The sequence below is a fragment of the Pinus tabuliformis genome, chromosome 1_2, assembly GCF_031772625.1.
Source record: "Pinus tabuliformis cultivar Carrire ecotype Pingquan chromosome 1_2, CPIR1, whole genome shotgun sequence".
NCBI classification, from domain to species: Eukaryota; Viridiplantae; Streptophyta; class Pinopsida; order Pinales; family Pinaceae; genus Pinus; species Pinus tabuliformis.
In genome coordinates, this window is record NC_142298.1 from 765,238,657 (window position 1) to 765,382,835 (window position 144,179).

At 38.5% G+C, this 144,179-nt stretch overlaps 1 protein-coding gene across 1 annotated transcript; it reads left to right on the plus strand.

Moving 5' to 3' along the window:
* Window positions 1-8,442: 8,442 nt before the first annotated feature.
* Window positions 8,443-114,256, plus strand: LOC149208076 (calcium-binding EF hand family protein). Its single transcript, XM_089395927.1, has 4 exons — window positions 8,443-8,948; window positions 37,951-38,145; window positions 113,164-113,357; window positions 113,492-114,256. Exons 1-4 carry the CDS (start codon window positions 8,651-8,653, stop codon window positions 113,810-113,812), a joined length of 1,008 nt encoding a protein of 335 aa, XP_089252053.1. The 5' UTR covers window positions 8,443-8,650; the 3' UTR covers window positions 113,813-114,256.
* The last annotated feature ends 29,923 nt before the right edge of the window (window positions 114,257-144,179 follow it).

Consider the following 144,179-nt stretch of genomic DNA (forward strand, 5'->3'; position numbering starts at 1 on the left):
ATGTCGTCTTCTGCTTGATGGTCATGGTCCTTCCCCTCCTCAGTTTGCTTGAGTGTCTTGCTTCACCCTTGCACAGTGTGTGCTTCCCTCGACCCTGGATGGCTCAGTGCTGGTATGGCGTCCACCTGCTATGGTTGGCTCCTCCTCGTGGAAGGTAATGGAGATGGTGGCGGTGATGATGGGCTGTTTTAGGGAATAGCGGTAAGTGAATTGCGCTGAGCGGAGGGGCTGTGTGGGCTTGAGGGAATTTCACTGGGTGGCGAGTCAGAATGCGTCGAATGGAGGTGGAGAGGTCTCTGCCACTGCGAGTATTTGGGTAACGGTTTGAAGGCACTTGAGCCGAAGGGGAGGAGGTGTCAAAGGCCGGAGACGGAGGAGAGTGGGACAATCTGCCTCTGCTGCCCCCTCTTCGACTACGCATTCTATAGCGAATTCTGTGCATATTGACACCAGGGGTAGGAGGATGTCTGCAGGGAGACGGCTTAGAGTGATGAGAAGGTGCCGCAGGTTCAGAGGTCGGCTCAGAGGAAGGATTAGCTACAGATGCGGGGTGGAAGATGAAATTGCAGACCAAGATTTGAGTGAAATGAATACCTGAGGCAAGATTAATGCAGCTAAGGATGCTACAGTGCCTGCCTGTAGCAGTGCGAGAGGTTGGTTCCGCTGCTGCCAAAGGACATTGGCATTGCAGAGGTAGGGGATTAGAGACTGGGGCGGTGGAGTTAATATTACCAGAAGTCATCATTGAGCCGAGCTAAGGCAGGTAGATGTAGGCTGTTTGAAGACAGTTCCGGCTTAATTGCCATTTATGGCCACTGTTAATACATTTTATGAACTGGTGTGCAGGATTATAGAGGGCCATGTGGCAAGGCCACTTGCCGTCCCGTTTTGCCGCCAACCTATTAACTGTGATGTGCACCCGCATCCGGGATCCACTTCCTTAACTTTACATGGGGAGTTGAATCAGATTGTATTAGCCTCTCGTCACATGCTTACCCCAACAGATCGGTTAACTTGGGTAAATGTGGGAGGAGGGTGTTACAAACCCTGCAAGTTGACTTTTTAGTTGCTTGTCAAAAACTTTAGAACACGATAACTTTCACATACGGTATCAGATTGAGGCGATTCCAGCGTTGTTGGAATCAGAACGACGAGATCTATGATTTGGTACTAGTTTTGGGTGATTCTGAGCACTTTTAGTTTTTGAGCAATTCATCATACCTATCCACTAGAAAGCTTTTGGACCACCAAAAGCCTATTTTTACTCAGCAAGTAAGTGAGAGCACAACTTCCTCACTTTCTCGATCTCAATACATCTTGCTTTACTTGGATTGGTACCTTTGAGCCCCACTTGAAGATAATCCACGTCGCATCTTCGTGAAGTTCTATTTCACATTGAGTCTTCGTGCAACTCGTCTAAATATCCAGGAGAAAAGTATTCAATAGATGAATCTGAACATTCTCTTCATGACCATATTTCCTTGACGACTCATACAATCTTCATCTTGAAGTTTTTCCTTGCTGATATATAAGCAAACTTGATCTTCCACTTGGAAATCACGACCAACTCGATGCTTGACATGCCTTGTTTTGTACTCGGATTCGCTTTCCTCAAGCTGCTCTTGTACTCATGCACTGGCTACATTTATGTAATTAAATTCTTGCCTTTGCCCCCATCATTATGTCAATCTACTACAAAATCTTTACTAGAGATAAAATACAAAGGAGAATTTAGCTAATAACCCAAACAAGATTCAAATGGAAATACTTGCATAAATGAGTGATTGACACAATTGTAGCATGCTGGATGTAATGCAACTGCTCATCTCAAAATCTAGGATGCTTGCCACAATATCCATGAAGGAAATGCATTTTTTTACAATATGTAATAAATTCGATGCTCAAATTCCCATACAAATTGACTCATCAATAACCCAAAATAACATCAAATGCCAAAGAAACATTGTTTCATACGAGTGATTTATTCACGACATCACTTTTACAAGAGACCTAGCTGTGGGGATATGCAACATGTGAAATACAAAAGAAATACAATATTTATCTAGACAAATAGTCCAACCATTTCTTACCCAACCAGGCTAGGGAGTTTTCTTTCAACATTTCGCTTTCTTCTGGAGTTGCTTCAGGCATGCTTATGGTGTGCCTCGCATGTTCTTTTGTCTTCCCTTTGTCGGGTGATTTCATGACATGTTTGTCCTTTGGATGAAGATGTGGATGCAACTTCCAATATTTTCTCGATCTAATGCCTACTTATGTTGCAATGAGCGCAAAAGTTTTTGTGAGCATTTCTTGGCAAAAATGTCTTTGAACTTGGAAGAGGATTTTCCTTCCTGGTTTCACTTCCAATCGACATATTCATTTTCTTGACTGATGCTTTCCTTTTTTGGCACTTGGTTACACAATGGTTAGTTGCTCAACAAAAAGTGTAAGGAAACACATTCCACAACATTTTATTTGAATCATCATGTTGAATATAGTCATAGAAAGACTTTGAATAATCAAGACATTTATACCTTTTATGATGGTCTTTTTGATTATGAGTCCATTGAGGAGAACTTGATTGACGAGGAGAACTTGACTTAGTTCTTCCTTTGAAGTACTCATATCTCCTTAAATATTTTTTGCCATTAACATCATCATCATGACATGATTCTCCTTCAACCTGCAAGGGTTCTTTCTTCACAAATTTCACACTTGAAGAATTCCTTGACTTTGCACTTTTGGAGCATTCTTCAACTTCTCCTTGAACATAAACTAATCCTTCATGCTGAGGTTGTGCTCTCACCTCAATAGGATTAACAATCCCATGACTATGAATTCCAAGACCCTTCCCATATACCCCATTTTGGTCAATAATTTCATACCAATACCCTTGGTATGTTTCTCAAATGATGCAAAAGAAGCATTATCGTTGTTAAGAGAATGAGTTGAACAAGAAGTATCTTTTACCTCCTTTTATGCTTGATATTGTTGGTCCTCTTCGTGGAGCTTATCCATCTCCTCCTTCTTCTTTTTTGCAGACGAAGTGGTAGATGAAGATTCAAGAAAACCACTGTTGTGATTTATCATATAAGAAATGTTCTTCATTTGACAAAGGGTACACATGAGTGTGAAATGAAAATCATCGATTTAAAATGGAATTGTGATAACATAATGGGTGGTTCATAGGCTAAACGATGGTTGGATGATAAAAGAAGACATGCATTTGAATGCATTACTAAGAAATATGCCACGAAGCTAGAGGACTCCACAACTAGGACGAGGCTTGAACCCACCATGAAATGACCGAGAGAGAATAATGACAAGAATATTATGAGCACAAGATAAGGAGACAAGATATTTCTTCACCAATACTCAATCATAGAGTGGTACTTGTAACAAGATGAATATGCATAATATGTCATTGAAGCAACCTCTGTCAATTATAGAATATATGATCAATAAATTCGATAAGATGAGGTGAGCATAGGAGCATAAAAATGACATTGCCAAGTCATCTCGTAATGAAGTTGCCTGCTCTGTTGGTTCACCAAGAATTAGGTAAGTATTGAAGGTATCAAAAAATAACATGTGCAATAACAAAACGCCCCTAAGATCTGCATTAGTACATGGAAAGTCCATTGGTGTCATCCTCTAAAGTGTCATGAACTAGTCCTTAGGCACCCCATATACTGTATGGTGTAACTATTGATATTTTGTATTTTATCTAGCCACGATGTTGTGATCAATGGATGTTGTCTTTTTCATTTTTAACCACAACAATGTTATTGAGGGTGTTGTCTATTCTATTTAACCATGTCTTTGTGATTAAAGTGTGTTTTCTATGTTATTTGACCATGACATTATGACCTGAGGGTGTTGTCTATATTTTTTAGCCACAAACTTGTGATCAAGACGTGCTGTTTATTTGATCCAACCACAAAACCATGATCGAACATTGTTTAACGTTGGACCACAAAGTTATGATTGAGGGGCATTGTATATTGCATCTAACCATGAAATTGTGATTGAGGGGTATTGTATATTGCATCTAACCATGAAACTGTGATTGAGGGGTTTAGTTTATTCTATTTGATCACAAACTGTGACCAACATGTGCTCTATACCATGTTTGGGCCTGATGAAGCCAGCTCACAAAAATATAGAAAAGATAGATCAACACCTTAGAAATAAGCCTCTTCGAGGGGGCAACCTCCTTTACATTACACAAATGAACAATTCTTGGATGATACAAATGACAAGGCCTCCTTTCTATATATAGGAGTCTAAGGGGACATAATATAATCAGAGCCAACATAACAATAATAATGTAAGGGCACAATAATAACAATAGTGGGCTTCTATGGGGCACAATAATATCTATATGGGGACTACATGGGCACAACAATATAATAAGGGGGTTATACTAATAACAATAAAGGGTTAAACTAGTATTATAGGGACCTAACATGCCCCACTCCTTCAAAAAGTGTTGTCCTCAACACTTGAGTAGTTCTGGATGCTTCTGTATAAAATTATTGTCCTCCCATATGGAATCTTTAGCGGGTAAGTTCTTCCACTTGATGAGATACTCTGAAATTGATCTATTTCGTAGCTGTCGATTTCTTGGTTCTGTTACTGCTTTAGGTTCTAAAATGATTTTTCCTTCCTTGTTAAGTTTTGGCAATATTGTTTGAACTGGGATCTTCTGCAACTTTTGAATGAGTTCCCGCCCTGCTTCATCATTCTTCCATTCATCCCTTGCTTTGTTTATCGAATTTGGTTGGATAATTATACCAACCTCTAGCATTTCAGCAACCATACGTTCAATTTTACTCCTTTGGGCATATGGATATCTGCAAGGCCTGATGTTTGGAGGAACACTTACTGGAATCAAATGAATAGCATGATCATGATCACGAATAGGTGGGAGGCCTTTGGGAGTCCCAAATACCTTGGAATGATTGTCCAAGACTTTTTGGAGATCTGGAGAAATAGATGATTTCGATGTGGGAACCTCTAGTGAACATAATTGTGCAATTACACCTCTTTGTTCTTTCTTTAGAAGCCTTTTCATTCCGTTAGAGATGATTATCTTTCTCGGTTTCCCAAAGATACCCCTTAATTCAACTTCATTTCCTTCCAAAGAAAATTTCATGAAAAGTTCTTGAAAATTAAAAGCTATTGTACCCAAGGATTGTAGCCATTGGACTCCTAGTACAACATCAACATCACCCATTGGAATGGAAAGCATTGGGCTATTCAATACATATTCTCCAATGGATAGCTTGATATTATGGCACTTTCCAGAGAAATTTATGGTTCCTCCATTTGCAACCATTACTTGACACTCTGGTGCTGGATATAGGAAGCAATTCAATTCCTTAGCTATCTTACAATAAATAAAATTATGGGTACTGCCCGAATCAATCAACACTATTACATTTTTCTTCTTGATATGTCCTTCTATCTTGATAGTTTGAGGAGTGGTAATTTCGGCCAATGCATTACAAGATATTTTCGGATTCATTTCTTGATGCTCGACGTGATCTTTCGCTTCTTGAACCTTTTTCTTCTTGATATGTCCTTCTATCTTGAGAGTTTGAGGAATGGTAATTTCTGCCAATGCATTACAAGATATGGTCGGATTCATTTCTTGATGCTCGATGTGATCTTTCACTTCTTGATATGTCCTTCTATCTTGAGAGTTTGAGGAGTGGTAATTCTTGCCAATGCTTTACAAGATATGGTCAGATTCATTTCTTCTTTCTATGGGGTTGGTTCCTGGTGTATATTCTCTTCTTTTGACGTTTCTTGATCCTTTTCTTCCTCCTCTTCACAATCAATGTAAAATATTTTTTTCTCAGCACACTTATGACCTTTAATGTATTTGTTATCACAATTGTAACAAATCCCTTTTGCTATTTTTTCTTCCAGTTGTTGTGGTGTCAACCTTGTAGGTTGTGGAAGGCTAGGAGAAACAACACTTCCATCTTTATAATTGTGAGGGGTAGACTTCCTTGTTGCCATAATTTTGCTTTCCACTTTTCTTGCCAACTTGAATGCCTTCTCCAATGAATCAAGTTCCCAAAGATGAACCTCATGTTGAATGTTATCCTTTAAAGTCCCTACGGAGACATCAATCCTCTGCTTCTTTGGAATATCATTTTCCCTGATATTCAATTTTTTAAAGTCCTCAATGTGCTTTGCCATTGAACACTTTTGTTTGAGATTTATCAATTGGCTGAAGAAGGTGTTGCTCTTTGTATCCTCATAATGTGCTATCATTTCCTCCGTGAAAATTGACCACGTAACAAGTGGTTTATGAGAACAAAGCCCTTTATATCATAAAAATTGATCTGGTTCTAAATATGAAGATGCAATATGTACCTTTTGTAACAGTTTCACCCCATGTAGATCGAAATATTGCTCCACCTGTAGTATCCAATTTATCGGATCCTTGCCATCAAACTTCCTCATATCTCCTTTTCTTGATTTTAGGAGCTCGATCTTGAAACGACTGTAACTCTGTAATTTCAGATCTCCAAGTTCTGAAATTGCGTCTGGTAGTAGCCCTTTGAGTCCTCTTTCTAACCTCGCAAGTCTGATCAAGATTGGATTTGAAAGGTAGAGTTATGTCAAATATCCCACGATGACCCGATTATAGACTAGTTCAATAAAGCTAACTTGTATGAAGTGCCATGGGTCACTGTTTCAACCTTAGGACCTGAAATCGATACACAGAAAACTAACGTCCGTCCTATTTCTATAACTTCTTACGAAATTTCAATCTGATGCTTAAAGAGAAAGTTGTGATGATTTTCCCAAGGTCACCTATTTGGGATGTAATTCGGGAGCCTGCAGAAATCCTAAATGTCTTGGACTGTATCTCCGAAAATATAGCAAAACAAGATCTGAAATTCGGGTCCGAGCTTCACCGAGGTTTCAGCTCCAATGGGTTTTAATTTAAGAGTCCGACACTTTGTAGAAAAACAATTATAGTGAAAATTCCACGATGACCTGTTTGAGATGGAATTCTAGAGCTTGCAAAAACCCTAAATTCCTCAGATCATATCTATGAAAATATAGCGAGACAAGATCTGAAATTCAGACCCGAGGTTCAGCGCGATGTTGTCGCAAATGTGTTTTTTTGTTACTTCTGAAACATCGCATAAAAAATGTTATAGCGAAAATTCCATGATGACTTGTTTGGAACAACGAAACCCTAGAATCCAAAGCTCTGATACCAAATGTTATGAAACCAACTCACAAAAAGATAGAAAAGATAGATCAATGCCTTAGAAATAAGCCTCTTTGAGGGGGCAACCTCCTTTACATTACATAAATGAACAATTCTTGGATGATACAAATGACAAGACCTCCTTTCTATATATAGGAGCCTAAGGGGACATAATATAATCAGAGCCGACATAACAATAATAATGTAAGGGCACAATAATAACAATAGTGGGCTTCTATGGGGCACATTAATAACAATATGGGGACTACATGGGCACAAAAATATAATAAGGGGGTTGTACTAATAACAATAAATGGTTAAACTACTAGTATAGGGACCTAACATTACGATTGAGAAGTACTATATAATATGTTCAAGACTAAACTCATGTTTGAGGGTCATCATTTATTCTATCTAGCCATAAAGTTGTGATAAGGGCATGTTGTTTGTTTCATTCAACTATGAATTTATAATTGGGAGGTGTTGTCTATTATTTCTAGCAACAATAATATGACAAAAAGACATTGTGTAGGGAAGAAATTGTGATTAAGAAACATTATGTAATTTGTTTAACCACAATATTATAACCAAAGTGTGTTTTCTAATCCATCCAAACACATGTTATGACCCAAAGACATTGTTTATTTTATTTGACCATGATGTTATGCCTAAGTAATATTATTTATCTATCTAAACTAAAAACTATGACCAAAAATATTTTTTATTCCATCTAACCATAAAGGCGTGAATTATACAATTGACTTTTTCATAGTTGCAATATTATAAATATTACACCTAATAAATTTTAAATCTATATTATTATCCTAAGAAGCACTCACTCTTACCACTATACCAAATAGATATGTGGATGTGATGTTTTAGAGGTGGTGTAAAAAATTCAATTGGTATTGGTGAGATGCACTTCTACAATCTTTGTGTAAGAAATTTCTCTACCAACCATACTTATCCTTTGGTCATGGCTGAACTCTGGTTAGGTGGGTTTGCAATTGAACATAAAGCCATAAAGTAAACAATGTATGTGCCTCCAAGAATTTCCAGGTGAGAGAGGCAATGGGTTTATCAAAGAATTATCGAATTAATCACTTAAGAATAAAATTTTTAATATTTAAAAATAAAAGGAGGATATTGTCAAAAGTCAAGTTCGAAATTCTCGTCTAACCGACCCAAAACATTGGAATGAGTCAACGACTAAATTAGGAAACGATTATTCCTCGCCAATAACGATAGAATTACTGTAAATCGAATGTTGTGAATACCATCATGAAATCCACTCAGACATGAAATTAAAGCTTTAAAACCACCAACGGACACACACACACTCTTTATTTATCTCCGTTTATGTCGATTTTCCCGATCAGAATTTGAGTTTTTCCCCTGATCTTTGTTGCAATGGCGGACGGAGGCGTTGTGGTGTTGGACGGATCGCATATCAGAAATGCGTTGCCAAATCTTGAGCGAAGGCTGGAAGCGCGCCATCTGGACGAAAAAATCACGGCTCAGGAATTCTTAGCCCTAGCAGAGGCCGAAGCTTCCTCAATTCTTTTCGACCTTGACTTGCCGGAGAATCTCAGGGCCCTCGTGTTGGAGAGACCGCAGTTGACGGACATTGGCTCCCTGCAATTTGACAGAGAAACCGTCCTTCGCAAGCTCCACGATTATCTGCTCACTCTTGCAGACGAGCTCAAAGGTGCAGCTGAATTTCGCCCATTTTTTGTGTTTTTTTGGCTCGTCTGTTATTTTACAGTTTGTGATCGGAAATCCTTTAACATATTTGAAATGCGTGTGTTTGACAATGCCGGATCCTGCGTGTTTGCGAACAAAACTAAATTGTGTTTATTTGAAAGGGAACTCAAGTTAGGGCCACCCTTTCCCCCTAGAGGACCTGTTATTTTAGCATAAATTTGTGCAGGACGGCATCTGATTAGTTGTCGAGGTTTCCTTAAAACGGTAGTTTGCGAGAGGCCGACGTTAGGCTTATTACTATAAGCTGTTAATTCTGTCGATCACTGAGCTAGTGAAATGTCCACATGAAGTTTGTTAGTTGCAAATTCTGTCTATCAGCAAAGCTCTTGAAATGTTGCACCACAAGTTCCAAGTTCAATTCTTGTCCCCAATCCACAGTGAGAATGTAGGTGCCTGAAAAGCATAGAGTTACATTGGAGCCTTGAACTTCGCCAGCTCAAAAGCAAAATAGGGGGCAGTAGCTGAAACTAGGCTGCCTGCTTTTAGAATCCAAATGTTTCTTTTTGTCATCTGAGATTGGGTGGTGCCGAATCGTAAATGCTAAGTAAATTTTAACTTGAGAGAGGAACTGTTCTTTTGGCATCGTTTATTGGAGGTTGTTTTGCATAGGTAGATATATTAACAGAACTTCGTTATTAGATCTTCATTTTATGTAGCAGTCTTTGTGAACCCAACTAACTTGACCTACATCTGGTGGATTTTGGTTCTTTACTAGAGTAGCCCCGATGGCATTTTGTGATTTTTTTCTTATTTTAACTCATTCTGTGAGAGTGGTGTTCCAATTATTGTGCAATGTCGGTGTGTATAAAATGGCACTCAGACCTATTAACTGTAGTTTCGTTATGCGGATTTAGCAAATTTATATACTTCATGGTTAATGAGAAGCATTGCCCTGGTTGTCGCTGCCATAAGAATCCATGTCCATGCTTTAATACAATAATGATGTCGAAACAAGAAATCTAAGAGGCCATATGAGCCTGGGCATTAACATTCATGCTGCTACCTTCATATCTTACGTACTTGTTAGTAGGGATCACGAGTATGGTGACCATGGCCCTAGGATTAGTACTCTGTTGAATACTCGAAAGAATCACTTTGACTAGTTCTCACTAAGTGTCTTAAGTCAATACATGCCATGCTTGCAAGTAATTTTTCCAGCATCAAAATGATTTTGATACCTTTTTTATGCTCATGTAGTGCAAGTATGCCAAGTATGCCTACAATGGATGCATTTGGTACGTGCTTTAGCACATATTTCTTTGACTATTTCATGGTACCTCCTTTTAGCACTCCTAAAAAACCGTATTTTACAGTTTCTCAAGGACGCAGTGGAAGTGCGTTTCCAAACCTACCCAAAATATTTTTTTCCCGATTTAACCATAAACTTTAATAAATTTCTGAACCAAAGGCCTTGTCGTAGTTAATAGGAATTTCGCCACATTAAGAAATGGTCTAATGAATTTTTAGACTGCTGCCAAGATTTGTCTATGGATACTGTGCGAACAAAGATATCTATCTATCTGTTAATAAAGATATCCTTAAGTTTGTGCTAAAATGTGTCAGTAAATATTTTAAAAAGGACATCTATCTCAGATTGGATGCTTCTGTGATTCATGATATAATGATTAAGATCTTCCAGAAAATCACATGGAGGATCATTGGTTGACATGTTTTGAACTCAATCTAGGTTCATCATCAGGAACTCTATCTATCTATCTATTAACAAGGATAGCCTTAGGTTTGTGCTAAAAAATGATTAGGTTAATTACCATAGCTATTTTATGCAAAAAATTTGGAAGGAAAAATGTCACATTATCTTCACAAAAATTGTGGTATCTCTAATGTTCAATATTCGAGTGCAATGCTAGTTTTCCTTTTCAACATAACAAATAAAATTTCTTCTTGATGTAAAAATTGTTTCTTCAGTTTTGTTGTCCATCTATCTCATCTTTTTTCTTTGATAATTTAGTCATAATTTGAATGTTTTCTTTTTTCTTGGTGGGGAACTTTGCATTTGTTAGGGATTGGATCCGTTATCTTCTGAGCCTTCTTCTTTCTTTCACGACCAGTCATCTTCTTTTATGATTTACCCTTCTGAGACTTTGCATTGACTGGACCCATTATCTTCTGCGTTTTCTTGTACTATTTGCCCTCTTCTTGATATTCTTCTTAGGTTATAGCTTTTGGCTTTGAAGCTTCTACCTTTGGCACTTTTTTTGAAAGTTTTCCATTCTGTATTCTTTAATGAAAGGGGAGGAAGGTTCCATTGGACATTCTCTTTTGATGAGAGGTCAAAATGTTTAATAATATTATATAATATCTAAACCCAACAAAATCTCAGAAGATTTACAAAGTGGTTGATCCTAGTGTTCACAAACCATTATTATATGATGTTAATGGACCTCCTTTTTGTCCAGTCTATCCTGATAGTTTTTCTTATATACGTGCTAGAAGTCAGAACCTTATTTTCATGCTAATATTAATTATAGAAACGGTCAATATTGCAAGAGGAGGAATTTTTTGATACATCTTTCTTGATAGTTTCCAAAGTTTCTCTGGACCCCATCGATCTCCTTGAGATCATTGCTCTGGTATTGGCTGAGATCCAGCTCTCTGTCAGAAGCTGTCTTCATTATTCCGGCTTTCATTTAGTTGGGTTCCATGAAAATGGACTACAAAGATCTGGAAATGATTCTTTAGAAGCATCATTTTCTTCATGTATTCTGTGCATGCCTTCCCTACAAGGATTGGAATTCTTAGAGAGGCCAAGGGTGTTGGTAGCATCAAAGACAGAAGATGAAGCAAAAAGGGTAAGATGTATGAGAAACGGGTTCCAAAAAGTACCTTTCAACAATATTAACTCTGCTGTTTAGGTGAAGGGTAAGGGCTGAGCTCCAAGAAAACAGTGGGTGGCTGAAAACATCGTGAGGAATTGGAACCTAATTGTAGTGGCTTGGACCAAAGATAGGTAAAGGCCTAGTCTCATTCATATCAAGCTTAGCCTGTAGTTGCAATTTACATCTTGCAATGAAATGTTGCTTTTGATAACAAACCTGGAGAGCTTTTGATGTTGCTTGCAAAGCATTAGAGGTCATTGCCAATCGCCTTCCTAAGAAATACTAAATTTATGTTTAAAAACATGAGAGGTACTACTCACATGGACAAAAGGCACACCGTGGACATTGTTGCAAACAAAATAAATTAATTGTCTTCTTAGAAGAACTGAGGATCAATTTCTTCAAATTTTGACGGTTTGTTGATTTTGAATTGAATGACTGTAATGATTCCTGATTATCCTGAGGGAAAAGGTGGGGCAATGTGTGGGATTGAACCTTGGGTAGCAACTTGTATTTTTTTATAAGGGGTGAGATCCCAATGATCAATATTTTTGGTTTATGATAGGAGGTCTAATCCCTGGATGTACATTGGATAGAAATTGAACTGGTCCTGTCAAGACTAATGCAAGTGAATGTGAATTATGTGCTACAAGTTCAAAAGGAAAACCATAAACAACAGCTGGGCCACCTGCACTATAATGACTGTGTTGTATTTGTTTGTATTAAGAAGTGCTCACATGGCTGATCCTTCCAACATTCTTGGAAAAGGCTTCATGGTGGTTGCTGGTTACTTCCTCCCTCACTCTAGAAGCTGAGCACAGGTTTCATAATTATAGATGCGCAAACAGAAAGTTGAATGTCATCAAGCTAAACCACCGAACTATTTTGAGCATTAATCCTTAATCAAACCTCCTCAAACTCTAAATTAATCATTGAATCTCAGCCTGATGGATTTGAGCTCATCACAAAATGTTCAAACATACAGGCAGACCTGTAGAGATTGGGTTCCATTACGACACTACAAGTCAGCTTCAAGCTAAGATTGACAGCTTGGCTCTCAATAATTAAATGCCTGTGCGTGTATAAATACGAGTAGGGACTCACCGTTTCAACTTGGTCAAGCAGAAGTCAGAGAATACTCGGACCTGAGGAAGAAATATGGGGGTTCATATCTCATGAACCTAGGAGCAAGGTGAAGGAAGAGTTTCTTGGTTTCTATGCTTGTTCTGTATTAAATGTTATTGAAGGGTCTTCTGATCAGTTTTTTGGATCAAACTTAGGTCTAGTTTTGGAGCTGAACTTACCCAATCATTGGAGCATATTTCAGCCTTCGTTCTAGCACTGGAGCTTGGCTTCTTTAGGGCTAATTTCAGTCTACATCTGTTGAACAGACTCAGCCCAGTCTCGGCCTGTGGAAGAAGGTGACTTCGGCCTGTGGGATGACCAGGTTTCAGCCTCAGATTCGGCCCAAGGAAAGATGCAGATTCGGCCATCCTGTGAAAAGTTTTGGGCCTGTGGAAGGGACAGACTCGCCCCTGATTTTCGACCTCTCTTATGCACAGATTCGGCCCCAGTGACCTCAGTCTGATTTGAAGCAGATCTTGAGCATATTTCTTGATAAAGTTGAGTGAATTGGTACAGACCTTAGAAACTCTTTGGAGCAGTCTTTGAAGTGACTTTTGGTGCAGCCTTTTTTTGAAGTGAAGTTAAAATCTTTCAATGCAGACTGTGGACCAGTCCCTGAAGTAGTCTTTGTAGTATTTAGAGCAGACCTTGGAAAACTTTTTGAAGTAAAGTTGGAGCAAACTTGAAGTCATCTTTGAAGCGCAGATTTTTTTAAGAACTTTTGAGCAACTCTTTGTGGATGTTCTTGAAGTCCTTTGGAGTAGTCTCAAGGCTTTTTGAAGCAGACTTTAAAGTGACTGTAGAGCAGAATTTGGAGACCTCTTTTGGAGCACCCTTAAAGATACTTTTGAAGCCCTTTTTGGGTAGACTTTGAAGAAAAACATTTTTGGAACAGACCCTGGAGAGCTTTTTGGAGCAACCTTTGAAATGTCATTTGAAGTGGTTTTTGAAGAATCCTTAAAGCAGTCTTTGAAGAGGTTTGAAGCAGACTTTGGTGAAGCCTTGATCAACATTCTGAAGTGAATTGAAGCAATCTTGAAGCCATTTCTGGAAGTCATTCTTGGAGCAGTTTTTATGGGAGACATCTTGAAGGAAGGATATTGAAGTATTTTGATAAAGTTTTTAAAGTATAGTTGAAGACTAGAGCCTAAGAGGATCAGTGTCCTCATATTGACCAGGTTGGTCCTTGGATTGGCCTAAGAGGATTGGTGTTCTTATTCAAGGTTGGTGTCTTGAAGAATTGAAAAACTTATATTACAGGTTGGAGCCTGTCTTTGTAAACGAGGGGTGGAGTCATCAATATTTTTAATAATAAAGTTATTTTTTGTTCTACGTGTTGCATTCTGGCTTAACTTGTAAAAATATTTTTAATTGGCATAATATTACAATCGAAAGAATTACTGATTCACCCCTCCTCTCAGTATTTCCAACAGACAGACTCATCTGGGGCTAGATAGGATTCCCTTGAAGCAGACTGAATCTTCTCTGATCTGGAGGACGATTCCCGAGGCAGCCAAAGTCTCTGAGGCTAGCAGGCCAAAATCTCTGTGGCAGCTGAAAATCAATTGAGACAGACCCTTGAAGTTCCTTCCTGGAGCTTGACAAATCGTCTGAGGCAAACAGAGTCTGAATTTAAGGCAGGTCAAAGTCTGAGGTAAGCCAAAGTTCTGTCCGAAGTTGAATGTTACCTTTTCTGTCTGTTCTAAGGCCATTCAGATGGTTAGCATTAACTTGTAGCTGATTTGAAGTTACCCCAAAAATCATTTAACTCCTGCTAAGCTGAGACCGGGGTTTTTGAGGTCATATTCACTGGCAATCCTGAAGTTAGGGAGAACTCATGCTCCTGTATAGAGTTCAGAATGATTGATTGAGGCCTGACAAAGTTCTAATCCGTAATTATAGTCAGTTTGAAATCCTCTGAGATAATCCGTGAGCAGTGAAGTGGGTTTGACGAGTTCCTGAAGGAAGCCGAATGCAGAAAAGAGGAAATTATCAGTCCTAAGCTAGCTGGGTATTGTTTGAAGTTGAACAATACTAGTAGAAAGTTTTGCCAAGGTTATGGATTAGTTTAGTATAGCTGGGATTTGGTTTAACACAGTAGTTTAAGTCTGTCAAGTTCAAATTATACTGGACTTGATGAATCTGGGTTATACTGGCACTGTTGGATTTGCTACAGCATTGCGTTGAATGTTTATTGTGTTGTTGAAGAAAGCATTATTGTTTTGCTAAAGATTAAATTACTTGAAATTTCCGTGTCATTATTTGAATGAGAAAAAGGAAATTTGCTGGAAATTCTAGTTAATTAAGAAAACCCTAGGAACAAGACTCGTGCCTCGAGCACTGCTACTGGATGGTGGAGGTGGAGGTGGCATGGCTGCTGCAGCGGCTTCATTTTCATCCCTTACAAGCTCCTCTTCTAGTTCTTCAATATGTACAATGCCATCCTCCAAATTGTCGTCCTCAGGGTGATTGTCCCAAATTTTATATGTGGGATCTTCATTAGCCCGATCACAGTAATGGCTCAACAACCTCAAGTTGTAGTGCACATAAACCAAGCTTTCTGCTCGGTTTTCGTTGAGTCTGTTTCTTTTCACATTATGTATATAACTGTAGGTGCTCCAACACCTCTCTGCAGAAGAAGAATTTACAACCTGTGAAAGAACTTTTTTTGCCAATTTTGGCAAAAGTCCGTGGCCGCCATATGTTTCCCACCATGTGAGAGAATCAAATTTATCTTTGTCGTCCATTGCATGGAAGTTACCATACAAACCAGTGCCACTGAAGTATCTGCCTATTTCAAGGCGCACAGCTGCACATTCCTCCCTGTCAGGCACCAACTTTTCTAATGCTTCCAGATATCCTTTAGTTACCTCTTGATCTAAATGGGGTTTGGTCCTAACCCCACCCCCTGCTGCAGGTTGGCCCAACCAAGATGTAGAGTAGTATTTTGGCGTAAGGATATACGCCAAGCAATGTAGTGGAAGGTTAAGCCTATTCCACCGTTCACACACACAATCATGAATCAGTTTGTACAAGTTGGGATCTTTATTATGAACAATGTCTTTTATTTCCCCCAACATGGTATCCATTTGCTCATACACCTCGCCAATCACTGGTTTGTCTGTATCTGCAAACCGAATCATGTGATAAATTGGCTTGGTGAAATCCAATACCTGCCTCACAGTTGTCCAAAATTGCCCATCAAGAGCGGCCTCCTCCACCGTTTCAAAACCTGCCATGTCAGCTACATTTGTAGCCCTTTCCTTTAACACCTGCCAATGTGGACTTGATACCATGCTAGCTAATGCCTCTCTTACCTTCAAAAGGCGCCTGAAGGTGAGGTAATAGCTACCAAATCTAGTCCTCGCAATCTTCAGCAACTCCAATCTCGAGTGACTGCGGAAAAGGCCATGGGTATTGCTATGATTTGTAATAAATTTTATCATTTGTTTTCCTTTCTTGTACAAATCACCAATCCATTGGTATTGTTCATTTTTGTTTTTGACAATATCATGCAACAGAAGGTTCAATGTGTGAACCAAACATCCAGACCAAAATATGTTCGGGTATTTATCCTCAATAATTGCTCCCGCTGCCTTACAATTAGGAGCATTATCAGTGATGACTTTCTGCAATGTTGATAGCGGTCTTGAACTTGTCTGAGTAATCATGTGCAGCTAGAAAGATGGGACCACTAACAGACACAGCAAGAACACTTATCAATGGCTTGCCTTTTACATTTGTCCATCCATCAGATACAATGGACACCCCATTGTCAGTCCAAGAACTTGTCATTTTATTCAAAGAATGTGATATTTTTGCTTTTTCATGATCAAGGCCAACAGTTCTTGCCTTGTCATACCCAGGACTCTTGTATCCTTTAGGGGCATCATTTATGGCAGAAACCATTTCGTGCCAATAAGGTGAGCGTAGAACATTGAATGGTATCCCACATGCATAGAGGAACCTGTAAACTTTTGAATCCACATCATTCCTACACCCCTCATCAAGGAAATCTGATATGGTTCTACGCCTTAAAGATGATGACCCTGTGCCTCCATGTCCATATCCACTGCCTTGGGAGGATGCTGAAGGAGTTCTTTGTGATTGTGAGCTTGGTTCAAAGAAACCCCTTGATCTTTTTGTTCTGTATTGGGCGTCCTCCTCTTACTTTATGTATTTGGCTCTATCTGCTGTTGACACCGTTGCACAAGTTTTGATTCCTATTTGTTTCTCTCCATCCCATGGCCTTTTCCCGCAGAGGTGTCTTCTAGCACGGGTGTATGAGCCTGTGTAATCAGTGTTGCAATGGGGGCAATGAAATTTAGTGGTTCCACCCCCTCTCCCTGTTTCAGCCCTGTGAACATATTTCCACAATGGAGTTTGGTCTTGTTTAGTTTTTGGAGGGTCATGTTCACCCTCCTCCACCTCCTCCTCACTGGGGTTTTCACCCATTTGACTTCCTCCGGCTTCTTCATCCACCTCTTCAGTTTGAGGCCCCCTCCGTTTCCTACTCTCCACCACCATAATAACCATAAAAGGGACTAGGAAGAGGAAAATGCCAATAAATATCCCCAGGTCCATGGTGTTTGATGTTTGTAGGGTTTTGAGTCTTGAATCTGCAAATTAATTTAGTTTATTGGGATTAATTCATTTAATTTATTAATTTAATTTAAATACATGATTTTTAAACAGTTAAACTCAAACAACTAAATTAACTACCTAACCAGCTAAACTAACTAGATTACTAAGTTACTTACCTCTGCAGGCTTGCTCCTCGCTCCTTGGCAGTTGCTCCTCGCTCCTCAGCACTTGCTCTTCGCTCCAATGCTCTTGCTCCAGCTCCAACTTGCTCAATGAAGTGATAATGAAAGTTTTTTTGGCCCATTGGCCTTATAAAACAATTTTTTTTTTCTAAAATTTTTAATTTTTTCGGGTCCGGCGGATTTTTTTTTCCGCCGAACCGCTCCCGGCCCGGCCCGATTCGCTCCCGGAGCGTTTTTTAATGCTCGGGAGCGATCGCTCCCCGATTGCTCCCGGGCATTAAAAAACGCCCCGGGAGCGCGAGAGCGATCGCTCCCTGAGTCGCTCCCTAACAGACCAGGGAGCGTAAATTTTTTTACGGGAGCGCGCTCCCGAAAATCGCTCCCGTCCGGGAGCGATTTTGGGAACGCGCTCCCGAGCCGCTCCCGCCCGGAGCGCGCTTCGGGAGCGGGTCCGAAGGGGGGGGCACTCCCCCGCAACACTGGTTTGGGGAATATTTGAATGCAAAATTTGTTCTCTTTGTGATTGGGCTGCCGCTTTTGATGAAAAAGGTGGAGAATCAAATTCTCATGCATTTTTTTTTAAAGAAATGGGTATTGAAGATTATATTAAAAAAGTTGGGATCCGACCCATAATCGTTCCATTTCTTCTAAAAACAAGAGATATCAAAATTCCTTGAAGATTTGGGATTGAGCACGTAGGATCAATCCAAATCCTTTATTGAAAACTCCGCAATACATAGAATTTGTTCCCATTCCAGCTGAAAATTTTCCAAAATACCCCTAAAATCCAAATGTATTTGTATCCCATTCTTAACTTAGTGTCATTTTAACTTTGATTGGCTTCTCGTTATCCTTGGAAAGTTATATTTCATCTTTTTTTCCAACTTGGATCCATCCCAAGTTTTCTGATGAATCTATCTTGTCACCATTCTTTGAATGGTTTCTATTGGCAGCTTCAGTCTTTTGACCCAATGGTGGCTCTTCTAACTCTGCTTGATCAATCCAATAGGGAACTTTTTCAATCTTGTTTCCTGGAGAAACACTCTCAAAGTGTTAAAATTGGCAACTAGGGCCAAGCTCCATGTGGATCACCTTATGGCTTCTGATATTTTTCCTAGATTCCTCTCATTGAGAGGTGTAGGATTGATCTAAAGATCATCCGATTCCGATAAGTATTTATGGAGATATAAATTCATTTTGATTATGGACAAATTGTCAAGGTCGGCCAGCAAACTTATGTAGGCTCAGAAGCCCAACAGTCATGTCTATTGAACCTCAACGTTTGCATATAAATACAAGGAGCATTCTCCTCATTTGGACAATTCAATTCACTCATCTTCTCTCTCTCTCTCTCCTACGCATAAAAAGAGCCTCTCTCTCTCTCACACGTGTCGCTGAAAGGAAGACGTCCTAGGGCAAGGAAGACGTAGAAAGGAGGACGCTAGGGCAGTAGGTCATCTCTTTGACCAGCGTTGACCAATCGTTGACCTTTCAAAAGTGCAGATTGGGTGTGGTTGCCTCTCCTAGGCAGGTCGCAATTTTTGGCATGAAAATCGAGGTGATCTGACCTCTGGTTTGACTGGTGTTGACTGCCCTAGTTTAGGGCTGCAAGTTGACTTCAGAAATCTGCAAATTGATTGAACTTTTGGGGCTGTTCAAGGGCTGTTTCTTCAGGCTGTTTGAGAACAAGTTGACCGGAAATTGACCAAGTATTTCAGAGGTCAATTTCAACTAGTTTGACCAAGTTTGACTTTGCTGATCTAGGGTTTGTTGCTGCTGATATAAAATTACAGAATTCAGATTTTGTACTATTTCTCTTTGCTGAACTATTGAAGATAAAAGAAGATTTGATCAAAGGGTTTCCTCGCATTGGGGTTTGTCCCTGGCTAGCTGCCACATCTTGTGTCTCTTGTTTTGGCTTGTTTTCTGTTGATTATTTAATGTTCTATCTGCACTTTACTTAATGTATATGTGATTGCTAATCTGTGGCTAATAAGAAGAACATACCATTATTTAATGTTCTATGCTCTAAGCATAGAACATACCATAATTTAACATGGTATCAGAGCTGAGGTGAAGACAAAGCCCAAGCAAGAGCGAGAGCAAGAGCAAGAGCAATCACCGAAGAGAAGGTTGGCAAGGCTATCTTAAAAAGAAATCATGGGGTCCTCAACACACTTCCCCGTTGAAGACAAACTCTGTGAGAAGTCTGACTATCACGGATGGAAGATGTCTCTCGATCTAACATTAGAAGAGCAGGAAGTGTTGGACCATGTGAGAAGCGGGATTGTTGAGCCTTCATCAAATGCATCCGTTGCTGCTAGTAACAAATGGACCAAGGAAGAAGTCAAAGCAAGGAAGATCATTCGGGACTCTATCGACAAGCGCTTGGTGGCCTATGTTTTCGAGTTGAACACCTCCAATGAAATCTACGATAGACTGGTGAGTTTATTTAAAGTTAATGATGCAAATCAATTCTTGTTTCTTAGAAATAAGCTGAAGGAAATTAAGAAGGGCAAGGATGAGAGTACGCAAGCATATTTCTTAAGGATCACCGAGATCAAGAACGATCTCCTATCTATTGGGGAAGTAATTCCTGACAGGGAAATGACACTCACAACTCTTGGAGGACTGCCATCTGAATGGTATATATTCAAGACTACTCTTCTCAACAATAATGTAATTGCTGGATTTGAGGAATTCATGGCCAGATGCATTTAAGAAGAAACGAGGATGGAAGAGCAAGAAATGCCGATACTTAAAGGTCATCCCTCTGCCTTTTCTTCTCATACTAAAAGAAGAAACAATTCCGGGGCTAAATTCAAAGGAAAGGCTGGACCAAAGGGTGGAAGAAAAGGACGATGTTACAATTGCAATAAAACGGGTCACTATGCAAGGGAGTGCCCTGATAAAAGGGACTCACACCGAGACGATGATCAAAATCCCTCTCAAGGCAATCAAAGGAATGGCAGAGGTAAAAGAAGTGCCAGAAATCAAGGAAGAGGACAACCATTCAAGAAGGCAAGAAATTCCAGGTATGAATCTAACACTGTTAACAATAAGCAAGATGAATATTATCTACCAGCAGCTCTATCTACTATTGCTCCCCCGGACTCGCTGGGAAATTGGCTTATTGATAGTGGTGCCTCAAGGCACTTCACTGGTTACAAAGAAGCTCTCTATAATCTGATAGAGAAGGAAACCAACCTAGAAATTGTTCTTGGAGATAATTCAAAATATCCCGTGAAAGGCGTAGGAAATGTCACTCTTCAATTGAATCAGGGTAATACCATCCACTTACAAGATGTATTATATGTACCTGATCTAAAAAAGAACCTGGTGTCCATTTCGGCAGTGGAAGACAAAGGCGACAAGGTGGCCTTCAGCGATGGCAAGGTACATGTATGGAAAAAGAACTTTAAAGATGTTTTTACTCTTGGGTTTCAAGTTGATTCATTATATCAGGTCGGTGGAAGTCTGTTGGGTGTCATGTCTTGTGACACATCTCTTCAGTCTGAACTATGGCATCAGAGGTTTGCTCACCTTCATTATAAAGCTCTACCCGATGTAAGAAAAATGGCAACCGGGATGCTCGAGTTCAGATTAGAGCAAGAAGATGTATGTCCAGGATGTGTCGAAGGGAAGCTCAAAAGGGGACCATTCCCCTTAAGCCAAAGCAAGCCCTCTGATATATTGCAGTTGGTTCACTTAGACATATTCGGTATGATGCCTGTGAACTCCTTGGGAGGATATTTATATTACCTCACTTTTACAGATGATTATTCTCGCAAGACTTGGATATACTTCTTGAAAAAGAAGGATGAAGTGTTTTCTTGGTTTCAGAACTTCAAAGCCTTGATCGAGAATCAAACTGAAAAGAAGATCAAGATCTTAAGGACTGATAATGGGACTGAATATGAATCCAATGAGTTTCATGACTTTTGCAAAGAGGCTGGCGTTAAGAGGGAGATTACTACACCATATACTCCTGAACAGAATGGTGTGGCGGAAAGGAAGAATTGTACAATTGTGGAAGTTGTCCGTGCTATGCTCCATGATCAAAGACTTCCGAAGTTTCTATGGGCCGAAGCTGCAAATACCGTTGTATATGTACAAAACCGATGCCCTCATCAAGCATTGGGTTCCAAGACTCTCGAAGAAATGTTCACCGGTAAGAAACCTGATGTATCTCATTTTAGAATTTTTGGAAGCCCTGTATATTTTCATGTGCCTAAAGAAAAAAGGAATAAATTGGGTGCATCTGGAAAGAAAGGAATCTTTGTGGGCTATATCGAAAATACTAAGGGCTATAGAATCTATGTAGTTGGTCAAAGGGAAGTCGAGATTAGTCATGATGTCACCTTTGACGAAGATATGGCTCTTAGCAAGGTAGACAATCTTCCTACTTTAAGGGGATCTAAAGAGGTTGACACCGAGGAACTGAAGGAAAAAGAAGATGAGATGATGCTCGATGTGGAAGAACCTATGGATCCTATTGATCCTCCTCCGTAAGAGCCTTCGTCTTCTAGGAAGAGGCCTTCATGGCTTAGGGGGATACTTGATGATGCTGAAGGACACATTGCACCCCGAGGAACCTTCCATGAAAGTAAGAAGCCAAACAGGTATCAGGGATACCTGAACATCTTGAGCACGATCATCCAAAATGAGCCTTCATCATTCACAGATGCCGCAAAGCATCAAGTATGGAAGGATGCTATCACCAAGGAATATGAGTCCATTATGAAAAACGATGTTTGGGATGTGGTCGCCAAAGCCCAGGACAAAGCAGTTGTCACTTCAAAATGGCTTTATAAGATAAAGCATGCAGTTGATGGAAGTGCGGAAAAGTATAAGGCTCGTTTTGTCGTTCGTGGCTTCTCCGAGAAGGAAGGTATAGACTATGACGAAATATTTGCACTTGTTGCCCGATATACCACCATCCGCTCGATCATAGCCCTTGCTGCTTCGCAAGGATGGAACTTACATCAGATGGATGTCAAGACTGCGTTCTTACATGGTTCGATAAAAGAGGAGGTCTATGTGGAGCAACCTGAAGAATTTGAGATTTATGATCGAGAATCTCATGTGTACAAGTTGAATAAGGCCCTCTATGGGTTAAAGCAAGCACCCCGAGCATGGTATGAGATGATTGATAGCTACTTGATGAAGCTGGGATTCACTAGGAGTGAAGCGGACCCTAACCTTTACTTTAAGGTTATAGATGACAAGCCTCTCATACTGGTGCTATATGTTGATGACCTCTTTCTAACAGGTGCAGACCCTCTCCTTCACGAATGTAAGAGGGAGCTGGCTTCTGAGTTCGAGATGAAAGACCCAGGACTTATGCACTATTTCCTAGGACTGGAAGTCTGGCAGAAACCAGGGGAGATTTTCCTATCTCAAGGAAAATATGTGGTGAAGATATTGGAGAGATTCGGCATGGTGGATTGCAACCCCGTAACTACCCCAATGGAGCTTGACTTCAAGAAGTTAAGTGGTAGTGCTACCGGACCTGTTTTATGAAATGCTACCGAGTATCTTCAACTCGTCGGAGCATTAATGTTCTTGGTGAACTCCTGTCTAGATATATGCTTTGCAGTCAACACATTGAGTCAACATATGGTTGAGTCTCACCACTCACATTAGATTGGTGCCAAGAATCTGTTGAGATATCTTCGTGGCACAATCACTCATGGGTTGAGATACACTGCCGGAGATGTGAGACTACTTGGGTATATTGATGTTGATTGGGCAGGTAGTGTGGTGGACTGAAAGAGCACTTCCGTGTGCTGTTTCTCTTTGGGATTTGCCTCGATATCCTAGATAAGCAGGAAGCAGAAGTCGGTGGCTTTGAGCACCGCCAAGGCAGAGTACATTGAGGCAGTCTGGTTGCGAAAGCTCTTCAGTGAGCTGTTTGGATTTACATTGGATACCACCGTGATTCTGTGTGACAACCAGAGCGGGATCCGTTTATCAGAGAATCTCGTATTTCATGATCGCTCCAAGCATATCGATATCAGGTACCACTATATTTGAGATATGGTGCAGCGAGGAGCAATAAGGCTCCAACATATCAGTACAGATGCACAGGTCACCGACATTTTGAAAAAGCCCCTAGGAAAGGTCAAATTCCCGACTTTCCGAGAAGGACTTGCTGTCATTCAGAGACCCTCTTATGAGGGTCAAGTATGATGTATTGAGCTTTGGGAGCTCCAGGGGGGCGCGGGGTACTTCTTGGAGTGACATGTGACCACAGGGCGACTCACCATCCCCTTGTGGTGCACTATGTACAGGGTAAAGGTTCAACCTTCCCCTGTGACACCCCGTGGCGACTGTGGAACATGATGATTAGTTCTCCTGTGGGCCAGGATGATTCATTCTCCGTGGTGATTGTGGAGCAGAATGATTAGTTCTCCGTGGCATCCACTGGATAGGATGATTAGTTCTCCTATCAAGGCATCCTACTCATGCAGTCTGGGACTCATGGGAAGTACCTTTCATCTGATCAATGAGTAGGGAAATGAGGATAGGGACCATAGTAGTACTATTGATGGACGTCTTAGCCTTGTTGGCATTTGGCCCAAAAAATGGATCCAAAACACTCCTGAAGTCTTCAAGAGTTGATTAAGATCATCCCAAGATCAAAAACAATCATATGCCAAAAGCCCTTGGAAGGGCAGAAATACGCTATCGGGAGGCTAAAACACTCCAAAACAGTGAGAAAACAGAGTATTGCAGGTGCGAACAGAGCAATGCACAGCTGCCGTTAGATCTGGCCGATCAACGACCCAGATCTAATCGGCTAAATCGCAATCGGCCAAGCTGAAGGGACATTTAATCGGCGAGTCACATCGGCAGTCACGGCGGTGGAGAGCATATCTATAAAGCCCCAACGTTGAGCGATCAACGATTGCGATTAGATCACATTGCTACATTGTAGTAGAACATTACCAAGGGTCGGGGGGCCCACATCGCATCGCAGGTTTGCAATCGACAGGAACATACATCGTGTTATATGAGGACCGTTGGCTGGAGCAACATGCGATTGTGATTAGATCGCATCGCAAGATCGCATCGGAATATTGCGAAGGAGCAGGGCCTCTATACAGGTGGTAACGCTGATTGTGATGAGTCCCGGACCTGAAAGGGTTCGGGAATGAAATCCATAAGATTTGAAGTCCGGAGGGAGGTCAATTTTCATGTATTTCCTGTGTTTTCAAGTATTTCAAAATACAAGGGGAACAAAGGGACCAGGCCGTCTGCGATAGACGACAGCGACCCCAGGGGCAGAACCGATGAGAGAATAGGCCATGTTTAAGGAATTTTAAGGTCCGAAAAGAACATAGAAGGGCAGGATTTGCACAGTTGCAGCGTTTTATGTATGAAATAGAAAACATTCATGGTTATCATTTGAAAGGGACTGTTGCAGGGATTTCATAAGCCTGATAGCCACTCCGTTTGCAAGATCAGGTGACCAACCATCCTTAGAAGCATTGTGCAGAAATGTTTACATGCCAGAAGAGGGATTCGGCCAGGATACAACGGTCGGTGGACAGATCCCGGAAAGGGAAAGAGAGGGGCCACAACACGTTGCAACCCGAATCAAACGAGATCATGGAGCATCAACGGTCCGACCAGCGCAACAACCATCTTAACAAACATTATGGGGCATCTTTGGCATGAGAGAGCTCCCAGGCATCACAACAAGCTGCCCAAAATATCTGAATATGGTTAGTCTTCTGTCAGAAGAAGAAACCTATGAATCATGCTGCCTATTGAGGGAATCAAACGGTTAAACAAGACAGAGGGATAGATTAAGACACTTGAAGCCTCAAAAGGCTCAGGATCATTGTAAACGAGCTATAAATAGCTGAAAACAAGATGTAACAAGGGTTCAACTTTTGGAGACTGTTCCTCCTCTATTCCTTCAAGCTTCTCATTTGCATTCTTTAGTAATACATGCTTCTTTTGCTATTATATGTTCAATATCCATTTCTCTTCTGTTCTACGCTTGCACTTGAATAGTCTGTTCATGTTTTCTGTGTATCTGAGGCCAGATAACTACCATCTTATCTCTGCTTTGATATATTAGATTTGCAAGCTTCTTTGTTGCCTGTAGCTAGCCATTTATATGTGTTGTCATATATGTAATCTGCAAGTACAGTCAGTAAGCTCATTTGCTGCCTGTTGCTAGCCATTCGCATATGTTCATGTATGCAATCTGCTGGTATAGTTAAGCATTCTCTATCTATCCATTAAATCTGCAAACTATTGAGTGTTAGTGGTCTAAAGCCTTGTGTTGTTAAGAGTGTTCATGCATGTCTTGAGTGAGAACAGAGTTGAAATGGTCATCTGACTTGTTCCAAATCATCATCCATTCCAATAGTTCTGAGAACAATATTGAAGATTATATGTTACTAGGAATCTCCGAGCTGCAACCATAGGAGAGTTTCTTGGAGTGATAACATAACTGGCACCGTTGCCGGGGAGAGGAAACTGAAGCTCAGCTTCCCTGGGAAACGACACAGACCCAACTTTGATGATAGACAAAGTATGGGCACATTTTTGGTTGTAATCATCTATCTAGCGACTCTACTGGAGGCCGAACCTCTTGGCGACTCCACTCCATAGTTCTGGCTCAGTTTGTGAGGCACACTCGGAGAAATCCTCAGAAATCACAAGCTGATCCAATACCTGACCCTGGAAAGACCTTCAAAGAAAGAAAGACATTGCAGAAAGGAGCATCAGGTTCAGGTAAACCTAAACAATATTCTATATCTCTTCAAGAAAATCTTGCAATAGAACAAATACATGTTGAGAGTACAAATTCTAATACTAGCAGTGAAGAAAGACTCTCAGAAATTCATAAAGCTCCTTATTCTTTAGTTTCTCCTTTTGTTGTAAGCCCAAAGGAAACCTCACCTCCTATCCATCATACTCCTTTAGTCTCATCAGTCACTTCTTAGCCCTCTGTCATTCAGACTTCCAATACCCTTTTAGCCACCACAGCTATGGTAGGTCCACAAGCACCTACCAAAATGGAAAGAATCATAGCTGCTAGGTACGGACCTCTAATACTGCCCACTCCTTTGAATGCTATGCCTACTGGAGAATACCAGAAGTATATGCCTAAGTTCACTGGGACTGAAGGTGTTACTGCTGAAGAACATCTTGAGTCATTTTATAGCTATGCTGATAATCTGGACATTAGTGAAGATGATGTGTGGATGAGAGTTTTTGTCCAAAGCCTAGATGGGGAGGCTAGAAAATGGTTCAGAGAACTAGCCCCAAGATCTATAGCAGATATTGAAGCTTTAGATGATGCATTCCTAAAACATTGGGGGGATAAGAAGGATCTCCTCTACTACCACATTGAGTTTGGCAACTTGAAGAGAGAAATCTGTGAACTGTTGTCCGATTTTAATAAGAGATTTAACCGCATGTACAACAAGATACCAGCTGAAGTAAAGCCCACTACTACCTCTGCTAAACTCACCTATGCTAATGCTTTTGACTCTGACTTTTGCCTACTGTTGAGAGGAAGGCGATGTGCTACTTTGGCTGACATGCACGATGCAGCCTTGGAAGTAGAATCAAACATTATGGCTGCAGAGAAGCTCAAGGGGAATGCTGATGGAAGAAGACAAAGGGGTGAGTCTTCATCATCCTCTGATCCTAAGATAAAATGACCAAAATGATCGAGTCATTAGCCTTTGAAATCTCCAAATTAAAGGTTGAGCAACAACCAGGGAAAGGAAGAATGCCTAATACCTTTCTCCTAGAAATCCAAACCCAAATCCATATAGAAGAAATAATGAGCAGTTGCAGATTTTGCAACGAAACAAAGATGCAAATGAAGACCAAAGGGTGAAGGCTCCTTTTCAAAATGCAGTCATGGAAGAAGAGCAGTTTGAAGAAGATGATGAGATCCATTATCTGGAAGACAAGGGCAATGCTTCCTTTTTGACCTCAGCTGCCTATGAAAAGTCATTATGTAATGACCAAATCAACCAAGAATGGGATGATGAAGCTATCCTACAAACTGAAGATCAGCGCAGATATAATCTGCGGTCAAAGATGAATAATGCCAAGGAAACTCTTGTTCAAAGAACTGTTGTCCCTGCAGTACAACAAGCTAATAAGCAGAAACAGCTGGTAGTTGATCCCATCACCCTCAAAGCTCCAGCTCATGAGGTAAGAGGCCTTGACAAATCTCCTTCTCCTTTTAGTTTTCAAGAAGAAATTTAGAAGCTAAGAATACCTATGCCTCTGATTGAATTAGTGAAAAATGAGTCCTTCAAAAGATCCATCCTCGAGGCCCTTGAGCCTAAAGCCATCCAAGCCTCCAATGATTGTGTAAATCTGCAAGATGACAAGCCAGCTGTTATTCTCAGCCCAATGATTGAAAATGGTGAGGACAACTCCCCATCATTCTATGTCTCTCTGACTATTTATGATAAAATCCTCCACAACTGCCTTTTGGACATTGGAGCAAGCCATAATCTAATGCCCAAGGCTGTCATGGATGAGCTGGGTTTGGACATTACCAAGCCTTATCATGACTTGTTCTCTTTTGACTCTAGAAAAGTGAAATGTCTAGGATTAATCAAGGACCTAGCCATCACTTTGTCTCAGCTGCCCATGAAAAGCATGATGATGGATATTGTGGTAGCAGATGTACCACCCAAGTTTGGCATGTTACTTTCCAGAGGTTGGATCAAGAGACTAGGTGGATCATTACAAAATGATCTGTCCTATGCTACTGTCCCAGTTTTCGGAGGTGAAAGCAAGAGATTATACAGAGAGGCGCAATTGGCTTATATCATTAGCGATGAGAAGAACCCTACTAATCATCCCATCTATGCTGTTGATACTGATTTTGGAGCATGTATTCTTCATAATGAAGAATCTTAGTTGGCCTCCACGCGACTCAAGAAACCAGTTTGCCAGATCGCGGAGGATGGAAACCCACAGATTTGGGATATGTTCTTTGATGGGGCTTGCTCTAAAGAAGCTGCAAGGGCAGGTGTACTCCTTGTGTCCCCAACACAGGAATACATTCATAGGTCTTTCAAATTAACCTTTCAGGTCACAGACAACATAGTAGAGTATGAAGCTTTGATTCTGGGCTTAAGTGCTGCTAAAGAAATGGGTATCAAAGGCCTGCAAGTGTTTGGAGATGCAGACCTCATCATTCAGCAGGTAAATAAAATGTTCCAAGCAAAGCATCCAAGGCTGAAAGCATACAGGGATGAGGTATGGAGGCTCAAAGATTCTTTCAAAGATTTCAACATTTCTTATATTCCAAGAATGAAGAACCAGCTTGCCGACTCCCTTGCTGTGTCTGCTAGCATGTTTGTTCCTCCTTTGCCTCCTAAATTGACATATGAAGTTCAGGTAAAATACAGACCATCCCTGCCAGACAATGTCAAATATTGGAGAGTTTTTGAAGACGATGAGGAAATTAACAGGTTTTTACAAGTCGTTGAGGAATTTGCTGAAACACACATCAACCAAGAAAATGAAAACATGGAAGAATTCGTCCAGTCCAAGCTAAAAAATGAAATCGGCTGAGAAAGCATCGTCCAGCTGCCCAGTAATCACATACCAAAGGGATTGGTGCCTCTAGAGAAGCTTTTTGATCAAAATGACGTGCCTTACAAGCCGGCCAAAACAGAGAATGGGTCTGTTGTTTGTAAACATAATATAGGGAGCCCAACCCATCCAAAATTCATCAATCTGTCTACTCATTTGTCTTCTACCCAAAATTCCAAGTATTGCACCCTCATGAAGCAATTCACTAATATTTTTGCCTGGGAATACATCGATCTTAAAACCTATGACCCAGACATTATTCAACATAGGATTCCACTGGAAAAGAACACCACCCCTTTTAAGCAGAAATTAAGACCTGTCAGCCCTCTCTCACTGCCTTTGATTGAGAAAGAAATCAAGAAGCTGTTGGATGCCAAAATCATAATTCCCCTAAGGTATTCAAAGTGGATAGCCAACCTTGTGGTGGTAAGGAAGAAAAATGGAGAAATCAGGCTTTGGGTCGACTTTAGAAATCTGAACAAGTGCTCTAAGAAAGATAACTATCCCTTGCCCAAGATGGAACACTTGCTGCAAAAAGTTTCAGGGGCTAGAGTCATGTCTTTCTTAGATGGATTTTCAGGTTACAATCAGATTGCTGTACATCCTGAAGATCAGGAAAAGACCGCCTTCACTACTCCTTGGGGCACTTTCATGTACTCCAAGATGCCTTTCGGACTGATGAATGCTGGGGCTACTTTTCAGAGGGCCATGGACAAGTTTGTCCTTATTTATCTTGATGACATAACAGTCTTCTCCAACAACCACAAAGACCATTTACAACATTTGAAGAAGGTCTTCCTAAAGTGCAGACAGTTCGGAATCTCAGTAAACCCAAAGAAGTCACAGTTTGCTCTAGAAGAAGGCAAACTTCTGGGACATATTGTTTCTGCTGAAGGTGTGAAGATTGATCCAGCAAGGGTTCAAGCCATTCAGACATTGTCCATCCCAAGGTCGAAAAGGGGCATCCAATCCTTCCTGGGTAAGATCAACTTTGTAAGGAGGTTCATTCCAAACTCTGCCAGATTACACTAAGGAGTTTTGTATCTTCTTTGTTGCCTCTTATGATACATTGGCAGCAGTTCTGTTGCAGAAAAATGATGAAGGCATAGAGCACCCCGTGGCCTTTTTCAACGAAACTCTAAGGGATGCTGAACTAAGGTATGACCTTATTGAGAAGCAAGCTTATGCTCTCATAAAATCTTTGAAAGCATTCATAATTTATATTCTGCATTCCAAAGTAATTGCATATGTGCCTTCAGCCTCAATGAAAAATGTCTTAACTTAGCCAGATATTGATTGAAAGAGGGCAAAATGGATTGCAAAATTCATAGAATTTGACATAGAGGTGCAACCCACTAAGCTTGTCAAATGCCAGGTCTTGGCTAATCTCATGATCGAAGAAAATTGCAGCTTATTAGACATAAATTGCATGGGTCTAAATTCAGATGATGAGCAAACAAAGGGAGCATCAGAAGAGCAAAAGCAGAATCAGTCCTTGGCTGAAAATTTAGCCACATGCGAATGGTATTCTAGCATAGTTCATTTCTTGCAGAAGCTGGAAGTTCCTTCAGGGCTTAGCTCAAGTCAAGCTCGTACCATTAGACTCAGATCAACCAAATTCTACATTGACAAAAATCTGCTTTATTGGAAAGACCCATCAGGAATCCTCTTGAGGTGTCTAGATAAAGAACAATTTGTAGAGGTCATACACCAGTTCCATTCTAGCATCTGTGGTGGGAATCATTATTGGAAAACCACAGCTCACAAAATCTTGAGGGCTGGGTATTATTGGCCTACACTGTTCTCTGATGTGTTTTCTTTTGTAAAAGCTTGTGACAAGTGCCAGAGGTTTGCAGGAAGACAACAACTAAAATCTCTGCCTTTGAAGCCAATACATGTCAATGGTCCCTTCCAACAGTGGGGCTTGGACTTTATAGGTGAGATTAACCCACATTCCAGTGGCCAACACAAATGGATCTTAGTAGCCACTGATTATTTCACCAAGTGGATTGAGGCTATACCCACTAAGAGTGCCAATCATCAAGTTGTCATAAAGTTCTTGAATGAGAATATTTTCACTAGATTTGGTTGCCCAACCAAACTAGTCACTGATAATGCAGCAACTTTTAAGGCAAAAGAATTGATGGACATGACTGAATCCATGGGCATTCAAGTGGTGCATTCTACCTCATATTATCCTCAAGGCAATGGCCTGGTAGAATCATCTAACAAGAATTTGGTGAGGGTAATCAAAAAACCTTTAGAAGACAACAAAAAGAGCTGGGATTCCAAGTTTAAGTTTGCACTATGGGCTGATAGAGTTTCCATCAAAATGTCCATAGGGAATTCTCCATTTAAACTGGTTTATGGCGTTGATGTTGTTTTCCTTATCCAGCTGATTCTCCCTGTGGCTAAGTTCTTGCAAGAAGAACAAGATTGAGAAAATGACATGGTAAGAAGAATGAATAACCTAGTTGAACTACAGCAGATTAGAGAGCAGCTGGTTGAGAAGTCACAAGTCCATCAGAAGAAAATCAAAGAAACCTTTGACAGGAAGGCAAAAGTGGACAATTTCCAAGTTGGTGATTGGGTGCTCAAATGGGATGCATTGAAGGAAAAGAAAGGTAACCATGGCAAGTTTGACTCCTTATGGACAGGTCCTTTTGTCATTGCTCAAGTTCAACACAACAATACATTCATCCTGCACAATCTGGAAGGAGGAGACACTTTTGGTAGCCCGGTAAATGGGCGGTTCCTGAAACTCTATTTCATTTAAGGCCTTAAAGCCTTATTATTGTAAATATGTTTTTCTTTCAGTTTTTTATGTTTATGCTAAAAAGACTCCATGCCCAATGGAACACTAGGAGGAAGATTTAATTTTGTTTTACAGGAAAGGCATTGCTCTGTGATTCTTGAAACCTCACAGGGAGGATTTCATCCCCAGAAGGAGCCAGTGTTAGCCTTGTTGGCATTTGGCCCAAAAAATGGATCCAAAACACTCCTGAAGTCTTCAAGAGTTGATTAAGATCATCCCAAGATCAAAACAATCATATGCCAAAAGCCCTTGGAAGGGCGGAAATACGCTATTGGGAGGCTAAAACACTCCAAAACAGTGAAAAAACAGAGTATTGTAGGTGCGAATAGAGCAACACACAGTTGCCGTTAGATCTGGGCAATCAATGACCTAGATCTAACCGGCTAAATCGCAATTGGCCAAGCTGAAGGGACAGTTAATCGACGAGTCACATCAGCAGTCGCAACGGTGGAGAGCATATCTATAAAGCCCCCGGCGTTGAGCGATCAGTGATTGCGATCGGATGGCATTACTACGTCGCAGCAGAACATTACCAAGGGTCGGGGGGCCCACATCGCATTGCAAGTTCGCAATCAACAGGAACATACATCGTGTTATATGAGGACCGTTGGCTGGAGCGATGTGCGATTGCGATCAGATCGCATTGCAAGATCGCATCAGAATATTGCGAAGGAGCAGGGCCTCTATACAGGTGGTAACGCCGATTGCGATGAGTCTTGGACCCGAAAGGGTTCGGGAATGAAATCCATAAGATTTGAAGTCCGGAGGGAGGCCAATTTTCATGTATTTCCCATATTTTTTAAGTATATCAAAATACAAGGGGAACAAAGGGGCCGGGCCATCTACGATAGACGACAGTGACCCAGGGGGCGGAACCGATGAGAGAATAGGCCATGTTTAAGGAATTTTGAGGTCCGAAAAGAACAGAGAAGGGCAGGATTTGCACAGTTGCAGCATTTTATGTATGAAATAGAAAACATTCATGGTTATCATTTGAAAGGGACTGTTGCAGGGATTTCATAGGCTTGATAGCCACTCCATTTGCAAGATCAGGTGGCCAACCATCCTTAGAAGCGTTGTGCAGAAATGTTTACATGCCAAAAGAAGGATTCAGTCGGGGAGATATGGGAAGCTCTGTAGCAACCTACAGTCATCAACCAAACTCCCTTTCTTGATTATACCATTCGTGATGGTTGGTTGTATAAACTTAACCAACTCTGTGTGCCACAATCTGATGATCGTCTCCTTCTCATCCGTGAAGCACATTCCTCTTCATGCGGAGGGCATTTTGGCACAACCAAGACCATTCTCAATCTTCACCGCCACTTCTATTGGCCTGCCTTACCCAAGCAAGTGGAAAAATTCATTCGCGCATGTTCTCTTGTTCACAAAGCAAGCCCTCAAACTGTAAGCATGGTTTGTATCAACCATTACCAATTCCCTCTCGTCCTTGGGAATCCATTTCCATGGACTTTTTAAGTGGTCTTCCTACTACTTTCCACAAACATGATGCTATTTGGGTAGTGGTATGTCGTTTCTCCAAGATGGCTATCTTTCTTCCTTGTCATAAGACTACCTCTGCTGCTCAGACCGCAGATCTCTTCTTCCAACATGTTTGGCCACACTTTGGTTTGCCAAGTAGCATTATTTCTGATCGTGACTCTTTTCTCAGTACATTTTGGCGTACTCTTTGGTCTTTGTTGGGTTGCCAACTTCGTTTCTCCACTGCCTTTCACCCACAAACAGATGGACAAACCGAAGTTGTCAACCGTACTTTGGTTCACTCCCTTCGCAGTTATTTTTCCAGAAACAAACAGTGGGATACATATTTGCACATCATTCAACATAGTTACAATAGGGCCACGCTCCTCAACTGGTTTCTCCCCTTTTGAGGTTTGTTTTGGGTTTCAGCCAAGTGCACCCTCTGAGATGCCACTGACTATCACCCCTTCTGGGTTTGCACATCAACAACAAGAACAAAAATCAGCTCAGCATTTCATACACTCCATATCTCAATGCCAAACTCAAGTAACTGCTGCTTTGCAGGCAGCCCAAGATCGCGCCAAACAAAGGCATGACAAGCAGCAAACACCATTGTCTTTTCAACTTGGAGATCGTGTCTGGCTCTTGTTGGACAAGCAACGCTTCAAGGGCCACCACCATAAGCTGCACCCTCTGCGATATGGCCCCTATACTGTTCTGGAATGCATTGGCGACAATGCATATCACTTGGACTTGCCTTCCCAGCTTGGCATCCACGATGTGCTTAATGTTAATAATCTCAAGCTCTTTGAACCACCTCTCCTTGAGGAATCTGTTACAGTTCGTCATCCGGTAGATAATATTCCAGATTTTCAGCCTCCTCTGCTCAACGACACAATTCTTGACTCCAGGAAAAGGAATACACGCCAGCAGCCTTACTTATCATATCTGGTTGGTCAGAAGGGACACACACCAGCACAGGCAAAATGGATGACTACCGAAACATTGCAACGCACTTTCCCTCATTTGGTGGAGGAAGCAGGGACGCTTCCTGCTCTAAACAGGGAGGAATTGGGCAACCAAGACAGGCACACAAATCAGAAACTTCTCACTGATTGGGCAACCAAGAAAAAGCACACTCCTTTCCTTGGAAACATCTAAGAGTAGAAAAGACAGAAACATCTAAAAAACTGGGAAAGAAGGAAACATCTCAATGTATTTGCTTTATCTAATAATGTATTTGATTTTTATGCAATATCTTTTGTAATTACAAAATTAAAAATAAGGAGAATGTTTGCATTGTTTATAAAATGCTCATCTCTCCCTCATAATAAATGATGATATTTCCAGAGAGCTGTTCTGTTATCCTCTTTTCTTTGTTATGTGATTCTCTGAATCAGTTTCTCAGAACTGCGGGTAGATCACTTTCTTTGACGGGTATCTCCATTCTATGACGGTTCAACCTTTACGTGTATCATCATTTCGATTGGCTTATTGCGGCTACGTCCCTGCTCCTGTCCGTGGTTTCCCTCACAGAGTATTTGATTCGTTACCCTCATCAATGGCTCTAGCCTTCATTGACCACTTTTTGACTTGTGCACCACAAACATGCACGATGGAAATGATAGATGCTCCTTTAATCTTGATCTATTTGCACAGCACAGGTCTAAGCGACGTAATCTCTCTCTATTCGATGGCTACAGGGAAGTCAACTTACATTTGATCTTCTGTAATATTTCTGAGGCTGTTCTTCCCCTGCGAATTCCCACACATAGCGCTTTGACTCACTCAAGTATGGTTTGCCCTTTTTATCTTCTGTCCAATGTGTGAGTAGTCCCTTGGTGCCTTCTCTGGTCTCAGCAGTTCCTTGGCTCCTTCACCTGATTCTTCAGGCTCTTACCATGGCTTTGAGATGTGAGATTTTATGCACAATCGTGAGAACGATATTACCCATTAGATGACTTAATGTGACACAATGTCTCATTACATGGTAGGAGAGAGGAGTACGTTATGCAACTCCCAGATAACTTAAATACCTAACTATTAAGCACTTCATGATTGACTATGTATTTAGCACTTCAGGATTGACTATGTATACCCTGTTATTACGTCATTTTATATATTAAAGTTTCTTATTCTTTTATATCCCAAGTTTTAAATATGACCATTAGAGAAAAAGTACATCATGTGACTCTTAAATAACTAAATATAAGCATTTCATTATTAACTATTTTAAATACTCTATTATTATATCATTTTATTAATAAATATTTAGTATTACATCATTTTATTAAGAAGCATTTTTTTTCATCTATATTTTGTGTTTTAATATAACCATTATCTCCAGCAATTCTGATGTATATTCTAAATTTTAAATATGATCATTTCAGGAGTACGTTATGTAACTCCCATATATCTAACCATCAAGCACTTCATTATTGACTACCATGTTAAGCCCCGTTATTACATCATTTTATAAGGAAGCTTTTATTATTCGTCTATGTTCTATATTTTAAATATTACACTTATCTCCAACAGTTCTCAGTTATATTGTAGGCAGAAACTTTTACTTAGACAGAGTTATGACCACGAAGCACAAGTTTTGGAGTTAGATGCCCTGTCACAATGACTGATGTGATTCACAATGCTTCATTTTGAAATTAAGGTTTCCTGGGCCCTGAAGCAAACCTAGAAGCATGGCAGACTTTTTCTGTTCTTCTCTTGGAACTTATACAGCCTTTGCAGGGGATGGGATCTTCGAAATATCAAGATCTGGTGTTCCTAGGCTTTTCAATGGTTTGTTGGGCTGGATCCCTAGGTTGAACCAAAAATGAATTGTCCAAGAAGGTTATGGCTCAACGATAAAACCATTAATACATTATTTATTCTCTTTGTAATTGAATGGTACCAAAAAGAGAGAAAAGACTGCCCACCGGATTTGGAAGAAGCACTGGTTCATTGTGTATCCCTATGTGTCAAAGGGGGCCTGTACTGCTGTTGGGGAGCAGAGGACTGCCCATTGGAAGGGTTACTCCTATCCTGGGATTTGCTTGTGTTAGATTTCCTTTAACCCAGCACTTGGTATTTAATTCCTAGCAAAATTTACTGAGTAAACACACAGCTAGGGTCCTAACAAAAATTTTTTAATGGGAGCAAATAACAATCTGAATCACAATGATACACATATTTCTGCCCAACAAACCAGCACATCATTAATAAATCTTAGAACCTACTTGGGCTCTCGTCTTGGGTTAATGGTCCAACTGAGAAAATGCATATACAATAACCTGGATCTGATCCAGCAGATCTGCCTTTAGATCATTGCTCGATCTCTCCTGCAGATTTAGATCTCCAGCCCCTTTGCACTCCCTTAGACCCAGCACACACTTACTCCATCAGACCTAGCACACGCTCACGCTCAGTGAGATACCGCCTCCAATCTTGTGCTCCTGTTTACTCCCTCTCCTTAGCTTTGCTTTTATAACTTTACATTGAGCCAAAATCCTAATCCTAACCCTAATCTCAAAGTGATTAAGATTAGATATCGCCTCACTTTACTTTTCCTAAGTCTTATTAGCTCAATAAACCAACAAATTAATATGTGTTGTTTCTTAAATTAAACTTATGCTAAGTTACATTAGCAACTTGCTCAGCATAAAGCAAGCGTTTGAAGCAGATGTGGGCGATTTCTACATGTCTAGACACAAGGCCTGTGCAGAAGTACCTACCTGAGCTACAAACTTCAACAGGTTAGTAACTCTGCACATGTCTTGTTGGTGGGGTGGGGGAGACCGGGGGCAGGAAGCCCCCTGGGATCTCCTGGATCTGGACGCTGCTGGAATGGAGTTGCTGTCAGCCGGTTAATTGGTTCTCCTTTCTTAGGAATTGACAATAAAACTATCATTTTTACAAAATCAGAATTATAAAGACCCTTGAAATAAGTTGTAACATATTAAATATCAAGTATTATTATTTCATGGACTAAATTGTACTATGTACAAAATTAAGCTTAGATGTTAATGAAATTTACTAACATGACAGAGTTAAAAAGATACGAAGAGGTTTACCTTGAAAAGTATTTGGAATCTATGATCAAATAACAAAATGTATTAGAAGGATGAGGGCTGCCCTGATAATATACACCTGGAAACTTTATTGTTATAATCTTGTTTGTGTAGAGTGTTTCGTATTTGTAAGAAATATTGATTCTTAGTGTATGATTGTACCTGAAAAATGCAACCTTATCTTTACCTTGTTTTGTATGGCGTTGTGAACTGAGACTTTCTTCCAATCCATGATTTAATTTACAGGACATGTTCAATGCAGATGATCCATTGATTGTGTCTATTTTGGATGGGAGTGTCATAAGGCTTTTCCTAGAGGATGAAGATGATTTTGCTATGTTGGCAGAAAATCTGTTCACAGATCTTGATACAGATGACAGCGGCAAGCTTAGCAGAAATGAGTTGCGGTCTGCCCTTGTTCAGATGGGAGTCGAGATGGGTGTTCCTCCCTTCTCAGGTCAGTTAAATTAAATGCACTTTTATTCGAGTTGGTTATGAATTTCTTGGAATCTTTCTGATGCATTAGCAAACTCAATATCTTATTCTGCATTGTTATCTGTCACGCCTGGCTGAGAAATTTGAGTAAGTTTACTTAAGAAAAGGCTTATTGTCAATTAGTTAATTTGCTTTCAGTGCCCTGATATACTCCTTTTAGATCTTGAATTTTAGAACTCGATCTTGAATTTTAGATGGCTAAATAAACAATGGCAGAGATGGATTTGCCACTTTCTCCTTAAATCACGCTAAAAAGAAAGCATCCCATCTTTTTATTTCTTGTTTTAATCTGAGCCCCTTTTCAAGCTTAATCTTCAAAACGTGGTACCTACATAGTACAGTTTACAAATATATATGGGATCATTCTAGAAGAAAATATAATTTAGCATGAAGGAAATGATGTACTGGTTTGAGAGAGAAACTTTGAAATAAGCACAATGCATTAAATAACATTTGACGTAAAATTGAAAGATAGTTATAATGAGATACCAATGAGCCTTCTATAACATAGTTTAGGTCAGCACTTTTAAACCATCTGACTTATTACAATAAAGGTGGCGTGAGTTCTGTGAGAGTAGACTAGAGTAGAGTTGACTAAGTATTGATGTGGACAGTAGAGATATAGCACTGTCGTGATAGCTTGTAATGGATCACATAGATAACACTCACAAGCCTGAGAGGATACCAATACAGCTAGTGATGCTACCACTGGAGTGAGGAAGAATGCTATCGCACCAACTTGACATTTGCACCTCAAATCTAGCGTTTGGATGGGAAAAGCCTTTGGTGTGGGTAATGCCCTCAAACCACAGTTGTTTCACATCCTGTGGTGTTGGATTATTCACAATAGACACACCCAATGCACCCCCACCCATGTGGCAATAGTAGTGTAAATATTAATGAGAATACAACCATATAATAAAGGCTAATCCAAGATTGCCCCTGTTACTGTGAAATGTAGCACCTTAGTGCAAAGTTTCACTAAGCAACCTAGATTGAGTGAAATAATGGGAGAGTTACCATTGAGTGCAATAATGGGAGAGCAACTATTCCCCTCATTTTTGTAGTTGGATACAATCCCCACAAGGGAGGTTTCCCTAGTAGATATTAGGGATCAAAAAACCCAATTAGACTTAGGTTAAATGTTACCTAAGGGTTCTACAACAAGATTCACCCAAGGACAAGTATGCAACAATTATGATTTGGGTGATTTAAGATATAATTTCAAGAGGACAAGTTCAAAGGTCCCTGTGGCTAAATCTAGAGGGCTTAGGTTAACCAATAGAAGTTCAAATAGGTTCTCAAACTATAATGTCCTCTCCAAATTGAGGGTTTATGGTGGACATAATAGCCTATCCAACCCCGTAGACCATAGTCTTGTTAAAGTGGTAAAAATCCAATTTTTCCAATGTTGGGGCAATATTGGGCAAAACTTGGGTTGGCTAGGGCTAAATTAGGAGTTGCACACACAACTCGCCACTTTGTTAGAGCCCATGGAAAATCTATAAATAGAGGAGGGTTGAGATCAAATGAGTCATCATTAATTTGTGGATTAATTCATCTGTTTTCTTGAGCTTAGCTCTGAGGGTTTTAAGGCCCTTTCTGTCCAATCAATTTCAATGGTGCAAGATTCCACTCTAGTTGATAAATCTCTTTGAATTTTATTATCTATCTATCTGTTCTGGCACAGTTTTTCTCTTCATTTGGAGCAACAAAGTCTTTTCTTCTTCTTGACGCTGGTCTAGTCTCTCTCTGGTCTTAAAGTTTGGGCAGTTTGTTGGATCTCGGTGAAGCGAGCTGCAATTCCTAAGATAGACAGACAACCTAATTTCTCTCTCTAAGGCCAGACTCTTGTTAGTCTACCTGCAGGAGTGTTTGGAGTCAAGTTATAGCAGAATTATGGACAAAATCGAGCCTTGAAGAACTATATAGATTCACTATGTGTATTACCCTTAAGCAGACCACATTTTTTGGAACAGTCACATAGTTTGAAGTGTATCCAAATATGTGCATCTGTGGTGATAGAACGTAGTTCGGACAATCCTCTTAGGGTTGGAAAAAAAACCAAACGTAATTCTTGAGGTAGGAGCTTTAAAACGAGTCGAGATCCTGTATAAGTGCCATGGTTTAAATGGTAGTGGTACTTGAGATAGAGTGAGAGCACAAATCTAAGTCCAGTTGGAGTGATTTCTGAGGTAGGAGTGTAAGGTTTTTGGAGCATTGTTCCACAAGGCCAAAGCATTAAAACGGACATAAGTGCCATGGGTTAAATCGTAATGGGCCTGAGATAGAGCCTGAGCACAAATCTAAGTCATATTGGGTATTTAAGCAGCCAGGGTTCGAATTAATTATCTGTTTGTAGATAGACTATGGTTTTTGATTTGGGCAATTTGTAAACACTGTTTAATGCAAAATTAGATTTTGTTGGTTGATGGATTGTTGATTTATGTTGTTGGTGATTATTTATATTGAAGTCAATACTGTTATTGGGTTATATTCTTTGCATTTTGAAAATTTATTGCTCAGAGAAGTTGTATTGAAACCCTATGGTTGAAGAGAAATCTAGGGCAAAAAATTCCCTTGTAATTTTAGAGTGGTACCAGAGAATAAGCATCCTACTAGCTTGTGAGTTCATGAGCCTTGTATACTTCCAATAAACACCAACAACATCATAGTAAGAAAAAAAAGGAACACATTGTGTTCAACCATGGGGGAAAGAGCAGGGCAAGGAGAACATGATCTTGGCATCTTGTTAAATGCGATACTCCAGGGCCAACAACAAATGATAGGCATATTATTGCAAAGACAACAACAAGGACAACAATTGATTCAAGGGCAACAGGAAATAGCTCAGGTATTAGCTCAAGGACATCAACAATTCAATCAACTAATGGCTCAACTCCTAGGTGACCAAAACGTTGGCAACAACAGGACCCTCATTGAAGGTAGCAGTAACCATAATCTTGGTCCTCCTGTACACACTACCGCCAAGACAACCAACAACAAAAATTCCAGACTGTTACTTCCTCAATTTATTAATAGTCAGACAAGGACAACACCAAAAGCGACAAAGCCAAATAGACTCTTTGATGACTATTTTCGGGAGTATGCAACAATAGAAGAGAACACTTGAGGAACCCTAACTTTCTTGGAGTATAGCAATATTAGATTCCAGAAAAGAAGCAAGGTAAGTAAACTTTCTCTTCCCTCATTCAATGGATCATCTAAATGTTTAGCAAGGGCTTGGGTGCAAAAAACTAGACGCCTACTTTAGACTCAACCCTATGTTAGAAGCAGATGCCATCCAATTCGCGACACTACACCTAGAAGGAGACACATGATTGGTGGTATCATGGATTGGTCACTTTGGGGCATGCAAACATCACTTCTTATGTAGACTTTATGCATGTTGAAGAATGTTCGGTCTTCATAAATGTATTTGAGTCATTTCTTGTAAAAAAAAATGAAAAATAATTTTTTATTGTTGTTACAATGACTTATTAAAGCATGCTTTTCATGCTTGGTCATCATTTCATTAGTCAAAGTCCCCATTGTGGGCTCCTAGGATTAATATTCAGTCATTAGAGTCATTGTACAATTTATGAGACCCTTCTTGGGCTTTTGAACTATGTAAAAAGAATTATTTTTGAGTAAAAAATGAATTATGTCACCTCCACACCAAGTTGACCTCAAGGAGATCAAATCGGTCTCAACTATTCAATTCGACCTCACTAGAAGCCTATATATTGGAGCAGATCGAATTCATTTGGACACACTCTCTCTCACAAGTTCGATATCCAAGAAAGAGTTGGGAAAAAGTGCGAAGTTGGAGAAAGAAGCTAAAAGGAGTGCGAAGTTGGTCAAGAAGGAAGGGAAGGACAAAATCGAAGTTTTGGGTTGTCTATCTCTCTCTCGTGTGGGCTACTTTAGGAGATCAAAGTCTCTTTGTCAAAGTCGAAGTTGCTGTTGTTGCCAGTTGCTGCCTGTTGCTGCCAAGTCAAAGTTGTTGGGGTCGAAGTGCTGCTGCTGCTAGGTCGAAGGTTTGGATCGAAGAAGGAAGGGCTGACTTGGTGTGGAGGAGGTCTGTGTCTAGGTTGAAGAGTCTTAGGAAAAACTATTGAAGGAAGAGATTTTTGACTGGGTTTTCCCCTAGATAGGGGGTTTTCCCTGGCAGAGTGCCTACATCTTGTGTCTTGTGTTTTTGTGATCTTCATACACATAATTTGGTAATTGCTTGATGAAAGATAATACAACAAATAAGTAAAAGAAGCCAACATAATTCACAATTAATTATCAAGAAAGAGAAATCTAACCCTAATTCTACTAGCATTGATTTCTCAACAATGCATAGGTTGATAGATAGATTTGATCAAAAGAACACGAACATACACCTCAGAGAATTGGCTCAACTTAAACAAACCGGATCGCATGAAGAACTTATTGCAAAATTTGAAAGAATTGCAGTCATGGTGACAGACATATCAAAAGAACGATTAGTCATGCTTTTTATAAAGGCATTAGTCGAACCCTTACAAAGCTAGGTCAAGGCGTTCAATCCCGCAACCCTTCAAGACGCCATAAAAAGACTTGAGACATGGGAAATGCAACAACTAAAAAAATTAAGGCTTTGTCCAAGCCCATCCCTTAGAAAGATAAGGAGAAGAAATCCTTTCAAAGGGATTGGCCCAAAAGAGACAGGTTGGATGAGGAAACCCAAAGCGAACTAAGATGGAAGAAGCTCTATTTCACATGCATGGAACCATGGGAACCGAGACACCGTTGTGTAGTCAAAAGAAAGATCCAGTACATTGAAGTGGTCTTTGATGATGAGGACAAAGAAGGAGAACCCATCCCAAGAGATGAGCCTAGCCGGCTAGAGAAAGAACAACTCGTGAGGAAACTAAAGAAGAGGAGAAGCCACATGAAGAAAAGAAATCTTGACCACAAGTTAAGATTGCGACTCTATCCAAAACACCTAGATATTACACCTTCAGGGTTAGGGGAGTTGTTAAGGGACAACACGTCACAACTTTGATTAATGTGGGAGCTACACACAACTTCATTGATGCAACATTAGTAGCAAAGAGAAAGATTCTCACAAAAGAATTTGAAGGCATTGATGTGATAGTAGTGAATGGGTACATCTTGGACTGTACATGGATGATCCCATGTTTGAGTGTAACACTTGGTAATTATACTTTCACTAGTGACTTTTACGTAATAGATCTTGCAGATATTAATATGGTATTGGGGGTTCAATGGTTGTATTTGTTGGGAAAACACACTATGGACTACCAAACATTGGAAATGGAATTTAAAGCACCAAATATGTGAGGTATGGAAAATGGTGGCCCATAGGTCATTTCTGCCATAAGAATGGAGGCCATATTTAGGCATGGAGATGTAGCATATGTTGCATAATGCAGGGTTAGAATCCCAACAATGGTAAACCACGGTACAAATCCGACATTCAACAAGTGCTGGACAAGCATGGTCAGGTATTTGGTGATATTCCCCTAGGATTGCCTCCTAAAAGAGGATTTGAACATACTATAGAATTGGAAGAAGGGGCCAAGCCAGTAATCACCACACCATATTGACACCCAAAGAAATTTAAGGATGAGATAGAAAAGACCATACAAGAATTGTTAGCGATGGGACACATCAGACCCAACTCGAGTCTGTTTGCCTCGTCAGTGGTTTTGGTGAAAAAGAAGGATGGCACGTGGAGAATGTGTATTGATTACCGAGCTCTCAACAAAAAAACCATCAAGAACAGGTACCCTATTCCCAAGATCGATGAGTTACTAGATGAGCTATATGGAGCAGTATACTTTTCAAAGATTGACCTATGATTAGGGTATCATCAAATTTGAGTTTGAGAGCAAGATGTGCCAAAAACAAATTTCTGGTGCCACTATGGACACCTTGAGTTTCTGCTCATGCCATTTGGATTAACCAACGCTCCCACCACTTTCCAATCTTGCATGAACAACATTTTCAACAAGCAGTTGAGGAAATTCTTACTAGTATTTTTTGATGAACTTCTCATATACAACAAGACATGGGATGATCACTTGGGGCATCTGGATGAAATTTTGAGCATAATGCAGGAACAATCACTTTATGCCAAGGCATCAAAATGCAAGTTTGGAATGATGGAAATTCTTTATTTGGGACATATAATTAGTGCAAAAGGAGTACAGGTTCATCAAGAGAAGATTTAGGCAATATTGGATTGGCCCACACCTAAGAATCTGACTGAGTTATGAGGATTTTTCAAGATTTGCAGCTATTACCGACGATTTGTCAAAGGGTTCTCTCAATTAAGTGCACCATTAACAGATTTGACAAAGAAAGGAGCATTTAGGTGGACAGAAGAATCAGATAAGACGTTCAACAAGCTCAAAGAAGTGATGAGCTCATGTCCAGTCTTGCCCCTCCTTGACTTTAGTCAACCCTTTGTATTAGAATGTGATGCATCAGGAGAAGGAATAGGGGTTGTCTTAATGCAAAAGGGCCACCCCATTGCATTCGAAAGTCGGAAGCTCCAGGATACAGAGACTTTACTCCATATACAATAAGGAGATGCTAGCTATCATGCATGCCTTGGCAAAGTTCAAACAATATTTGGTGGGTAACAAGTTCATAGTTAGGACATACCACAACAACCCGCATCATTTCTTGAAACAAAAGGGCCCGAATGAACGATAACAAAAACCGGTAAGTAAGGTCCAAGCTTATGATTTTGATATTATGTAAAGGGAAAGAAGAATATCATGGTTGATGCACTCTCAAGGAAATCGGAAGCATGTTTCCTCATGGAGCTTGCTGAAGGCTGGAAGACTCACCTGAGTAGAATATGCCAAAAATCGATTTGCTTGTGCACTGATCGACAGACTCATACATGAATATAGCTACAAAATAGTCGATGATATTATTTATTATAATGACAGGATATACTTGGTTCCTGAATCCACACTCAAGGAGAAGATTTTGAAGGGCACGCATGACATTTCATCAGTTGGACACTAAGGATTCTTCAAAACCTATGGATAGATTAGCGAATGGTTTTAATGGAAGGGTCTCAAGGACAATGTGATGAAATACGCTAGGGAATGCATGACATACCAACAAAATAAGGTCGAGCATACACATCCTGTAGATCTTCTCCAACCTCTAACAATTCCAGAACAAAAGTGGGAGAGCATCCCAATGGACATCATCACAGGGCTGCCCGAAACACAAGTAAAAAATTGCATCTATACCGTGGTGGATAGGTTGATGAAATTCGCACACTTCTTTGCAATTCTAGTTAGCTATTTGGCCAACCAAGTAGCCTAACTCTTCTTTTAAGAAGGCTTCAGACTCCGTGGACTACCTACAAATATAGTCAACAATCGGGAGAACATGTTTATGGGTGCATTTTGGCAGGAGCTCTTCAGGCTAGTGGGGACAAAAGTAACCCCTAGCACTAGTTATCACCCACAAATAGATGGGCAAACATAAATCATGAATAAGTGGGTTGAGGGATACTTGCATAATTATGCGATGGGTTAGCAAAAAGCAAAAATCAAATGGTTGAGGTTGTATCTTGGGGAGGAATGCTACAATATCACTCCCCATATATCCATTGGGATGATGCCTTTCAGAGCACTATATGGATATGATGCACCATCCTTTATCGGCAAGATTTTTGGAGACAAGGCACCCCTTGCTAAAGACTGGATACAAGAGAGTTAGGACATTCTTAGGATACTCAAGGAAAACATGCATGCTACTCAAAATCGACCAAAGATGTATGCGTACCAGCATCAAACAAAGAATAGAATGTAGTTTTGAGGTAGGAGCCTAGTTTTAAAAATTGGGTCGTTCAAATCGACTGGTTAGCTCCCTGAGATATCAAACCAGTCCAACAAATCCGATTGGTTGGTTGGTCAAGATCGATTGGGTACCAAATCGACCGGTTTTGGTACCAAACTGACTGGTTCCACTGCTTTTGCACCTGCTTGACCGATTTTTGTAAAAAATCAACCGATTAGGAAGCCACATGGTTGGGCATGTTGATGGGATTCCCAGGTGGTTTTTAGCAAACCATGGTAGGTTCCCTTTTAAATTTGCCCCCCCAAGCTTAAAAAAGGATGTGTACGTCCTATTGGCCTCACACATTTGACTTCTAGTGTTTGTGTGCATATGAGAGCTTGGACAATTCTGTAACAACATTGAGTTCTGGATCAACAACAACAAGTTGGAGGTTCTTTGTCATCTTGGAGCTAGTTTGGCGCTGTCTAGTGGAGTTGGGGTGTTGATCCCATTGCAGATCTGGTAGTTGAACCAAGACCTGAAGGAAGTGAACCAATAAGACCAAGCATGGCACATGGTGACTCATGAGGGAAGCAATAGTCATGCAACTAGGCGAACTTGTGGTTCTAGTTCTGTTAGGCCTAGTGATGTTGCTCATGCTACTACTAGCATTGTTATTGAGGTTGGAGAGGAGTATAAGAAGTCCTCAAACTCTAAGCTAGATGATGTTTATGGAGCTTATGGTGATGATCCCTTGTGTAGTAGCGGTGATGAGTTTGATGAATGATCATGGCGGTCAGTGATTTGTAGTAGGCTAGTGGCATAATAGCTTGAGTTGTAACTGTTTTTTGATTCAGGAGGCCATTTAGAGCCTCATTGTAGCGTTGTTTTGGGACTCTAAATGCCATTCAGAGCCTCACTAGTTCTGTATTTTGTCAATGATATAATTGACGTGTATTGCAATTGGTGCCATTTTCATATATGCAACCTTACATGGTATAGATAAGAAGACTTAACATATTTTGCCTCTAATGGTTTGGAATCATGGTTTGTAATCTTAAAAATATATATTTTTTTCACTAAAATTAATTATTTTATGTATTTTTTTGAATTCCAATTTATTGAATTCGGTTCGATCTGGTTCTAGTTTGAATCATAGTTAGATAGGTAGCGGGTTCGAAACTTGGTTTTGGTTTTTAAAACTATGGGTAGGAGACCTCGTTTTCTTGAGATTGCAGCCCTATAGACAATCTACACTCAAGAAAAGCGGTGCAAAAAAGCTGAAACCAAGGTTTTATGGACCTTACAAAGTTCTCTGAAGGATTGGCGAAGTAGTGTATGAGTTAGAATTACCAAGCGACAACAAAATCCATAACGTCTTCCATGTGTCATGTCTCAAGAAGGTTGTGGGACAGTAGGTCACCACCTCTATCAAATTGCCACCATTAGACGAAGGACAACTAGAATTGATTCTAGAAACAATCATGGTCATACGAGAAAAGAAGTTAAGAAGATGAGTAATTCCAGAATACCTTATTAAATGGAAGAATTTACTAGAGGAGGATGCCACTTGGGAAGGAGAACAAATTTTACAACACCCAAGTCTGCAATTGCTTGAGGGCAAGCAATTTTGGGAAGGGGGGATTGTAATGTCCTCTCCAAATTGAGGGCTTATGGAGGACGTAATAGCCTATTCGACCTCATAGGCTATAGTCTTGTTAAAGGGGTAAAACCCCAATTTTTCCTATGTTGGGGCAATATTGGGCAAAAATTGGGTTGGTTGGGGCTAAATTAGGGGTTGCACACACAACTCCTCATTTTGTTGGAGCCCATGGAAAATCTATAAATAGAGGAGGGTTGAGATCAAATGAGGCATCATCAATTTGTGGATCAATTCATTTGTTTTCTTGAGCTTAGCTTTTAAGGGTTTTAAGACCCGTTTCCCCAATCAATTTTGGTGGTGCAAGATTCCACCCTAGTTGATAAATCTCTCTGCATTTTTCTATCCGTCTATTTGTTTTGGCACATGTTTTCTCTTCATTTGGAGCAACACAATCTTTTCTTCTTCTTGAAGTTGGTCGAGTCCCTCTCTGATCTTAAAGTTTGGGAAGTTCATTGGATCTTTCTGAAGCAAGCCGCAGTTCCTAAGATAGATGAACAACCTAATTTCTCGCTCAAAGTCTATACTCTTGTTAGTCTACCTGCGGGATTGTTTGGAATCAAGTTATAGCAGAATTATGGACAAAATCAAGCCTTGAGGAACACTGAAGCATACCATATATTCTGGAACCTAAGAAACCGGATTCGTCGTGCCCCCACTTGTGTCCCGAATCCCACGAATTAGACATGATTCTCTAGGACACGTGTTTGATTCACATGTCTAGCGTGCCCTAGCACATGGGATTCGATGGGCACACGGTCAGATTCCAAGGGCATGCGAGTCCTGATTTCAAGACACATGTCCCTCTGAAAAGTGCATCGTGCGACCTTTAAAGCCCAATTTGGGCCGAATTTTCACTCATTCTTGAGTGCCTCTCTTGTTATGGGTGTGTGGGAGCAACTAGCAAAGGGTTTGGGAGCATTTTGGAGGTGATTCAAGCAACAGGTAAGTGCATTTTGCTTCTATTTTTTTTGCATTTTTGCTACAACAGTTTGCATGTCCATTTTTTTTACAAGTTTGTGCATTTTTTCTATATTTTTTTTACAACATTCATGGCTCAATCAAGGGTAGCAGGGAAGGGGCAAAGGAAGGGGAAGAATGTTCCCATTGGCGATGCCCCTCTTGTTCCAATTTCATCAGGGTATGCAAGTGTTCCCTCTATTGGAAGTGGGGTTGCAACAACAACTTCAAATGTTGAGGGCATAATGAATTTAGAAAGACAACAGGCTCAAGAAAACAAATATCCCTTGTGGAAGTATGTCACAAGAGATCAAGGGCTAGGCAACAAGTTGAAGGGAGGAGACAATGTTGCTTGGAAATGCAACTATTGCAACAATCATTTCAAGAGCACTTATTACTGTGTGAAAGCTCATTTGTTGGCCTTAATAGGTTGTGGAATTGGAGCATGTACACAAATGTTTTTATCTAAGAGGAAATAAATGGAAAAAGAGGCCAATGCTGGTGTGGCAAGAGTGGCTGTATCATCTGAAAAAAATAAGAATGATGATCCCCTTCTATTCTTGAGGAATAGCAGCAACAAATTTCCATCTGAGAGTTTTAGTGGGGGTGTGGGTCAAGCAACAAAAAGAAAGGTAGTGGCACTTGGTCCAATGGACAAGAGTTTTTAGAAAGAGAGATGGGAAGAGTTTGATCTTATCATTGCATTCCTTTTCTGTCTGAATTTCATATCCTTTAATGTTGCATGCTCACTTTTATTTCTTGAGATGTGCCGAGCTCTAACTAAGGGGCTCCATTAGGATCTGTGCCTCCTGGGGCAGAGAAGCTTAGAACCACATTGTTGACTAAGGCAAAGAAAGAAGTGGACAAAATGCTTGAGCCTATTTGTTAAATTTTGTTCTTTGCTTAGGACAATCATTTCAATGCTCATGTTAGTTCATTTATAATTCCAATTTAGTTCCATTAGCAATCATATAATCCATTATCACATTGATAGTAATTGAAGAAAGAACATAGACAATAAATGCAGAAGACAAGCCAAGACAAGAGAACACAGGATTGGCTCAAGCCAGGGAAAAACCCCAAGAAGGGGAAAACCCTTGATCAATCTTCTTATTAAATATATCAAATGTCCAACAGAGCGAGATATGAGAACAATAATCTAAAGTCAAGGCAGACTAGCCAATTGATCTAACAACACAACCTTTAAACAAATCAATGGTGTACACAAGACTGCAATCTTGATATACTGAATCATTAATGACCTTCTAACTGAATCAAAACACCTCTTCTTAATTACGGCTTTGTTTGACAAGAAGGATGCTACCCTTTGCCAGTCCTTAGGGTCAGATCTGTGGCTCATCTTGTAGCATCAGACTTTCAAAAGTTTGCGGCCTTTCTTTGAATCAACAGGCAGAAAAATACTAGATCAAGATATCTTGAATACCTTCTTGGGCATACAACAATTTACTGAGATGCTCCACAAAATTCTGATCACTAATTCAAAGGTTACACTCTTAGTCTAGGCAGCAGTGTACTCCTTGTGCCTGCGGTTTAGAGAGGAGACCCAACACACGACCTCTCGACCCTTCAACGAGATATTCCAGTTGCTGTAGCTACAACAAGCTTTGCGGCCCAAAACAAAGGGTAAATAATAGTAGAAACTAACACCAAATGGCCTACATTTACCTTCATATGTCTCGGCCCTGTTCCTTCAAGAGATCCGCACCAAAACGTCAAGACAATCCTTCCCCAAACTCTTCTTTCTGCCTCAGTCCAACAACATTCTAGAGGTAGATATGATTCACTCTTATGTTCTCAAATGAGGATGGAGGGTGACTATATATATACAAATAGATATGATGATTTTCCCTTATGGAGGTTAGCTGACCTTGACACTTTGGAGGCAAATTCAAATTTCAATTTTTCAAAATTTTCCCGCCTTGATAAGATTATGCCTTATAGAATTTCTTTTGAGTGAATAAGTACTTTTTCTTATCCAAATTTGGTGATCCTTAGGTCAATTTTGATCCTCTCGAGAAGAGGAATTTAATGAAAGGATTATCTTTATCAAATAAGTTGTCCAAAGTGGAATTTGGCCCTAGTTGCCAATTTTAACACTCCCTCTCAACTAGGGAGAATTCCACCTGTCAAACCATCAGTCATTGTCACTGATCATTATGCCATCCTGTCGCCATGAACCATCTCTGTAACTCATCTCAACTCTAGAGTGAGTCACAAGACCTTGAATCCCGTCTCTGCTTTGCTCTGCTGAACATTGATGTAATAATGAAGAAGAATTGATCGAGAGTGAGTCACAAGACCTTACCACTCTCCACTGACAAAAGTCAGTCCAAAGGTAAAACCTCAATCAGACTTGATCCCATATCAAGTTGAAGAACACCATGCATCCTAGTCATAGGGATTACGGCAGTACCTGATGCGTCCATTGGTAGTGCTATGGTCCCTAACCACTTTTCCCAACTCATTGGCCAGATGAGAGGTACTTCTCATGTGTCTCGGACTACATAGGTAGGATGAGGTAGGATGATACTGAATCAATAGCAGGGAAAGAATATATCACATCTTGCTCATAACCACACGTAGTGGAAGGATGAACCACATCCTACAATCATATATCACAATCACACGTAGGGAAAGGACAAACCACATCCTACAATCACACATCACGATCACACGTAAGGAAAGGATGAAACATATCTTACAATCACACATCACAATCACACGTAGGGAAAGGATGAACCACATCCTACACACATGCAAAACACCAAGAGTAGGGAAAGGATGAACCACATCCTACATGCATGCAAACCAAGAATAGTAGGAAGGATCCTACACATGGGGACCGATTGGTCAACCAACAATCGTAGGGAATGAGCATCCTACATGTGGGGAAAGGATGAACCACGTTCCACCGACATGTCAACCAACAATCGTAGGGAATGAGCATCCTACATATGGGGAAAGGACGAACCACGTCCCACCAACATGTCAACAGATGCCTATATGTATCTCTCGCTGGGGGTATTTGTAGGAGAGGGTGAACCACTCATCCTACTCATATGCCATAGGAGAAGGTAAACCACTCATCCTATGCATATGTCATCAACAATAGGGGAAGGTGAACCACTCACCCTATGGTCGCTCATAGCTTAAGAAGTACCCCAAGCCCCCAGGAGCTTCCAGAGCTCAATGTTCAATCAGGACCCTCTTAATAGGGTCTTTCCATGACTCCAACCTCTTTTTGAGAAAACTTGATCAAGTGGCTTTGAGAAGATGTAGGTAACCTGTACATCCATCCTGCAATGTTGGAGCTTGATTGCTCCTTGTTGTAACATATCCCAAATAAAGTGGTGCCTGGTGCCAATATGATTGGAGCGATCGCAGAACATGAGATTCTCTGAAAAGCGAATCCCACTCTGCAATATACAACGGTGGTTTCCAGCATGTGCTCAAATGGCTCACTGAAGAGCTTCAACAACCAATTGGCTTCATAATAAGCCATGCATTCAACTTCAATAGTGCTCCCAGAGCAACATAATCAAGAAATATAGCACTAGATGTAATCCTTTTACTTGTCACACTACCAACTAAGCCAATATCAGAATATCCATGGAACCTTATATTTTGGCAGTGAATTTCTGGCCATAAATAGTAGCATCACAGTGATGTCTCAACGAGCAACTATCTAATATATGAGGCACATCCATAACTTGGCTTAGAGGCATGTGATAGGTGTTTATCAAAAAAACCAGGGATCAACAACTTCTCCATCTCATGCAGGAAATAGTGTATCAAGGATTTCCATCTTGGCTTTGAAAGTCTTATATTGATATCAACAGACATCATTTTCAATCACTACTCCCTCTAAATATTGGGAAAGTGACCTTAACCAAATCATTAAGGAGTTAACTTCATTCATATCATCATCAAGAAGTTTACATCAATGAGTCCACATCATCATCATCCATGAGTCCACATCATTATCAACAGATTATGTTAGCATCAGGAGATCCACATCATTTATATAATCAAGAAATCCAAGAAATAGAGTATATAGATCAACTATATCATCTAATTCATCATTATCCAGATTATCATCATCAAAGAGTAAGTATCAAGGAGTTCAAATCACCATGAAAGAGTCCAATCACATTATTCATGACATCAATCATAGTCAGCAAGGAGTACTTATCAACAAGGAGTACATATCATTTATCATTCTATGGGTTCATATCCTCACCATCATCATTAAGGACTTTACATCATCATCAAGAAACATTAGTGATGATAAAAGACAACAAAAGAGATGTACAATACTTATCTTTTGAAATTTGGACAACTTCCTCTTAGTCCTAGCCCTTCTATGACTAGCCTATTCTTCCAATACAGGAGTATCATGTCTGCCATGCCAAGTGAATAATAAGTCTACCATTATGAAAGATGAGATCTCTCATCATATGAACATTATGTCTGCCATACAATTAATATAATATGTCATATGAGGATGAACATTCTGTCTGCCATACGATTAATATAATATGTCATATGAGGATTCTGTTTGCTATTAATATAGTGCATACTCATATGAGAATCCTGTATGCCATATAATATAATGTGCCATCGAGGGTAGATCGAAGCAGTGAAGAGGTTTTGGAGAAGGCAGCATAGGAGAAAGGAGTTGGCCAAAAATGCGTTTGGAGGCAGCAGATGAGGAGCAGACGGAAAGGAAAGGATGCAGTCGGAGGTGGTAGCTCGACGGATGTAGAGGAGACTGCAGCAAGGGAGGGGAGACTGTGCGCAAGGAGTTGCGGCAGCGTAGGAGAGATAGCGTGGAGAAGGACGTGAGCAATGCGAGAGAAATTGATGAGGAGCCGCAGGGATGACTGTGTGAAAGGAGCAGCATGGGCAGTTTGACGTAGAATGAGGGTTTGCAGTGGATATAGATAAGGATGGAGGCGCAACAATAAAACAAAGAAAATTACGTGAGGAAGGAGCCACAGGAGAGTCGACGGTTGGAGAAGAATGAGCAGATTGATGGACCTCTTAATTTTTTTTTAAAGGACCCTCGAATTTAACCTTTGGAAAATTTAAAATTACCTAGGACCTAGGACTTAGGACTTATGAGGGGATAAATTATTTTTCTAACCCTCAAGACATTTTACATCATGATTTTTGCATTTTTACATTTCAAGGGGGAAAACCCATTTGACATAGACCCTCATAGACTACCCGGTTCTGCGATACAAACATAATCTAGCAGATCAAGCAATTTGTAATAAAATAACCTAACCAAATAGTTAGGACTATTCCCAAATCACTTTTACATAGACTCGATCTAACACACTAGGACTCCCCTAGGATTCTAATGACAAAATCCATTCCGGCTTTGGGGTAACGCTGAAGGAAAACTCTGCCGATCATGGATCGATGAGACAAAAAACCTTCCGAAATGTAGATCATCACTAGAAAATTAGGTTTACCTAGGCAATTATATGCATGACACAGATGTGCTAAGATTATTTACAATTTACACATGGAGACTAGGTTTACAAAATAACATGATTAGGCTAATGATGATAGTCGGACGACACGAACACATTGATCAAGTGCTATCCCTTTTGCGAAAAAAGGGGGTGTACTGCTATGGGTCGTTGACACGTAGTGGTCAACATCTGGCTCTACTTGGGGACACGTCGCTAAACTGTAGGAATGTGAGAATCCAGAATCTGCATCCACGCAACACACAACAATCATCATATAATATTAAGCACAGGAAAGATATAAGCTCTTCATTTATTAACTATCTAGTAACATGAAAAGTAAATCTAATCCTAAAACATAAATGAAACGTTGAACAGACAAGGAGTAGGGTTAGAAATATAATATAGAGGATGCCCCATGGCATCAGATGTCATCTTTGAAGAATAGCTTGAGCATTTGGCCATTCGCAGGTAAGTCAAGTGGTTCGCCATCCAATCTGCTCAAGTGGAATGAGTTTGGTCCAGCAATGTCTCGGATAATGTATGGTCCCAGCCATAAACTATCAAATTTCTTGTGTTTTCCTGGTTTTTCATTCTTGCGATCCCAAAGAAGTACCATATCTCCAACTTGCAAAGATCTAGATCGAGATGATTTATCAAAGCTTTTCTTGATGTTAGATTGAATTTTACATATATTATCAAAAGCTGTCCTACGAGCTTCATCCAACTCCACAATCTGATCAATTCTATTTTGAACAACACCTTTATTAGTAGAAAAATGCTGAAGGAGCTGATAAGCTGGGAATTTCAGGTGTACAGGTAAGGTCACATCCAAGCCATAAACTAATTCAAACTAGTATCTTTCTTTTTAGTGATCCTATCTGCCCATAAAGCATACTTGATTTTGCTATCCCAAGATCTTTTATTATCTCCTACTATCTTCTTGATAAAGGTTATGAGATTTTTATTACTTGATTCAACAAGACAATTACCCCGAGGATAGTAATTTGATGAATGAGATAAGACAATGCCATACTTGAAACAAAAAGATGAAAATTCTGAAGAACTAAAAGCCTTGGCATTATCAGTAGTGATCTTAGCAGGGACACCAAATCTAGTAATAATATTATTTTCAATGAAATCCATAAGGACCTTTTCAGTGGCATTCTTAGCAGGGATAGATTCAACCCATTTAGTGAAATAATTAGTAGCAGTCAAAATCCATGAGTAGCCATTGCTAGAATTTTCATGAAAATTCTCGATGAAGTCCAGACCCCAATGCTGAAAAGGTGCCTCCACAACTACAGGTTGTAAGGGTAGTGCAACAAGAAAATTCCCTATAACCTTTTAATTCATCATAAGAAAATGCTAAAACATCTTGATATTTGCGAACTACATTGGTCAACTTTTTTCTTTTTTCAACATTAGTACCCTTACCAATTTTAACAATCTTTGGGTTCGTAGGAGTGCCAATGTCTACCTCGAGGTATTCGCCCGGATCCATTTTATTCTCCTCTTTCAATTTTGTGGCATCATGCCTATCAAAGTGTTGTTCTAAGGAAACCACATTCCTAGCAGTAGGATTTATGATATGCTCATGATTATCAGATCCATCCTCCTCAGAATTTATCTGAAAATTTTCAAACTCATCCAAATTATCAAGAAAACAAATCACTTGCTTTACATCGTTAAAGACGTTCCAATGCTCTGAGTTATCTGGAACATAAGGTCTAAATATAACTTCCTCTTTAATCTGATCCTCAATTAGCCCATTAGACAATTGCAAAGTAGAAGCAGCTACGACAAGCTCATCCGCCAAACTATTATGCTCTCTTGGGATAGCTTCAAGGTCAAGGGCATTAAAGTGTTCCATAGTATCCCATACAACATTTCGATAATTCTTTAACCTTTGATTTTTACATGTAAATTTATTTTTAAGCTACATGATAATTAAGTCAGAATCCCCCTTAATGCTAAGCAACTTGATTCTTAAAGCCTTTGCCAACTCAAGACCCAACAACAAAGCTTCATATTCAGCGACGTTGTTGGTTGCTTCAAATTCCAATCGATAGGCAAACTTGAAAATATGACCAAGGGGTGATTTTAACACTACTCCTGCAGCTTTACCATCCCTAGATGATGCACTATCAAAATACATGTACCAAACTTTATCATCGAGATCCCTAATCTTTTTATCAACGTTATCATCAAGAGGAACTATGAAATTAGACATGATAGCATAATTCCCAATGTTGGATTGTTCTTTAATTATCTCGTTATGAGATCTCTTAGGATCTTCAACATGGAATTTTCTCTCGGGCTCTCTATTAATTCTCACAAAACCATCACCTCTAGGAGAAGGAATCATAGCATATGACCAATTCATTTGAATACTCCCTCCTAGATTAGAGGCCCATTTTCTAGATAAAGGCATGCCCCAAGCATCAGGCACATCAACAACAACAATGTCAATAACAATCATAATGTCAGGGTAAACTAATAAATGAACTTGTAAATCTTTGATCAAACCATGAACTTCAATCTTCTTAGAATCCATGGCACATATATTGTAATAGGGTCTAGAAACTCTTAAATTAAGTTGTTCCATGACCCTCTTAGTCATGACACAAGCTGATATACCAGCATCCAACATGCAATTATTCAATTTGTACCCATTAACCATCAAAGTGATAAAGGAAGGTTGATGATCCTTGTTATCTGAATCTAAATTTTGCAAATATATAGGAGCATCGTGATAATCAACCTCCGGGGCTTTCTGTTGAGAAACATTAACTTGAGGACCTTCGATAGCTTTTAGTAACTTAGCCCTTTGGGAAGGAATTTTCACAATCTTGAAGACAGGAACCCAGGTTTTCGCATTATTAAACCAACTTCCCAAGTCGACATCTAATCCAGAGTTTGAACTTGGGTTAAAAATTTGAGGGCGAATCTGATTCACACTCTGATCTTTATCCCTTATTTGATAAGTTAAACCTTTATCTCTAGCAATTTCCATGATTTGCTATGGAGAAGGTTTTTCACCATATAATTTAGCCATAATATCATCTTCATTTTCAAAATTATTTATACTAAAAGCTGAAGAGGGATGCATAACATCTCGACTATTTTCCTTAACTTCCATTTAGTCTTTCATAGCTAAAGGAAACTCTTTAACTACTACATTTATTTGATTACTTGCCCCAAACATTTCATTATCAAAAATCCTTCTGAATATGGGGCAAGTAGCCTCTTCATGAAGAGCATCACAAGCCCGACAGTAAGGCGGAGCATCATCAACCAAATTAGTATGTTCAAGCAGATTAGGAGGTCTTTGCTCGCTAGATTGACCCCTCTTTTGCCAATTATTATTTCGATTATTATTATTATTTCCAGGCTGGAAATTTTGCATTTAAGCTCTTTCCATTTGGACCAACCTATTCTGCAAAGTAGCTAATTCCTTAGCATGGTTAGAGGTTAATTTCGCTTGGTTAATCTCCATGCTTTCAATCTTTTGCAACAATTTCTGAACAAGGTCGTTATCGGGTTCTTGAACCTCTTTTCCTTTAGGTTCTTTCAATTTCGTTGAATGCTTATCAAAATCTGGGATTTCAGACTTCCCAGATGCTCCCTTATCTTTCTCAAGTTCTACTGTTAAGGCTTGACAATCCCTGTAATTGGGAAGTTTAGCACGTCTCAACTCATAGGAGGGCTCAGGGCTAAAGGCATCAATATAAAAATCTCGAAGAGATTTGTCGGTAGGTTTATAATCTTGAGGTAATTCCTTAATAATATCATTAAACCTTTTGTTAAATTCTTCAGCGATTTCATTCTCTCTCTTTTTGATTATGCTGATGGCTTTTACGAGGTGTCTTCCTTCTCTCTTATCCTTAAAGGCATTAACAATCGATTGCAAGGAATCAAATGAATCTCAAGGCTTTTCCATAAACCAATCTAAAGCATCGCCCTCCAAGGTTAGAACAAAAAGGGCCATTTTAACATCTTCATGATTAACATCAGTGGCCCTTGCATATTTTCCCAGCCATGAACTAAAAGCTTTCAGATGCGAATTAGCACTAATTGCATTATTTCCTTGAAAGATAGGCAATTTATCCATCCCATGCTTTGGAATATCATTGGGATAACCTTGAATGTTAGAAAAATCGCAAGGGCCAAATATATCCATGATGTCGTGCTCGACCGGGCTAGTAAAAAGCAAGCGGATATCAGAGAGGGCTTCTTGTCCGAGGTTAACAAGAAGTGTACGAGAAGAGATTTTGTGTAATCGTACTCTGAGAGCCCTTTCAGGATCTAGAGCAGGATTAACCAAACTGCTCAGATGTCTTCTAGTATACACCCTTGCGGAAGGTAAATGAAGTGGAGTCACCACTCGGACATAAAGTGCAACACGGAAAAACTAGAAAGGAAGGAGTCAAAGACAGAGGAAAGGAAGAGAGGAAAGAAACGAGATGAATGTCGAGGAAACCAAGGACAAAAAAACTTTATCCCCGGCAACATCGCCAAAAAATAGGGTCTACCCGCCTTAGCCTAGGGAGACGGCTTAAACGAAGAAATCGATGATCAGGGTGATAGCCCCCGGTCTGAGCGTTGTTGCAGTGCTTGGACACTTTGCGCGACAACATTTTTTGGCGCTGTTGCCGGAGATAGAGTTTTTTCTGTCCTTGGTTTCCTCGACATTCGTCTTGTTTCTTTCCTCTCTTCCTTTCCTGTCTTTGACTCCTTCCTTTCGAGTTTTTCCGTGTTGCACTTTCTGTCCGGGTGGCGACTCCACTTCATTTACCTTCCGCAAGGGTGTATACTAGAAGACATCTGAGCAGTTTGGTTAATCCTGCTCCTGATCCTGAAAGGGCTCTCAGGGTCTATGTCACATGGTTCGAGTTCGAATTCGAGTTCGACAACGATTAAGTTCGATTCGAATTCGAATTTTCCGATCAGGTTCGAATGAGGTTCGGCATTAGGTTCGACTATACATATTTTTCAATATATATATATATATATATATATATATATGACCTCGGTCTAATGGAGCAGGAATAACCTTGTATAATGGACGTTGCAAAGATTGAAGGATTAGACATTCTTGGCATATTTGTTTTAGCATACAAATCTACCTAGACATATCACAATTGCACAGCTAGTGATCTTGACATACCTATGAGGATCTCAGCTGAATGGAGTAGCAAAGATCTAGGATAAAGGCACAGTGTCAATGGATCTCACATAGCAGTGTTGGCATCAAGGCCTCGATGATACTCCTGTAGAAGTGTAGACTCTAGACAAAGAACAGCAATGATAGAACCTCTCTCTCGGCCTAATAAGATTGATGTTAGACATTATCTCAATGACATATATATATATACACTACAATTGTGGCACAATAACAAAGCCGCAGAAATGATCATTCTCGGAGGATACAATCCCTGCATAACAAAGAGCCACAGTAACCATTACAGTCTCAGAATCAATGAGACAGTAAGGACCTCAGTATAGTGAGGAATAGTATCTCATCTCGGTGGATCTATTTCTTAACAATCAATGTATATATATATATATAATATATGTAATGGAAAGATCTTTGGATCCCTCACTATCTTTACATGATCTCACTGTCTCGGTGTAAGAAAGATCACAATGATCCTGCAGTCATGGAATACACTCTCGCATGATCACAGTCAACATGATGGTCTAGAGTACAGTGATGAAGGTAGGATAAAACAGCTATCATGGCTGTCATAATGAAGTTCTCAGTGCATCATTAAAAAAATCGAACCTTAAAAAATTCGTTAAAATTCGCCTTCAGGTTCGTTGAGGTTCGTTCAGGTTCGTTGAGGTTCGTTTAGGTTCGAGTTCGTTCAGGTTCGACTTGAGGTTCGAATTTCAGGTTCGGCGAACCTGAACGAATTTCAATTTTTTTTTCAGGTTCGCCGAATTTCGAACTTGAACCTTCAGGTTCGCCGAACCCTGTGACATAGCTCAGGGTACGATTACACAAAATCTCTTCTCGCACACTTCTTGTTAACCTCGGACAAGAAGCCCTCTCTGATATCTGCTTGCTTTTTACTAGCCCAGTCGAGCACAACATCATGGATATATTTGGCCTTTGCGATTTTTCTAACATTTTTTGGTGCCGTTGCCGAGGATAGAGTTTTTTCTGTCCTTGGTTTCCTCGACATTCGTCTCGTTTCTTTCCTCTCTTCCTTTCGAGTTTTTTCTTTGCACTTTCTGTCAGGGTGGCGACTCCACTTCATTTACCTTCCGCAAGGGTGTATACTAGAAGACATCTGAACAATTTGGTTAATCCTGCTCTTGATCCTAAAAGCACTCTCAAAGTACAATTACACAAAATCTCTTCTAGTACACTTCATGTTAACCTCGGACAAGAAGCCCTCTCTGATATCCGCTTGCTTTTTACTAGCTCGGTTGAGCACGACATCATGGATATATTTGGCCCTTGCGATTTTTCTAACATTCAAGGTTATCCCAATGATATTCCAAAGCATGGGATGGATAAATTGCCTATCTTTCAGGGAAATAATGCAATTAGTGCTAATTCGCATCTAAAAGCTTTTAGTTCATGGCCGGGAAAATATGCAAGGGCCGCTGATTTTAATCATGAAGATGTTAAAATGACCCTTTTTGTTCTAAACTTGGAGGGTAATGCTTTAGATTGGTTTACAGAAAAGCCTCGAGATTCATTTGATTCCTTGCAATCGATTGTTAATGCCTTTAAGGAAAAGTATGGAGATAAGAGAGAAGGACACCTGGTGAAAGCTATCAGCATAATCAAAAAGAGAGAATGAAACCGCTGAAGAATTTAACAAAAGGTTTAATGATATTATTAGGGAATTACCTCAAGATTATAAACCTACCGACAAATCTCTTCGAGATTTTTATATTGATGCCTTTAGCCCTGAGCCCTCCTATGAGTTGAGACGTGCTAAACTTCCCGATTACAGGGATTGTCAAGCCTTAGCAGTAGAACTTGAGAAAGATAAGGCAACATCTGGGAAGTCTGAAATCCCAGGTTTTGATAGGCATTCAACGAAATTGAAAGAACCTAAAGGAAAAGAGGTTCAAGAACCCGATAACGAACTTGTTCAGAAATTGCTGCAAAAGATTGAAAGCATGGAGATTAACCAAGCGAAATTAACCTCTAACCATGCTAAGGAATTAACTACTTTGCAGAATAGGTTGGTCCAAATGGAAAGAGCTCAAACACAAAATTTCCAGCCTAGAAATAATAATAATAATCGAAATAATAATTGGCAAAAGAGGGGTCAATCTAGCGAGTAGAGACCTCTTAATCCGCTTGAACATACTAATTTGGTTGATGATGCTCCGCCTTACTGTCGGGCTTGTGATGCTCTTCATGAGGAGGCTACTTGCCCCATAGTTAGAAGGATTTTTGATAATGGAATATTTGGGCCAGGTAATCAAATAAATGTAGTAGGTAAAGAGTTTCCTTTATCCCTTGTAAGCTTTTAGTATAAATAATTTTGAAAGTGAAGATGATATTATGGCTAAATTTTATGGTGAAAAACCTTCTCCAGAGCAACTCATGGAAATTGCTAGAGATAAAGGTTTAGCTTATCAAAGAAGGGATAAAGATTAGAGTGGGAATCAGATTCCCCCTTGAATTTTTAACTCAGTTTCAAACTTTGCATTAGATGTCGATTTGCGAAGTTGATTTAATAATGCGAAAATCTGGGTTCCTGTCTCCGAGATTATGAAAATTCCTTCCCAAAGGGCTAAGTTACTAAAAGCTATTGAAGGTCCTCAAGTTAATGTTTCTCAACAGAAAGCCCCGAAGGTTGATTATTGCGATGCTCCTATATATTTGCAAAGTTTAGATTTAGATAACAAGGATCATTAGCCTTTCTTTATCACTTTGATGGTTAATGGGTACAAATTGAATAATTGCATGCTGGATTTTGGTGCATCAGCTTGTGTCATGACTAAGAGGGTCATGGAACAACTTAATTTAAGAGTTTCTAGACCCTATTACAATATATGTGCCATGGATTCTAAGAAGATTGAAGTTCATGGTTTGATCAAAGATTTACAAGTTCATTTATTAGTTTACCCTGACATTATGATTGTTATGGACATTGTTGTTGTTGATGTGCCTGATGCTTGGGGTATGCTTTTATCTAGAAAATGGGTCTTTGATCTAGGAGGGAGTATTCAAATGAATTGGTCATATGCTATGATTCTTTCTCCTAGAGGTGATGGTTTTGTGAGACTTAATAGAGAGCCCAAGAGAAAATTCCATGTTGAAGACCCTAAGAGACCTCATAACGATATAATTAAAGAACAATCCGACATTGGGAATTATGCTATCATGTCTAGTTTCATAGTTCTTCCTGATGATAACGTTGATAAAAAGATTAGGGATCTCAATGATAAAGTTTGGTACATGTATTTTGATGGTGCATTGTCTAGGCATGGTAAAGGTGCGCAGGAATAGTGTTAAAATCACCCCTTGTTCATATTTTCAAGTTTGTCTATCGATTGGAATTTGAAGCAACCAACGACGTCTCTGAATATGAAGCTTTGTTGTTGGGTCTTGAGTTGGCAAAGGCTTTAAGAATCAAGTTGCTTAGCATTAAGGGCGATTCTGACTTAATTATCATGTAGCTTAAAAATAAATTTACATGTAAAAATCAAAGGTTAAGGAATTATTGAAATGTTGTATGGGATAATATGTAACACTTTAATGCCCTTGACCTTGAAGCTATCCCAAGAGAGCATAATAGTTCAACGGGTGAGCTTGCCATAGCTGCTTCTACTTTGCAATTGTCTGATGGGATAATTGAGGATAAGATTAAAATGGAAGTTATATTTAGACCTTCTGTTCCAGATAACTCAGAGCATTGGCAAGTCTTTAATGATGAAAAGCAAGTGATTCGTTTTCTTGATAATTTGGATGAGTTGGAAAATTTTCGGATAAATTCTGAGGAGGATGGATCTGATAATCATGAGCATATCATAAATCCTATTCCTAGGAATGTGGTTTCTTTAGAACAACACTTTGATAGGCATGATGCCACAAAGTTGAAAGCGGAGAATAAAATGGATCCGGGCGAATACCTCGAGGTAAACATTGATTGACACTCCTACGAACCCAAAGATTGTTAAAATTGGTAAGGGTACTAATGTTGAAGAAAGAAAAAAGTTGACCAATTTACTTCGCGAATATCGAGATGTTTTAGCATTTTCTTATGATGAATTAAAAGGTTATAGGGAAGATGTCATGGAACACACTATCCCTTTGAAAGATGAAAATGCTAAACTCTTTCGTCAGAAGCTTAGGTAGATTAATCCTAAGTTAGCCCCTTTGGTTCAAAAAGAGCTTTCAAAGATGCTTGCATCAAGGATTATTGCTCAAAAGAGACATTCGACATGGTGTTCCAACCTAGTGATTGTTAGGAAAAAGAACGGTACAATAAGGCTTTGTGTCGACTTTCGAAACCTTAATCTAGCATGTAAGAAAGATAATTACCCTTTGCCAAACATGGAGACTATGTTGCAAAGAGTAACTGGTTCTGGAATGATGTCATTGCTAGATGGTTTTTCTGGGTATAATCAGGTATGGGTTAAAAAGGAGGATCGTCATAAAACTACATTCACCACACCATGGGGTACTTTCAAATATATTAGAATGCCGTTTGGATTAATCAATGTTGGGGCTACTCTTCAAAGGGCTATGGATTATGCTTTCAAGGGGTTAATTGGGAAATTTATCGAAATTTACTAGGATGACCTTACTGTTCTTTTTAAGAATGGTATTAGTCATATAAGTCATTTTCGACAAGTTTTTGATAGATGTAGAGAGTACATGATTTCTTTAAATCTGGCTAAGTATGTTTTTGGAGTAACCAAAGGGAAATTACTTGGTCACATCATTTCTAAAGATTGAATCAAGATTGAGCCTAAAAGAGTTGAAGCAATCCAAAGGATTCCTCTTCCCCATAATCTTAAATCCCTTCAATCTTTCCTTGGAAAAATAATTTTTCTTAGAAGATTATTCCAAATTATGCAGAAGTAGCTAAGCCTATAAAGAGTCTTCTGAAGAAAGATGTAAAATTTTTTTGGCAGGAAGACGACGAAAGGGCTTTTAAGGAAATCAAAGCCGCTATTGCAAGAGCCCTTGTTTTAGTTAGTCCTGATTACTCTAAGGATTTCATGATTTTCTCTTTCGCTTCTGAAGATACCATTGCTGGTGTTTTATTGTAGAAAAATAAGGATGGCCACGAGCAGCCTATTGCTTTCATGAGTAGAGCGCTTCAAAATTCTAAATTAACATACAATACCATGGAAAAGCAAGCCTATGCCTTAGTCAAATCTCTTAAGCATTTCAAGACTTATGTGGGTTATTCCAAAATCATTGATTTTGGCCCACATTCTGCAGTTAAAGATATGTTAACTCAAACTGATTGCTTAGGGACTCATGCTAGGTGGGTCACTAAAATACAAGAATATGATTTAAAGATTAGACCCACCAAGCTAGTCAAAGTCCAAGGCTTGGCTCAAATGTTGACCGAAGGTAATGAAAAGGCTCTTGGTTTGATTTGTGTTAACGATCTATCTTCGCCTGAGTTGCAGAGATTAGGAGAGCATGAGTGGTACAAGGATATTGTCTATTACCTGATAAATCTTACATGTCCTAACCATGTAGTTGCTCATAAGAGAAGGACTCTTAGATTAAAAGCCACTAAGTATTGCCTCATGAAGAATGGCCTTGGATGGAGAAATTTTGAGGGCATAGTACTTAGGTGTGTTGATGAAATTGAGTCCAAGAAGTTGGTTTCTGAGTTTCACTCAGGGTTTTGTGGTGGTCATTATGCTGCTAGAACTACTACCCCACAAAATTCTGAGAGTTGGATATTATTGGCCTTCAATTTTTTCTGGTGTGGATAAGTTTGTTAGAAGTTGTTAAGCTTGTCAACTGTTCACTGGGAAACAAAAGCTTGGTGCCCTACCCTTACAACCTGTCGTTGTGGAGGCACTTTTTTAGCATTGGGGTTAGGACTTCATCGGGAAGTTTCATGAAAATTCTAGAAATGGCTACTCATGGATTTTAACTGCTATTGATTATTTCACTAAATGGGTTGAAGCCATCCTTGTTAAGAATGCCACTGAAAAGGTCATTATGGATTTCATTGAAAATAATATTATTACTAGATTTGGTGTCCTTGCTAAGATCACTACTGATAATGCCAAGGCTTTTAGTTCTTCAGAATTTTCATCTTTTTGTTTCAAGTTTGGCATTGTCTTATCCTCAGGGTAATGATCTTGGTGAATCAAGTAATAAAAATCTCATAACCATTATCAAGAAGATAGCAGGAGATAATAAAAGATCTTGGGATAGCAAAATCAAGTATGCTCTATGGGCAGATAAGATCACTAAAAAGAAAGCTACTGGTAAAAGTCCCTTTGAATTAGTTTATGGCTTGGATGTGACCTTACTTGTGCACTTGAAATTGCCAGCGTATGAGCTTCTTCAGCATTTTTCTACTAATAAAGATGTTCAAATTAGAATTGATCAGATTGTGGAGTTGGATGAAGCTCGTAGGATAGCTTTTGATAATATATGTAAAAGTCAATCTAACATCAAGAAAAGCTTTGATGAAACATCTCGATCTAGATCTTTGTAGGTTGGAGATACGGTACTTCTTTGGGATCGCAAGAATGAAAAAGCAGGAAAACACAAGAAATTTGATAGTTTATGGCTGGGACCATACATTATCCGAGACATTGCTGGACCAAACTCATTCCACTTGAGTAGATTGGATGGCGAACCACTTGACTTACCTGCGAATGGCCAAATGCTCAAGCTAATCTTAAAAGATGACATCTGATGCCATGGGGCATCCTCTATATTATATTTCTAACCCTACTCCTTGTCTGTTTAGCATTTCATTTTTGTTTTAGGATTAGATTTACTTTTCATGTTACTAGATAGTTAATAAATGAAGAACTTATATCTTTTTTGTGCTTAATATTATATGATGATTTTTGGATGGATGCTACTTATGTTTTGTTGTGTGTTGCGTGGATGCAGATTCTGGATTCTCACATTCCTACAGTGCAGAAACGTGTCCCCAAGTAGACTCAGATGTTGACCACTACGTGTCAACGACCGATAGGAGTACACCCCTTTTTTGGCAAAACGGATAGCGCTTGATCAATGTGTCCGTGCCATCTGACTATCATCATCAGCCTAATCATGTTATTTTGTAAACCTAGTCTCCATGTGTAAAGTGTAAATAATCTTAGCAGATCTGTGTCATGCATGTAATTGCCTAGGTAAACCTAATTTTTTAGTGATGTTCTACGTTCTGGAAGGTTTTTTGTCTCACCGATTCATGATTGGCAGAGTTTTCCTTTAGCCTTACCCCAAAGCCGGAATGGATTTTTTCATTAGAATCTTAAGGGAGTCCTAGTGTGTTAGATCAAGTCTATGTAAAAGTGATTTGGGAATAGTCCTAACTATTTGGTTAGGTTATTTTATTACAAATTGCTTGATCTGCTAGATTATGTTTGTATCGCAGAACTGGGTAGTCTATGAGGGTCTATGTCAAATGGATTTTCCCCCTCGAGATGTAAAAATGTAAAAATCGTGATGTAAAATTTCTTGAGGGTTAGAAAAATAATTTGTGCCCTCATAAGTCCTAAGTCCTATGTCCTAGGTAATTTTAAATTTTCCAAAGGCTAAATTCGAGGGTCATTTAAAAATAAATAAATTTTAAGAGGTCCAGGGACTAAAGTTGAATGATTATTTTGTTAAATTTTATGCCCTTGGTCCCTAGGGTTAAGTAAAAGTCAAAATTTTGAGGAAATTAATTCAAAAATTAAATTTTTGAATGAATTAAAATGCATTTAAATGATAATTTCGAATTTCCGCATCATTTTAATTTCAACGGATGGGATTAAAAGATTTTTGGATCCTCATCAACGGTTGAGATTGCTTTGACAAAGATCACTCGAACTAGCCATTGGGAATTTTGTCTTTAAATAGGGGGTTAGTGGTCAGTTGAGATGATTCGATCTGAGAGTCGTGCGCTAAGTGAAAGCTCTCTTGTAATCGTTTTTCATGTGCAAATAAAGAAAGACTTTGGAGTTAATCTCTGTTGGTGTTACTCTTCGGGAAATGCTATAAGATGTTTTATTTTCTTGCATAGATTTACTTTCAGCCATTGATGTTAGCTTATTGAAGATTGATTTAAACATAGGTATCTTGTTTAATCACTAGGGTTTGAATGATAGTTTAATTTCTGAATATAGTGGTAGGTATCTCCATTAGATTCGAATTTCACTGTCGTTTTCTCCCTCTATGTTAATGGTTGAATTAAGTTGTGCAGGCAATCCTTGATTTTGAGATCACCAGGCGTTCGGGGAAGTCTTCAGTTGGACCAGCCAACTCCCGGACAACATTTTCTGAAGAGCCCAGCTAGTTTTCATCCCGGGCTTATCATTAGAACTTCTGTTGTGGATGCATGAAGGGTTTTCTGAAGCACCTCATCTTAAATTTAAAATCTTAAAAAATATATGTGTGGCATAATGACAAATCTGGCTGCTTAGAGCTTTTAACTTGTGAATACTGTAATTATTTAGCTGGTTTTTGGGTTTTTTGTTTCATCCTTGCATATATTATTTCTGGGTGTTTTGTTTTTGTCATTGCAGGTTGCAGATCTGAGGAAATTTTTTTGTTTGAATCCAGATCTAGGCCTTGGAGGGTAAGATTTGGCCTCAGAATCAGCTCTTGTAGGGGTATTTACCCCAGATCTGGAAATTTCTTGCAGGGTTTTCATCAGGAGCAAAAGGATTTAAATTTTTTTAAGGTTTCTGAAGAAGTTGAAGGTTTTTCCAGGCTACCTATCTGCTGCCTGGGGTTTCCTTTTACAGGAAAATCTCAAATTTTTTTAGGAAACTGATTAAGACCCTTCACCGCCATTACCCGTTGCTCCAAATCCGCTGCGATTAGTCCCAAATGCGCTGCCCACGCACACTCTTCTACCATCCTCATCACCTGCAAACGAATCTGCCAAAGGAAAACGCTTAAGTTTCCATCAATCTGCTCATTCTTCTCCAGCTGTCGACTCTCCCGTGGCTCCTTCCTCACATAAATTTCTTTGTTTTATTGCTGCGCCTCCATCTTTATCTATATCCGCTGCAAACCCTCATTCTACGTCAAACTGCCCACGTTGCTCCTTTCACACAGTCATCCCTGCGGCTCCCCATCAATTTCTCTCGCATTGCTCACGTCCCACTCCACGCTATCTCTCCTACGCTGCCACAACTCCTTGCGCGTAGTCTCCCCTCCCTTGCTGTGGTCTCCTCTACCTCCATCAACCTGCCACCTCTGACTGCGTCCTTTGCTTTCTGTCTGCTCCTCATCTACTGCCTCCAAACGCATTTTCGGCCAGCTCCTTTTTCCTACACTGCCTTCTCCAAAACCTCCTCGCTGCTTCGATCTACCCTCGAATCCTCCTTCATTGCCGCTGTCCGACTCTTCTCATCGCACCCTCCACACGCTGCCGTCAAACTTTCTTCGAACCTGCAAGCATAAACACACATTTAGACTATTCGATTTCCTTTAAATTGTATGCATTTGATAGTTAGGGTGCATATCTTTTTATCTATTTCATTAAATGTCAATTTACGTTAGACTTAGGTTAGGTTTCATTTTGATTTAATTTTTTTCCTTTTTCTTTATATATAAAGAAAAAGGAAAAAAAATTACAAAAATATATAAATTTTTAGCCATTTGGATGTGTATGGTTATTTAAAAGTTAAAAAAATCTTCCAAAAGGATTTTCTAAGATTGTGAGCTTTGAAAGAAAATATTTTTATGGTATCAGTATTTTATCGCTTTACTATTGTTAAAAGTGCTTAAAATTTTTATCTGGTGTTTAACTTTTTGGAAAACGATAAATTTTCCTAGGTTTGGAATTTCACGCATAATCATTTTAAATCCTAGGTGTTTAACTTTTAAAATTTTGTGGTTATTCAAAGTATTTGATATTTTTTGAAAAATTTAATTGCTGGAGCTTTGTTAAGTCATTGAAATTGATCGTTATTGCTTGATTGTTTTAATGCTCATCATATGCTAGACATTTCAGTAAATATTTTCAAGCAATTGTTAAAAGGTTTGTTCATATTTCTATTTCCAAAGCAGTATCAACAAACCAATTACTCAGTTTTCACCTCATCTAGCAAAGGCATTGGTTTTAAACGTTTAAAGATCTACTCAAATTTTAAATATCGATCAATTGCTTGTTTCTTCCGCTGTGTCTCCCAAGCCAGCGGATTCCAAGTTGGTCTTCCTTTATCCCATAGTGTCTACCCCCCTTAGCCTAGGGTGACGGCTTAAGTGGAGAGATCGGGGATCAGGGTGACAACCCCCGGTCTGAGCGTTGTCGTGGTGCTTGGACACTTTGCGCGACAACACACTTCATATAACAAAAATTTGACATTGGATCATATAAAATGTCTAAACGCCTAAGTTACCGGAAATGCCTGAAGAATTTGTTAAAAACGCGGATCCTCGTTTCCGATACGGAAACGGATACGATTCTTCTCTGAAACACTGTAAAAATGTTTTTGTGCCGTTTCAAAAATTCGGAAACTTCATATTTGGAATTTGATACGTTTCCGTGGGATTTAATTTTTTTTGGATCCGTTTCCACGAAAATCATGATCGGAATCCACCCTTAAAATGTTAAAAAACATGAAAATTTGTATAGCCATAAATAAATAGTAAAAATGAAGAAATCAGAGTTGCAAATAAACTCACTATAAACACAGTCTCATAATGTCTCTTCTAAATCTTTAGAAACAACGGAACTGCATATATTTATCAAGGAATCTTAGTACTTAGAAAAAGATAGATGTTCAAAAATGCAATCAAAAGGGTTTGATGAATGTTTTCCTAAAGAGATTTATTTGAGCGATTAATTTTCAGATTGGTTAAAATTTTGTTAATTGTCATTTATTTTTCTCTTGATTTCATAAATCCCTTCAATATAACAAATTTTCTCTAGCCAATCTTTTGCCTGTATATAGTCAAGAGACCAAGCTGATGTTGAGAAGATTGAAATATTCAAATAGGTTTTGATAGAATATCCCAATGATCCCATGGGCCTTTTAATTTCCATGCAATGAAGATAGATATCATCTGCGATGCATGACATGTTCTTTGAAGGAGTTGGACCTGAAAGCACAAATGTTGTAGCATTTTTTATTACATTACTAATGATGATGATAATATGTTGAATGTTATAATAATGAATAATGATGATGACAATGTCTATGCTGAATTGATGATGATGATTTGTTTATGTTGAATTGATGATGAAGATTATGTATTTTTAGATATGGTTTCTAGATTCTAAAAGATATATATATACTTGGCGTTTCCTTGTTGTATCGTATCCTGATTTTTTGAAAATTTGTTGTATCCGTTTCAAACCCCGTATCCGTATCTATTTCAATGCAACTTAGATTGTAGCATTTGTCACCTTAGAACAACTTGGAGTAGCACATTGACTGTAACATCTGGCAACATGAAGAATACCTTTTGATAGTATTTTAATAGTATCTTAGAGCCTATGAACTTTGTTCATTGATAAAGATAGGAGACTTGAGTCATTACATAGCGGTCCCCTCATATCATAGATATTTTGCTTTGGACACACCACTCAGAAACCCATATTACTATCACGCCAAGTCAAGGCATCGAAAGTTCTGTTTAAATGAGGCATCCAAGTTCTGTTATAAAGGAGACTCTGAAGTTATGTTCTAAGGACAGTCAACCAAATATCATTCTACAAGAGAACTGGAATTCTGATGTAAGGCATAGACCATAGAAGAATGAATATGCTGAAGATACCGTGGACAGAGGTACAACGAGGCATTGCAAATGCAACAATGCCAAATATAGCGATGCCTGAAGCTTGCTTTTGAGGAAATAAAATACTGCCTGAAGTGAGGCTTCTGAATGCGGAGTGGGTCAGAGGTGATGTGATCCAACAAATATGTGACAATGCAAATCATTGACAGAAATACTGACCTCTCAAAAGAATTACAATCCTCAGATAGTATGCGAGCCATTTGTCTTGATAAGCTAACTAGTAACTCACGCCCTTGTTGCTTAAGGATCGAATCCAGCTGAACCTTCTTATTACTGAACCGAATTCAAAATCATCATACCAGACTTTGGAAAAGGAGATCGAACTATTAGAATATTCTTTGCTGGACTCTTCTAATAAGTTGCAGAGATAAGAGGACGAACCTTAGAATCTTCTTAGTGATTGCATTCTCTCTTGCTTGGGATTGTCCTCACCTGAGCTCTAATACCATGTTAAATTTTGTTCTTTGCTTAGGACAATTACTTCAATGTTCATGTTAGCTCATTTATAATTCCAATTTAGTTCCATTAGCAATCACATAATCCATTATCACATTGATAGTAACTGAAGAAAGAACGTAGACAATAAATGCAGAAGACATGCCAAGACAAGAGAACACGAGATTGGCTGAAGCCAGGGAAAAACCCCAAGAAGGGGAAAACCCTTGATCAATCTTCTTATTAAATATATCAAATTTCCAACAGAGTGAGATATGAGAACAATAATCTAAAGTCAAGGTTGACTAGCCAATTGATCTAACAGCACAACCTTTAGACAAATCGATGGTGTACACAAGATTGCAATCCTGATATACTGAAGAGGGTTAGGGCTGTTGGCGAATAACTGATGACCCTTCTAACTGAATCAGAACACCTCTTCTTAACTGTGGCTTTGCTTGACAAGAAGGATGCTACCCTTTGCTAGTCCTTAGGGTCAGATTTGTGGCTCATCTTGTAGCATCAGACTTTCAAAGGTTTGTGGCCTTTCTTTGAATCAACAGGCAACAAAATTATAGATCAAGATATCATGAATACCTTCTTGGGCCATACAATAGTTCACTGAGATGCTCCACAGAATTATGATCAAAGGTTACACTCTCAGTCTAGGCAGCGGTGTACTCCTTATGCCTGTGGTTTAGAGAGGAGACCCAACACCAGGCATCTCGACCCTTCAAGAAGATATTCCAACCTTTCTGTAGCTACAACAAGCTCTGCGACCCAAAACAAAAGGTAAATAATAGTAGAAACTAAGCACCAAATGGCCCACACTTACCTCAGATGTCTCAGCCTTGTTCCTTCAATAGATCCGCACCAAAACGTCAAGACAATCCTTCCCCAAACTCTTCTTTCTGCCTCAGTCCAACGACATTCCAAAGGTAGATATGGTTCTATCTTATGTTCTCAAATGAAGATGGAGGGTGACTATATATATATATATATACACAAATAGATATGATGTTTTTCCCTTATGGAGGTTAGCCAACCTTGACACTTTGGAGGCAAATTCATATTTCAATTTTTCAAAATTTTCTCGCCTTGATAAGATTAAAGCCTTAGAGAATTTCTTTTGAGTGAATAAGTACTTTTTCTTATCCAAATTTGGTGATCCTTAGGTCGATTTTGATCCTCTTGAGAAGAGGAATTTAATGCAAGGATTATCTTTATCAAATAAGCTGTCCAAAGTGGAATTTGGCCCTAGTGGAATTTAACATTGCCAACATCTGGGGTTAGTATTGTTTTTGATGGATGGATAGATCCAGCACGCCACCCACTCATCAACTTCATGGTGTCTTCCTTGAATGGACCAATTTTTTTGAAATCAGTGGATGCACTTGGACATTACAAGCATGCACAATATATTGGTGAGTTGCTTATTATAGTTATTGAAGATGTAGGTGTTGATTCTTGTGTGCAAATGATTACAGACAGTGCACCTGTTTGTAAGGATGTTGGCATGATTGTGGAAGCTAAATATCGACAAGTATTTTGGACACCTTGCATTGTCCATTCCTTGAATTTAGAACTTAAATCTATTTTAATGCTCCTTGGATTGTTGAAGATTGCAGATACACGGTTTGCCTCTTCATTCATCATGTTGAAGAGGTTGAGGGAGGTCAAGACTGCTCTTGGTGCTATGGTCATTTTAGAGTTTCGGTCTTTTTGGAGAAAGATAGATCAAGCAACCTCAAAAAGTGTCAGGGACACAGTGTTAGATGATGCTTTGTGGGAGAGGGTAGATCTCACTATTAAGATCATGGACCCTATCATTGCTTTACTACGATTTGCAGATATAGACCAACCCATCCTAGGAGAGGTTTACGAGGCATCTCAGTGAGCAATGTGTTGGGTCCAAGGGAGTGTAGAGAGGCTGGAGATCCAAATTTGTAGAGAAGATCAAGCATCGATCTAGGGAAGATCTGCTAGATTAGATCCAGGTTTATTTGTATTCTATTTATTCTTAGTTGGGCCATTTTCCCTCAACAGGAGCCCAAGTAAGTTCAATGGTTTTATTAATGAAGAGCTATGATTGTGCATAATCTGTGTGTCATTTTTATTTATGAGATTGTATATTTTATGCCTCCGCTAACTAAGTTAAGAACCTCGATGTGTAATTTGTTCAATAGATTGTGGTTCTGCTAGGTTAATAATTTATCAGGTGCTAGATTTAAATGAATTTAACAGAATATACATATTTCGATCCTCGAGTGACTATTCGTTTTCAACAACAAGGCTCAAAGCCATTACATCAAAGCTCATCATGTCACTTGCGGGAATTGAACATTCCTTCCAACCATCAAAATTAAACGTAGTTGAATGAAAATGAATAGTTTTGTTGTAACTTAACCTTAATTTCCTTGAACAAATTAAAAAAAATATTAAGGGTCTTAAAGAGTTGGCCCATGAGATAAGATTAGTTCCTTTTTCAATCTAGGGTTAATGGAGTCTGGGTAGAAAAATAAATGGAAGAAAAGAGATGGATGTGGATTCAAAGAAATTGAGGAAGACAAATGTGTGCCCTCCAACTCTTCAAGCTTAGCGTCCTATCTTTTTTGGAGATTGAATGGGAGGGACCTAAAACTAAGTCACCTCAAGAGAAACTTGATGATAATCTTGTGCAAAGAGATATTCAAGCCATAAAACATCAACAAAACCTTAGAGCTAAAACTCTTCAAGCTTAGCATCCTATCTTTTTTGGAGATTGAATGGGAGGGAGCTAAAACTAAGTCACCTCAAGAGAAACTTGGTGAACATCTTGTGTAAAGAGATATTCACGCCATAAAACATCAACAAAACCTTGGGTAAATTTATATTAAACCCCTAATTCATCAACAAGAACAAGATAGTCGAAGATAACTTACATGAAAATAGCACATATCATCCAAGATTCACCAATAATCATCCAAGAGAGAGAACCATCCATCAATCATCCATCGAATGAAGTTCACTACACTAGTGCTCCATATCACACAAGAGAGAAGTTAGAACATACAATTTACTATTGTGTGTTATCCCCAATTGCAATAATGAATCAAGGAAAATCGACTTCCCTCTATTTATGAGGGTAACCAAGTTGATTTGCCCTAATTTAGCGTAAATGCCCTAAAATAATATTAAATCATGATTACAATTTGCCTAGGTCAGAAGACGTTTCCCAATGATAGCCAAATCAATGATAAAACATAAAAGTATGCAATAATTAACCCACATGTGTGAGTTAATTCCCTACCAGGGTGACATCATCCTCGAAAAGGTGTATCTCTCCATTAAATGTAAAATGGATGGCTCCAAGGGGTGCATCTCATCCCGTAAGTTATGTGCCCTCATCAAATGAATGCTTAATCATTAAGCAAGGCCTCATCAACTCAAATATCCTCTACAAGGGTGGCCACATCATCATTTCAAGCATCATGGAGGGGATTTTATAGTGCTAGGGCATGATATCATCATGGAGAAAAATGTACCATTCTCTCTTGCGGGATCCCATGCCATCAGCATCAAATATTCTAAAAAACATGGCAATGTCCATCAAGTAGGTCTAATGCCAACTTGGGGGCATCCTATCATCTTTGGGGCACACTTGCTCTCAAGGCAATGTCCTGGCTCTGGAGGGCAACGTCCAAGGTCTTAGAGGTGGGTGGAGGTATCATCAACCGTGTCAAGGCATCCCAAGGTCAATGCTCTTCAATAAATGCACAACATCCTTTGTCAAAGTGTATTTAGTCATCATCAAGTGGGGTTGGACATCCTCTTTGGAGTGTTGGCGAAGCATCAAACAATTCCACAAAGGATGGCAACTGTACTATTTGAAACCATCTACACATACTCAAGGAAACAAGCGAGATCAACATCATGGGTGCAAGAACTATAGGAGTATCAAAGTGGTTTTTATTTATTGTTAAAGGCGTAAAAAATTCTTCATACAAACATCATTGTCAAATGTCTTCCTACTTATGATTTGTACACAAGTTACCATGCTTAGGTATAGTAGGGTTATTCCAAAACCCTATTAAGTGCTTTCAACCCCAAGTGGAGAAAGCGCTCCTAGGCGTACCCTTTCAAGAGAATAGGCATAAGTGATGGGTTAGATAAATTCGGATGTACTTCGAGAATGGAGTCATAGTCTTATGCTAGGTTATATTGAACCATTGTCCATAAGCGCCTTTGTAGAGGGAACTTTTAGCATTGCATGAGTTACCTTCCTCACCTTTGTTTTACCAGGCCCCCATTCTTGCCATTTTTGTTTCTTTAGATGGCTTGTTTAACAAGCCTCATTGATTATCATGTAATAATATGATTAACCTTTTTGTGATGGGAATTTTATTGCTTCATCGGGATTGGGATGTTCATAGAGAGTTCCTTTACTTTGATAAGCATGATATGCATGGATATGCTTGGGGATGAGTGGCAATATAAGAGGGGGTAGAGCTTAAGATAAAATGTGGCTTTTACTTTACATCCATTGCCATCCTTTTGCATTTTTACATTTGGCTAATGCTCCTTCTTTTCCTACAACTGCATCAACCTTGAGTATATGCAACCCCTTCTTCTCATAGGACAAGGCCAACAATGAACCAACAAGAGCAACTGACAACAACCAATCAAAAGGTAGGACAATTTACTAGGGGAATGATGCCAAATATTAAGTATGGAAATCATGGATTGCTGCCATCATTAGTCTTCTATTTTTGCCCCTCTTAGATAGAGTGACGGAAAGGCCTAAAGGAGGGAGGGTCACACTAGACTAGGGATAAGTGATATCTACAAAGGTGAAGTAAGGGAACAAATGTATAAACAATAGCGGTCTATCATCCAAATCAACTTGTAATCCATACTAGAATGCCCTTAAACGTTAAATGAAAGTACACAAGTACAAAAATGGTTAATGTACCTCACAATAGATGACCCACCTTCATCAGTTGAGCAAGCTAGATGAATGAATGGACTGATTGGAGAGTATTCAGAGGCATTTGAAGCTGGCTCTCTGTGGATCACATTAGGGCTGCTGGCTTGCAGACTGCGTCATAGGATAAATTTTTTCTTCTAGGGTTACCCATGCATGTTGGTGGGTAACAGTCCGTAAATTTAGTAACACCTGTAACACTGACCAGAGATTTAAACTTCTTGTCATCTTTTAGTTAGCCGTGTAAGCCCTAAAATAAACTATTTGTTGAACCCATCCAACTATAATGAATGTGTTATCGGTAAAACGAAATGTTCTCTAATAAAAGGGAATATTTAATTTTTAAATTTGTAGAAACCCTATGCATTTGGTATATTTTTTTTAAGGTGGGTCACATACACTAGGTGGCTGCTACATCCATGGGAAAATCTAGGCAGATCAACCTAAAGGGATTTGCCTACCGGCCAAACAAGAAAGGTCTAACCCCAAGGGCGTCAAGGAGATTTGACCTTGTGACCTCCCAACTCGCAAGGTACTTAGCAACGAGATCTCGACCAATTGAGCTAACCCTTGGTGAACTATGCATTTGGTGTGTTGTCTATTCTAGTTTCTAAACAATGTCTATCCTGGCTTGATCTTGACTGTCTTTGAAGGTTGACCTTGTCAGATATTGTATCACAAAACTTGGCATAATAGCTGTTTGATGCTTTGTTGATAACTATTGGTTGAAAGTGTCTTCAAGTGTCCCAAAGTATCAATGTGTGCATTATATGCAGTTACTTGCCATTTAGCATCATCCTTTGCTGTTAGACTCTTAAGAGGATATTAGTTATGACCTTCAGCAGTTGGACAACTATTCTAGTGAGTCAGTACTTGATCACAGTAGTTGAGGTGTCATAAAGTTGCAATTAAGTATACTTTCTTTTAAGTTGCAACCCTAGGTTTGTTGTAAGGGCTGGCACCCTAAGTTGCAGGAAACGTGGGCAGGGGGTCCGTTTCCCCAGGGGAAACGAAACGAAACTCGTTTCCCGGTACCGTACGGCCTGGAAACGCGTTTCCGGCCGTACGGCCACGTTTCCCGAAACGGAAACTTGGCCGTACGGCCGGAAACGCGTTTCCAGGCCGTACGTGCCACGTTTCCCCAAAAAAACACTTGTTTTTTAATTTTTTTTTAGGGTTTCCAGGTAGTAAATGTGATGTAAATTTAATCTTAATGTTTAAATGTTTATGTAAGTAAATGTATCATTCATGCTTTATGATTGCACATATATATAATAATAATTTTTAAATATTTTTAATATATATATATATATATTATTATATATATTCGCGTTTCCCGTTTCCAAAATTTGGGGAGGTCGCGTTTCGTTTCGCTTCCCCGTTTCGTTTCGCTTCCGCGTTTCCCTGTTTCGTGCAACTTAGCTGGCACCAAATATTTGGATTACCTTTTCTTCAGCGATGTACTAATTTACAATGTTCCACCAAGTCTCCGGGACGGGGAGACGCGGGTGCGGGGAGACACACAAGGGGGGCGTGTGGGAGTACCCTCAAATTTTAGGGAAATTTAGGGGGGATGGGGGGACGGGGGAACGTTGGTGTATATAATTTTTTTTAATATATATATATATATATATATATAATTTTTTTTTTTTTTCAAATTCATATTCAATAATGAAAGCATAAATACAATGATACATACATAATTGAATTAAGTAATGACATACATTGATCCATACTCATCATCCTTACTAATACATACATGATTCATCCATAGACCACAAGATTCAATAATGAAATACTCTGATACATATTCATCACTCATTATTCACCATTCTAGAATCTACATTGATTTGAAAATTAAATTCATCATTCATCATTTTAGAATCTAATTAGTACTAAGCAAAATAGGCTATAATAGATATTAAAATCTAAAGACTGGAATAGGAAATTGATATAACTAAACTCAAAAACAGTGGAGTGATGAGTCTAAAAGTCACTCTAAAGTACACAGAGGGCTTGGTGCTCTTGATTAAATACTAATTCCATACCTTTGTACATGACAAAATGCAATGGAAACATTGCAATCCATCGAATCCTGAATTCCTGAAAAACTGTTAAGTCTGTTGGATTTTGAGTGAGATCTAAAATTCTACTTTCTCCAAATGAAATCCAATGAGGTTGGAACCACTGTCAAACATCCCGAGTCATTTCATGGTAATGTTAAAAATTTAAGTAAAATGATGAAAATGAAAGATAAAGGAGAATTTCACTTTTACTTCTTAACATTACCATGAATTGCATAGCGTTAGTAGGGCAATATGATCAAATACTAGGTTTCCCCTGTCATAAATCATTGTTTACAAGCAAATTTAAGGGGGATGCATAGCCCGTTTTGAGAGGCATCCCCCATTTGGGGAGTCGCTTCCCCCACACTAGGGAAACGTCCCCCTTTGCGTCTCCCCACGTCTCCCCAAAAGGGGGACGTGGGGAAACATTTCCCCAGACGCCCCCCCGTCCTGGGTGCGAGCCCCTGACCATGGGGGACGCATCCCCATGGAACATTGCTAATTTATAGTTGTCTTTTTATTTGTATAACTTGTGCCTCCATACTTCGCTCAACCTATATCACGCTGTGGGATTCTGATGGGCTATATCATTCAATTGCTAGCATTTATCTATTTCCATGTTGGCACAATCCTTTACCTTTGGATTAATGCGGTATGATTTTTGGCAAACTTGTTAAGAGTCTTTTTGTTATGGATTAGTTTCTCTAAATTTCAAAGACAACAACCAAAGGAACAACTGTGTAGCATTAGTATGCAATGCATGCATACTTGAGCAGCACTAGTCATGCTATAAATGTTAAATACGATGCATTTTCTGCATGTTGGATGGTCAGACATCATCGGGGAAAATTATATGGTCATTTTGCAAGCCTGGTGATTGAACACTACTTGAAAGGTTGCTGGAACTGAATGCCATGTCTTTGCCACTACACTATTAATTAGGTAAGTAGGTCAAGATGATTACACACCTGACCACAACAACGGACACATGATGTCTAACTTTCATGTGTTGAAGACTATTATTGAATCAGGTAATAAAATAATTTTTAGGGCAGTCCCTTGCTGAACAACTACATTCAACCTAGTCGGACTTTCACATTAACCTTCTATCTGTTGACTCCAATTAAGGAAGAAATTAGTAACTACAGAAATAAGGTAGAGGACACAGAACTCTAGTGTGGAACAGATCCAGATACAAGAGTTATGCAACAATTTTGACGTCCCTGTAACCAACATGGATCTCACTGTGATCAATCCATGCAAACAATACATTCTAAATTAAATAAATCACCCTAGGACATTTCAGCTGTGTCACATGATAATAAAATTTACATCCAAGAATAAAATTGCTACATAATCATAACAGTGCCAATGGTTAACGGCACTAATTAACATATTGCACTTGTTTTCCTTTACTATAATTTCATGTTTATCATTTCGAACTTAGAATGTTCAATCTCCATCCTACTGAATTTGGTGCAAGATGAATGCTGCACATCAAAATCCGTGTTTGGGTCAGTAATTTAAGATGGGAGGTTATGAGCCCGTCCTTTTGGCACTGTTAATGGGGATCTGGGCTTTCCAGTGGACCATTAGGATCACAGTTGGGAATTACCGCACATGTCTGGAACTTTGTGGATTCAGTCATCCTTTGGAGAATGCTGTGGATCTGCATGCATATTTATTAAAATTGATAAATATTGGGCAAATAAAGGAGCTGCAGTCACCGGATGCAAATAATGAAGTTACAGAATCTGGGCAAGGATCAATCACACTTGTGTAATAATGAGGTAGCATTACTAACTTCCCAGGGATAAATATGAGATGTGAAATGTTATTAGTGTGAGAGAGATGTATTTGGAACAAGCATAGATGCATCTTAACATCAGATCTATCAAGCACTAAAAATGATAGAAAAATAAAATACTTGAGGTGCTAAGTCACCTGACATGATGGAATGGGACTCGGAGGACATGAAAATATGGGTGTCTGACACAGGACACGACAACCCTGGAAAACAGGACATGGAGAACATAGAAAAAAAAATATAGACAAAGATTCAAATGTCTTTAAAATTTAGATACTAAAACATTTAAAATTTTACACGATGATGATACAAATTCAATCATACAACTAGTACTACATCAACAATGATAAATTGACATGCACAAGAAATTGGAACCATGAACTGCAGTTTTTTCGTTATGTCTGCAAAATCAAAATGGCAAATAGAATATAGGGATATAGAACATAGATAGTAGACACTGAGTCACTGGTACTAGAGATGGGAATGCTGATGGCAAATAGAATATAGGGATGATAGGTTCCATGATCTTAATGGTGAGATCTACCCTCCCACCAACCATCATCTAAAACTGCATTCTTGACATTTTTTGAAGAAGCTTAATCCGCCTCTCTCTAAAAAGACCAAAACTCCTTTCCTTTGACCTTTACCAGCTGCCCTTGATGAATGAGGCATAATCTCTGTGAAATGAGGAAAACAGCAGACTGCTGCTGGAAAAAAATTAAAGATTGGTGGACAAATCTGCTTGCCCAGTACTTGGAATCCCTTTATTCTAATACTGCACAATAACCCTCAGCTGCACTCCAAATTTCCCTACAGATCCTACTTATTAGATAGTCTGTAAGAGGAAGAAACATTATGTGGGACCCCTGGAAGATCAAAATAGATAGTGCGAAGGATAACACGTGGTGGATAGTATGGGATTGTCTCCATTGTAGAAGATATCAGAGTTCATATTATTAACTTATTTGGTCAAAAATAGATAAACATAAATCTGGATTGCGGGGAGAGCTTGAGAAGGTTCAAATCTAGTCATGATGAATCCCCATGGATCCTTGGAGGGGATTTCAATACCATATTAACTTTATTAGAAAAGCGATGATGTGTTTGTATAATAGATGTAGATGGGAACCAATTGAAAGAGATGATGGAAGCTGTAAACTTGGTGGCCATTTGAAAGAGATGATGAAACCAATAATTGAGGAGGTAATGTGTTGATTGTAGAAAGGTTGGATAGAGTCTTGGCTAGTGATTCTTTATTTGATAACAATAACCAATGAGATTCCTATATCCTTAAAGGAATAGGATTATGTCACTAGCTTATACTATTTTGGATTGAAGTGTAAGGTAGACCTCCAAATGCCCCCTTTAGATTAGAGAAGATGCGGTTCATACATCCAGAATTTGAAGAACATATCAATCATGGTGGCAGTTAGTAAACACAGAAGAAGGCTCAAAGATGTACATGTTGCAAAAAATTAAAAAACCTTAAATCTAATATAAAGATAATACACATCAATAATTTTAGAAATATTGCCACAGAAAAAAGAGTTATGGAGGATGAGATTGCTTATATAAATGTTTTAACAAAGATATGGCTAGAAAGGAAAAAATATAACCCAAGAGGAGATTGGGAAATAAAAAAGGAGAGGGGACATTTCTTGGAAGTATAAATACTGAGTAAAATGTCTAAAGGAGGGGGATTAAAATACAAAAATTATGCATCATACTACAATGAGGAACGAATGGTTATGGAAGAACAAAATAATTTTTTTCGAAAGAGATTTCTATGATAAGTATGATGTTGACCCATAAATTTTGGTTTGTCGCCCTATGCAACAATGTGTACAAAGTTATAATGAAATTCATTGCTAATCAATTGAAAAAATGCAATGGATAAGATTTTCGATTTATCTCTAGAAGGATGCAAGTGAAAGGGTGGAAGCCTTGGTGTAGTGATGCTAACTAGAAGGGTGACTCTCGTTCCTAGACCTAAATTAGCAACTTAGCATAGGTCTTGTTGTGGGGTTTAGGAGGCCACTCTAGATCTCTCAAATCTAGACCTTGTTGGAATGGTGGTGTTGTTTGCTCACTCATTGGTGCCCCTGTTTGTTGGGAGCAGCAGAAAGAATGGTGTGTGACTAGGTGGGTGGCTTAAGCATGGAAGATTGGAGAGCTAACACCTTCCTCATAAACAAGGTGAAGCATCATTGATTTTAGTATCAAAAAAAGATGGAGAAGTAGTGGAAATGCTTATGCTAAAGGCCCTATCACATGATGTTTTTAGCAATGTTCCACCAAGTCTCCGAGACAGGGAGACGCGAGTGCAGGGAGACGCACAAGGGGGGCATGTGGGAGTACCCTCAAATTTTAGGGAAATTTAGGGGGGATGGGGGGGATGTTGGTGTATATATATATTTTTAATATATATATATTTCAAATTCATATTCAATAATGAAAGCATAACTACAATGATACATACATAATTGAATTAAATAATGACATACATTGATCCATACTCATCATCCTTACTAATACATACATGATTCATCCATAGACCACAGGATTCAATAATGAAATACTCTGATACATATTCATCATTCATTATTCACCATTCTAGAATCTACATTGATTTAAAAATTAAATTCATCATTCATCATTCTAGATTCTAAATTGATTTAAAATTAAAATTCATCATTCTAGAATCTAATTAGTACTAAGAAAAATAGGCTATAATAGATACTGAAATCTAAAGACTGGAATAGGAAATTGATATAACTAAACTCAAAAACAGTGGAGTGATGAGTCTAAAAGTCGCTCTTGAGTACACAGAGGGCTTGGTGCTCTTGATTAAATACTAATTCCATACCTTTGTACATGACAAAATGCAATGGAAACATTGCAATCCATTGAATCCTGAATTCCTGAAAAACTGTTAAGTCTGCTGGATTTTGAGTGAGATCTAAAATTCTACTTTCTCCAAATGAAATCCAATGAGGTTGGAACCACTGTCAAACATCCTGAGTCATTTCATGGTAATGTTAAAAATTTAAATAGAAGGATGAATTCTCCTTTATCTTTCATTTTCATCCTTTTACTTTAAGAATTTAACATTACCATGAATTGCGTAGCATTAGTAGGGCAATATGATCAAATACTAGGTTTCCCCTGTCACAAATCATTGTTTACAAACAAATTTAAGGGGGAATGCATAGCCCGTTTTGAGGGGCATCCCCCTTTTGGGGAGTTGCGTCCCCCACACTAGGGAAACGTCCCCCCTTGCGTCTCCCCACGTCTCCCCAAAAGGGGGACGTGGGGAAATGTTTCCCCAGACGTTCGCCCGTCACAGGTGCATGGGGTGCGAGGGGTGCGCGCACCCAACCTTGGGGGATGCGTCCCCGTGGAACATTGGTTTTTAGTGCCCCTATGACCAAAATGGACACTACCACTACACTATATATTGTAATAATAAATCTGAAGGGAAATACAAATAAATGGTTGGGGGCAATTGCACACCTGAGTTGGATTTTTTTAGCAATTTGTAGACTAGGTTAATGGGACTGCTAAGTACAACAATATCAAGGGTGACAATGTTGATATGCACGTGCTTTGGGAAGTTATACTAGAGATGGCAAGCATTTTAGTTTATTTGACAATAGAAGAAGACTAGTGTTTAATGAGTGCTTGACAAATGTGTATGTAGGACGAGCGTAATGATGGAGGCCATTAGAGTTTGCTAGCATTTCTTTGGTAACAAGATAATCTAAAGTTTGATTTCAGTGCTCATAAAATCGCCGAATTTTCGGTGTTGTCCTGAAAAGACACGATCCTTTCAGTTTTCTGGCCCGAAAAAATCCCGATTTTTTCCTTTGGCAATTTCTTTTAAATTTTTGCCATATTTTCCTGATTTTTCCTGATCTTTATTTGTCTATTTATTTTCCTTTTCCATTTTTTTTTTGAAAAATGAATAAATTTTGTTTTTTTTTAATATGTGCCGCGGTTTGCCGATTTTTTGCCAATGCTTTCAAAAAGATGTTTTTTGGACCCTTGCTGATTTTTTGCTGATGCCAATTTTTTCGACATTGTTTTATTTTATTCATGTAGTATTCTATAATCTCTAGACCACTTCTCAAATACTTGATAACATTAGTGTTTTATGGCACTGGATTTTTTTATACAATACATTTTTAGGTACACTTGGCTCATTTACCTAAGCTTTGGGATTCAATATCTGTGTGGCCTCTAAAATCACAGCTATCTATGTTTAGTGTTTTTAGCTTGGGCTAGAAATGTTTTGTTAAATATTACAGAATTTAGCTTTGTTGTGCACAAGTTTCATACAACCAATGCCATATTTAAATGTAGATAAGATAAGATAATTTCATTAATGTCCAATAAGTGACCAAAAACATGTCTATGGGATTGCTAGGTAGAATAGTATCAGTACACTGTAGGAGTGTAAGGGTCTCTCCTATATAAAAACCAAAAGCAATTTTAATCAATGATCTAGAAATTTATAGCTAGGATACATGGACAACAAAGGGGCAAGAGCCAAAAAAACTGAAAACTGCTTGGAAGGATGCATCAGAGGAGGGTACAAACGAAAGAGAAGAAGCCTCAATATTCTCTAGGCTCATCATTTGAAGATTGGGGGGAGGAGATGCTACACTTGTGTGTGTCGTCACCTCTTCTTAAAGTGTCTCTCTTAAAATTTAAGGTTGAAGTGACAACTCATGATAAAATACTGTCCACAAGAGATGAAAGAAGTGTTAGTCCATTATGTATCTTGCTATCTCAAGGGTGGGGCCTGCTACCATTGTTGGGAAACAAATCTTTTCCAACTGAAAGGGTGATTGCTGTTCTAAGATATGAGTCAGCAACTCCATATGGGTCTTGCTGGCAGAGAACAAGTACTCAGGGATCTTTCAAGTCTGAGGTCTGCTGGAGTGGTGCTGCTGTTTGCTTGCTCATTGATGCCACTGTTAGTTGGGAACACTAGAAAGAAGGATGTAATTGTTTTGAGTGGTGTGTGACTGATGGGTGGCGTAAGCATGGATGATTGGAGATCTAGTGCTGTCCTCATAAACAGGGCTAACCATCACTGATCCAAGTATTGGAAAAAGATGGAGAGAGTTTCTAGAGACTCTTTGAAGGAGGAGAAATGCTTATGCCAAAGGCCTTGCACATGTTAATATCCTTGTGGCCAAAGTGGATACTACCACTACACCAAGTATTGATAATAATAAATCTAAAAAGAAATAAAGAGAAAAGGTTGGGGGTGCTTGTACACCAAGTTGGATTGCATTTCTAAATTGTAAAAGATGGAGGAAGACATCTCCAAAATGGTACTCAAATGAGTAACAATATTTCATTGATTGATAATAGAATGATGATACAAGAGAGGGGGAAGACCTATCTTTATATAAAAGGAGAGAAAAGGCACACCTAATAAGTGTATAAATACCTTTCATCTTCAAAATTTATATGGGTTGGCCTCAAAATTCACTTGGCATAGGTCGGCTCTAACTACCTTTTAGGACTTAGGTCAGCTCTCCAGTTCTACATTGAAGGTAAATTGGCCCCTTAAATTGGTATTTCTTTTCACAGGTCGTTTCAATCTTTAAAATTTCCAACAATTGCCCTTGCTACTAGTGTAAAGAGTGCATTCTTTATGCTAATTATTTCTCGGAATCTGCCCTCCTAACCTGCTGATAGTAACGTTGGCCATTTTTAATGCATGAAACTCTGCTGCCTTTACACTGTTGATCTAACCTATGTATAATGTTTCCCAACCCCAGAACCATTGATCAAACATTCAAATATTCTCAGGTGACAAAACCTCCATCATAAGCTGTATATCTGTTTAGTTCTTGGGCGAATCTGCTGGAAATGCAATCGTATCAGATCTGCAGATGAATGCTAATGCCCTCTTTGTGGTTATATTTCATCCTGTTGGTTCCATAAACTCCCTTTCAGATTAACAACAGTGAAATGCTGTGACATAAATATCCTTTTCTGCTGGCTGCTGTGTGAAAGATCTGGTTCAATAATATGCCATTATTGCAACGTATCTGGAACATCTTAATTCCGTGCAAATAAATTTTCAGAATTGGCCTTCAAATATAACTGCTGTACATATCAAGGTGATGTCAAATTTCAATTAAAATAAAGGGGTCATCTTTCTTTGTTCAACAGGCTGAAAATAAGCTATAAGTGATGATAAGTGCTGGAAATAATAGAATGGAAAAGTTTTCTCCTCCAGAGTATGGCCTCAGAAGCATAATAGAGAAGCTTAATCTCCAATGTCATCAACCAGGAGTACTACTGAGGTCATGAAAATGTTAAAAATCTCTGTTTCTGGGTTACCTGCTGGAAATCCATCATGACAAGGCGTTCTGATGGGTGAGTGTCCATTCTATCAATTATGACCATAGGAATCAGGATAGATTCCATGTAATTACAATGCCTTTGTCCAGAATGAGTACTACATCAGCCATGCCCTGGAATCCTAGGGGGCTGGAAAAATGAAAAGGAGTGGAGGCATGCAGGGGAATAGGTTTCTATCTTGTTTGATATCGTTATGAAAGTAATGAAACATAAGTGCAAGAAAGCACTTGCCCAAGAACTCAATGCCAACAACTTATGTCAATCTGCCACAGAAAGTGATGAAGATGAGAACATTGCAGTAATATATCATTATATAAGCACAATAGACATGGAAGGACTAGAATGCTTCTCCCGAAAATTCAAGAACCAATCCCTATCAGCCATCATCAAACTGACCAATATCAGGGTATCTCATGATCAAAATGTCAACCCTATCAGCCTCATACTTTCTGAATGCATGATAATATTCCTTTTGTGAATTTTATTTAATCCATGAACTAAGGCTGATCTGAACAGGAGCTAATTTTAGCACGATAGCATTTATACCTGGATCACTGAAGAATCTGTGTATGAGTTTGGTCAGAATATATAACAGGCATGGGAAGCCTGTTTAACTTCTGTCAATAAAACTCACAGATCGATCCCTTTTCTGTAGCTGTCACATAAACTGTCCAGTATACTAAGGGAAATAGCTTTATCTCCTGGTCTCTTTGCAAATAGGTCTGCTTCAAGTTTGCTCAATGATTCAGTAATGCTGGATAGAAATTTCAGGATTCTAGCACTTTTCATATGCTACAATTCTCCACAAAGTTTTTTTGTTCATAACCATTTCCGATTTATCCTTACAAGTTTTATGACAAGAACCAATTTAAAATATGATACTACATGCTGGTACTTTCATGCTCATTGATTTTCAGAGCCCAGTTTTAGTATTCCAGCAAACGTAATAATCATAGTTCAAGCTGATCCAGGATATGTGTGAGGAGTATCAATAGTTATATCATCCATAGAAACAACAGCATGCACAGCAACCAACCATCAAGCATCCTATTGTTGAAAATGTAGCTTTGAAGGTGATTCTGCATTGATCAAGTGCCATGACATGCAGTGAATCACCAAAATTCTCTCACAGGTGAATTATGTAAATATTTTCCAAGTTTGGAACTTAGGCGTATAGTCAATAATTTAATTTTGATTTTACTGGCCACTTTTTTTTAAAGGTTAAAAGGAAAAGATTATATCTTGACCATTGATCTCAAGTATGGAGGTGCAATTTCAGCACTCCGTCACTTTGGAGACTAGGTCAGAAAATTATAGAGGGAAGGAGAGATCAATTCGATTTGGCACAAGAGGTGGGCATTCAACAGTGACAAGAGATTGAATAATCTATCTTTCAGGGGCAGCGAATAGACTTGTGGAGGCCAAGATACCAGGCTGTACAGGTTGATTTTATTGAGCAGATATCAGGCTGATTTGAGAGGGATGATTTGGCAATTCGTGTGGGCTGAAGAAGGCCAAATTGTGGACTGATTGGCTGGGCCATACAAGCCGATTTGGATCAGAGCGTACAACTATGTTTTGCTGGGTTGAAGGGCTGAAATGTTTGAGTGATTTGCTGTTTTAGAATACCTGAAAAGGGTTTGCTGTAATCAATTTCCTGAAGCTGAATAAAGAGCCCAAGTTTGTTGGTTTTCCCCACTTTGGGGTTTCCAAGGTAAAAACTGTGTCAAATAATTTTTATGTGCATGGTTTTCTGTTTTATTTCTGCTGTTTTATTTTTAGGAACCTAGAGTATTTTTGTTGTTGTAAATTTTCATATATGAAGAAATTAGTTTTATATCTGTTTGGAGAAATTTTATTGGACATTAAATCTGATCTGGATTCAAGAAATCTAACATGATATCAGAGCAGTAGTCTTTGAGTACAAAACCAAGGGCATTTGATAGGGTTTTCAACTACAAATTAAAAATATGCAAGTCTTCAGCAAACAAGTGTTTAAGGGTTTAGTCTACCATGGCTACCAATGTTCTGTTGAGAAATCTAGGGGCAACAAGTTAGGTGATTTTTTTTACTTTGATAACTGCTTGTGATGTATTTTACTTAACTTAATTAGCTTCTTCTTTCACTTGATTATATTTAGTGTTCTTTTCATCAAACAGCGACCAAACCATAAAGAGCAATATGACAAGAGGACATAAGAAAACCAGGGCCAAAACCTCTCATCTTGAGAAGAAAACCCACAAGAATTCTTCTCTTCTTATAGAACTTCAATTGATGAATTTCAAGCCCTATGACCCTTGACCAAGACGTCTCCAAGACCAAGTGAAACCTTTCCTCCTTGAAGAGTTTTCCTTCCAGCAACTTCGACCTCAGCAACTTCTGCATTTTCGATCCCACAGCAGATTTTTCTGCAACTTCGACCTCCAGAAATTTCTTCTGCAGAAACCCTAGGTGACACATGTGAGAGAATGATAGTGATTTTGTCCTTCTTTCTTCGCTTGAGATGAATCCTTCTCCTTATCAACTCGGCTTGCAAGGGAGACTTACTTTGACCCAAAGCTCGACTCTCTTGGGATGACTGCAATTTGGTACTTGCTTCTGCAGAATGATGCCCTAATACACTTCACACATGTGAGAAAAATCACCCAAAAACAATCCCCAAAACTCGATTTCTTCTGCTGAATTTCACCCCTTCTTCCTCGCTCCTTCTAGGTCTCTTTCTTATCTTGATCGAACTTCTTTGTTGTTGGATGAGTGTGTCCTTGAATGACGCCGAGTTCTCCTATATTCAGGCTTCCTTGAGTCCTCAATAAGACCGACTTGTCCTTATAGATAGGCCGACGTGTTGCTTGCACCATGACAAGGTCTTGGAGGGTCTTTGGCTCTAGTTTGACTCATAAAATTTTCTTTCATGGACGGTTTGAATCACAACCGTTCTCATGGAAAATAAACTGTGCAACTTTGTCAACACCATAATTTTCCACTAGTTTAAGAACCAACAGCCCTAGATTTTCATGAGGTAAAAGAGGCAAGGGCGCAAATGATAATTCTGGATGGAGTCAAAGATCACCTTATCCCACATGTTCGAGAAGAAGACAATGAAAGAAATGTGAAATTCACTCACCAAGCTGTACCAAAGCGATTATCAATGTCAAAGGATGGCATTGAGGGACTTGCTACACAACACAAGGATGTCCAAGGATGAGGGTTTAGCTTCCTATTTGATTAGGATCACTCAACTACGGGATGAGATGGAAGTTGTAGGAGAAATTATACCTGAACCAGAACTGGTGCATATAGCCTTGAATGGCTTTATGAAACAGTGGGATGTGTTCGTCAAATGCATTGTAGGTTGATATCACCTTCCCACTTGGGAAAGATTTGGGATGATTTCATTAAGGAAGAGATCAGAGAAGGGTCTCAGTGAGGTGACCAGAAAAAGAAATTTGAGGAAGAGGAGGAGAATCTTGCCCTAGCTGGTAAGGGTAAGATGAAGGCAAAGAAAGGGCGAAGTAATGGGTTGACTTCTAAGTGAGAGAAGAAAAAAGACCTCAATAAGATAATAGTGTTTCACTTGTCATCAACCAAGACACTTTGCCAGCCAATGCCTTAACAAGAAAAATGGAAACCAAAAAGAAAAGGTTGCTGCTGTGTTGAATTAAATGAATTTGCAGCTAGATTTGAAAATGAGTTTTCTGTGTTCACTCATTCCCTGCCATTTGAGTTCAATAGCCACCAGTGTGTGGTATATTGACAGTGGGGCTTCTTGCCACATTACAGGAGTGGAGGAGTATTGCACCAACCTAAAGGAGAAAGAAATGGACTTCTACATAGAGCTTTTGGGCAATGCCAAGTATAAAGCCGCTGGAGTTGGCACTGTCAATTTTCAGAGGGAGTTTGGAAAACCCTGGAAGATGTGTTGTGTATTTCGGGAATAACCAAAAATCCAATCTTTGTTGCTACCTTGGAAGACAAGGGTTACATCATGACCTTTGAGGACGACAAAGTGCTTATTCGAACCAAGGATGGCAGAATAACCAAAGTGATAGGAGTCATCAAAGGTAACCTGTTCAGATATCAGTTTGAACTTTGAACCAACACAAGCATTGTTGAGTGGTAGCTAAGAGTTGGGTGAGTTATGGCACTGGAGGATGGATCATTTGCACCATGGAGCACTCAACGTGCTCAAGGAGATTGTGATAACACTGCTAGAGTTCTGGGTCGAGCAACATGATGTGTGCAAGGGACAAGGATCTATATCTGTTGCGAGAGCAACCTGTGAAGACTCTCATCCATGATGTGTGCAAGGGCTACGTATTACTAGTATGAAAAGACCACCTTTCCGAGTAGTAATACTATGGCCAAGGGCATCTGGACCTAATACATTTAGATATGTGTGGGTCTATGTCAATGGTGTCCTTAAGTGGATACCACTATTATGTGACCTTCATAGATGACTTCTCCAGGAATACCTGGATATACTTCTTGAAAAAGGACACTAAGGTCTGATAATGGAGACGAGTTACAAGTACACCTCAAATTCCTTCAAGGAATTTTGGGCATGTGAGGGTGTCAAATAAGAGCTGACAATTCCATACAACCCTTAGTAAAATTCCTGGATCTCTTTTGATGTGGATGCTCATCATTGTCAATGTTTGCTGTTGAAGCATGCTGCTTGCCTTTCCTCTTCCTATCATTCTTTCCTTTAGGACTCTTGTTTTTATAGTGACCAAACTCGCGAGAACTAAAACACTGAATCTTTGACATATACTTCTTCTTTTGATCTTGAATGGGAGTAGGACTTCTATCTGAATTCCTTTTATGAAATTTTCCTAAATTTCTTCTTCCTTTACCATTCTTTGTATGGGTTGCAAATGCTTGGGACTCACCATCTTGAGGTTTTTGAATATTTCCCTTTAACACTCTAGCCTAGATTCCTCTTGAGTGCAGGTAGTCCATAGTTCAAATTTTGGAATTCTTGATTTGCCATAAATGATTGACATAAATGAATCATCCTATGAATATGGAAACCTGTTAAGAGTCATAGTCACAAGTTTTGATTCATCAATATTTTCTCCAATGGCTTTGATTCATCTCTTAACTAAGAGATCCTCATAAAGTAGGAAGCCACAATATGTGATCTAGACATCTGCATATCACGAAGTTGATTCCTCAAGGTCATCTTCTGACCAATGTTGTTGACTGCATGCAATCCCACTAGGGCATCATACATTTACTTTGAAGTCTTCATCCTAGAAACAAATGGAATCAAATGGTCTTTGATGGATTCAACAAGAATCCTCTTGGCCTTAATTTCAATCTTCTTGTGTTTGACCTTTCCCTCATCATCTTGATGTTCAACAATCTTGCCTTCCACATATTCTATGACATCATTTTCTTCAAGAATGAGAACTATTATGGTCTTCCAAGCCCTAAAATTTGTTTCACCTTCTAGCCTATTTTTAGGCTTGATAGAGGGAGCTATCTAATCAAGAGTTTGGTCATAGATCAGATTGCGGAATAAGTGTCTTCAAGGGGTGATCTTTACTGGCCTTTCTTCACCAAACCTCTGATTTACCAGGGTTGGAGAAGAATCCCCTTTTAGTTTCGACCATGGAAGACAGAGGACTAGAGGTCAACTTTATGGGAGGTGAAGTGGTTGTTGGGTTGAAAGGGACCAGTTTCAGCGAGAAGCAGGTGATCGATAGGAGGGACAGGGATCTATATCTGTTGCGAGGGCAACCTGTGAAGACTGTCATCCATGAAAGTGACAACTAGAACAAGATTTGGCATAGGAGGATGGGGCACATACACTACAAAGCTCTTTTGATAGTGTAGAGGATGGTCATTGGTTTTCCATAGATCTAGGTGGAGCAAGATGGAGTGTGCAAAGGGTATTTGCTTGGCAAGCAAGCCAAGATTGCATATACTCAAAGTGAGACCAGGTCAAAGGGCATGTTAGACTTTGTGCATTATGATATTTGTGGTCTTCTATCTGTGACCTCGATCACAAGGTCCTTATATTTTGCGACGTTCATAGATGATTATTCCAGGAAGAATTGGATCTACTTCCTAAAGACCAAGGATGAGGTCTTCGATCAGTTTTAGGAGATCAAAGCTCTTGTGGAGAACCAGATAGGGAGGAAGATTAAGGTGCTGAGATTAGACAATGGGGCTGAGTGTACCTCCAATGAGTTCCTGTATTTTTGTAGGGAAGTAGGAATCAAGAAGGAGCTCACAGTACCTTACAACCCTCAACAGAATGGGGTTGCTGAGAGGAGAAATAGGACCTTCATGGAGGCAGTGAGGGAAATGATCTATTATTAGGAGTAGCCTATGTTTTTGTGGGTTGAGACCTACAATACAATTGTATATGTGCAGAACAGGAGTCCTCACAGGGTGTTGAAGGATGTGACTCTTGAGGCGCTGTTTACAAGAGAAACTGGATGTGAGTCATTTGCGCATATTCGATAGTCTTGTTTATGTCCATGTTCCTACAGAGAAGAGGGCTAAGTTGGAGCCCTTATCTGAGAGGAGTTTGTTTGTTGGGTAGAGTGAGGTCTGAAACATAGTTTTAAAAACCAGAACCAGTAACGAGATCGGTCCACCTAATAAACCGAGTTTCAAATCAGAATTGGTTGATCTAGGACTGATCAGATCTCAATGAACTGATTTTTAAAAAAATACATGAAATAATTAATTTTTAATGAAAAAAGCTATTTTTGAGATTGAAAACCATGATTCCAAACCATTAGAGACAAAATATGCAAAATTTGCTCATCTATATGCTATGTAAAGGTGAATATCTCAAAATGGCACCGAGTGCAATACATATCATCGGCAAAATACATAAGCAATGGGGCTCTAAATGGCCTATAAAGTCCAAAAATAATGCTACAAGCTATGGGACCATTGGCCTACTACAAGCTATATGGGGCCTTTGGCCTGGTACATATCAGTGATCAATAAGTGCTACATATCAGTGATCAAATTCATCACCACTACTAGACACAGGATCATTAACATGAGCTACATAAACATCATCTGGATCAGAGTCTGAGGATGCCTTAGCATCATTTGCAATCGCAATTGTAGCATTGCCACCAATAACAATAGAAGTGGACCTACTAGAAGCACGAGTTGGTCGAGCTGCACGACTAGTGTCTTCCATTGGTTGTTTGCCTTTGCTTGATGCGACTACTAATTCTGGTTCTGATGATGCTACCAAATCTGCTTCACGCCTCCCTAATGCCATATCAGTATCAAAATCAACATAAAGCTTAGGATCTTCAGTCTCCTCCACCCATTCTGATGTTGGATCAATATCGTCCAACACAATGGGATCTAGATTAAGTCTTCTATTCATCATTTGGTTTTGCCTTAGTCGAAGGTTGTATTGCAAGAAGACAAAATCATTTAACTATTTTTGTTGCAAACAATTTCTCTTCTTTGTGTGTATGTGGTCAAAAACAGACCAATTGCGCTCACAACCTGAGGCACTGCAAGTTTGGCTGAGGACTCTAACTGCAAACTTTTGCAATTGAGGACATTGGCTGCCAAATGACTCCCACCAATGTGTTGCAAAGAAAAAGACATTAATTAGTAACTTAGTTCATTTCATTACTTATTTACAAGTATTTACAGATAATTTAAATTGTAAATTTGTAAACAATTGAACCTTAGAAGAAAAACAAAATGGAATTGCTTACCTGGTTTATCCACATCTCTTACCATCTTTGCCATGTTTTTGCCAAAGGTACCAATTGCCATACTAAAAAGAGTAAGTTGTCTATGTATTTCCTACTGGTATGCATGGTTAGGGACCATGCACTCCAAGGAATCATACAATCTATCTCTTACCTCCCCAACCTGCAGATCTCCCATGCACTCCAAGGAATCATACAATCTATCTCTTACCTCCCCAACTTACAAATCTCCTAGTCGAGCTTTATAATGATACTTTGGGTTCAAAAAATACCTAGCTGCACGTATAGGATGATGGAGTTGATTGTTCCATTTGTTATCAATGATCTCCCATATATGCCCATATTTAGCTAACTTATCCTTGTAAGCTGCCTGTATCTGCTCCTTTCCCTGATCCATAGCCTCATAAATGTAGCCCATGGCCAATTTTTCCCCATCGACCATTCGTAGCACCTTAACAAAGGGCTCTGTTATTTTCACAAGATCTGTAGACCTTTTCCAAAAATAATTGTCAAAAACTTTATTTTTGGTGTCTTTGCCATTTTGTCCATGATCCCACCAAGATTCAATCCAATCATCAAAAGAAAACATTTTCTGCAAGTTTTTTTGTTGAGAATTGAGACATTGCAACGTGAGGAAGTGAGTTGCAAATCTCGTAATTGCAAGCCTAACAAGATCTTTGCCCCCGATGTTTTTCCTCATTAGGCTCAATACCCATGAGTTGTTGTAGATGTATTTTGTAATGCACCTGACATGCTCTAAAGTGTTTTTTACCCACTCCACTTTGCCTATGTCCTCAAGCATGAGGTCTATGCAATGTTTAGTAGATGGAGTCCACAATATGGTCTTATATTTGGACTAAAGCATCTTTCCAGCAAGAACATAGTTTGAGGCATTATTTGTGATGACTTGCACAACATTTTTCTCCCCCACTTCCTGAATAATCTCATGCAAAATCTCAAATAGAAAGATTGCATCACCTTATCATATGCATCAATTAATCTCAGAAACATGGTTCCTTGAGGGTAAGAAGCAAGTAAATTAATGATAGTGTGGTTCTTTCGATCAATCCATCCATTTGATATGATGGAACAACCTGTTTTGTGCCATGACTCTTTATACCCAGCAAAATACTCATCAATGGAAGAAATCTCTTTTTGCAAAAGAGCTCCCCTCAAGTCATGCATACCAGGGCCTTTGAAGCCTTTTCCTGCAACTATAACAGAGTCCCACATAGCTTGGTAATAAGGTGAGCGAGCAACGTTAAATGGGATATCTGCATCATACCACCATCTAGCAATGTATTGAAAAGAAGATTTTTGCATTGTTTTTTCCAGTGTTCATCCAAAGTGGGTTGATGACTTGGCTAGGAGGAAGTGGGATTAGTAGAGGCAATGGTGGTAGAGGATGAGAAATAACTCTGGATTTTCAGCCTCTTTGTTCCTTTAGATTGGTGGCCTTGATGATAAGACCCAAGAGCAGAGGAACATAGTGAAATGGGTCATTGGTGGAAGGGATAGAAGAGGAGTCTTGAATCTCGAAATCATCATACCCACTGTCTTTCATGGCTTGTAATATTTCTCTCTTCCTTGCAATTTCTTCTTGGATAACCTTCTCCCTAGCCTTATTCTCCTCAAACTTCTCAAACTTGGCAAGATATTCTGCCCTAACAAGACCTAACACTTTCTTTGGTGCTTCACATGGCTTTACTTGGCCTCTTATCCCAGCGAAGTGTTGTTTCAACCTAAGAATACCCCAACCTCCAATAGATTTATTGCAAAATTTGTATATCATTTTTCTATCAATCACATCCTAATGAGCCCATGCAATGTCCTTGGCTTTTGGAGCCATGGTGACTAGAAATAATTGAAATTTGCAAATAAATAAAATTGCAGCTAAGAAAAATGGAAAATCTAAGATAAATTTAGGAAAAAAATGCATATTTAGCCTACAAAATTTGATAGCATAGAACACAAAAAAAATAATTACATGGACAATTGTGAAATATGGAAATTTTCAAGTGAAAATCCTTACCTGGAAATGCAAACTAGCTTCCTTCGCCTCCTCTTGAAGATGCCAACTCTACTAACAACTCCAAACTATATCCAAAATAGCTCCAAGTCCAACTCCAAGCATCTAAGATGACTACAACAAAAACTCAACAGTCGCCAAGCTCTAAATGAAACTCACAAAAACTCCAGATGAGATATGTGAGGCAAATGAGGGGGGTGACCTCATTTTATTGGCTTGGAGAGGGTGTTTTTGGAGGGGAACAACCCTTAGTTTCCCTCCAAACCACCTAAGAAGCTACCAAAAACCGGCCCAGTGGGTCCGTGGCGATCGTGTCATTGAATCGGTTGGTTATGACGAAACCAATCGATTTACCATAAACCTGCCAATTTTATCATAAACTGGGCGATTAGGTCCGATTTTCCCAAATTTTGTGAAAATTCGGCGAAATGGGGGCATAAGCCCGGTTTTGCAGCCAGTCTGGCTAGATTCGTTAGTGAACCGACCGATTTGACTGGTTTTTGGGTTATGTTGGCCGATTTTTAAAAGTATGGTCTCAAAGGCTTATCGAGTCTACATTCCAGGGCAGAGAAAGGCGATCTTGAGTCAGGATGTCAGATTTGATGAGGACAACACACTTAGGAGATCTCATGCAAGGGAGTTAGCAGTGGTAGAGGAGTGGGAGTGAAAGGCTACTAAGGCTGAGCAGGGACCAACAACACCAATAGGGACATAACCAACAAATTTGGAGGATGAGTTGGATATTCCTTCAAGCTCTACTAGGAGGATGTTGAGATGGGCCGAGCAGACTTTGAGAGATGCTGAGGAGTATATAGACGCTCCATTTCAGGTAGAATAGACCACCGACTAGACATTCCAGTTATTCGACACTCTCGAGCCACATATCGAGTTTGAGCCTTCAACTTTTGAGGAGGCTATAGGAGAGCAAGTTTGGAGAGATGCCATGATAGAGGAGTATAGATCCATCATGAGAAATGATGTTTGGGATATAGTGCCAAGATCATAGGGGAAGTCTGTGTTCACTTCTCAGTGGATCTACAAGATCAAACATGCAACTGATGGCAATATTGAGAAGTACAAGGCGAGGTTTGTGGCGATAGGGTTCTCCTAGGAGGAGGGAGTGGACTAAGAGGAGACAACAGGGACCAACAACACCAACAGGGATAACCAACAAATTCAGAGGATGAGCTAGATATTCCTTTGAGCTCTACTAGGAGGAGGTTGAGATGGGCTGAGCAAACATTGAGAGTGTTGAGTATGTGGAGGCTCCTAGTAGCACTTTCAAGTAGTAGCAGACCATCGACCAAACATTCTAGTTATTTGACACTGTCGAGCAACGTCTTGAGTTTGAGCCTTCCACTTTTGAGGAGGCTATAGGAAAGTGGGTCTGGAGAGATGCCATGATAGAGGAGTATAGCTCCATCATGAGCAATGATGTTTGGGATATTGTGCCAAGATCGGAGGGGAAGTTTGTGGTCACTTCTCGGCGGATCTACAAGATCAAACATGTAGTTGATGAAGGCCCTTTATGAGCTAAAGTAGGCTCATAGGACATGGTATGCTAGGTTCGATGGATATCTTCTTGGTTTAGGCTTCACTAAGAGTGAGGTGGATCCCAACTTGTACTTTGTACTCATTGAGGGTGAATTGTTCATCTTGGTATTATATGTGGATGATCTCTTCTTGACAGGATCGAAGAATGTTAAAATTGGCAACTAGGGCCAAACTCCATGTGGGTCATCTTATTAATGAAAGCTGATATTTTTGTTGGATCCCTCTAATTGAGAGGTGTAGGATTGATCAAAAGATCATCCGATTCCGATAAGTATTCATGGAGATATGAATTTATTTGTGTTATGGGACAGTCAAGGTCGGCCAACAACCAAATAACCCCCTCTTGTGCTCTACGTTTTAGTATAAATATAAGAGGACCTTAAGTCATTTGACAGACTCACTCTTGTGATCTCTCTTTATCCTATTTTTGGGTTTGATGAAGATGAGATCTAAAGGGTATGCCCTAGGATATATGCTGGCCTAATGATGGCCTAATCAGCTGTAAAAGGAAGAAGCCTCATGATGCCATAATGCCCTAAGGAAGATCAAATCACAGCCATGGAAGGAGATACTCTAGAACATTGTCAAGAAGGTGAAGGATGATCCCATTACACTTCAAGGAGAGACCTATATGCTAAGCAACCTAATGCTGTCTTGAAGGGGTCATATCGCAGAGAAAGAAGACTCCTAGGCCGCAGTTAATGAGGGTTTCATTGGCACCAAAAGGAGGCATGTATTCGCTGTAAAGAGAAAGGCTTGACAAGCTCTAACCACAGTCCAATCAAATGTCACAATCTAATGCCCTAAACGCAGTCAAGGGAGAGATGCACACACAGTGAAGGAAGAGAGTTATATGTTGTCCAAGGAAGGGATTTAATCCGCAGTTTTAACACAGTCAAGAGGCACTATTACGTAGCCCAATCTAGGAGCCCTAATCTGCAGTTTGATGAGGCTCCTATCTACCCTAACAACAGTCCAAGAAGGAGGTTCAAGCCACTGCTAACAAGGTTCCTAGCAGGTGTCAAATTGTCCATTAAACTGCTGTCCAAACAGAAGTTTAAGATGCGTTCCGGTATGCCCTCATCTGCTGTCAAAGGAGGGCTGGTGTTTCCCTTTGTCACAATCCTAATGGAGGACATCCTGGCTGCAACAAATATAGGAGGAAAACCTTAATTGAAGGAGCCCTTATCTATGTATGAAAGGACCCTTAGACACAACAAGGAAAGTGGATCTAAAACTGCAGCAAGAGTTATTGTATTACATCAAGATGCTTGGACATGATTTGTTCCTAAGACTGTTTACTTGGTTGGTGAATCAAAGTGCTGACAGCAAAGTCAAGTATAGCAAACAACGTTGTAACAAGATTATGTCTGGGTATGTATAAAGGGCTCACGAGATTTGTTGGAAGAATCTCTTGCTATAGCTCGCTGCTTTGCTAGGCTGCAAGCCATAGCAAGCAACTAAGGTTGTTCCATGACAGAGCTACAATATTGCCATATGCAACATGTAGGTGACAGCAAGACAGTGGTGCAACTGATGATGAAGTGCAGCATAGTAGTCATTGAGTACAGATCAGTGATGGTGCAACATTGAGGGCAGATCAGCGATGAGTACAACATTAGGTGCAGATCCGTGATAAGATCAGCTCAATGATTGGAGCAGCATAGTGACAAGAGCAGCAACATGAAATGCATAGTATGGTCAGTAGGTCCAGCACTGTGATGATAAGTGCAACATGGTGCAGCACGGTGAGGTGCAACGAGTGGATGAGATGCAGCGCTATGATAGGTGAAGAAGTCACCTTAGAGAGTCAATGGAAGCAACATGTCTTCAACTGATAACATGTAGATATAGAAAGTCAAAGTGTTGACTTTTGTTGTAAATGTACTCTCTCTCTCTCTCCGCTGAACTATTGAAGAACATAGGAGAAGAATTGATCAAGGGTTTCCCCGCATTGGGGTTTGTCCTTGGCTAGCGCCACATCTTGTGTCCTCTTGTCTTGGCTTGTCTTCTACGATTTATGTTTATGTTCTATCTGCAATTTACTTTAATGCTGATGTGATTGCTAATCTGGAAAAGATATTGAGCTAACTATGAAAATTGAAATAAATTTCTCTCAGCATAGAACATACCTAAAATTAACATGGTATTAGAGCTAAGGTGAAGACAATGCCCAAGCAAGAGTGAAAGAGAAATCACCGAAGACAGTTGGGAAAGGACAAAAGGATCAGTGGGTTCCTCATCCCTCTTCAAATTCACCGAGGGTGAAGTCGAAGCAGAGAATATTATCAGAATGGCACAACGGAAGTTTCTGATGGCGTACCTAAAGATCACTTCATTGGGAAGTCCGGATCTAAGGGTGGAAGGAAAGGCAGATGCCTTAGTTGTAATAAGTTCGGCCATTATGCGAAGGAGTGTCTGAATGACAGAGACACATCTCTTGATGAAGATAACAATCATTCCAGGGACATCTTCAATGATCAAAGGAATGACAGGTAATGTAGGTCATCAAGGAAATGGCCGACTCTTCAAAGAAAGCAAGAAACCCCAGGTATGAATAATCAAATGTTGTTTTTGATAAGATAAAGAAGCGTTGTCTTGTATTGGCCCTCTCCTTCAGATTCTTTGGGAATCTGGCTTATTGATTGTAGTGCTTCAAGGCACTTCATCGGATAGAAGGAGGCTGTCTCTCTAATTTGGTAGAGATGGAAACATTTGTGGGATTATACTTGGGGCCGATGCCACCTATTCCGGAAAGGGTGTTACCCCTCAATTGAATGAGGGTAACTCAATTCATTTACAAAATCTCTTTTATGTACCTGATCGCAAGAACCTGGTGTCCATTTCGGCAATGAATGTCAAAGGTTTCAAGGTGGCATTCATCGATGGAAAGGTACATGTTTGAAAATAGAATTTTCACAGATGCTTTTACTCATGGGTTCAGGATTGGAAATTTGTACAAAGTTGTAGGATGGTCCATTGGGGACCATGCCAGTTGACACATCTCATCTATAGTACCGGAGGTATATTATGGGGTCCTACCCGATGTGAGTTAGATGGTAACAGGGATGCCTGAATTCTAGAAGTGCATGAAGGTACATGTCTGAGATGTACCGAAGGAAAATCTTACAAGGGGACCATTCCCCTCATGTAGCAGGTCCACAGGTTTGGAACAACCCGAGGGGTTTGAAATTCATGATCAGGAATATCATGTATACAGGTGGAAGAAAGCCCTCTATGCTTGAAGCAAAACACCCCGGGCGTAGTATGAGAGGACTGATAGCTATCTGATGAAGCTGAGACTCACTAGGAGTGAAACCGATCCAAACCATTACCCGAAGGTTGTGGATGATAGACCTCTTATATCGACACCTTATGAGGACAACCTATTTCTGATAGGTGCAGGCCCTCTCATTGGCAGAAGTAAGAGGGAGTTGGATTCCAGATGTGGAATGATAAACTGCAAGCCTGTGACTACCTCGAGGATCTTAACTTTTAGAAGTTATATGGTAGTGATGTCGGACCAGATTTGGGAAATGCCTCTGAGTTTCATAAACTCATTCACGTTGATGTTCGTGGTGAACTTCCGTCTGGACATATGTTTTGCAGTTAGCATGGTGAGCTCATATTTGGTTGAGCTTCATTGGATTGGTGCCAAGAATCTTTTGAGATATCTTCGGGGCACAATCTCTCATGGATTGAAATACACTGTCGGAAATATGAAACTGCATGATTATTCGAATGTTGACTGGGCAGGCAGTGTGGAGGAACACTAGAGCACTTCTCAGTGCTGGTTCTCTTTGGATTCTGCTTCGATATCATGGATGAGTAGGAAGTAGAAGTCGGTTGTTATAAGCACCGCCAAGACCAAATACATAGCTACGAGTATGATCTCGTATGAAGCTGCCTGGTTGAGGAAGCTCTTCAGTGAGCTATTTGTACATATGATGAATACCACTGTGATTCTTTGTGATAACCAGGGGGGATTCGATTATTGAGAAATCCCGTATTCGATGATTGCTCCAGCAGATAGACATCAGATACTACCTTATCTGGGATATGGTAAGTCGATGAGCGAGGAAGCTCCATCTCATTGAGATTGATGTACAGGTCGCATACACTTTGTCAAAGCCCCAGGGAAAGATCAAATCTGTGATTTTCCCAAACGACTTGGAGTCATTGAGAGACCTTTGTAAAAGGGTCCTACATGTTGCATACATTGAGCTTTGGGAGCTCTAGGGGGGCTTGGGGTACTTACTGGAGTGACATGTGACCACAAGGCGACTCACCATCCCCTGGTGGTGCACTATGAACAGGGTAAAAAGTTCAACCTTCCCCTGTGATACCCCGTGGCAACTATGGAATAGGATGATTAGTTCTCCTGTGGGCCAGGACGATTTGTTCTCCGTGGCGACTGTGGAACAGGATGATTAGTTCTCCTGTAAGCCAAGATGATTAGTTCTCTGCGGCATCCAGTGGACAGGATGATTCGTTCCCCTGTGGATAGGATGATTAGTTCTCTTGTCGAGGCATCCTATCCATGCAGTCTAGGACTCATGGGAAGTACCTCTCATCTGATCAATGAGCAGGGAAATGAGGATAGGGACCATAGTAGTAATATCGATGGATGCATCGTTGTATCTATCGTACTCCCTATGCTAGGACGACCTCTATTGATCTGGGATTAGTACGAGTGGTTCGAGACACTCTCCTGTGATATTGATCTGGGATTAATAAAGCTGACTTTGTGTCAGTAAGAGTGATGTGACACACTCTCTTCAGATAAAACTGACTTCGGGTCAGTAGAGAATGGTATGAGACATTCTCGATCAATTTTTTTTCTTCATGGTTCAACAGAGCAGAGCAGTGCAGGGCACTGATGACAGAGATAGTATAGTCGGACATATGGATCAGCGGATGGAGTTCTCTCTAGTTGAGAGGGAGTGTTAAAATTGGAAACTAGGGCCAAACTCCATGTGGGTCATCTTATTAATGGAAGCTGATATTTTTCCTGGATCCCTCTCATTGAGAGGTGTAGGATTGATCTAAAGATCATCCGATTCCGATAAATATTCATGGAGATATGAATTTATTTGTGTTATGGGACAATTCGTCAAGGTCGGCCAGCAACCAAATAACCCCCTCTTGTGCTCTACGTTTTAGTATAAATAGAAGAGGACTTTAAGTCATTTGACACACTCACTCTTGTGATCTCTCTTTATCCTATTTTTGGGTTTGATGAAGATGAGATCTAGAGGGAGTGCCCTAGGATATACGCTGGCCTAATGATGCCCTAATTAGCTGTAAAAGGAAGAAGCCTCATGATGCCTAATGCCCTAAGGAAGATCAAATCACAACCATGGAAGGATATACTCTAGAACATTGTCAAGAAGGTGAAGGATGATCCCATTACGCTTCAAGGAGAGACCTATATGCTAAGCAACCTAACGTTGTCCTGAAGGGGTCATATCCACAGAGAAAGAAGACTCCTAGGCCGCAGTCAATGAGGGTTTCATTGGCACCAAAAGGAGGCATGTATTCGCTATAAAGAGAAAGGCTTGACAAGCTCTAGCCGCAGTCCAATCAAATGTTACAATCTGGTTCCCTAAACGCAGTCAAGGGAGAGATGCACACACAATGAAGGAAGAGAGTTATACGTTGTCCAAGGAAGGGATTTAATCTGTAGTTTTAACGCAGTTAGGAGGCACTATTACGTAGCCCAATCTAGAAGCCCTAATTCGCAATTTGATGAGGCTCCTATCTACCCTAACAACAGTCCAAGAAGGAGGTTCAAGCCACTGCTAACAAGGTTCCTAGCAGGTGTCAAATTGTCCATTAAACTGCTGCGCAAACAGAAGTTTAAGATGCGTTCTGGTATGCCCTCATCCGCTGCCAAAGGAGGGCTAGTGTTGCCCTTTGTCACAATCCTAATGGAGGACATCCTGGCTGCAACAAATATAGGAGGAAAACCTTAATTGAAGGAGCCCTTATTTATGTATGAAAGGACCCTTAGACACAACAAGGAAAGTGGATCTAAAATTGCAACAGGAGTTGTTGTATTACAACAAGATGCTTGGACATGATTTGTTCCTAAGACTGTTTACTTGGTTGGTGAATCAAAGTGCTGACAGCAAAGTCAAGTATAGCAAACAACATTGTAACAAGATTATGTTGGGGTATGTATAAAGGGTTCATGAGATCTGTTGGAAGAATCTCTTGCTACAACTAGCTGCTTTGCTAGGCTGCAAGCCATAGCAAGCAGCGAAGGCTATTCCATGACAGAGCTACAGTATTGCTGTACGCAGCATGTAGGTGACAGCAAGACAGTGGTGCAACTGATGATGAAGTGCAGCATAGCAGTTATTGAGTACAGATCAATGATGGTGCAACATTGAGTGCAGATCAATGATGAGTACAACATTAGGTGCAGATCCGTGATAAGATCAGCTCAATGATTGGAGCAGCATAGTGACAGGAGCAACAACATGAAATGCATAGTATGGTCGTTAGGTCCAGCACTGTGATGATAAGTGCAACATGGTGCAGCACGGTGAGGTGCAGCAAGTGGACGAGATGTAGCACTATGATAGATGAAGAAGTCACCTTAGAGAGTCAGTTGAAGCAGCATGTCTTCAACTGATATCATGTAGATATAGAAAGTCAAAGTGTTGACTTCTGTTGTAAATGTACTATCTCTCTCTCTCTCCGCTAAACTATTGAAGAACATAGGAGAAGAATTGATCAAGGGTTTCCCCGCATTGGGGTTTGTCCCTGGCTAGCGTCACATCTTGTGTCCTCTTGTCTTGGCTTGTCTTCTGCGATTTATGTTTATGTTCTATCTGCAGTTTACTTTAATGCTGATGTGATTGCTAATCTGGAAAAGATATTGAGTTAACTATGAAAATTGAAGTAAATTAATCTCAGCATAGAACATACCTAAAATTAACAAAGAAGCTCATAGAGATGTGCAAGGATCTTGCTTCAAAATTCGACATGAAGGACATCAGCTTGATGCACTACTTTTTGGGATTGGAGGTGTGGAAACGAGCATGAGAGATTTTCCTTGTGTAGGGAAAGTATACAGTGGAGATCTTGAGGAGATTTAGGATGGAAGATTGCTGGCTTGTCTACACCTATGATCCCTAATTTGAAGAATTTGAGCGCTTTTGAAGGTGAATTAGTGGATCCCACACTTTATAGGTAGCTGATAGTTTCCTTGATGTATTTGGTCAACACTAGGCCGAATATATGTTTTGTTGTGAACACACTCAACCAGTTCATGGTGGAGCTAAGACAGGTTCATTGGGTGGCAATGAAGCATGTGTCGAGATACCCGTGAGGGATAGTAGACTTTGGATTGAGATATGTTAGAGATGGAGGATTGGGGCTACAAGGGTACGCAAATTTTGGTTGGGCAAGGAGTGATGTGGACAAAAAGCCCACATCTAGATATTGTTTCAGCTTGGGATCAACCACGTTCTCATGGTTCAACAGGAAGTAGCTGTCAGTGGAACTTAGTTCAATAGAGCCAGATTAAATGGCAGCTAGTATGGCGAGTTGTGAGCCAGTTTGGCTTTGCAAGATGCTTGCAAGATTGTTTGATCTGCAAATGGGTCCAACAATGATACATTGTGATAATCAGAGTTGCATTAAGGTCTCCGAGAATCTCGTGTTTCATGATCATTCCAAGCATATTGAGATCAAGTATCACTTCATCAGAGACAAGGTCCAGAGAGGTGCTATGAGATTGCAATACATTTCTATAGAGGAGCAGGTGGAAAATGTTCTCATGAAGCTTCTAGTGAAGGTAAAGTTTGTGAAGTATTGAGATAAGTTGGGGTAGTGGAGAATACCTTCCTTGGTAGGAGGGAGTGTTGATGTGTGTAGCTTCAGAAGGTTTTCTACCTTGTCTTGGTGTCTTAGCATGTGGAAGACATTATTTGGCTTTGCCAGTGATTTATATCTTCTTTCCAAAGTCTAACTTAGGAAAAATACAATAATTAAAGTAAATTAATTATTGTGGACTATTGAGTTATTTTCTAAGGATAAATAATTTAATTATTTAAGTGACTTAGAAATAATCTCAACCGTTGATCTCCAAGATGGTTCTAGAAGGGAGATTGGGGTTTAGGAATTTGGACACATTGAAGATTATAAAGGGAGTTTAACGAAGAGGTGAAGATACAAGACAAAGAGTACAAGTTGTGTGAGCAAGTCATCACTAATATAGAGCGATTTTCTCTAAAGTGCGAGTGGCTCAGAGGACCAATGCGTAGAGAAGAAGTACGAGTGGGTTTGTGCGAATCTAAGGAGGCCGAGTAGTAGGAGATTGTGGGGATGAGTTGCTGAAGGGAGATTGCATTTATCTGGAGAAGGCCAAGTTGCTGGAGTTTTCCCAGTGTGCACTAGTGGCAAGGTGCATATCTAGTTGCCGGAGGGTGCATATTGAGTTGCCAGAGGATGAGTTCTTTAGGCTGATTTTATCTGGAGGCAGATTTCCTTGAGGCCAATTTACTTGGGCTGAATTGTTTCTGAGGGGACTGAGTTGCAAGTTCTAGTTATTGTATTTTTCCTTGTATCTCTATGGATTGAAAAACCAAGATTTTTCGGATAATGAAATGACGAAGAATTGTTGTGGGTTAATTAATTTTTCAATGTGTGATTGATATCCTTGGTTTATTTCCGCTGCATATATTAATTCTAGAAGTTAAAAATACTAGTGATTTTATTTTTCAGTGAATCAATGTTTATATGGGTAAATATATAAACCGTTAGCGATAAATTAATTTGCTGTGAGAAAATAAATTTGGCTAGTATTAGAAATTTAACACCTTCGAGATTGTGTTTATAAGGCGACAATGAAGCTACATTATGTACCAATAGATGAGTAGGTAGCAGATATTATAATCAAGGCTTTGATGAAGGGCAAATTTATATTCTTCTGAGATACGCTGAGGATGGTGCAGAAAACCTTCCTTGCTAAGAGGGAGTGTTGAAATGTAGCTTGGAAGGTGATTCTACATTGATCAAGTGCCATGACATGTGAATCACAAAAATTATCTCACAATTGAATTATTTAAATATTTCCTAGGTTTGGACCTTAGGCATAGAATCAATAATTTAATTTTGATTTTATTGGCCATTTTCTTTAAAGGTTAAGAGGTTAATGAAAGATTATGAGTGGTGGCGACTTAAATACGAGGCTGTATGGGTCAATTTGATTGAGCAGAGATCAGGCCGATTTGGCGATTTGTGGGTTGAAGAAGGCCGAATTGTGCACTGATTGGCTGGGTCATACAGGTCGAATTGCATCAGAGCATATACCTATTTTTTACTAGGTTGAAAGGATCCTTATCCCTTGCTACCTCTTGTTCTTCTTCTTCTAAACCCTGCACACTAGGATGAATCATGATTGTCCTTCTCCAACAAATCACTGAGATCTCACTATCTCACTGTCTTGTGCTCGGTTGATGTGTCTTTTCCCTACCCTTCCTTTTATAAGTTTGAGTTATTGACCAAATCCACAACCCTAATCTCCAAATGATTGACAATTGGAATTAAATCTCAACTTCGATTGAGATGAACTGTTGATATTCATCTAATCCACTAATGCAAATAACCTTTACATTTAATTAGATTAACTAATTTTTTCATTCCACACATATCGACACTTAGACCTGTGTGGACCTGTGTGGAAGTACTTGTCTGATGCTACTATCATCAACATGCTGTTGTACTACTGCACAACACATTGCTGCATGCTGCTTTGTTGGGGGAAGAAAGACAATGTATTTGGGACACTGTCCAAGCTACATCCAGGTAAACTAACAAGAGTGTCCTTTTGCAAGGCACATGGATGCCTGTTAGGTGTTTTTCATTTGCAGCAAGCAATAGTGTGAGATGTTCAGAGAGTAAAAAACTGTAGCTTCTTTCAATTGTAACAGAAAATACATGAGATCTTTAGTGGAAACCCTTAATCGACCATAGAGCTGTCTCTTGGTGAGATTTTTCTTGATTGTGTTTATTCTCCGATTGACTTATTAATTAAACACATAACAAGCCTCTAATAAGGTTGTAATTGATTGAAATATTCCCTTGTGTTAAAATTGGCAACTAGGGCCAAACTCCACCTTGGACAACGCATATGATAGAGATGATATTCTTATTGGATTCCTCTTTCCGAGAGGTGTAAGATTGATCTAAAGATCATCTCATTAGGACAAGCAGAAATGGAATTATGAATCTATTTCTTCTATGGACAAATTGTCTAGGTCGGCCAGAAGTCTAATGTAGGTTCATGAAGCCCAATAGTTGTGTTTCTTCACCCTTAATGTTGTGTATAAATAGAAGAGGCCTTTTCGTCATTTGGACACACCATCTACACATCTTTCTCTCTTTTCTTCTCATTGGTTCATACAACAAAGAAGAGCATCTCTCTTCTTCATGCCTTGACTTGGGTTGACTGGAATTACAAGCAAAAAATTGTAGATCTGTTTTGGCTCAATTGTGGGGATGTTGACCAGCGTTGAGTGAGGGTCAAACCTTCTCCTTTGATTGCGTTTTTCAAGCAGAAAATCCGATCTCTTGAGGCCACATCTCCTCTCATAGAAATTAAGGAAATTGCAACAATCTGATCTGCGTTGACCGCAACGTTGACATGCGTTGACTAAGTTTGACCGAATATTTCAAGACTGTTTTGGGTTGATTCAGATTGTCTTTGGAGGCTGGGTTGATTGGGTTTGACTGAGCTCATTTGGAGGAGTTTCTTTGCTTGTTTGACCAACGTTGACTTTCTGGCTAGGACATCTTGTTGACTACAATTTGACTGGACTATTTTGACAATGTTTGGGCTTGCAAATTTTGTATGATGCATCTCTCTCTGTGCTGCACTTTTGAAGAATAATAAGAAGATTTGATCGAAGGGGTCCCCCCACATTGGGGTTTTTCCCTGGCATCCGCCAAATATTGTGTCCTCTTATCTTGGCTTGTCTTCTACTTCTTGTTTATGTTGTATTTGCTTTTACTATTAATGTTAATGTGATTGCTTATCTGGAATTTGACATTGGACTTATAAGTAAAATTGAAGTAAATTGCTCTTAAGCGTAGAACATACCACTGTTATCTAAAATTAACATGGTATCAGCGCTGAGGTGGAGACAAAGCCCAAGCAAGAGTGAGAAAAGCAATCACTGAGATTTGTTGGACATGGACAAGATTCAATGGCCTCCTCATCTTACTTCAAATATGATGAAAAGCTCAATGATAAGTCTGATTATCATGCATGGAAGATGTCGCTTGACTTGACTTTGGAAGAGCATGATGCTATGGACTATGTGCAGGGAAAGATCACTGAACCTCTTTCAAATGCACCGACTACTGTTAAGACAAAGTACAAGAAAGATGAAGTCAAAGCTAAGAAGATCATCAAGGATTCTATTCATAAGCATTTAGTTGCTTACATCTTCGATTTGGGCACATCTAAGGAGATGCATGACAAGTTGGTTAGCATGTTCAAAGCTAGCAATGCAAATCATGTCCTCTTTCTCAAGAACAAGTTGAAGGACATAAAGAAGGGTAGATGAGAAGATATCCAATCCTACTTCATGAGGATCATCGAAATCAAAAATGATCTTCTATCACTTGGAGAAGTTATTGCTGACAGGGAGCTCACCCTCACTACCCTTGGCAGTCTCCCTCATGAATGGGACGTGTTCAATACTACTATCCTCAAAATGACTGGATTTCAGGTTTTGATGAATTGTTGACTAGATGTACTCAAGAAGAAACAAGAATGATAGAGAGAGATGAGCCTTCAAATAGGAATGATCCTACTGCATTCTCTGCTCATGCTAAAAAGAAGAACAATGCAGGTTCAAAGAAGCAATGTCAAGGAAAACCAGGATTCAAAGATGGAAGAAAGGGTAGATGCTTCATTTGTAACAGATTTGGCCACTATGCCAAGTAGTGTCCTAATAAAATGGATACACCTCGGGATGATGACAACAACCGCAACAATTTCAGGGGCAACAACAATCAAAGGAATGGTAGGTTCAACAACAAAGGAAAAAGGAATGCTCTCTCTACTCAACATGGAAAGGGTCGACCTCCCAAAAGATCAAGAAACTCCAGGTATGATGAATCTAATGTTGTAGACAACAAGCAAAAAGAAATTTATCTTATATCTCCCCTCTTCCAGATACCTTGGGAAATTGGTTGATTGATAGTGGTGCCTCAAGGCACTTCAATGGGTATAAGAAAGCTCTTTCAAATCTAATAGAAAAGGATACAAATTTGGAAATCATTCTTGGAGACAATGTCACCTATCCCTTGAAAGGAGTTGGGAATGTTACTCTTCAATTGAATCAAGGCAACATCATTCCTCTACAAGAAGTACTATATGTACATGATCTAAGAACCTGGTATCTATCTTGGCAATGGAGGACAAAGGATTCAAGGTGGCATTCATTGATGGAAAGGTATGTGTTTGGAAAATAAATTTCAAAGAAGCATTTACTCTTGGATTCAGGGTTGATAGCCTATATCAAGTTGGAGGAAGTCCATTAGGAGCTATGTCTTGTGACACATCTCTTCAATCCGAATTATGGCACCAGAGGTTTGCTCATCTTCATTATAAGGCTCTACCCGATGCAAGAAAGATGGTGACAGGTATGCCCGAATTTAAAGTAGAACATGAAGGTGTTTGTTAGGGTTGTGCCGAAGGAAAACATACAAGGGGACCATTCCCCTCAAGTGATAGCAAGACTACTGACATTTTGCAATTGGTTCATTCTGATCTATCTGGTATGTTGCTCGTGAGATCTGGAATTTGACATTGGGCTTATAAGTAAAATTGACGTAAATTGCTCTTAAGCATAGAACATACCATTGCTATCTAAATTAACACCCTGTTTTCATAACTGATCTATACTTATGACTTAATGAGACATTATAGTACACGATGCATTATGTTATTAAATGACTCGAAAATATTAGTTTACAATTCAAAACGCCTGTCACAATACCAACCTTTCTAACCTTCAAAATCATCAAAACTATGGTGATCTTGGAGCACTTCTCTTAATGCTTTTCGAGCACAGATAAATTTCTGAAGAAATCCGGGTAATTCCTTACCTTTCTCTAGGTCCGGTAGTTCAAATCTGGTCTTGGTGTTAATTATCATCATCATCATTGTCATTATACAACATGATTAGGACTTTATGATACTTATGGAATCATTGGCTTGTGAGGTATTTGAAGTTGGCTATTGAAATGGAATATTCTTGTTTGCATTACTGTAAGCTGCTCTATATTTGCAACTAATGTAACCAGGGTGCTTGGTAATTTCACGCTTGCAGCATAGCTAGTCTTGATTGCAACTTTATTTTTTATATTTTGCTTGCAATCCACATATCTGCATGGTAATAGGTTGCAGCTATCCTATTTGTTTTCATTAAAATCTCTTTGCTGCAATTACTGATCGCGCTATATCTCTACTCATTTATGCAGCTGATGATCCACTGCATATGCTAATCACAAATAAGAATGCATTTTTCCTGGTCACCTACAGTTCAAATGATAAGAAGTATCATGTATGTTTATAGAAAATATAATTATAAGAAGCATGCTATTAAGTTGCCCTAGCCTTGTGGATTCAAGGTAAGTTATTGTAGGAAATTTGCCAATGTTCAAGGATCGGGAGGGGTGCCTCATTGATTTTCTTGCAATTTAGGCATGGTCAAGAGTAATAGTCTCACAATTACATTTTTATGCATCCTCTGAGCTTGTTTGCCCAGTTTATGGTACTAAAATCATTGGCCTTTGCAGTACAGTGCCTTGAGAGTCGAGACCTAGTAGATTTTATCTTATAGGCATCTTCCTCTTCAAACTTCAAAAACCAAGAGCACTTGATGGAAGGAGTTTGTAGTGGTCTGGACTCTGAACAACCAAAAAATGTAAATTCCTTCTGACCAAGCCTCTTACTAACCTTTCCTATGATTTGGGCTAATCTTGGGCTGGTACCTTCAGGGAAAGTTTGGGGGGCCAAATTTCATCCGTAGGCTAATTTGCCATATATATATATATTTTAAATAGAAAAAGATGACCAATTTCTATTTTTTTAAATGATTCTCCCAAATTCTATGGCATAAGAATAATTTACTTGAAAAATCACAATGTTTTTATAAAAGCTATATAAAAGCCCTAGAAATTTGAATATTTTACAATAAAAATGCCAAACATTTTTATGGCTGGCAAAGTTTTTACATGATTAAGTGTGGATCCTTAAAATTTCCCTTGGATACCTCCTTTTTCTTGTATCATAATCTTTCCACTTGAATATTACTAGATTGCTGTTGCTGCTTTATTTCTTTCTGCCATCATTGCACCTAGAGAACGAAGCGCACTCTTGACTGGAAGAGATGAGTTACAGGTGTCTGTAATGATAAATTAAAATGAAAAACATTGACATCTGTTGTCTTGTGTAAAAAGAAAAAACTGACCATTTCTTAGTTACCTTAACATGGGAAAAAATCTAACACAAATCCACATGCAGGGAGAGGTTTGCACTTGTTTTTAGTCTCTCTGTGCACTTAATAAATCCAGGATCAAGATAGATCTATGTTATTCTGTTTCCCACTTCATACAAGGCCTGAGTGGCTTTGGATTTAATGACGAACAATCTCTAATTCCAATTGCCTAGTCTGTTTCCCACTTGATACAAGGCCTGAGTGGCTTTGGATTTACCGACTAGGGATATATAACTGTCCAGGACGAACGATCTCTAATTCCAATTGCCTAGTCTGTTTCCCACTTGATACAAGGCCAGAGTGGCTTTGGATTTACAGACTAGGGATATATAACTGTCCACTAGGAACAATCTCCAATGCCAATTGCTTTATCAGAGTTCTAATACATTAGATGTTTATTAATCAGCATTTCACATTAAATTAATCTTTCTGCTATGGTGGGTTAGTTTGTGATTTACAGTGCATTGGAAAGAAACACTCCATTTCGCATTAAATTAATCTTTTTGCCATGCGCCTTTTTGCTCTTAAATTATCACATATCGACTGACATTTTTCAGTAAATTCTACTCTAAAATCATTTGATGGCACAAAAGATGCCCCAAGATGGCCCTTTTGTAATGTGTAGAATTCATTCTGATTATTTTTGTGCTGCAGTTACCCCTGAAGGTGATGCTCTTCTGACAAACATTTTAAAGAAGCATGGGGCAGAAGGGACCGAAGAATTAGGGCAGGCTCAGTTTGCTCAGTTACTTCAGGGTATCTTGCAAGATCTGGCTGATTCTCTGGCTTTAAAGCCCATTGTTATCATCCAAGATATTAAGGTCTTCAATGGCTCACAACTGAGAAAGGTATGGATGATATTAATAGGTTGTTATGATTGGAAATATTTATGCACTTTATTTAGATAAACACCTTGTAAAAGGTGTACTCAACAGATTTAATTACGAACTGATTATTCTGCTTCAATATTTTTTAATTGCAGTTTCTGGCAGATGACAAACTTTTAGAGCAAGTGACAAATCTTATGTTCCAGCAGTTGGATGTGAATAAAGATGGTAAAGTGAGCAAATCAGAACTACGGCCTTTCTTCGAGATGAAGGGTTCAGAATGGGGTCTGCCTCCTTTAGAAGCCAATGAAACAGTTGAGTTACTCTATGATCAGATCTTTGCGAGTGTCGATGAAGACCATAGTGGCCAGCTTGAACATAATGAGTTTCAGGCACTTGTTAAGGGTATAGTGGAGACGTTCGCTGAGCAACTTGCTGCAAATCCCATATTTCGTGATCTGGAAGCTGCTGATTAGAAATGTTCTTGGATAATGTAATTGTCTTGTTTTGGGATTCTTTTTTCAATCAGCCCGGTGTTAAGATTATTTATAGTTATCTTTACATTTGATTCAACATAGATGCCATCCGTGGAAAAGTTTAGAATTGAACATGTCAACATCACCCGACTTGGTCATACCGTGAGTAAAATTATTAGACACATTGGTATATCAGTCACATAGAATGTTTTGGAAGTTGAAGCTTTCAGCAGCATAAGTTATTTGAACTTAATACTTAGGCAAAATGATTCATAAATATCTACTTGTGCTAATTTAATTGTTTACTCATAACTAGAAACACAGTTCATGGATTCCCTCGTATAGAAATACAATTCTCGGATTCCCTTCATTTAGGGCCGACCAAACATGAATTCTTCTTTGTTTTAAATGGTGCTTGTAATAAAGTTCCCGTTTTATGATGCACGTCTCTGCTTCTTTCTTTGTAATTTTACCTTTATATCTTCTCCACATTAGATAGTAGCAGTGCCATTTAATTTGTTTTCTAAGATTAAAAACAGCATAGTACTAGGCTGCTTCTTGAAATTCAGGAACAAAATGGACACACCGATAAACAAAAGATGGGGGATACTGATTAAAAGGGGGCATTTATTAGATGCTAATCTTTAGCAAACTGGAGGAGTTTTTTTTTTTTTAAATTTTCAACTATTTTAGTAACAAGCAGCACCATAGTCAGCCATTAAACACAGAATAGCAGCCGCAAATTTCTTATATATCTTCTTGACCTACGAGTGGCCAGGTAAGGCTCCTAAGCAGTCATTTAAACAACAATGCCCCTTATTCCCCTTGGGGTTGAAAAGTTCCAAAATTCTCTAGCGATCTTAATTTCTTGGGATATATGATATATATGAAATGATATTTTAACATCCATGTGATTACCCTCGTTTTTTCGTAGCGGCCATCACAAGAAGAGCATGCGACTTCCTACTCTGATTGCGGAGGCTTAGCTCCTCTTTAAGCAGGATAATGGGATCCAGCCTGATTTCCTGACAAGTTATGTGTGATTTTTTCCTAGGATATCTTTTGAAAATATTTTGGATCGCACGTTCTGTTCAATTGCCCTGGCAACCATACTGCTCTCAAGCTGTAGAAGAAAGGTCGAAAGTGAGCTTGCATGAAAATCCTTTTCATTAGCTACTATAGTTAATAAGTTTTCACCCTATACTTGGAACATGTATAGGCAGTTACTCAAGTTTTCACCCTATAGTTGGAACTTGTATAGGCAGTTACTTTTTTGGAGACAACATTTATATAACAAACCTAATGGGATCATCTTCTTTTAAGAAATTAAGATCTCTTCAATCTCCATAGCACTTTTTCTTTTGCTTGTAGTGCTAAGATATTCGTAGCTGTTGTTTTTAAATGCATTAACATTTCATCAATTGCTGGTTAGTTTGGGGCAAGAACACTATTTTGAGGTGGAGCAATGTGCCAATATTTATAAAAGCTATTTTTCATATAAGAGTAGTTGTTATCCGCCCTATACAAGTTCAAATCTTATTTGTGCCATGATTGTTTATTGTGGGTCTATTCTTCCACATTAGCTGTTTCATGTAGGGCCAAGTGCAAACTTTAGGTGATTTTGATGGATTAGAGCTGTTTCATGTAAGGCCAAGTGCAAACCTTAGGTAACTTTGATGGATTTAGATTCTTCCAATCATGACCATTTTGTGAAGAATTGATTTTACAATTCTGACCAAAAGCATTTAAAAAAATGAAATTAACTTTCAAGATAGGTGAAAAGAGGTGTTTTGTTTAAAAAAAGTGTTCATACAAATAAATAAATATATGCATGTGTTGGTATATACATATTGATTAGTTAGGTGGAGTGTATATCAAAGTGTTATCCGCTTGTGGCCAACATGTAGTCAATGTTGATATTAAATGGCTAAATCACCATAATTGTATTAGGGTATTACGAAATTTCATATTAAATATGATCAATTGCGATGTATTTGTTACACCATTTATATAAAGTTCAATATTGTCTCCACTATCTTCTCTGTTTATGTATGAGTTTCGAAGTAAGTACACCTCTTTGAGATGGTACAACATACTGACAATCATGGTATCTTAAGGCTGAAATCTGTTAACTTGTTTCTTGAAATATGAAACTGACTATCGAGGTAAGATGACAAGAGATGATTCCTTTTAAGAAAAATTGTCACCATATAAAAAAATTATACATGTGTTGGTATATTAGGCGAAACATATACCAAATGTGAAGTCTTAGTGATGTGACCAACATATAAATAATGTTGATATTAGATAGGTAAACCACTATAAGTGTATTAGGGTATTGTAAATAATGAATTTGAGATATGGTATAACTGAGCATGGTATGCACACGTGGGCTACCTAATATCTAATTCATTGGGATGTATTTGTTGCAATGTTGACATAAAGTTTCAGATTCTCTCAATTATTTTGTGTATTTTGAACTTTTATGCATGTTATTTAAAAAATAACATGGCATCAAAACAAGATCATGGGATCATATAAAGCTTTTTGAAAGATTGAGCAAAATAGGTGTTCATGTTGTTAAAGAGAGGGTGTTATTTCAAGTAGTGTGGGGGAATTAGATGTCTCATTGTTTAAAAAGTGATCTGGTTCATTATTGATTGCATTAGGCAATTTAAAAATCTGCTTTTAAAAAGATAACATGGCATAAAAACAAGATCACGGGACCATAAAAGGCTTTGCGAAAGGTTGAGGAAAAAATGTGTTTGTGTTATTAAGGAGAGGGAATTCTCTTAGGGAGTGTGTGAAGGAACTAGAGGCATCATTGTTCCAACTTGTGAGTTGGTTCAAATTTGCATTAAGTAATGAGAGGTTAGAAATGCTTTTATTTTTCAAAGATATCATGAAGTTGAAGCACCAAATAATTAAGGGTATTGAACATGTAGATGTTGAGTATGTTGTCATTGATGCCAAAGCAGGTGCAGGATGCCAAAGCAGGTGCAAGATATCAAAGCAAGTGCAGGATGTCAAAGCGGGTGTAGGATATCGTCATTGATGTCCTTGGCATGCTGACATGTATGAATGAGATGATGCATTGGTAAAACCCTAGCTCTAGGGTTTGGTTCCCTTGGATGATGATCATACCCAACACTTGTTGGGGATTTTGATAATGCAGATCATTGAATTTGACTTAGAGACCATCATCATTGGATTCTCTTCGTCATGTTGATTCTATTGATATGTGGAGCCTTCATGGTTTGAGAGATATGCCCAGTGAAAGCTTGTGAACCCAATTTGTGGTCAAAACCCAAAAAGGTGTAATGATGTGGCAAATTCTCTGTCTCAAATAAAGCCCAAAGTCATAAGGCCCTTATTATGATTTAAATAAAAATTTAATCATGGCAAAAATCTCTTATTAAAAGTAAGGAAGGGGTTTTTGGGTAGTTAAAAGTTGATTCCTTTCAAATGGGCCAAAATTTGGTGGGAATTCTTTTGATTAAAATTTAAAATTTGAAAGTTTCCCTCCTAATCATCATGTTGGCTTGCCCATCTAAAATTCATGTCGTCCTTATAAATACAATACTTTTGATCTCCAAAGCGATGCAAGGAAAATGCGCTATTTGCTTCAAAATAAGTCTAGACTTTGAGGTGCGTTGGAGATAAATATTGTGGAAGGGTTGGGTTGAATTTTTTGTAAGGGCTTCGTTGGGTTTTTCTTGCATGTGAATCAAGAAGCTTGCATCCAATCAAGCATTGTTTTGCCACTAATCCTGGAGCTGTAAACTCTATGGTCTTGTGAAGAAGGCTATATTTTATGGATAAGCTATGAACTTAACGCTGATCTATAGAAGCATTCTAAAATACCTACGACTGTAAATTTTTGGAGATTTGATTTGAAGGAAGGGCTTTGGGCTTGAAAAAGGGTTTTGCTGAAATTGTTTTGTAGGCTATGTTCTATACATTAATTCATTGGGGTTATTGATGGGATTCATTATGATTGTAGACGTGTGACAAGTTTTGGAACTCACATTTGCTAAAGGCTATATTTTATGGATGAAGATCTGCAATTGTTTGCTTTCTTTTTTTATTGAGGCGTAGAACACATATTTGTAAAGTTTTTTTTGCGCATACATAAGACTAATAACTACGACAAACTCTCGTGTCATTAGGAGATTCACTTAATGTTCGATCCAGTTTTCTTTGGGGAACTTACTCACAAATTTGTGTCTCCCTTTGCAAACGACCTGGTATTGTTGAAATTTCTATGGTTCAGACAAAGCTTTTCTCTTGTTGCATGCTTAAGGTTGTAATGAAGGTAAACTAAATACAAGCTTGAATTGAACTAAATTTGTACCAAATACCCAATTGAATGCCATATCTCCTTGTATAAAACATAATTGGAGAGGTGTATGTCCTATTTCTGAATATTATTTTGATGACATCTAGAGCAACACTACGTTGATTCTGGAACAAAAGATGTGCCTGGAACAATGTCTTGAGGACAAATTATGGAATAATTGTTGCCCTGTCTTTCAATGAACAAGGATTGATTTTATGAAATCTTTTATACTTGACTGGCTTGATATCTAGCCTTGCAAGTAGCAGATCTATTCCTTCCCGTGTCTCCTAATTCCTAAGCAAACATTTTGGCTGAAAACTAGAAGTGCGAATTACTTAAGGTCCTTTATTATAAACACCTACAACCCTATAACATGTGATATTTTTTAGTCAATGGTTCTTTCTGAAGGAATAATATGACTATTCAAACCCCTCCTACGTTAGCTTATTAATGAAAAGTCAGTGTCTCTGAAATGTCTCGGCCTAATAAAGCAAAATAGAGAGGCTCAAAATTCTTATGCTAAAGATTTGAAATAGCTTTTCATTGATCCCCAGGGCATACTGTGTGAAACATTATTTGATCATTCACTAAAATCTGTCAAGGTTGTCGGCCCCACTATGGACAACATTTGCTTGGGAACTTGTTTATAAGGACTCGACTCTATGCTTTGCTTAATGACTCGTCCTGGATATATCTAGAACTCACATTTCTGTGAATTGAATTGACCTTTTTAAGACTCACTGTATTTTCTGAGTCTCACTCTATATACCTCTGTAACAATGTTGATGATCATAAGACTGTGACAATAACCTTGATGAAAGACAATGACCATGTTAATAATGACTTAGATGTATAACAATGACCTGGATATGATAGTGAGTACAATGATTTGGTTGTTAGTGAAGTAGTGGCCTTGCTAACAATGAAACAATGACCTTGTGGACAAAATCTATATGATATTGAGACCGTGAGGAAGTGATCTATAAGACAGTGAGATTGTAACCTATGTGACAATGCCTTGGAGGCATGATTATGATCTATATGTCAGTGACCATGTTGCACATTAGTGAACTTGATGTATAACTATGTTACATGGATGACACTGATAGTAACCTTATTGTATAACAGTGGAAATATTGCATTGTCCTTATAACGATGAGCTACATGGCATATTGATGTAAGGCATGGTAGTGATGCATGGTATTATGATGAAACAATGATATCATCAATATGGCAGTATGATTTATGACAATGTACTTGTATGACAAAACCTTTACGAGAGTATTGCAGTATCCTTATGACAATGGATTTTGTGACAATGTTCTTAGATGACAAAGACTCTTGATGTATGTCAACAAGTGATATTTGTTTTATATGGTAGAGTGATGTATGCCATTGAGTGATATATGACAATGATCTTGTATGCAATATAATAGTGGCAATGAGAGTGGACAACAAGAGTAGACAGTGGTAACAATAGGCAGAGACAACAACAACAATGGCATCAGTGAAACAATGGACAATAGTAGCAGTGGTAGTAAGAGTATAGTAGTGAAATGTAACAGCTTGTGGGGTAGAGTGTTGCTGAGTCATTGTCCCTTGTATGGGAGCCCAAACTCATTCAAGGAGCATTTGCTTCCTTCCAACCTTGCTGGTAAAACCCTTTGAGAGTCTTGTACTACTAGTTCCATTGGTAAACGTGTATGTAATCATATATAACAAAGGTTGTTGAACACAATCTCTGGTGTACTAATGCGTTGATGTATCATTCTTGTTTGATGCTCTGAATGTTTAAGAATAAACTAACCAATTGTGAAAATTAAGGGGAATACTGATTCACCCCCCTTTAAGTGTTTCCAACAATTGGTATCAGAAAAGGTTTCTTGTTCGAAGTTTAACTGCTTGAAGGCGGATTCATAACATTCATAGTTGATTGGTGGAAATTGCAGTTCAAGATAATATGGCTATTGATCCTGAAGAAGATGCCAATTCCCTTAGACAAACTTCAAATATTCGAATGGGAAAGGGATAAGGTCAAAGGAAATTATAATGCTCTCAGTAGGGAAAATTGTAGTGCCCTTCTCCAGTTGATTGACCTTGATATAACATGACATTAACAGTGATTTAGCCTCAAGGCTCACAAATTATTCTTTGGGGACCTCAGGTTGGGGATCCAAACACTTAACTCTACTATTAGTGGCTGTGATGGATGTGTTTATTTCCTATTCGATACTGTGATGATGATATCTTTGATGTATATGTATTATTTCTACTGATGTTATGTTGATGATACCTATGATGGACGTGCTCCTTACGTTGGATACTTATATTAGTTCTAGTTCACGATGAACAATGATGTGAATGACTAGGAGTTGTTAATGACGCTATTATGACAATGACTAACATTGAGAAACCTTGTTACTGATGACTATTGAGTATGGCAGGAAACCATCAGAGGCACTCGCATATGACGAGTTGATGACACTTGGTTTGATGAAAATTCATATTATTTTATCTTTGAAATTCTAAGTTGATTTTGAAACCTGCCATATATGTTTAACTATATTCTGATGATATGTTAATGGTTGCAGGCACATATTAGTTGCTTGACCGAATGACTCACATATGGGTGATGGGGTTGTACAGGTGGATGGAACTACACGGGAGGGGTGGGACAGTGTCCCTGATCTCACCCACTAGCACTCCCGCCGTGACTTGGGCTGGAAGGGTTGAAACACCTTCGCCTTGAAGATCACGATGCCATGAGGCCAGGTCCCAAAGTTGGGTCGTTCATGAGGATTTTACCGGGGGGCGCGCATCAAGGTGGATTCCTTGATCCCCGACACCATTAGTCTCACTATAGTAGGCAACATAAGAGATGATCGTGGTCTATGACGTTGCATCTATAATTTCCCCTCGTAGTCATTGAATGCTTGAAGGGCAAGTGGTGTGGCACCCTTGGAACTTCAAGGGAATTTCTTGAAGGGCACGACCAACTTGGCACCCTTGGCATCACAAATAAACTATTAGGCGTGGCACCCTTGGAACTTCAAGGGAAGTTCTTGAAGGGCACGACCAAACTTGGCACCCTTGGAATCATTAAAAATAAATTAAATAATAAATATAATCAAGGAATAAAAACTAGGTAAATTTACATCAAGGGTAAATGATGTTAGAAACCGAGGTAATTAAATAAAAAATAAAACTTGGGTTAAGAGGATCATAGGAAGAAATAAAATAGATTACCTTAAAAACTCTACCCTTCCCATGTTGGAAAATACTAGGTAGATTATGTGGCTTGATTAGGTAAAAAGGGAAAGAGGGACATAACTGTAAGGATAAAGATTAATCCTAAACTAATTAAACCTAATTAAGAAAAGAGGAAGGTGAATTAAAATAAGAATAATAAATTAAATTTAGAGAAATGTAGAGAACCTCCATGTGGCAACAACAAACATAAGAATATCCATCTAAGAGATAACCTGAGTTAAATTAGGGAGTAGATAGAGGATCAAATCTTGACTCATTAATTGACTTTAAGTAATGAACACAAATTAAGGAATAAAAAGGGGGGATAAAGAGGCAACTGGGAGAAGAAATAGGAATCTTGTTGAGGTGAGGAAAATATTAGTTTTCAATAAAAATTAAGTAAATAATTTTGGGAGACCCTTGATGAGAGAGTGACACATGGGTGGGTGAATAATCAAGCTATTGAATTATAAAAAAATAATTAATTATGCATGATGTGCCAAGTGTCACTTATGAGGACTACTATAAAAGAAAGGGCAAGCCATGGGAGAAAGGACTTTTTTGGGGAACCCTATTGTTGGATGGATGAGACGATGTCAGAGCACTGATTATGATCCTATAGTGAGTTTGGTGAGGTAGAGGAATTTAGAGAGGGGACTCTTGAGCCAAGGAGTGCTCTCCTCTACCAGCTATTGCATTCCTCCATTGTACAACCCCATTGCAGCTCGGGGGTCCGCGGGGAAGAAGAGTACCCAAGGAGTAGGCTGGGAGGTTAACCGGTGGGTCATCGCATTCGGATCAAGTACGTCGTCATTCATTCGTGGAGGTGACTGGCAACAAGGGAATACCAACAACAACAAAGCAAGCGGAGTCTCGTCTTCTGGTGAATGGTACATATGTGTTGAAATACTATTTTGGTCTTAGTTAAATGTATGTAAATGTTATGATATGTTTCCTGAAATGAATTCCCAATGTGTTTCTCTTCTGGTTGTATTTTGTTGTGATTAAAATAAAAAAAATTTGTATATAGTCTAGATGTGGTCCTTACACTTGGTATCAGAGCCATGTTGAACCCTTGAGGCCTATGGACCCATGCATGCATGGTTAGTTTTATTAAATAATAGGATGAAAATCTCTAGCTAATTTATCTCATGGAATATCCATCACAAATGTATCACATGTATTCCGTGGGAAAAACTGGGGTATCCTCGTGTAAATATCCAATCACCACCAGTACTCTTATCCTGAGCTATTCCTCTAGTTGCATTCCTTTCTCTGTTACAATCAATTTGTTTGTTTATGCTCAAGCATCAGATCTGATCTGGGTGCCAACGTAAGAGTCTGCACCGCATGCTTGACTGAGCTCATATTCACGTCGAACGAGTCCATTTATCGAACACGACAAACTCTGCAGATGGCTTGTAGGGGTGCTGAATCTCTGAAGTCGCTCCTTCTCACATGTTGGACCGAAATGAGAAGAGGTTTGAAGATTTTCTGTAATTCGGTGACCAGAGTATACATGAAACCCAATTTGTCTCCACCCATCCCAGATTGCCTCTAGGGGTCACAGGTTGAAGAAGAATTATCTTAGTGCTGCTGTGACTTAGGTGCCATCATGGTTCATTGCCAGTCTAGCAGGGTGTGGTGTCCTGTGTGAATGCGATGTTTATAAGGCTCAATGCGAATTGACAAATGCATCCTGCAAATGGACCAGATGGCAGGGAGATTGGAAATACAAAGCAACGACAGAAAGCTATGTTAGGGATCAGTGTGCAATTGAATCTTCCACTGACCGAAGAAGCCTCGGCCCTTGATTTCCAACATCTCTCAGCAAAAGAAATGGTGGCCAAAGGAAATACCCTGCCAGACTATGAATGCCAACCTTGATCGAGAACACCAGTGAAAGTTGATTGATTTGGCTTTGAGCCTGCCCAACGCATTGAGAAAACAGCTTCAGGGCGTCCTTCCATTGACCATTATGAGCATATCCTGCCAGCATTGCCGTCCATGAAACTGTGTTTCTCTCCACCATTTCATCAAACAATTGTCGTGCATTTTCTATTCTTTTCTCCTGTGCATATCCTGTGATCATTGCATTCCACGAGGAAATATTTCACTCAGGCATTCCACTGAATAGCCTGATAGCATCCTCGGTCCTCCCATTTTGCCAATATCCCGCAATCATAGAATCCCATGAGACCATATTTCGTTGAGGCATTTCCTCAAACAATTGGCAAGCATGCTCAATACAGCCACTCTGGGCATACCCTGCAACCAGCGTGGTCCATGAAACTACATTACGTTCAGGCATTCTGTCAAACAGTTGTTGCGCATCCTCTACTCTCCCATTCTGCAATTATCTCGTAATTGCCACTATCCCCGAGATCACTTCAGCTTCGGCACCATGACTGCCCTTAGTCTCCTGACTCTGCATTCGAGTTTGTGGGCTTTGTCCAGACCCTCGTTTAAGAGCGTGGGAAAATGTCTCTGATAGTAATATTTGAATAAACCTTAAGCACAGACAGAAACATCACAATGAGATTGTAGCAATTTCCAGGACGATAAGGGAGGAACAAAATTATGAAAATTTTCAGCACTCATGACAACGAAACTGAAACTATAATTTTTACGATTCCATCTCAATTCCCCATATTTTCAAACGATCATAAAATTTTCTGTGTTGTCAAATTGCAACCCAGAGATGCGGGTTGTGTTACTAGTGTTTCATGCTGAAAATATTTTATCGTCTCCTTTGCACACCCGTCTGCAATCTGAGCAAAAGTTATCAAACCAACGTGGCACTTTTGCCAATCAGGATCTGGCAAAATACCTTGGCAACAACTCAGCTTATTAAAACAATATTAAACTTGGTAAAAGTTAAAAACCTTTTTTTATATATATTCTGCAAGTATAACTATTGTTAGTCAATATTGTTTGAAACTGTAAATGATTTGGTATCGACATAACCATTGTTAGTCATTATTGTTTGAAATTTTAATTCTTATGATTTGGTATTTATGGAACCCTTTAATGCGAACCATATCTAGGCCTTAGCTCAGGTACCAGATTGTATTAAGTTACAGGGAATTTATTTACTAAGTAACTAACCATTATTAGAACTAGTTGACTTGATTGATTTGATAGTTGATCCTCTGCGATTATAGCGTAGATCCATTGCCACGTTTCGATAGGTAAAAATAATAATAAATAGTGGAAGTCTTCAACTCCAGATTTCAAAACTTGCGCACTGGAGGATAACACCAAATGGCATAATTACAGCAAATGAATAGTAGTGTCTATAATGAAACGTATATGTGTTACACTGAATGTGATATATTACAGTTGGAAACAACCATAGATACATGGAATCCTCCACAATATTTTCTAATTAACAAAGCAACGTTTCCATGGAAACTACGAACTAGTAGAATAACAACGTGTACAATAACCAAGGTTTGGCATTAACCCATGGGACATGCACCTTCCCTACCTCCTCCTCCTTTGAGATAGTCTTAGTCCAAGTGGTACTCTTACTTTATAGCTTTACTAATTTCCGCATAACCTTTCCAGATTTGAAACTCGTCATTGTTGTCATTTTATTCATTTTATACCCTCTGCACAAAGGTAGTGTATATCCTAAATAGTAATGGGGTTCACCTAAAGATGGCTGGATTATGTGAAAATGGATGCGTTACTCTTGTAAAAAATAATCACACTTCTTCCCTGGAAATTTTTAAAATTTGGCTTTAGTGAAAAAAAAAAATATTTTGTATGATATGAAATAAATCCAATATCTATTCACCGTACACAATTGTTATTTTATTTTCAAGACAGAGCCTCGATTTCCCTCATTGGCCTTTCACCTAGGCATTTCAGTAAGGATAAAACCTCTATTAAAAGCCAAAAATTCTCCTCTTCAATCTAATGCATAGGTGAAAGTAAGTCGATAAAAAAATGGATTTCAAACATTCAATCAAATATGATTTAATATGACAAAATTCAACTGGAAATGTAAAATGATTGACGGTCTAAAACCTTTAACACTTCTGAAATCTTCTATGTAGCAAAAAAAACCCTTGGCAACCTCTCACTTTGATCTCTCCCGTGATATTTTTAACAACTTTAAAAACACCAGACCTATGTTAGCAAATTTCACCAGACCTACGTTAGCAAATTTAACATTACTGTATGAATATTTCAATAGATTTTGCATGTTAAAAAAAAAAAGACACAAAACTTAACTCATTCTATTATTAGTAGTGTTTCACCGCTACTTTATCATTGTCTATTTTAGTTTTGCATCCCACACAGTGTTCGAAATTCATCGTGCATTTCATTTAACCTCCGGCGGTAGGGCATTCTGGTTGTCTCACATTGTGTTGTAGTAAAGGGTGGGCATCTTTCACAGCAACTAGCCCATCTCTTCTTGATACAATCAATTTCTTCATGGCTTCTATCTCTTCAAGTCCAAAGAGTCTTCCACAGTTTTTGTATTCCTACCAAGTTTTAACCGCTCTATAATCTCCACATGCCTTCAATTCTTTGGTCCCCATGCAAACTTTGCAGCCACACACACATCGCTTCGCAATAATAATTTGGAGGCATTGCTCCAATGTTTCATAAGATCCCTTATGAGAGTGGAAGTGAATTTCAATTGTGGATATATTTCCATATGGATATTGGTCAACATGTTGTTGGTATTGGTCATTCATTGGATATAATATGTGAGAGAGAAAAGAGGCTTAGGAAATCCATTGAAGTCTCATAAATTAGGTGGTCACAAGAACTATATTGCAAACAATGACCTTTTGTAATGACAAGTGACCATCTATTATTGGAATATATATATAAATAATATGATCACAGTCAAGAACAATGAGCATGTATTATAAAAAAGAAAAAGAAAATAATAATAATAAAAATAAGCAATTATCCACAAGTGTTGAAGTCTAAAACAAAATGGAGTTGTTTTGGAATTCAAAGCTTAGTGTGTGAGATAAATACACAATTCTATATCTAGGGAAAATTTTAAGAACCCCCCTAAATTTACATGTATAATAAATGGGCGAATCTCCATGGTATATAGGAAAAATGGAAGGCGATTTTATCAATAATATGATATGTATATATAATTTTTTTGCGAATCTCTCACCAAGCATGGCGAATATTTTACTCAATTATAAAATCATGTGTTTATTGAATACACAAATGAAATCATTGCATTTCTTTAAAATATTTTTTGAAATCAAAATTACCAAAATTACATATTGATAACCTAGTGGGTGTAGGATAAAATTCACCCTTGCCATTCACAGAAAGCATGAGAAAAAACCTAATACTATATATAAAACCAAGAAAAATTCAAATTCATCACTTCTAGGGACCTCGTAACCACCCTGCCAATACACAAGTATGTCGCTGTTTGCAATTAGAAAAATTACCCAAATTACAATCTGTTTACTCCAGCATATGTTGGAAAGTTATAGAACGATGACTAGTGCAATCAATCCATTCCTTTTAGTCCTGGATTTGTTTCAGTTTAAAACAGAAGTATAGAAATATACTTGTCCAATGTCTATGCTTTAACCATCACCTTAAGATGTTTCTACAATATAATTTCCTAAGTCTATTTAATATCTTCATTATCATAAAAACCAACCTATATCGATCTTAACTCCACATCTACCACTCTTAGGGGGATGAAATCTATTTATCCCTCTGAGCACTTGGTAGACCCAAAATTAAGATGGATCTAAGATGATAGAATTTCCCCTTTAAATAGTCTATGCTCACATGAATACCATGGTATTACCATGGGTCAATACCATGGGTTATCATAAAGCTGGAGCTTAAAAATTACTATTATAAAAATTAATAGTTGATTTTTATTTTATTTTTTATTTTAACCAAGCTAAAATGTTTAACATACATTAAATTACAATTATAAAAATTAATAAAATTAATAGTTGATTTTTATTTTATTTTTTATTTTAACCAAGCTAAAATGTTTAACATACATTAAATTACAATTATAAAAATTAATAAAATTAATAGTTGATTTTTATTTTATTTTTTATTTTAACCAAGCTAAAATGTTTAACATACATTAAATTACAACATCCATTTTTACTCTTGATCATCCATTTTTACTCTTGATGGGATCAAATATTTTTTCATTCTATGCTAGTTTGCATATCACGATAGTAGATCCAGAGTAAACATGGATCTATGCTGGTTTAATTCCCCCATTTAAATAGGCTACATTCCAGGTGAATACCATGGGTCAATACCATGTGCCATTTTGGTGAATACCAGGGTCAATACCATGTGCCATTTTTATTTTTATTTTTATTAATATTAGGGTTAATAATGTTTTTTTCATGGTATTAATAACAATCTAGTCCATGGTATTTGTCCCATAGTATTTTTCCCATAGGTTTCACCTAAATATAACACATTTTTTGAGTGTTCGTAAATATAAGGTGACTTATGGAGTAAATATAAAAAAAAATGTTTTATTGGTTTACCATAGCTCTCATTTATTTATATTTTTATTAATTTACCATACCACTTTTACAAATATGGTATTTGGCCCATAGGATTCACTTAAATAAAACCTCTTTCTTGAGCCTTCATAAATAGAATGAGGGTTATGGACTAAATATAAAAAGAGGTTTTATTTATTTACCATGTGTCTAGTTTACTTATAGTTTTATTTGTTTACACCCTTGCATGTATATAAGGTGACTTATGGAGTAAATATAAAAAAATGTTTTATTTATCTACCATGCCTCTCATTTATTTATATTTTTATTAATTTACCATACCTCTTTTATAAATATGGTATTTGGGCCTTTGGCCCATAAGATTCACTTAAATAAAACCTATTCTTGAAAATGGGCGAGTGGATTCACTTAAATAAAACCTATTCTTGAAAATGGGCGAATGGAAGGTTGTAACTCCTAATTTCAAGGGCTAAATTTACCTTTTTTACCCTCTCCCTTAAAATAAGGTGGGCTATTTGAGGTGATTTGTAAAAATGTACTATGATACAAAATATTCGCCCACTAAAAATTTAAAACCCCTTAATTTCGCCAAAGGACGAACATTCGCCCCTAAAATTTTCTATGTCTATATCACAAAACTGTCATTTGATTTGATCCTAGCTTTCTCATAACAAAGGTTAATTTAGATGCCTTGGACCACTTAGCCAAACAATCACATCATAGTAATATTTAATTAGAAATCTTATTTTATGTTCTATTTCTATATTATAATCATAATAATAATATTTTTTTTTACCAAATTCCTATTGTATATGCCATTTATATATTCAAGTTCGTGCCACATTTAATAAATTGTTTAATATGAAATCTATGTTTTCTAATATTTTATAAGTAGATTTTTTTTATTATAGAATCCATTTTTCTCCAGTCATGCTAGTTCATTTTTATAGAATTATATATATATATATATATATATATATATATATGGGAATTTTACAGATTTCCAGTATACAATTTATAATCGATATCGATTGATGTTAACCTTAATAGTAGTAACATATACTTTCTTAATTCCAATTTATCTGAATAGGTATTAATGAGGCAATGACAATGGATTTTAATTTATAACACGGTATCACACTCTTTCTTTTCTGGAGAAATAGCGTGTTGTTCTTAAAAACAGAACACTGCTTAAAATAAAATAAGATCTTAAAGACTAGTGGAGTAACACCTCATATTATCTTTCAAGTTCAAGTGATGAATAGAGCTTTGATTATAAGTGGAGTTGAATTGGATTCTGGAGAATTCGAATCCCCAGACAATGCATTGGTGGCTCTAACAGAACAAATTGAAGGAGTGATTGTAAACAAGCTTAATATCCTCAACAATGAGATTTTAACGCATAACATCAAACCCAATTCTAATAAAGGACCCTCTCTCCACCAAAACACTTAAGGTTTGAGATTATTTTCCTACAGATATCAAACAATTTGTTAAAACATATCATGAACCATCAATATTCAAAACCTATAATACACATATGGACATCACTGGAGGAATAAGTTATAACTGGAGTTGACCAAACCTTTATGCCATTGTATTAATTGTATAACATGTCACCCTAATACCAAATGGACTCAAGATTTTCACTCGGAGAGCTTCGAAAGCCCTAATGGTAACTTGTATAGTGATGACTGAACCAATCAAGCAATTTTCTTCCCCTACTCATCTGGTAGTTTCTCCACGTGGTGAGTGAAATATTAGTCAATCTGGCCATGCAAAATTAACTTATCTGTGTTAACTCTTTTGAATAATGGTGTTTCACTTACGATGGTAAATTGCAATCCCCTATATTCCCTCCATTCATTACGGAGTTAGGGTAAGTAATTTACAAAATACCACCTCCAAAGCGGTGATTAATCCAGAGCATCCATTTGATTGCATCACGAGGGTTCTAGGTACAATTCACCATGTAATTTGATATTTAATTCATTATGATTTGTTATTTTCGTACCTGAAATGACACTAATAATTTTGCTTTATATGGATATAAATTACTAATGGCACATTTTAAGAATTATAATAATTCTCTCAAAATAATTATAATTCATAATCTTTTATGAATTATGAGATGCCCATCATTTTAATATGGGTGATGTCATTCAATCGAACAAAAATAATTTGTCGATACACACAAATTTGTATTGTTAAGAAGGAAAACCTTGCAATCCAACTTAGTGATGGGAGGCATAAAAATATTTTGAAAATGAAGAGGAACAAGACAAATATCATCCGATCATTATTTTATTTTGAAATGGCTAAACTTTCAAAAATAACGACTAATTAAAAGGGACAGTAAAAAGATAGTTTGTAAAAGGAGAGTAAAAAGGAAACTGCACAACTTCAAGAATACGCAAGGCCACATTATATAGATACAAGTAAAATATATAGATACAACTTTTTATATAATTTAACTTTATATAGATACAAGTTACTAATTGTACATTTAAGAATTATAATAAAATTTTTAAAGTAAAATGTTAACAAACAACTATTAATATAATTTTTATAGATATATTGGATATATATTATGGGTCTGTTTAAAAAAAAAAAATTCTAATGGAAACCATAATTATATGCATAAATAAATAATATATTTGCATCCCATATGTATTAACATGTTAGTATCACATTCATATTCTATGTCTTGCTGAGTTGAACAAATAAGTTCGTTAGTATCACATTTATACTCTACGTTTTACCGGATTGAGTAAATAAGTTTGTAAAAAAAAAAGTTGCAATGTTGTATTATATATTAATAAGAATGGTGTATGTATTATACATATTGAAACACTTAATGTGTTGTGGTAATTTGATAGTAAATAATTTACATTTATATATAATTTTTAACTTTAATTTAAAGAATTATTTGAAAATAATGCATTACACACAATGTAAGATTGATTGTTGTACAAGAAGGAATGGTAGGCTCCTCATATTTAAAAATAAGTATAGAAATGTATGATCTGTGTATATAGAATTTTGGAATGCTACAATGTCTTTATACATTAATTACCTAATATCTAATAAAAAAATTCAAATAAATAAAGTAATATTTTATATGTGACTTAAATAAATCCTCTTGTTATATTCACCACTTGACCTAAGATAAAAATGTAAACTAATACATTGGCATTCAATAAGAGAAATATTAGTCTATACATTAATATTTGATTAAATTTGAATGATGGAAGAAAAACATATGATAAAAATTTACTTTTAGTGAGTGGATAGATGGAATTAATAATTGATTGTGGAATGACATAAAATTCTTTCAAATGAATTACATATTTTCAATAATAAATTGAATTAGTAAAACTAGTATTGCCTTTGAGTTGTTTCTTTTACAATCAACCCTGTTATCATTATATTGCTAGATTAAACATTATATGGCTATATTAAACATTATTTGTATAATTGAATGCCATGTTTCTTCTCATGCAATTGTGCAATTTCTCGGGGAATAGGTTTATCAAACATTAGTGATGGTATATCACTTATTTTATGACTATGCATAGTAAGAATATCATTTGCTCATGAAATTTGGTTGTTGAATTTACTTATTAACGGTTTATCAAACATTAGTGATGGTATATCACTTATTTTATGACTATGCATAGTAAGAATATCATTTGCTCATGAAATTTGGCTGTCGAATTTACTTATTAAGAAAGTGAAAATTATTGACTATTAATTCTAAATAATTTGTTAGTAAATTGCCAAGACATATGAGCCACATAAGAAATTTTGCCTATTAGTACATTTAAATTAATAAAATATTTACCAACAATTACTACCCACCATAATGTATACATAAATTTAGGTGGGAGTAAAAATGTCTAAATATAGGTAACAAAAAAGAAAAGGGGGTAAATATGTTGATTTACCATCATGAGAACCCATTAAAAATATATGCCAAGCATATTGAATGTATTGGCATAAGACTGTAAGATATGATCAATCTTGATAATTAATTTAGATGTGGCATTATTAGGACCATAATAATGTAAAAAAAAAAGGGTCCAAGGGACGATTATAGTCCTAATATAACCACTTGCGAGGACGAGGAGGAGATGCATCATCATCATCCTTTTATGTTCTAATTACTTCAGGACGAAGTCCATTATTAAGAGGGGGTGTATGTATGGCCCCTCTCCAGTTGATTGACCTTGATATAACATGACATTAGGCGTGGCACCCTTGGAACGTCAAGGGAAGTTCTTGAAGGGCATGACCAAACTTGGCACCCTCGGAATCATTAAAAATAAATTAAATAATAAATATAATCAAGGAATAAAAACTAGGTAAATTTACATCAAGGGTAAATGATGTTAGAAACCGAGGTAATTAAATAAAAAAATAAAACTTGGGTTAAGAGGATCGTAGGAAGAAATAAAATAGATTACCTTAAAAACTCTACCCTTCCCATGTTGGAAAATACTAGGTAGATTATGTGGTTTAATTAGGTAAAAGGGGAAAGAGGGACATAATTGTAAGGATAAAGATTAATCCTAAACTAATTAAACCTAATTAAGAAAAGAGGAAGGTGAATTAAAATAAGAATAATAAATTAAATTTAGAGAAATGTAGAGAACCTCCATGTGGCAACAACAAACATAAGAATATCCATCTAAGAGATAACCTGAGTTAAATTAGGGAGTAGATAGAGGATCAAATCTTGACTCATTAATTGACTTTAAGTAATGAACACAAATTAAGGAATAAAAAGGGGGGATAAAGAGGCAACTGGGAGAAGAAATAGGAATCTTGTTGAGGTGAGGAAAATATTAGTTTTAAATAAAAATTAAGTAAATAATTTTGGGAGACCCTTGATGAGAGAGTGACACATAGGTGGGTGAATAATCAAGCTATTGAATTATAAAAAAATAATTAATTATGCATGACGTGCCAAGTGTCACTTATGAGGACTCCTATAAAAGAAGGGGCAAGCCATGGGAGAAGGGACTTTTTTGGGGAACCCTATTGTTGGATGGATGAGACGATGTCAGAGCAGTGATTACGATCCTATAGTGAGTTTGGTGAGGTAGAGGAATTTAGAGAGGGGACTCTTGAGCCAAGGAGTGCTCTCCTCTACCAGCTATTGCATTCCTCCATTGTACAACGCCATTGCAGCTCGGGGGTCCGCGGGGAAGAAGAGTACCCAAGGAGTAGGCTGGGAGGATAAACAGTGGGTCATTGCATTCGGATCAAGTACGTCGTCATTCATTCGTGGAGGTGACTGGCAACAAGGGAATACCAGCAAAAACAAAGCAAGCGGAGTCTCGTCTTTTGGTGAATGGTACATATGTGTTGAAATACTATTTTGGCCTTGGTTAAATGTATGTAAATGTTATGATATGTTTCATGAAATGAATTCCCAATGTGTTTCTCTTCTGGTTGTATTTTGTTGTGATTAATATAATTTTTTTTTGTATATAGTCTGGATGCGGTCCTTACAAAAATAAAGAGCTACAAGCTGAGATGACAAAGATATATGATACCTGAAGATGTTCCATAGTTAAAATCAACCAACTTTAGGATCAAATTGGAAACCAACAAATTCCAGAAAAGGATCGTGAACTTGAAGAAGCAAAGAAGGAAGTGGATTATCTCAAAAGCATGCTGCAAGAGACAAACAATAGGAAAACACTTTGACACCCGAACTCAAGGAAAAAGAAAAACCAAATAAATGGAACAAGTAGGATAAAGAACTTGGCAAGCAAATAATCTCCTTGAAGAGAGAACTTGAAGAGGCCAAAAGGACTGGGCATGTCTTTAGAAGTCAAATGAAGTAGAAGGAAGAGGTAAAACATGAACAAGAAATTGTCACCTTAAAAGTAGAAGTGGACAAGTTGAATAAAAAATTGAGGAGCTCACTGGTCTTCAATGGCATTGTTAATTGCCAAAGATCACCACTTATCAAGATGGGTCTTGAATATGTTGGTGATTCTTCATGCTGCAAGGATGAAGATGTCAAAGATGAATATAAGCTACATGTTAAAGAAGAAAAGAAACCTCATGAAAAGAAGCCTCATGCCAAAAATGAAGAGGCTAAAGTCAAAGTTTTGCACAAATAAACCAACACTGAAAGCTGGAAGACTAGTGCCTCAAGAAGTCAAGATGATGCATTCAAGACACCAAATCATAGAAGAGCATTCAGAAGTGAGAAGCAACAAAGCCTTGGATATTCTTGAGGGCGAGATACTTTTAGAAGATCATCACACTATACACCCAGGTATGTGGGAACATTTCATGGTTATTGTTATGCATGTTCCAACAATGGACATAGAGCTGGAGAGTGCAGGGAATATAGGATGAGTGTAGAGGCATTTATCAAAGTCCTAGAGGAACTTTTTTGAAGACAAGATAAAATACCATATGCTTGTGACAACAGAGGTTACAACACATTTGCTCCATGTTTCAGACCAGATGTAGAGTGCTATGTATGTCATAACTTTGGCCGTTTTGCATGAAATTGTAGAATCAACTTGACGTCAACCTTGCAAAACCAAGAAGGAAAATCATTCACCAGGCAAGAAGACAAGATCACTAGGGTTTGGCAGGAAAAACAGGGTTCACAATGAATTCTCACAAAATTAGAGGACATGATGCAGCATGAAAGTGTAGTGTTAGGGGGAGCCTATAGAAATGATACAACATGTAGGCATATTGTTAGGAGGAGCTATATCACATGGATATATCGTCAAGGACGTGTCAACCACCCTTTGCAATTGATGTCAGAGGGGGGGAGAATCTTGGAAATAAACGAAGAGAAGAAACATGGAGTTAAAGGGAGCTTATGCAACATGCCAGATGATGATCAAGTGTGTTGACATCAATGATAGGGGGAGATTGTTGAGTATGTTTTCATTGACGTTAAAGCAAATGCAAGATGTCAAAGTGGGTGTAGGATATCAAAGCAAATGCTAGATGTTAAAGCGAGCACATGATATCTCCATTGATGTCCTTGACATGTTGGGATGTATGGATGAGATGATGCATTGGTAAAACCATAGCTCTAGGGTTTTGGTTCCCTTGGATGATGATCATACCCCACACTTGTTGGAGAATTTGATGATGCAAATCAATGAATTTGACTTGGAGACCATCATCATTGGATTCAACTCATCATGCGGATTCTGTTGATACGTGGAGCATCTCGTGGGCCTTCATGTTTTGGGAGATATGCCCAGTCAAAGTCAGTGAATCCAATCTATGGTCAAAACCCCAAAAATTGTGAAGATGTGGCCGTTTCTCTTTGGCTCAAATAAAACCCAAAGTCATAAGGCTCTTGTTATGATTTATATTAAAAATTTAATCATAGAAAAAATCTCTCATGGAAGGCTTCAAATTTTATTAAAAGGAAGGAAGGGGTTTTTGGGTAGTCAAAATTCAATTCATTTCAAATGGGCCAGAATTTGGTGGGAATTCTTTTGATTAAAATTTAAAATTTGAAAAATTTCCTCCTAAACCATCATGTTGGCATACCCCTCTAAAATCCATTTCGTCCCTATGAATACGATACTTTTGATATCCAAAGTGATGCAAGGAAAATTCACTATGTTTTTCTGAAATAAATCTCTTCCTTGAGGTGCACTGGAGATAAATCTTATGGAGGGGTTGGGATGATTTTTTTAAGGGTTTCATTTGGTTCTTTTTGCAGGTGAATCAAGAAGTCCGCATACCAATCAAGCATTGTTTTTCCACTAATCCTGGAGTTGTAAACTCTGCGACGCTGTGAAGAATGCTATATTTTATGGAAAAGCTATGAACTTAGTGCTGATCTATAGAAGCATTCTAAAATCACTTGCGATTGTGTAATTTTTTGGAGATTTGGTGTGAAGGAAGGGATTTGGGCTTGAAAAAGGGTTTCACTGAAATTGTTTTGCAGGTTATCTTCTATACATTGATTCATTGGGATTATTGATGGGATTCATTATGATTGCAGATGTGTGACAGGTTGTGTAACTCACATTTTATGAAGGCTATATTTTATGGACGAAGATCTGCATTTGTTTGTTTTCCTTTTTATTGAAGACGTACCACATAGTTTTGAAGTCTTTATTGTGCATACATAAGACTAAGACCGCGACAGACTCTTGTGTCATTAGGAGATTCGCTTAAGGTTCAACCAAATTTTCTTTTGGGAACTCGCTCACAAATGTGTCTCCCTTTGCAAGCAACCTGGTATTGTTGAAATTTCTATAGTTCAGAGAAGGCTTATCTCTTGTTATAGGCTCAAGGTTGTAATGAAGGAAAACTAAATACAAGCTTGGATTGAACTAAATTTGAACCAAATACCCAATTGAATGTCAAATCTCCTTGTATAAAACAGAACTGGAAAGATACCTATTTCTAAAGAGTATTTTGATGACATATGGAGCAACACTGCGTTGATTCTGGAACAAAAGATGTGCTTGGAACAATGTTTTGAGGACAAATTATGGAATAATTTTTGCATTGTCTTTCAATGAACAAGGATTTATTTTTTGAAACCTTTTATACTTGTTTGGTTTGATATTTGGCCTTGCAAGTAGTGCATCTACTCCTTTCTACGTCACCTAATTTATGAGCAAACATTTTGGATGAAAACTAGAAGTGCAAATTAGTCAATGTCCTTTAATAGCATAAACGCTTGTAACCCTATAACACGTGACATTTTTCAGTCGATGGTTCTTTTTGAAGCAATAGTATGACTATTCGAACCCTTCCTAAGATTGCTTATTAATGAAAAGTCATTGTCTCTGAAATGTATCGACCTAGTAAAGAAATATAGAGAGGCTTGAAATTCTTATGCTAAAGATTTGAAATATATTTTCATTGATCCCCAGGGCACATTGCGTGAAACATTCTTTTGATCATTCCCTAAAATTTGCTGAGGTTGTCGGCCCCACCCTCGACAACATTTGTTTGGGAATTTGTTTGTAAGAACTCAACTTTGTAGTTTACTTAATGACTCATGCTGGTTATCTTTGGAAATCACATTTATGTGGATTGCATTGATCTTTTAAGGCTCATTGTATTTTCTGGGTCGCTCTATATAACTTTGTAACAATGTTGATGGTCATAATAATTGGAAATGTCTTTGATGTATAAGACTATGACAATAACCTTAATGAAAGACAGTGAACATGTTAGCAGTGACTTAGATGTATAACAATGACCTAGATATGATAATGATTACAGTGATATGGTTGATAGTGAAGTAGCGGCCTTGTTGATAGTAAAACAATGATCTTGTTGACAATGGAACAATGAAATTTTTGGCAATGAAACAATGACCTTGTGGACAAAAAGCTATACGACAATGAGACCGTAAGGAAGTGATCTATATGATAGTGACACTGTAACCTATGTGACAGTGTCTTGGAGGCATGATTATGACCTATATGTTAGTGACCATGTTGCACATTAGTGACCTTGATGTATAACTATGTTACATGGATGACATTGACAATAACCTTATTATATAAAAGTGGAAATATTACATTGTCCTTATAACAGTGAGATGCATGGCATAATGATGTAAGGAATGGTAGTGATGCATGGCATTATGATGAGATAGTGATATCTTCAGTATGGTAGTATGCTCTATTGACAATGTACTTGTATGCCAAAACTTTTATGACAATATTGCGATATCATTATGGCTATGAATTTTGTGACAATGTTCTTAGATGGCAGACTCTTGCTGTATGGCAGTCAGTGATATTTGGTTTATATGGGAACAATGATGTATGGCAGTGAGACATATATGACAGTGTGTCAGTGACCTTGATTAAGGAATGATCTTGTATGTAGTATAGGAGTGGCAAAGAGCAGGTTTGGACTAGCAGTGGAAATAATAAGAGTAGACAATGGTCACAACAAGCAGAGACAACAACAAAAATGGCACCGGTAGAAGTAGTGGCAACAAAAACAGTGGCAGTAGAAGCAACAGTGGCAACAATGGACAATAGAAACTGTGGCAATAAGGCTATAATAGTGAAGTGCAACAACATGTGGAGCAAAGTGTAGCTAGGTCATTGTTCCTGGTAGAGGAGCCCAAACTCATTTAGGGAGCACTTTCTTCCATCTAGCCTTGTTGTTAAAACATTTGGGGAGTCTTGTACTTCCTTCCAGTACAACTGATAAACATGTATGTAATCACACGTAACAAAGCTTGTTGATAAAAATCTCTGGTGTACTGGTGTGCTAATGTTTCATGTTTGTTTGATGCTCTAAATGTTTAAGAATAAACTAATCAATTGTGAAAATTAAGGGAAATATTGGTTCAGCCCTCTCTCAGTATTTCCAACAATAGAGAATGTCATTGCGAAAGTGAATATCTTTTTGATGAGTAGGTGTTGCACACAACCCAACTTGGCGAGATTTTGGGCAGATTCCGGGAAGAAATCCAAGTTTTGTGGAAGTGCACAGTAGAAATGATGTCACAGAGTACGAAGTGAAACACGCAGTAGAAAGGATGCCACAAATTACGAAGTGAACTGCGAAGTAGAAAGGATGCCATGGAGTACAAAGTGAAATGGGCAGTATAAAGGATGCCACAAAGTACGATGTGAACCACGCAGTAGAAAGGATGCCACGGAGTACAAAGTGAACTGTGCAGCAGATCACGACGAAGACAACGCAACATCGGGGCTTCCTGGTGAAGCCCCTTCCCTTTTGTAAAAGCATTAAAACATTGTAAAGTTTTTGATTTTGGGCCATAGTCCCTTGTATTTTGGAAACCATGGTATCGACTCCATGGTAATGTAATGATGTAAATCCCTCATGCAATAGTATATATCGGGATGGATAATAAAGAAGAAGGAAATGAGGAATTAGAATATATCTATATGTATGAGATATTTTTGTGGTCTGTATTTTAGAGGAAGGGCAAGTCTCCACAGCTGTGTGAGCGCATGCCTGGGTCTGCAACTTAGTGCGCAGATCGTCTGCAACTTAGTGCGTAGATCGTCTACAACTTAGTGCGCCAACTGTATGCGCAGGGAAGAACTGCTTGTTGTACCAAATTCATATTATAAGAAACAATTTTTGTGGACGTAGTCCCACATTGGTATGAAACATGATAAAATATGTGTCTCAGTGTTCATTTGCTTATTATATGCACTTATTTCAATACTCCACAATTTATGAATGTTTATGTTATGCTTAAGAGGTGAATGTAATTATGCGAAGTAATGTATAAGTGTGAAGTTGTCTGTTAATGCGAAGTTGTTTATAAGAGTTAAAACATAAAAGAATATAGACGGGCGCCACAACGCAACATCCATCAGGCTGCAAAACCCTGGTTCTGTAACCTCCAATAATCACTTCGGGTGAGACTACGATCTGCTTGCAGATCGTTGCCGAGAGGGCCAGTGGTTGATGGTTTTGATGGTGCGTAGCAAAATAATCGAACCTGGGTCGAGCCCACCTACGCCACCAAATGGTTCCGTTGCCGGGACCGGGATCTGTTTGAGGGATATGTTTTGGCATCCATCGAAGAAAGAAATCCAAGAGTGGGTAGAACAAAAGGAATGCGAATTTGCAGATCAAGAGAACAGAAACCCTAAACTATCATCTCAAAGGTGGTTGGAGAAGTATATCTTTGAAGATCAGTACAAAATATTCTTTGGTTCATTTCACATTGAGCTATACGAGTGGATTTCAAGATTGACAAAGAGAAATAATTGTTTTAAAGGAGACGAACCTAAGCATTGGACTTTAGAATTGATACAACAACTCAAGAACACTGATAACAAAATTTCAAGAGCTGTTGATTTCTGGGTTGACAACATTTTAGGAGGATTTATTACTGAATTAGCTGTAGATTCATCTGTGTCATACAGTGATGCTGAACGAAGTTTTTTCAAGGGACCGCAAGGTAAGTACTTGAGATCTTTGAAATTCTCGATTAAAATACTTTTGTGTGAAAATGGAATTCTTCGAATGCAGTGAGATTGTTAGATTATGTTCGGAAAAATATCTGAAGAAGAGACTAGAATGACGCGAAGTGGAAAAAGGTATAGAGTAGACAATAAGAAGAAATCTCATGGCCAAGATCCAAAGCTTTGCATAGAGACTGACTATAGCCCTCTGCTAAGTGAATCCGAAGGTGAAGAAAACCCCTGCGAATCCCGAAGGAACTCCGCAGTATTCACCCTTTCAGCCTGAAAGTGTGTCAAAGCCCAAATCTAGCCAAAGTTAGAAAATTTTTGGTTTTCCCCATCCCCCTACCCCCCTACACCCCATCCCCCTTCCCTTACGAATCCCCCTCCCCCTTCCCCCCAAAAAGAACGATTGCCGATGATATTAAGTTGCCGATTTTTAAAGGAACTGGATCATAAGATCTAGAGCAGTTCTGGTTCTTATGCGAAGTACTACGGATCGCGAAGCGGGTCCATGATGAAAATGTCAAAAAGGCGTAGCTCGCCACAACATTTAGAGATCGAGCATTAAATTGGTATATGAAATATTAGAGCAACCAGATAAGGTCTTACATAGATATAAAATCAATGCTAGTAAAGGAATTCAAGAAACCAAAATCGAGTTACAGTGCATCATAGAACTAAAGGAGATCAAAGAAAGGTTGACTGAGTAAGTACGGGAATTTGATCAAAGGTTCAAGGTATTTTTGGATCAGGTGAGCTTTGAATAGCTCCATGTCAACACAAGGAATGGTTTATAACTGTACTGCTGCCACACATCAGATTACCTTTGACACAACATAAAATAAAGACTCAAGTCAAAGCTTTGGAGTTGGCAATGAAGTTAGAAGCTTCGTCGATAGGTGATACAAATGCAGGTATGCAGCAAATATAGAGTCAACTGGCGAATTTAAATATGCAATTACAAGATATGAAGAAGAGTAAATAAGTTCACGATGAAGTATGGTGTACAAAATGCAAAGCATAAGGTCACTCTAAAGAGTAATGTCCTATTTTCAGAAATTACATAGCTAGTGGAACACCTAATCCTTTGAATGCTGGATCTAGCTTACGGTGCGAGATACGCAGAACTAGAGGTGAACATCGCTCTGAAGATTGCTATTTGTTACAAAAATATGTGTAGACTATGAATAACTTATTTTGCAAGCTCTGTAAGTCGGTGGGTATGACGAAAATAACTATAAAGCTTATGAATTCATGATGGATCGCGATGCTAATACATATAGAATGTAAGCCAAAGAACAAGGAAGTGAAGGAAGTGGACAACCCAGTGGTTGAGGTGGCTATGTAGGACAAGGTCGAGGTGGCGGAGCTTGTCAAGGTCAAGGTTAGATTATTTGTTATAACTGCGGCCAGGCAAGTCACTTCGCAAGAGACTATCCGGTTCCAAATATGACCTGTAAGTATTGTAAAGCATTTGATCATGTAATAGAAGAGTGTCCAGTACTTATAGCGAAAATGCAAGAAAAGAAGAATCCATAGCCGACCCAGAACATTCAGATTATTAATGTGGAATCGAGGATAAATGAACCTCACATCAATATTATAACAAGGAGTGGAGTTGTGACAGGAAATGAGAAATCATATGGGAAGAAGGTAGTTGAAGATACATGGGTTAGAAAGACCGTGGAGAAAGCACCGATGTTCGATATTCACAACGAAAAAGAAGTCTTTATGGAGGTGAAGCGAAGCTTTATGGATTTAGGATCTTCGACATCTAGAGCATAGCCGAAGCAGAAGAATAACAACGACATAATAGTAGATGCGCCACAAGATATGGATCCAGGTATTTTAAAATATTTCCTACAAACTTGTATGAAGTTGTTGAGAAACAGAAAGCTGTAGAAGGACTGCAGGAATTGATAGAATCTTGCGCATCTAAGGAAGTAGCGTGAAGTGAAATGCACGAAGTAAATAATTTATATATACAAAAGAGAACTGGAAAGGAAATGAGGCTTAGTGCACAAATAGGAGAATATGATATGGACCAAGTTATTTTAGATTTGAGATTTGAAGCTAATGTCCTAATGAAGAAAACAAGGAACTACTGGGTAAACCGAAGTTTCAATGGTCACCTATTCAACTGAGGATGGAAAACCATAGAGGATTGTTCCTCTAGGAAGATTATCAGGCATTACATTTGACATTGAAGGGGTGCACACTACTACAAATTTTGAGGTAATAGAAATTGTGGATGACAGTAACCCTTATCCTGTGTTACTTGGATTAGATTGGGCATTTACCAACATGGCTATAATCAACTTGAAAAAGAGGCAAATGATATTTGAAAACAACAATATGAGAGTGATCGTTCCCTTGGATCCATCAGAAGGAGCAAGGTATACTGAACTAGTTAAAGAGGAGTAGAACACAGTTGATATAGATAACATCTATCAAGTGACAAACAAAGAAGAAGAATGGATCAACCCTACTATAGATGGAAATTTGAATTGGAATCATAACAACTCCTGTGCTTCAGGTTTAGAAGAAGAATAAGAAAATTGGAAATATAGGTTACATGAAGTGTCTACAAGGCAAGAGTTGCAAGAATGACTAAATCACTTTGCTATATAACCTCTACGGTATGTAATTTGCCTTGCTATGATGGTTTGGGTGATATAAATATTCTTCTTAAAGAATATGAAGAACATGTACCAAAATGTCAAAGATTATTATCCCTGAATATAGCTCTACGAGCTACTCCTACTAGATGGTGGGGTACACATAAGAAGAACATAGGAACTTGGTAAGAATGTCGAATGTTGATATGGGTAAGGTTTGGTCAGGTAGACATAAAATTGACAGATAAATGTGATGGTCAAATTGATCCTAGAGATCACATCCAACTTTGCATGAGAACATGGAAGGAGATTCCATGAGAAGAATGGCTGCATGGGTTCATCCATACATTGGAGACTATTCCTCAAAACTGGTATTTGGAAATGAAACTTCGACATGGTATTGCGAGTTGGGCATAAATAGTTGATGGGTTTATATTGGCATTTATCTTTGAAGATGAATGTCCATATATAGATTCCACCCTTTAGATAGTTAAAAGACGATTTTTGAGAATGAAATTCCACTCACTGGGTAGCCTGATTAGGCTGCGTAGCTACATAATGTACTAGGATGCTATAACATCGCTGCTGAAGAAGATGAAGACCCTCACAATATTGACATTGTAGAATCTGAAGGCCACAATGAAGTGAATGGACATGAGATAGAAATGTCTGATATAACAAAGCCATTAAAGACAAAGAAGGTGAATATAGGGTTATAAGATTAGCCGAAGTTTGTAACTATAGGAGATTACTGGAATGAAAAAATGGTCGACAAAGTGACAGATCTTTTGCTTGAATACTAGGAGTTATTTCCCACTAAGTTTTCAAATATGAAGTGCATTTTAGGTGATTTAGGGGTTATGATAATTCCTCTAAAGCCCGATACGAAGCCAGTTAAGCAAAGACCTTATAGATTGAATCTAAAATACAAAGAAAAAGTGAAGAAAGAACTTGAGAAAATGATAGCAGTTGGAATCATTGAACCTGTGGAAGAATTAGAGTGGATATGTATTATGGTAGTACAAGAAAAGAGAACACAAGGTGAAATCATGATTTGTATTGATTTAAGGAAGTTAAATGATGCATGTCTACATGATCCATTCCCTACTCCTTTCAATGATAAAGTATTGGACAATGTAGGAGGTCAGGAAGCCTATTCATTTACAAATGGATTTTCAGGATACCATCAGATTAGAATTGCACCAAAGGATCGACATAAGCCCACGTTTGCTACAGAATGGGGTTCATATCAGTATTGGAGTTGAATTGGATTCTGGAAAATTCGAATCCCCAAACAATGCATTGGTGGCTCTAACAGAACAAATTGAAGGAGTGATTGTAAACAAGCTTAATATCCTCAACAATGAGATTTTAACGCATAACATCAAACCCAATTCTAATAAAGGACCCTCTCTCCACCAAAACGCTTAAGGTTTGAGATTATTTTCCTACGGATATCAACCAATTTGTTAAAACATATCATGAACCATTAATATTCAAAACCTATAATACACCTATTGACATCACTCGAGGAATAAGTTATAACTGGAGTTGACCAAACCTTTATGCCATTGTATTAATTGTATAACATGTCACCCTAATACCAAATGGACTCAAGATTTTCACTCGGAGAGCTTCGAAAGCCCTAATGGTAACTTGTATAGTGATGACTGAACTAATCAAGCAATTTTCTTCCCCTACTCATCTGGTAGTTTCTCC

Bases quoted from the DNA above. Each gene is read 5' to 3' on its own strand.
- LOC149208076 (XM_089395927.1), top strand. From the start codon at position 8,651: ATGGCGGACGGAGGCGTTGTGGTGTTGGACGGATCGCATATCAGAAAT. The intron at 38,146-113,163 runs GTCAGTTAAATT...TTTGTGCTGCAG, and splicing joins GGGTGTTCCTCCCTTCTCAG to TTACCCCTGAAGGTGATGCT. The intron at 113,358-113,491 runs GTATGGATGATA...TTTTAATTGCAG, and splicing joins ATGGCTCACAACTGAGAAAG to TTTCTGGCAGATGACAAACT.